The 144,179-nt window shown below is 38.1% G+C and overlaps 5 protein-coding genes and 1 long non-coding RNA gene across 7 annotated transcripts in view; 3 read left to right on the top strand and 3 right to left on the bottom strand.

Annotated features, from left to right (window-relative positions):
* Positions 1 to 75,227, bottom strand: part of LOC115428416 (uncharacterized) — a 590,809-nt gene extending 515,582 nt beyond the window's left edge. The window contains exon 1 of the long non-coding RNA XR_003936623.1: positions 75,147 to 75,227. This is a non-coding gene — a long non-coding RNA (uncharacterized LOC115428416). The remainder of the gene's footprint in view (positions 1 to 75,146) is intronic.
* Positions 12,023 to 15,247, bottom strand: med10 (mediator complex subunit 10). Its single transcript, XM_030147450.1, has 4 exons — positions 14,982 to 15,247; positions 14,810 to 14,893; positions 13,055 to 13,157; positions 12,023 to 12,822 (listed from the first exon to the last, which is right to left on the bottom strand). Exons 1-4 carry the CDS (start codon positions 15,101 to 15,103, stop codon positions 12,727 to 12,729), a joined length of 405 nt encoding a protein of 134 aa, XP_030003310.1. The 5' UTR covers positions 15,104 to 15,247; the 3' UTR covers positions 12,023 to 12,726.
* Positions 16,815 to 34,760, top strand: ube2ql1 (ubiquitin conjugating enzyme E2 QL1). Its single transcript, XM_030147446.1, has 3 exons — positions 16,815 to 16,996; positions 17,684 to 18,631; positions 31,252 to 34,760. The coding sequence occupies exons 2-3, from the start codon at positions 17,900 to 17,902 to the stop codon at positions 31,381 to 31,383; spliced, it is 864 nt and encodes a 287-aa protein (XP_030003306.1). The 5' UTR covers positions 16,815 to 16,996; positions 17,684 to 17,899; the 3' UTR covers positions 31,384 to 34,760.
* Positions 75,228 to 82,787: 7,560 nt separating the features above from the next.
* Positions 82,788 to 96,893, bottom strand: nsun2 (NOP2/Sun RNA methyltransferase 2). Its single transcript, XM_030148047.1, has 19 exons — positions 96,672 to 96,893; positions 96,130 to 96,287; positions 95,818 to 95,922; positions 95,624 to 95,729; positions 95,323 to 95,394; positions 95,094 to 95,178; positions 94,755 to 94,947; positions 92,964 to 93,038; positions 92,689 to 92,819; positions 91,901 to 91,974; positions 91,644 to 91,774; positions 90,974 to 91,070; positions 90,529 to 90,737; positions 90,185 to 90,274; positions 89,321 to 89,456; positions 88,341 to 88,421; positions 85,419 to 85,557; positions 83,620 to 83,659; positions 82,788 to 83,500 (listed from the first exon to the last, which is right to left on the bottom strand). Exons 1-19 carry the CDS (start codon positions 96,738 to 96,740, stop codon positions 83,218 to 83,220), a joined length of 2,274 nt encoding a protein of 757 aa, XP_030003907.1. The 5' UTR covers positions 96,741 to 96,893; the 3' UTR covers positions 82,788 to 83,217.
* Positions 96,894 to 99,235: 2,342 nt separating this feature from the next.
* On the top strand, positions 99,236 to 107,589 carry srd5a1 (steroid-5-alpha-reductase, alpha polypeptide 1 (3-oxo-5 alpha-steroid delta 4-dehydrogenase alpha 1)). Its single transcript, XM_030147868.1, has 5 exons — positions 99,236 to 99,667; positions 100,796 to 100,962; positions 105,318 to 105,419; positions 107,000 to 107,150; positions 107,262 to 107,589. Exons 1-5 carry the CDS (start codon positions 99,360 to 99,362, stop codon positions 107,326 to 107,328), a joined length of 795 nt encoding a protein of 264 aa, XP_030003728.1. The 5' UTR covers positions 99,236 to 99,359; the 3' UTR covers positions 107,329 to 107,589.
* Positions 107,590 to 116,745: 9,156 nt separating this feature from the next.
* tent4a (terminal nucleotidyltransferase 4A) lies at positions 116,746 to 140,433 on the top strand. 2 transcript variants are annotated; one of them, XM_030147595.1, is made up of 13 exons: positions 116,746 to 117,789; positions 121,020 to 121,143; positions 122,090 to 122,136; positions 122,941 to 123,061; positions 126,108 to 126,215; positions 129,373 to 129,501; positions 129,592 to 129,805; positions 133,196 to 133,322; positions 133,409 to 133,512; positions 133,621 to 133,793; positions 134,555 to 134,713; positions 135,652 to 135,705; positions 136,071 to 140,433. In XM_030147595.1, the coding sequence occupies exons 1-13, from the start codon at positions 116,969 to 116,971 to the stop codon at positions 136,233 to 136,235; spliced, it is 2,346 nt and encodes a 781-aa protein (XP_030003455.1). In that variant the 5' UTR covers positions 116,746 to 116,968; the 3' UTR covers positions 136,236 to 140,433. The 2 variants fall into 2 exon arrangements, with proteins under 2 accessions (XP_030003455.1, XP_030003454.1); XM_030147594.1 differs by having other exon boundaries at positions 135,652 to 135,825.
* Positions 140,434 to 144,179: the final 3,746 nt, after the last annotated feature.

The raw sequence follows: 144,179 nt of genomic DNA, 5'->3' as shown, positions 1-144,179 counted from the left end.
GTGTCAGGTAACGTTAATTTATGCTGTATTCTTGTATAAAATCATACCTTAAAGTACATATTGTTTTGGCTAACGTTACTTCTTGGTAAAGCTCTTAATGTTAGCATCTGTCATTTAGTTCTATATTTCATAACTGAAATGTTTTTGTCTTCAGTTGTGTGATTCTGAACCTTGTGCTCTACATGATTTGTAAACTAGCTTAAACTGAGGCTAACCTAGTTTTCCAAATAAGGGGGTACTCTAGCACAAAGCTGTTGTAGCTGTGTTGGATCAAGTATTTGATGTAAACTCTACTTAAATCTCCACAGTACCAGTAGATCATCCACTCACTTGGGTCAATACTAAGGGTTCAACTCCAGTAAATCAGTAGTGAACTGTGAGCACTACTGCTGGGCCTTTACCCTGGAAATCACCGCCAAGAAAATACGTCTGCACTGAAATAAAACCTCAAATACAATAGTATGTTGAATTGAAAGCACTCACCAGCTGTAATCCTCTAATTAACGATGACAAGGATGTCAACAACTCTTTGGCTTTTGTATGCTTTCAGCCTTTGCATTGGGTATTTTCCTGGTGTTGAAATCAGGTTCATATAAATGTCAGGATACGTGATTTCCGGCCACATATCAATGTTCGTAGACCACTTGTTGTTTGGTAGTTGTATGGATCCATGTCCAGTCCAATTGTCTTTAATTTCATGTTATATTCCACATTTTTCCCAGTCTCGCTGTAGTTCCTGCTATGCTCCGCCATGGTGAGCCGGTTTGTTTTTGCCACTCAGTCTGACTTAGAGGGGCGTGGCCCAGGGGGGAAGTGACGTATGTGCATTCCCTCTATTGTGAAATGTTGAGGGCCAAAGCTTGACTTAGCAGGCATAGCAACAGGGGTGTGGTATAGAAAGATGTCCATTATGAACTATAAACTTGAAATGTTTTTGCAAAACAGTCTCCTGCATCAGTCTATGTTTAGTGTAACCACAACAGCAGAGTTGTCTGTTTAGAATAATTATACTGATCAGCCATAGCATTCTGATCACTGACAGGCTAAGTGGTATTAATTTTAATTATCCCATTAGAATGGGACCTTTCAGTGGGTGGATATATTAGGCAACCAAGTGTATATTGAACCCTCAAAGTTGATGTGTTGGAGGAAACCAAATGGGTAAAAGTATGAATCTGAGCAACTACGACATGGGAGAAATTATGATGGTCACAAACACTGGGTCAGAGCATTTCCAGATCTTGTCATTCATTACCAGTGTAAAAGTGGTTCGTACCTACCAAAAGTATCTAAAGAATGATGACCGGATCTCACCCAATCGATCATCTATGGGATCTGTAACAGATACAATCGGAACCCAAATGCAGACCAACACAGAGGTAATAGTTTGAATAGTCTTTACTCAAACTATAAAAGGGCAACAGGTGTTCAATTGTCCAACAGTCTCAAACAGAGCCCATGTAGATCCGACAGGAGCAAGGCAAAAGGGGTGTCGGGGACAGGCAGGAGGTCCAGTACCAGGAGAGTCGGTAGAAGCCAGAGGAGCAGAGGCAGACGACGTGGTCAAGGATGGAAGCAAGTCGATTACCAGGCGGCGGATGGAGAGACACGGTCAGGGACAAAGGCAGGTAGGTTACCGGGGATCAGACGAACGGACAGAATCAGGCAGACAGGTCAGGCAGGGGATCAGGCGACGGGCAGGCAGATCAGGTCAGGTTCAGGAACGGCTAATCAGTCAGGAGCAACACTGGAAAGTTTTGCACGGGGCTGAAGACAATCTGGCAGGGAACAAAGAGCAGAGCAGTGAATATGTACACCCCACCTGATAAGACGCACCTGCGCTCACAGGTGAGTGGAATGAGACTAATGAGGAGGTGTGACAGATTTAAAGGGCCAGAAGGAGAAAAAGAGCAGAGAACAGACAGATATGACAGGATCAGAACATTATTACCACCTGTTCAATATTGTGTAGGTTCCCCTTTTTCCACAAAACACCTGTGCACTGTAAGCCCGGAATTTATATTTACTAAAATGCTTTAATTACAATGCACTTAAATGATTTAAGTTTTATGATGTTACTATAAAATGTTAAGTATATTCTACTAATTTGTAGACATAGTTGAAAGTACAAAAAAGTTATGTTGAATGAAATTAAATCACTAAGTTTTAGTCATGACCAGACCTTTTTATCTTAGCATTGCATTGTGGGTATTGGGCATGTTGTTGAAAATGTGTTATTTTTATGTGCAGGGGTTCAGCAGGGTTGTGGTGTTAGTGTTAATTTGGATTTAATGTGTGTATGGCAGTGTTTATTGGCCTTTTTGTGTTTGTTTTTGTATTTTTGTAGAGCTGCACCATGAGTGAGAGCCAGAGGAAGAACAATGGCTGTCCTGTTCATCTGTAACTGCTATTGCAGAATGAAAGTCTTAATGTCTTATCAAATTAAAGGCACTTCCTGTATGGACAAGAGACATTGAGTTAACTTCCATTAATGAAACAATATATAAAGTTGAATAACTTCATAGCTATTATGGTCAGGAATAGGATTTTGACTTTGATTATCTTAAAAAAGTTGCTTAATCAATGATAAATTAGTCTGGCTGCAATTGAGAAAATTAGTCAGTGTAACCTAAAATGCTGAGTTGAATGGTTGGATAGTGGGGTTGATTTTACAACAGATTTAAAGTACAAATAACTTGTCTTTTAGTGTTTTCTACTTAATAGTTTAAGTTCAATACTTTTAGCATTAAAGTTGAACCTACTTAAAATCAACTGATTAGTTGATCATTACTCAAATCATTTAAGTGCAATCACTTGCCTCAAATTTTTTGAGTAAACTCTACTTATCCGGGTTTACAGTGTGACATGAGGCCTAGACTCAACCAGACGTCTGCAGGTGTGCTGTAGAACCTGGACTAAGACTTTCATAGCAGATCCCTGAAGTCCTGGAAGTAGAGGTGAACCTACATGGATCTGATTTATTTGTCCAGCACCTCCCACAGATGATGTTTCTCATTTTACTGCTTCCAATACATCAGCATCTAGGACTAAATGTTCACTTGCTGAGTAATACATCCAACCCAGCGAAAGGTACCGTTGTAATGAAATAATCAATATTATTAACACTTCTCCTGTCAGGGGTCAGAATGTTATGGCTGAATGTTACGGTGTCTATTTCATTCAATAAACAGAAGAAAAGTCTGACATTGATGGAGCTAGATGCTAATCAAAGACTCTAAGAATGACAACACTTGTAATTATGCATAACTTAAGGCTCATATTACTGAATAAAACAATGTGAATCAGAATTGGAATCAGTTTTACTGGCCAAGTATGTGAACACATACAGGAATCTGGCCTCATTTTTTTTAGCTCACGACTTACAATTTCAACATAGACACGAACACACTGAAACATAGACCTAATATAAACAAACATTCGACTAGAAACAAGGACAACAATGGGTTGAAGAAAATGGGTTAAAACTGAGTAGATGTGTACAGAGATTCAGTCTGTTAAAATATATGTGCATGTATATATTATTTACAGTGAGGATTTATGTTGTCAATAAGTACAGAGTGCAAATTAGTCAGAGTTTTAAACAGAGTGAAAATATAAGTTTGTGAGAGGTTGAATTGGAGTCAGGGGCGTACTGACACTGTATGGCTCATCAGAAAGATGACAGGGGGGGAAAAAAACAATAAGAATTAATAAAAATTCACTCAAGTTAATCGTCCAATTTTTATTTGTGCTACTGGCGATATATGGAGACAGAGTCAGCTTCAAGTAGCCATTCAAGAAACTGTGTTTTTTCGCACGTCTGCACTGGTTTAATTTTTCCTGGAGGGTGCATCCTGGCTTTAATTCAGCTACTGCTATTGACAGGTGTTTTGCAGCAGCAGGTGCGAGGAGAATTCAAACAGCACCGACAGTCTTTATCATCTGATTACCGGCCATTACATTACCCCAACACACACACACACACACACACAATCAGACACCGGCACCCCTGAGTGGGTCCAGAAGGTGTAATGGCCTTGCTCCTAACTAGCCTTTGTGTTGTGTGTCTCATTACTGTTTGCAACACAGTGAGGTCCTGCACACCTCCACAGCCCGGCTCTTTGACCTGATTCCCACTGTGTGTCTTTGCGTGTGTTTTCATGAGGGTGTATGTGGAGTTAATAGATGTTCAGAGAGCAGCACGTAGGAGTGATGCTCCTGCTGTGATGTGTTTTACAATTCATATGTGAGCCCTGAAGTACTGTGGAATCACCAACACAAATCAGCTGTAATGAGATAGGGCCTATTACCTTGCAGCGCACAGACACTTTTAACATTTAACATACGGCGCTCACACTTAACACACACAAACACACACATAGCGAAGCCCATTGTCCAGAGGGGAGGGAGAAAAGGGCGGGTGATGGCGTAGAGGAGGGGTGTTTCTATGGTGACCGAAGCGACAGAAGGAAGAGGGGGTCCGCCTCCTGACCCTCATTGAGAAGGTGAATGACTGTCTCTAAGCCGAGGCAAGTCAGGCAGCAGCCATGTAAGCCCGTCATGGCTGTGGGCCGTGTGAGCTCCAGCGGTCAGTCTGAGGCACTTAGCATTAGCATCAGAAAGACATTATGGTAATAGCATCAAAGGCAGCAGCAACCCCCGCTTTTGTGTTTCCTGCACCAACCCAAGGGCACGGGAGGATTTTACATTTCAACCACCATTCCAGCCCCAAACTCCTGAAGCATTTGCATGAAGATAAAAAAAATTAAAAATATAAAATGTATGTCGTGACCACAGTGGAGCACAGCGAAACCCCAAAGGGCCTTCAGTCATTTTAAGGAAAGGCTTCAAGGAGGCCTAGCATAAGCAAAACCAGCTCACTTTAATCCAGAGCTAAAGCAATTCTGGAATTTTGGTTCTGTTTTGTGTAGCAGAGCAATTAAAATTCATTATTCATGATATCAGAGCCAGATGAAATGCATCAAATAGAACTCTGGTTTACTTCCTTTGTCAAAAAAGGACAGTAAATTACTCCTGGAAATACCACGGTTTCCCACAATCCCTAGATATTTGTAGTTTAATCTTCATCAAATATCACCAGTGTCACTTGTATGATACTAGAGTAACAGTACAGCATAAGTATTGTGTAAAACCATATTTTATTAGAACAGATTAAGTGTACATTGTTATGATCGCATGGTGAAAAAGTATGTATATTTGGGTTTTTTAATTCCATTAACCATTGTTAGCATATTTCAATTCAATAACCTGCCTGAAAACACAAGAACATGTAAGAACATGCTAAAGACAAGCATTTCCTCACTGGTTGGTGGTGAACAAAATGGAGCTAAAAGAGTTTTTTTATTTTTTTTATTTTACCTGTTAGACTTAACTCATAAAGACCCAATGCTAGTTTTGTGTTAGTTCCCAAATGAATTTTTCTGTCTATTTAATCTTTCTTAAGTGATTTATCACCATTTATCATCATATTATTCTCTCCATTTTGCATTTTTTTTCAGTGAAAATTAGGTATTTTCCTATATTTACTGATCATGTACTTTAATCATCATACTGAGATTATATTTGAGGGTTATTATACCAAACATGGAGAAACTTGAGAACAGTGACTTTTTCAGGACAATATATCATTAACTGAACATTATCCAAGTGTGTCCATCCACTGTCAATGATCCAACTCCATGGGTTTTACAGGTGAATCAGTGTTGTAGAAGATGACAGTGTTTCCACGGTAACTACAGAGCCTCTGAACGTCCAGATGGGTCATATCTGATGACCATGAAAAGATGACAAACTGTATTTTACACCAATTACTTACATGTATTGACAGCATTAGTCACTCTAAAGTTACTAAACATTTTAGATCAGTAGATGTTTTGGTCACTGGTGTGTATTTGGGTCTTTATGGGTTAAGGTCTGTTTACTATCAGGCTAAAACATCAGTGGTATATTTGGCATTTGCTCTTAACCTAAACAGGCAGTTTAAGATATAATATATAACATTTATGCCTTAGATTCTGTTAAAAATAATTAGGTCCATGTTACATAACTTGTTCATTTGTGTAAATTATATCCAACAGTAATAACATTCAGAGACATCTGTCATTTTATTCAATGTAATTTTTCATTTGGTCACCTGTCAGTAGTGTTTTCTCGTCTAACATCAAGACTAGTCACATTAAAGCTGCAGAGATACTTCAAGTGATTCGGAACATATCATGGAGAGGAACAGTTATGATGGTAGTTTTCCCGCAAACTGTCCCACTCTTAACATGTAAAGTTATGTCTCAAACTGACAAATGCCATTTGAATAACTGATGGCAGAATTTAAACAGGATAAAAATGACTTGTATCTTACTATTAACTGCAATCAGTATACAGAAATAAATCCCGTGAAACACATCTGGAAGAGGCAGGACTTCAGTCCAAGAAGGTGAAAACTACAATTCCCAGAATCCCATACTACTGTTGTTTCGACTGACACAGCATTTACTGCATGAGATATTACAGCAAACCTTTAGAATGTTTAATGCACGCATAGAAATGGTTGTTTTTTTGTTTGATAAAAACAGATGAAAAACTACATGGAAATTAGAAAGTTTGCGAAATCTCTGTGGAATAAAAGAAAAACTGCTGTTAAACTCCTACACAAACAACTCCATGTCCCATTTCCTGGCTTTGTTTGGCCTACATGCACGTTTTCAGGGAATTGTATTAACTATTTAAACGCTAGAATGGCAGATGATCACCTGATACCACACTGCATACTTCTTCACATGTGATACCTACAGGACTAGTCAGTGACGCGGTGCTCTCAGGCTTTTGTTTTCAGAAAATGCCACTGTCTGAGTGTTCCACATACGCTGTGAAATTGGATAGCTGAGAGCTCTTCCAGCACAGCAAATGAAATATCACAGGATGTAACAATTACAGTATTTACTCTGCCTATGTGTTATATGAACTGTAACCCTGCTGAAGTATCCTATGAGGTGACAGATGACAAAGGAAAGAGGATCCACCTCCACATGAATCATTTCAATCACAGCCGCTGACATTCTTCATTCACTGCTCCTCAGGGTATGCAGAGAGACACGCCAAAGAAGGAATAAAGTATTTAAAGAGGGATGAAAGTTACCTAGGTAACAGAGGAGGAGGTTTGTACGGGGGTGTTCGGCCTGGGTGCACAAGAGAAAGAGGTGAATGGAAGACATAAAGCAAACAGACAGAGAAAGACTCAGTCACCTTGGATGAGTCATACAATGTGCATCAGCATTTCATATAGAGACATATTTACAGTACACTATGCTCTGCTTTGCTCTCTTTCTGCATCACGACACACATCCACACAAAGCGTCAGAGTGTCACCCCGTGAAAGGAACGCCGTGGTGTGCAGACACCGAGCGCAAACTGGATAAAAACAGCCTTTAATTTCATTTCTCATCTCGCCCAATTGGCTTGTTATTGGATTGAAAGGCTGCCCTTGACCACTACTGCTGTGACTCAGTGCTGTGTGGATGCTTGTCATCTACAGACAGAAAAGGGAAGTCAAAGGGTAAAAATGAGTTCGAAATAAAAGATACAGAGGTGGTTGATTGTATCTGATTATTGCTTGTCAAAAAAGATTGCGTATTTCAGTTTAGGTATAGGTGAGGTGACACCAACCTCATCTAAGTTACCCATTTGTGTATAAATTTCCATTCTTTTTGTTGTTGTTCATAAGAGACGTCATAATGTTATATTAGGTACATTCTTCTCTAGATATGTGGAAATTTCTCAGTTCAAAGACACATTGTGAGTTGGACATTGTCATTGAATTACAAGGCTGTGACGTCAATGAATGTACATCCATCTAAGGTTTATTTACTTACGTGAGTACACATAGCATTGAAAAGATGCTTATACTATATATTTTTGTATTCTTTTGAGAGTAAATAAGAGCCTTCCGGTATGAATGAATGCAAAAGTAGCTGTGAGTGATAAAATATTATCACAACACCAGTGACTTCAGTTCTCTTCCATGTGATAATTAGCCTTTGTGGGATCTGTCATTTGCTTATACTATCTATTATTATAATATTAATACAAATTAAACCAGGTATAATAGGGTTCTTTTCCTGTATGTGCTGTGTCAAATACAATCAAGTCCATAAGTATTTGGACAGTGACATACATTTTGTAACTTTGCCTCTGCACACCACCACAGTGGATCTGAAATGAAATGATCATGTGATTGAAGTGTGGACTTTCAACTGTCATTAAAGAGGTTTAACAAAAATATTGTATTAACCATTTAGGAATGCCATCTATCCATATATAAATATCCCTGTAGTTGTGATAGTGTTTATTATACAATTACATAGATGTAGTGGTTTCTATTGTTGGTACTAACAGCTGCAGCAGCTGTAGTATATCCACTGTTAATACTTGTATTTGTTGTAGTAGTATTAACAGTTATGGATATTTGTTCTAGTTATTATTGGTAATTATACTAACACAAGTTGTTTTAGGTTTTAACAGTTGTAGTGCACTTTGCTGTGCATCCATGTGTCTCAACCTATTTCCCCCCTTCTCTCTCTCTCTCTCTCTCTCTCTCTCTCTCTCTCTCTCTCTCTCTCTCTCTCTCTCTCTCTCTCTGGATTTGTTGTTGAGGATTCTGTTGGATGTCTGTGAGTCTGGTTTACACCAGCTCTAAATGTCAAGTGTCATGAGATAACTTGTTAAAATGTGGCGCTATATAAATAAAATTTGATTAGATTTGATCCATCCATTTTCTGAAATGTTTAGTCCTTTTGAGGGTCGTGGAGGTGCTGGAGCCCATCAGCTACCAACGGACAAAGGATGGGTAAACCCTGAACATGTCACCAGTTCATCACAGGGAAAATTACAACCATTTAAACATAGACTCTCCATTTTCAGAGGCCCAAGAGTTATAGGATAAACTAAGATGGTTATAAATATGATGATTGATTTTCATACTTGGAGGAGAATCTTGTGGAGTCAAACACAGCCTGAGGTCTGGAACCCATGGATATCAACAAACACTGAGTTTCCTCCTGGAGATGCTTTTCCAGGTCTTTCCTACAGCTGCCTTCAGTTTGTGCTTGTCTGTATGTCTTTGTATCTTCAGTTTAGTCTTTAGTGCCTGAAAAGCTGCTCTACTGGACTGAGATCAGGTAACTGAGGTTTGGAACGAGATTCCAGCTCCAATAAGAGTCTGGACCACATTTAACACTTTTAAAGACAATCCAAAAAAAGTGGCTAAAAGGAAAACCAGATCTGTCTGCACTCATTTTATGCTTCTCTGTGTCTTCTCTGTGTTCTTTGTTATTGTCATTAGTGAGTGCCAATTGTTCAGTTCTTCTATTGTGTTGTTATTTTTTTATATTTGTTATTTGTAATTTTTGTTTCTGTCATTAATGTGTGCCAATTGTCCAGTTCTTCGATTGTGTTGTTATTATTATTTTTTTTTTTTTGTATTTGTTATTTGTATTTTTTGCCATTGTAATGTTATTTCTTCTGACCTGCCAGGGACTGCAAATGGAAAGTAGTCTTTAGCTAATTCTGGCATATTTACACTTACATGTACATTAATATGCACTGTTCCTTTAAACAAATATAAATAAATAAACTGACTCATCCACTGTAGAACATCCCATGTCTTTACCTTCAAAAGCTCCTACCCTATCAGCATCCTATCAGTTTATCAGCAGTATATGTGCGAATCTAAGCAGAGAGGACAGACCTATATATTTCAGAATTCACATTGAAGTATATAATAAACACTAGTGACCCACTCATAACACTGACTCCACCATGTTGGACACATGACGTCCTCTGCTGTGGGTCATGAGCTGTTCTTTCTCTTACCATCATTCTAGTACATGTTAATCTTGTTTTCATTTGCCCACAGAATCTTATTCCAGAACTGGGCAAATTCTAGTCTGTCTGTTGTGAACTGAATCTAAATTGCTTAGATCAATGGTTCCTAGACTTCTTCATCTCAGAGACATGAAAGAAAACTATCTTTAAAAATACATCATCATTTGCTATAGATTAACTTTTTTTTTTAGTCTTCCACAGTCTGACTTTCACAGAAATAAAACACTGTAAATATCTGTTTCAGGTCATTTTTTAGTCTTCTTGCATCTTTTATGTCATTTAATGTTTTTGCATCTTTTATGTATTTTCCATGTTGTTACATCACTGTGTCTTGGTGCATCTTTTAAGTCATTTTAACCTTCTTATGTTTTTGCATTGTAGTTATTATTTTTTTCCATCATGTTACATCATATCCATGTCACTATATAATTTTCATCTTGTGCCTTTTATAGCATTTTTTATTTATTTGTAAGTGAGGCCTCTCCTCAGCCTTTTCACATAGCTCTGATGAGATCAACATTTATGAAATTTTACAGACAATACTCTTTTTCTTTTTCTTCTTTTTGCTTCTCACATTGTTGCTGTAGATATTTCTTGGCCATTAAGTTACTGAATAAAAAAACATTTTGGGTCTTTACCCTAAGCTTGGGAAACGCAGGTTTATGTGATACTGAGTATTAAAAAAATGTTTTGTTTGGAAGAGTTAACCTTACCAGTAGCACCTATATACTGCTTTTTTGCACTTTAATTAATGATATTGTCTTAACAAACAATTTGAATGGTTTAGTGTTACTGATGCTAATAGTTCTATACGGCTTTGACTGTATTAAATGATAAAGACATAAAAAATAAAGATGTGCACCACAATATGTATTGCATTTCTCTTTTTGATTAAAAAAAATTGAAGAAATTAAATGAACTTAGTAGTTTTTAACATTTTTTAACCAATACACCACCATATTGATGTGTGATGTTAGAGCATGACTGCATTCATACTGCAGGTCTTAACGCTCACTTCCGACTTTTTGCTGGAATCCAATTTTTTATGTGGTTGTTCACATTATTTAAATATGACTGTCATCAGACTAATGTGTGAACCATTTATAGCATCTGTCAAATTTTAATTATGTAAAAGTCAAATGAAATGCAACATGACAGCTCAGACTGAAGTCGCTTTGCAAAACATCATGTCTTCTATTTAGGGTCACATGTGAACGTGGCCTGGGTCTGATTGAAAAAACTGGATTTGTGCTGTTCAGACTGTCATAAAAAAATCAGATATGGGTTACATATGAGCAAACAAGTCCGATTACGGTCACTTTTGCCTGCAGTGTGAACGTATCCTTTATAACAGCACATGAAAACCTGCCCACTGTGATTCTCATCCACCCCTGGCAGAAAGCAGAGCCCTTGCTAAACAACAGCCAGCTAAATGACATACGTGTTTGCAAACCCTCAGGGACGGGTGTCTATATCACCACACTGCATAGATCACAAACCAATAACAGGGCTCATTTCCCCTCCTCCTGTCCCTGAGGGTCCTCTCTGGGTCAGGGGGGTGTGTCGCCATGGTTAAGCCGCTGTAGGAGGAGGCGTGTTGGGCCATGACCTGCCTGATGACGCAGTGTTGACTGTTTCAGAGCATCTGTGCTGATCTTATAGATCCACACGCGTCCTTACACAGGCAGTATGTGGTTACAATGAAACTAGTCTGTCTGGAAGAGATACCTGATCTGAATGATGCAGACGCGTCACCAACACGTCATTGTATGCGTACACACGTCAGCAGATGTCCCACTAAGACATTTGTTCCCACATCAGCACACATTTTTACCATATGACAGCATAAAATGAATTTATTAATATAATTTGAAGGTGAGAACAGCACAGATATGCTTAAGGAGTGAAGTAATCATGAGCCATTATGGTTATAGTTTTATTAACACAGACATAAAGGGTCATTTCAGTTAAAAGCAAAAATAAAAATGACAGTATATTAAATAATTACATTTTCTAATATCTGTATTTTGTATGTTATTTTAAAACATTTTATGACCAATCTTTGGAATTTGTAAAAAGATACTGACACCAAATATCCTTTGATTAAAAAGAGTGCAAACACAGCATCAGTCCAATAAGGATCGTTTATTAACAAAAAATTATAATACAAACAGCTTACAAATAAAATGTGGACTCATAGATCAGGCACAAAGTTATCTTCAAACCATTTTCTTCAAATTACCATTCAGTTATCATGGCCATTAGAAACCTGAGCTTGATACAAAAGTGTTATGAACTGTGGTACAAATGTATGTTGCACAACATTTAGGAAGCTTTTCAAAAAGGTCAAGTATAAATATTTTGTATGTACAACCAATGGAGTAAATCCCTCAATGCAGAATCAAAAAGCAGCTCTTGTACATTTTCTTCTGCACAGACTAGAGCTGTCACAACATTCTGCTGCAAATATTAAAAACAAATGTGACCTCTAGCAAAGTAACAAACCAATGGAGGAAACTATTTCTCATTCTGAATTCTCCTATATACTGTTAAATAAAGTGAAATCATTTAAATGAAGTTTGGAAATGTAGGGAAAGGAGAAGACTGGCGAAGTCAGACTGCAGAGCAGAAATCTAATGTTTCTGCATTTCCTCAGTGTACTGGTCAGCAGCATCACAACATTTATAAGAAATAAGAGCAAGTTAAGATCGTTATTATTTTGCTGACAACCACACAGTGTCTTTCTTGATTAAACTCCACTCAGACTTTCATTTTATGAGTTCCAGAGTTCCAGGTTGAAGGTCAGCACTGATACTACAGCAGGAGTCACTAGGACGGGGCATCGTCTCCATGTATCGCCTTATATTTGCCCATCTCCTCCGGAAAGACTTTGCCGAGCTCAGAAATTAAAAGGCTCTTGAATTTCTGTAAGAAAATTAAACAGACAATGTTATGTTCATGTTATGTGCAAATAACCTGTGTTTTTTTTTTGTACCAAGGACATAAACCAGATGAATTGTGTCTGTGTGTCTGAAGGTGATCCTTGAAAGGAGAATACTGTTCCTTCTAGGAATCCCCAAATACCCTTAGGAGAATCTAATCAGTGAAATTATGTATTGGCTGCCTCTGTTCTTGCACTTTCATCGTTATCTCTTACCGTCATGGTGTCGATCTTTCCTTTGACCTGCTCGTTCCTTGCCAAGGCTCTCTCCAAACACTCCTTAGTGTACAGCTGTGGATTTCGACCTTGGTCAATATATCTACAAACACACAGAAACAGGATTTCTAAAAATTTTCCATTTTAAAACATCAGGCTTTTCAACACACAGATCCTATCTTACATAAAGGTTTCCATAGGTAGATGTTTCATATGTACAGAAATAGTTTTAAATGCATTCTTGTTCATGTTTTTCTTTTGAAAAATCTTGTAACTCTGGGAGCAGATCACGTGATGACAAGATGAAACTGTTTTTGCCATCAAATATGGCTTACAAATGATGCCTCCTCCAGGTTGAAGATACTGAATGATTTTACATAAACTCTGCATCTAGCTTTCTTTTCACATTTGTAATCTTTACCAAACCAGGCTTTATATATGGGATTGTAAAGCTTGTTCTCAGAAAAGTTGTTTCCAGTGGTATAACACTTGCCTGCACTCCCTCACAACAAGTACTTTGACTGCACCTTCTGAACTAAGAAACAAGGAAAATGGATGGGACATACAGTATTGCATAGTATAGACAATCCCTTGGTGTATTCCATCCGTGCACATTACACATGACAAATGTAACATGATGTAAGAGACAAACAAGTTGAGACAAGCACAAAGATGCAAAGATGAAGATTACCTGACATGATGTAACAACATGTGGCAAAAATGAAAACACACCTGTAGTCTTTGATCTAATTTTTTCCATGTTATTTATTTTGATATAATATTGCAAAAGCCAATTAAACAATATGAGCACAATCTGAGTTCTTATTCAAGGAGATAAGGCAATATCAGTGAAAATAATATAAAAATGTAAACAGAACACAGCAAGACACAACAAGGCAAAAATAACATAAAAGACGTAACAGACATGAAAAGGAGCCTGGGCTGTACAGAAATGTCATACTAATACAAGTAGTGTGGCTGATATTGACAACTGCAGTAACTTAGTTAAAATCGGTACTTCTACTCGTAACCATAAAGTATGTATACATCTACTTGAGTGAAGTAAGTGCTTGCTTTGCCAATTTCTTCTAAGATACATTACTCTAATAGCAGTACAAGCTTAATTTGTAGTTATGTATTACTTTATTTAACAAAATGAATAAATATTTCTTAAATGTTGGCCAAAATGACATATGTTGCAGAGGTGAATAGTTATATGGATACTTTAGCTGATACAAAACTGTGTTTTTACATCACAGTAAATATGTTGTTGACTATTACAGGGAGTACATGTTCATAGAATTGCAATCAATAATGAAACAAAGCTAAATGAATGTACCTATGGTTTTCTTTCCTGTGTATGTGTTTTGTAAATGTATAAATTGTAATACTTTTATACTGATAAGTAATCATGTTGTTTTTAAAACAAATCTAAATGAAATCTGTAATCAGTAATGAAACAATGCTAAATTAATGCACCTATGTTTTTTTCTGTCTGTGCTTTGTAAATGTATAAAATGTAATATGCTTTTATTGGGAATGGACCCCAGGAAGAATAGTCTCTACTTGGTAAAGACTAATGGGGATCCTTAAATAAAGACATAAATTAAAAGATCGTTTAATGGAGTCTGGTGTGGATTTACCCCCCTATGTTTCTTTATTCTCTAAAGGGTTTAATAATGAAGTAGAGATGCAAAGGATGACGCTATAACCTGAACAGAAATCAGTTAACAGCGTTTTCCTGTCATTACTCACTCAAACACCTCCAGCGGGACGTTGATCTCATGTAGCTGCTGACGGCATTTCTCTATGTCTTGTAATCCGGAGATCATGAAATTTCTAAAAACAGATACGACCAGAACGCATTAATATATCACTTTCTTCGGGGTAAGTAACGTTGTGATGAGCAGAATAAAACATGACTCACAGTTTTTGGTTAAGACCGGCTTGGCTGCTCGGCTGGAAGTCGCTAACAATGATCCCCAACTGTCGAATATTCTCGATAAATTTCTCCAGATGCTCCTCCAGGTTGTCAAATCTTTCCGCCATATTGTTTAACCGTTATTAACTCACCAAAATGAAAAGAAAACGGTCGGTTTGAAGTAGTTTTTTTGTCAAATTATCGCTTGTTAAGGTTAGCCGTCGTCTCTTCGACAGCTACAGTGTCGAATTGCTTTACGGCAGTGAACTAACCAATGGCTGCCCGTGATATTCCATTGCCACGGCAACGTCCAAAGAGAGAACACCGTCTTCCGACTGGTAAAGTGTCAAAGTGTCGTACTAAAAACCAGAGGGCAAGTTCTTTGTCAGGGACTAGAAAATGTATCTACTTTAGTTTATTAACAACGTAATGATTATCAAAACCACTGTCTAAAACTTACATTGTTTTATTAAGATGAAAAAATAAGGTCATCTTATTCAAATTCCAATGATTTTTTTTTTTTTTTTTTTTATTTGTGCTGCAAACATTAGAAGAGAAACTATGCATGTGGTTTTATTAAAAACGAAATTAAAAGAAAAAAAGGATGAACCAAAATAACATGCAGATAGCACAGAATTGCAGGTAATGTTAGAGCTCATCAATAGATATTAAATGTAAATTACTGCTGCAATTCTACTTTTAAGCATAGATTTAGGCCTCCTCGACTGTGTAATACGAGTCAGACTACAATACAAAACCCCATGTCGATCTTAAAGGACAAATATTAAATTAATTTAATGAAATTATCATTTTAAAGCTCAACTCTAAGATTTTTTATGCTTGCTGCAGGAATAGTTGCGTCTGGCAGGTCATTAAAATAACAAATTGAACTAAAATAAAATAAATCAATAAAAAAATAAATTAATTTAAAAAAATGAATGAAACTGTTACATTTTAAGATATCAACTCCCATTGTATGACTGTTTCCTACATGATCACTGTTCTCTCCAGTGTAAGAATCAGATAAAAGCAAATCCTCATCGAGATTACGTGACTGAACCGGAAAGTGAGGTATTTCCCTTCAAAATAAGAGTATGCATAAGGAACTTTGCAATCGTGGATGGTATTTAATATGATTTTAGCCTGACAGAGGAGCAAGTTAAGGTGCATTTTGGCAGTCACCTTTTAGACTTTTTATAAGTCATGCTGACTATATTTGGAAGGGGCTGGAAATGGATATCTTCTGTTAACATGGTAATAGGTGAACTTAATGAAAATATTGCTTAAAATAATCTATTGATGCTGTTAGTGTGATTTTTACCATGATTACAGTAGAAATGTTTTGTTCTATAAGAAGGTTGTAAGATAGATAGATAGATAGATAGATAGATAGATAGATAGATAGATACTTTGTTATTGGCTTTTTCAAATTATTATTCCTGCTATTTTACGTTATAACCCACTTCTCTTTTTTCTTTATCCCCTTATTATTATTATCTTATCCATTTCCCTGTAACGCCTGTAAAGCCTAAACTACATGATCAGAATCAGAATCTGCTTTATTGGCCATGTTTAGGCACAGAAACAAGGAATTTGAATCTGGTTTTTTCTCAGCTCTCACAAATTGTTGAAAAATAGAACATATAATAAACTAAGAAATATTACAATTAGAAAAACTGTACAAAATACTACAAACACAAGAAACAGAAGGTTGTCTTATGGTGTTCTGTTTGACTCCGGGGCTTTTATTGTGACATGCTGGATTGCAGCCCGTTACCGGTGTGAACGGATTGACGGAGGAGGTTTACCGGGGGCTGGTTTATCCTCGGCTGCATTTAAACTGGAGCTGCCGCAGCGGCGCACACGCACACATCCGAGCCTCTCCTCTCCTTCGTTTCTCCGCCGCAGCTCCCACTCCCACGGACGCCTCTTGTATGGTGGACACTGGAGCCAATACTAGCGCGTTTTCTTTTTTACAACAGCGGGATCGGGAATTAAAAACGGGATTTGAGCCGTCCTTGGTAAGCACTGATAGTGGTGGTAGTGTGTGTGTGTGTGTGTGTGTGTGTGTGTGTGTGTGTGTGTGTGTGTGTGTGTGTGTGTGTGTGTGTGTGTGTGTGTGTGTGTGTGTGTGTGGTGGTGGTGGTGGGTGCGTTTAGTGTTAGAGCTGTGTGGGTAGAAGAACACGCACGGAAGAAAATGATAATAAAGACCAGTGTATTTGTCTTTGGATGATCTTTATTGTCATCTCACCTGCTTATTTTGGTGTAATTCTGGCTGAATATCTCCATAGTGTTGCCAGTATTTGATGACAGTGTAGATGTGTTTTTCGTTTATGGTGACTTTTATAGATTATTCCCACACGATCCCTTAGGACGCGACTGTGTAGCCCAATCATTTGTGTGATTATGGCTACCTGGGGATGCGCTATGCTGTTTTGTCTTCTATTTTCCATCTAATATCCTTTGATTTCATCTTTTTTTTTCTCTGTAGCACATACATATAACCTGTGTTGGTGTCATGCTATGACATACATCGCATTGTTATAATGTATTTCAAGATCACCTTCTGCGTAATGCATCCTCCTGCCGAGCAACTGCAGTCATAATGTCGGTTTACTTATGGAGAAATGGCCAAATTGCATTCCTCTGCTACATTTAGTACAAAATCTGTGAAGTAAATGTCGTTTGTGCTGTTTCTGTTTCTAGTCGATCCGTGTCGACATGATGCACTGAGGAGAATCCAGCCCAGGAACCCGGTCGTGTTCATCCAAAGGCTGCAGTGAACGGAGGGGGGATTGCGGTACAGCAAGGTTAAGAATCGGCGTCAATAAAGGTCGTGTCTGTGAACAGGAACCCACTCCAAAGGGTGAATCTCGCCCCTGTGAGGGGGGATCGGTGGAGAAATATAGATCCATAAAAATTATGGCCACTCTACTGCGGAAGATCGGTCTGATCCGTCTGCACGACCGAGACACCGAGGATCCGAAGCACCACCAGGGCTCGTTAAAGGGGACCAAAGGGAGCCAGAAGAACAACACCAACAAACACTGTCAGACCGCCAACGAAACCAACAACATCCTGAGCACCCCGGAGATTAAGGCGAGGAAGCTGGACCAGCACGGCAAGGACAAACCGACCGGGAAGGATAAACTGGGAAAGGATGCGAAGGAGAAGCAGCAGACGGGAGGAGGAGGAGGAGGAGGAGGCGGAGGAGGAGGGAGTAAAGCCACCAGTGCCTCCTCGATACCACCGCTGGCGCCTCACCGGCAACACTGCACCCAGGTCCGGACACGGAGGCTGATGAAGGAGCTACAGGAGATCAGGAGGTTAGGGGACAACTTCATCACAGTGGAGCTGGTGGAGGACAACCTGTATGACTGGAACGTCAAGCTGCACCAGGTGGACAAGGACTCGGCTCTGTGGCAGGACATGAAGGAGACCAGCACCGAGTTCATACTGCTCAACGTCACCTTTCCAGATAATTTCCCCTTCTCGCCGCCGTTCATGCGCGTCCTGACACCCCGGTTGGAGAACGGCTACGTGCTGGACGGTGGGGCCATATGCATGGAGCTGTTGACCCCCCGAGGATGGTCGAGCGCCTACACGGTGGAGGCTGTCATGAGGCAGTTTGCAGCCAGCCTCGTAAAAGGACAGGTGAGGGGAGGGCTTTGGGAAGTATTTGGAATATCATCATCCATATGGCATGTTCATCATCTGTAGTACATTTGTTTCCATCCATAACACCAACAGGATGTGAGCAGTTCCATTAGGCATTTGTGTCCCGTGCGTAATTAGTGCGTAAAACAACAAATGCTGTAAGGAAGCCTGCAACCAGCCATTGTTTTCATTATAGATTAGTTTGTGGATTATTTTCTTAAACAGTCAACGGCGTCTTTTGTCTTTAAAATGTCATAAAATGGTGAAAATGTGATTAATGTTTCCCAAATTCAAATATCCCAAATGTTTTATTAGGTCAAACAAGCCAAAGATATGGTTTTATTGTCACAGAAAAAAGAAAGAAATCAGAAATATATACTGTTAAAGTCTAAACATTCCTCTTAAATATGCTAAAAAGAAATGAGCAGATTATCCAAACAGACGCTGATTAATTTGTAGCTGACAACTAATGCATGAATTGTTGCAGCTTCATTTGTATCAGGTTCTAAAACACCTTCCCCTTCCCATACACACAATATATGTATTTGTATTGTATTTTCCATACAGGGTATATAATATGTCTGTGTATGAAGTGAATATATATGAAACGTGTTAGAAATGGGAACAGCTTCATATACTGACATGTATATTTAGCCCGTATAAAATTTGTGTATGCACAGACACTATTTTTTCTCTGGTTACTTCATGCATTACATATGTTAACATCACATTTCTATGCACTTGGAATCAGATCCACACACGGTATATTCTGGATAATTTAATGGGCTCTCACTATAAATCCCCATTTATCATTTTTGTACATGTGATTTAATATCTCAAAATAATGTGTTTGCTTGAGAATTCATGACAAATGTCCGTTATTTAGACTTGGACAGAAACCTCTTCAGTGTAGCCTGTTTCTATATTTTCACTTGGCTGCACAGCTCGAGCTGTTGGGGCTACACTGTAATATCAAAGGCAGCTAAGTTCGTCTTTCTGCCACCTCTCTGCTATGCGCAAATAATTGTGAATATTATTAATCTTTATGTGTCTTTATAGCGGCCATTTCATGCAGTGCAACGCTCCGTATCTCATTGATGCAAGCGCTATACTCTGCAGTCCTGGTTTTGCTTCCCCTTTTATCACCTCCATAAATCAGCATCCCTTGACAACAAAGACCTGCTGCCTTGCGATGGAAAAGTCCCTATGCAGGCTCTAATGCAGGCTTACAATATCCTGTTGGGTCACACTAAAGGAGAAATAACATGGAAAGAGTGATGATGGATAGAAAGACAGATGGATAAATAGTGACAGCAGGTAGCCTACCTACAGTACCAGCCGTACCCTGTGACTTAGACTGACTGGATTATGTAATCCTGTCAAATCTGTTTTTCACATCCACAGTGCACTGCAGCAGCAGCAGCAGCAGCTCTGCATTTCTGATACAAATGACTGCTTCTCTAAATGCACTTGATTTTTAAACACCCAACTCAAGCCTTATCATAAATGTTCTGTTTTCCGTGTTTTGTTTCCTACCACTTGTCTATTCTTGTCATGTGCCAGTCACTCCATGTGTAGAGGCTCCTGTCTCGTCACTCGCTCTGTGTTTTGACGTCAGCAGCGTGACGGCGTCATTGCAGGAGACCTTATGTAAACTGTCACGGATTCTCCTGCACAACCCCCAACCCTCACTGCTTTGTCCTTTTTGCTTCGGATGATATAACTGAACATTATTCCCGAGTCATCTGTGGTCATTAAGCATCTGTTAGTAAAAGAGGTCATGTGAAACACAGCAGAAAGACAAAAAAGTGTGTGTGTGTGTGTGTGTTCATCTTGATTTGCAGCGAGATGAGATAGCAGCTCTGCAGTGCTCCCTAATTATGCTGCAGTGTCTTCCTTCTCCAGTTTGCTAATGGAAACAATATTGATTAATTATTCTTGTGTGTGTATGTGTGTTTCTGTGTCTTCATTTAACTCTTCTGCAGATGCGTGTCTGCACAGGTGCTTGTACTGCATGCGTTGGCTGTCCTACTTTTGTCCAAGACATGACAGACAGAGCACACAAAGCTACTTAAATACACACTATATATTTATCCATCCCTGGACAAAGGTTCTCTGTGACAATAGAGATGTGGTACTTTTAGAAGCTCCCTGTATTTTTAGTTGTGACAGGATGTGTGCAGTGAAAAGGTGCTGAGCTGAAAGTAAACAAAGTAATGTGTGTCTGTAGGCGCAGGTGACAGAGTACAGGTAGAGGTGATATTTTAAGAGGTTTGGCTGAATTTTAGGCAGACATTGATGTATCCTTCTGATAATGTACAACACTGAGCATCTGTCTGAATTAGCCTTGTTAGAGCACTTGAAATAGAAGCCTTGTTTCTAGGAAATTAGCCCTATTTATTTTTCTAAGAAGAAGAAGAATCATGTTACCCATGTTTAACATTAAACAGTAATCTCATTTTAGGAGAATACATTTAACTGTGTCTTCCAACTAATTGTTTTCTTTGTTTGAGGAATGAAACCCCTTGTACCACATTTGTCTGTGTTAAATAAACGGGTTTCTTTGTTTGTATTAAGCAAGTTACTTTAATTCTGGCACAATATCCTTCTTTTATAGTATTTACTTGGCTGGACTTTTCTTCTAGTGTTAAGAAATCTACCAGAACAAAAGGTACTAACTCAATTGGATGATGTTCTTAATACAAGAAATGTTGGTTATTTTTAAGAAGGTTTGTCTTCTTTCTGGTGCGCTATTGTTGCAGTGTAGTTTTAGGTGTACTGAAGTCTAGACGGGCTCAGCATCATGTTCAGTATAGGATGTGGTGTAGCATGAGCCTCTCTGGAAATTGATCTGTGTTGTCTGTGCAGAAGTGGCTGGAAAGGACACCTGTTCCATTTACAAATGATAGTACATTTAGGCCTACCCAGAAATCACCATCTGCAGTCATGGTGCTCCTCATAATGGCCTGTTTATTATTAATTTCATATTTAGTCATATCTAAGTTTTGAAACCTATACCTTAAGTAAAAGACGTGACCAGGGTTGGTTGTAGGTCTTTGGACTGTTAATTGTCCTACAAAGAACTGCAGCTTTTGACAAGTTTAATGAGATGGCTGAGAGATGGTAAGGTGACACTGGAAAAAATCAAAATCTTGCCGAGTGTATTTTTCTCATTTCTAGTCAAAATATCTCATCACACTTAAAATAAGACATAATTACCTAAAGAGTAACTTTTCAGTGAGATATAAGAACTTATTTTTACACAATAGATCTTGAAAATCATGTTTAAAGAAATCTTACCAAGATAATTTTCACTTGTTCCACTGGCAATTTTTTTTTTGCTTGAATTAATCTTGAATTAAGCAAAAAAAAATCTGCCAATGGAACAAGTGAAAATTATCTTTGCAAGATTTCTTAAAATACGATATTCATGATCTATTGTTTAAAAATAAGTTCTTATATCGCATTGAAAAGTTACTCTTTAGGTGATTATATCTTATATTAAGTGTGATGAGATATTTTGAGTTGAAATGAGAAAAATACACTCAGTAAGATTTTGATTTTTGCAGTGTAGACCTCAGAACTGTGGGGGGGGGGACATGAAGTGTAATTCCGCAGATGGTCACTAGAGTCTGGGTTGAAAAAGCCCTGGCTCCCATAGACTTACAATGAAGTTCTCTCTAGAAACAAAAAGCCAATCATTCCAATCTCTGTCACTTTATTTATTTATTCCTCCCTTTATATGATTTTATTGCTAACAGAAGCCCTACTCAGACTTCTTAGAGCTTCTGTTTATTGAATTAAACATTTCGTTATGCAAATGTTTGGTGATGTTTGCCATTGTACCATGTCAGGAAGCTAACCTCCTAATCCTGCAGCTCCTTATATTTGTCTAAATATGGTCATTTTTAGGTCCAAGAGTTAAAATGACAATGCCTGGAACATAAACTCCAGGCTGAATAAGGTTACTAATGCACATCAACTCAAATGCAACTAAGCACTGACTTGAGAGGTTTTTATGTTTGTTAACATACAACAGCAAGCTGCTTGTAATGTCTGTGTTATCGTTATTCACATCACAGCAAAATATAGTAATCGGGTGATGATACAGGATATTTACTCAAACTCTAAATGAAAGCGTCCTATGATGGATGTGATTATAGAAAATGCTGTGGATATAGGAAAATGGATAAAATGCCTGTAAAGTGCCACACTGGATTTGTACAGACAGAGGAAACCAGACCGTTTGCGCCAGTTTGAGGGGGAAAAAAAGCAGCGGTATTATCCTTTATTGACCCTGCCGTCAGTCCCACGTGGGTTCTCCTTAGTGATCTGATGAGGATGATGATGGCGACGCTATCGACTCCTGTTTGTTTATCTCGACCCCTTTTAAGCACATGTCTGTGTTATGCAATACCCTCAACCCCCCCATGGCCCCCAGAGCTACTTCCCATCATGCACTGGGGCCTTCCCTGGCTCCCATTGACTGATCTTCCATTCACACGATTAGCCAGCAGCCACTTTACACGAGTGTGTGTCTCTCAACGAGCGAGCGCTTAGCTGAAATAGATAAACACTGACATGGCACTGTATAGTCCCAGGGCACTTTCTCTGCGCGCACACACACACACACACACACACACACACACACACACTTTGGTTGGCCCATTCTTTTGTTCATGACCAGATATTTTTACTTTCTGTCTCCATCCATCTTTAGATGCATCACACTGAGCCGTTCTTGTAAATGACTGCAGGCACAATGGCACTAATTAATGCTCAATTTCCCCTTTTCAAGTTGAAGTCACTGACTTTTGTACAGGTTTGTGCATCACTAAACACATTCATGAGTATATTTTCACTCTGCCTGTCTCTCATTCACACAATTTCTCTCTCTTACTCTATTTCCTTTTAACTCTACCTGCTAAATCTTTCTGTTTCTTTCACTGTTTCTGGTGTAAGTGTTTGCAAACACGATACACAACTCCATGTAATTTGTCCTCCTCGCTTTCACCTCATAGAAACAAAACAGTAAGGTATGTCAGTGTGCAAAATTACCTATGAAATCCTCCCAGCAGTTGGTTTAATGATAGCGCGATGTACAGCTGAAGATATATCCCTTTTTGCCATCGATCACCATGGTGATCCCACCCACTTAACAATGGCCAATTGCCACATCCATCTAAAGCAGCAGCCGCCATTTTGAGGTGTTGACAGCACACATATGGTGGGATGTGAAGATATGCATAGAAAAAAAGAACAGTGTCTGCTTCAGCTTTCCATCCCTGACAGTAACCAAGTGCTATTTGTGATCAGGTATCAGACACCACCACGCAGAATGAAGGATGTGAGTTGGTCTTTGAAGAAGGTATTAACAACCAATAAACCTGAGTGATTAAGAAATCAGCAAGTATGTAAAATTATATCTCAAGATAATAAAGAACAAAGTCGAAATGTTAACTGAAGGTGAAGAGGCACAACAGAAGTTAAGTAAGGTAACTGAAAGTTGTAGACAGAGACAGCAGCAAAAAATATGTATTTCAGTAAAGACCAGTTAATGTAGTATATGTAGTAGTGATGAGACACAATCAGACATCAAACGTAGATTAAAGGTGTCTGCATCACTGTGTCCAAGAGTTTCTGTTTGACCCGATGTCAATACAAACTCAATGATGTTCAACAGTGTCTTCAAGTCTGTTTTAAAGATCAAAAATTAGACTTTGTGGACGTTAATTGTAAACTCAACTACAGTCACCAGAAGGTGATTCACAAATATGACACGGTGCAGGTGTGGATCAATATGGTGCTTACCACAGGTTTTATGATTTTGTGCAAGATTGATGAGAAAGGTGCAAGCCATCTTTTCAATTTTATTATAATTATTTTTTTTTTTTTTTTTTATGATGGTAGTATTAGATTGTTTTCCAATGATATAAAAATACAAATAAATAGTTTTACTCTTTGAGTGGAAGTATATTTACTAGTATCAGCTAGGAGCTTTGGCATCTGGACCAAACCTTATCATGAAATAAGGAGGGGGGAGAGTAAATTAATGCAAAAAACAAATATCATTATTCGTACCTTGTGAAGCAAACATTATTTTATGGTGATAGGTAAAATATTCGTAAAAAACTAATGTTCTTTTTTTTTCTAGGGCTCCTGTCAGTTATGGGTTCTTAGAATTGTCATCACTTTTCTCTCCCTTATGGAGCCACTCACACGAGCTCTGTTTAATCAAACTTTAGTTCATTTGCTCATAAAGTCCAGTTCATTTGGGGAGGTGTGAACGTAGGTCTCAGTCCACTTCACGTGAACCACATACAGGAAGAGGACTACAATTCAGGGCATGAAACTGAAACAGTTATGTGGCCCCTCAAAGTAACGGGAATCCCCCCACAAACAAGTTGTTTTTTTAATCTCACAGAATATGTTAGTAAAATGGTGGAAAATGCACATCATTCATTTAAAACTGATATTGATATTTTTTTTAGGTGGCTAGAATACAGAAATATCCATTTATAAACTGACTGTTAAAATCCTGAACACAAAACTGAAAACAGTTTGATGGCCCAGCTTCTCAGTTAAGTAAATACTGCACATTTCAGTCTTTTGTGTGTTGTGAGCAACATTTTTTCAAGATGTATAACATGATTAGTAACAAATATAAGACCCAGTTGGTTTGTTTTCATGTTAAGGCTGTGTGTGGATGCATTGTTTTTATAATAGCGGCTGTCTTCTAATGGACCTTAGAAGAAGAAGAAGAAGAAAGGGAGCGAAATGAGTCTCCATGGAAAGATGCATAAATTATCCATTAAGATGGAATGGGTCACTCATTGAGTCGTGCTTTAAACAGGAAAGACAAAAACACTGTTAGGGGAAAGCTTGGAAAAAAATGTCATTTGCCTTAAACAAGAGATGAGATGAGACATAATTTGTAACAACAGTGGATTACATTATCTGTGATTTGTTGTAGGGGTTGATTTCTGCAGAAAACTTGAAGGAGGAAATAGTAAGAGAAGCTGTTCAACATGAGTCTGATAGAGATGGAGAGACAAATGGAGTGTGAGTGTCGCTAAGCCCTGCAGTGAAATGAGGCCAGTGTTGCTACAGAAATGGAAACTGTAACCCTAATCTCCAGATCATTCAATGTTATCACCTCATCTCCCTTTATCCCCTGCATCACTTTTGACCCAAAAATAGCTCACCAAGTGCGTAATAGGACATACTGATCAGCCATCGGATGCCATGGGAGCTGAGAGTGAATTAATCTTGATGGATGTATCGTCTTTTACAGAGACATGCACAAAATAGTCCCGAAATCCACTTTTTTTTCCTCCCTAAAAACCATACTACTAATGCTTTCCGCTGGTGGTTTGCCTCTCACATAAAAGATGTGATGCATTAGAGATAATACCTGTTATCTTCTTTAATCGCTCCAGTCTTCTCCTAAATCTTGTATTTAGCCTCTAATTTCTTAGAGTTGCTGTGTTTTGTATAAAAGAGTGAGCCGATGTTATGTGAGGACAAGATGTCCCAGTGTGCGCTGCAAAAAAAAAAAGAACACAGGTGACTTAAAAGACAACAGAGGCACTGAAGGCTTTTTAGCTTTAAATAATAGATCATAACATTTACTGCAGATTAATTTTCAGTTGTTTGATTAATCTGTTAGTCATCTGTTGAGTGTTAACTTAATTCTGGATACAGTTATGAGACTGTATCACATATTGTTATCAGTTATAATGGCTCTTAAATGAATAAAAAAACAGGTGTTTTTTGGTTAAATCAAGGCACACCTGAATGTGTGAATCCATTTTTAATGAAAGTATCTCTAAAAAGTCTCCTTGACAAGAAAGCTGTACCACTCCCTGTGCACACTAAGGCAAGATTTTTGTTCATTAAACACTAAGATAACCAGCTTTCATACCACGGTATAAATGAGAGCAGTAAATGACTGCAGCTTAGTTCAGAACATTTTGCAAGTACCCACACACAACTTTAAAAACACAAAGTTTAAAAACACAACATGCAGTTTATGCAAGTGTGTTAGTAATGTTCATGCTCTGGCTTTAGGTGTTGTGGTTAAGACTTTTTAAGTACTTCTGATGAAATAATCCCTAAACCCATCTTTAACAACACATTTAAAGGAGTTATCAATGGGTTCATTTAAGTATTTTAATTTGATCGATAAATTTTTATTTGGTAGGAACAATGCAGTTGACTTAGGTCCTGATGTGTTGACTTTTTAAGCTTTTTCTAGTGAGAAATGGGGTTGTTTATTGGCAAGAATCTGACAACACAATATGCATAATGATGCAGGAGTTACAGTTTAATATATTGCAGTATACTGTGATACTCTAAGCATAAAGAAACACCACCATATGCAGAAAAGTTGAATTTAGAGAGGGGTTTTTTATGCACTCAGGAGTGGGATCTGGATTTGCAATCATCACCATCGCTTTAACATCCAGCATCATAGAAACTTGTGCAAACTGACCAAAAGAGTTTACATTTGCTTATATTACATAAAAAAAGAAAATTCTCTTGGGTGTTTTTTGAGAATGACTACAGTGTCATGAAAGATAATATTGCAGTATAAGCATATACATATTTTCTCCCACCCCTAGTTTTTATATACGTTGAATTAAAATATAAACTCTTCTCCATAAGACCACAGTCAACCACATACAGCTGTCATTTGCTTTTACATTAATATATTTAATTTGATTTCATTCACAATTCAATTTAATATGTTTCCAGATTTGACAGACCTTCATGGACAAAACTCACTGTCCTAATATAGATCTCTGATGTAGTGTTTTAAAGTTGTTTTTCACCATGTTTCTGATAGTTGGCACAGTTCATAGTGCTGTTTGGTTTGGCAGGTTTACATGTTTATTGTAAAAACAGGAATCTAAGTACACTTCCCCCCTCATGAATTAATGTTTAGTCAACTCTACCTGTGTAGAAAAGAAGCCTAATAACACAGTGATGACCTATAACAGCTTGTCGTTTGGTAACTTGGCGTCATGGGCAAGAGACATAAAAAAAAAAAAGAGAATGCATAACAACACGTATCCACCTGAGTGCAGAATGAATAATAAAAGTGTCTTTATTGTTGTCCAAGTAATGACGCTTTTTACACATGCATATTTTGTCACGTTGAACCGGATGCTGGTGTTTAGTGACATGTAGCACAAGGCATAATTCATGAAAACACTTAAGCCTCATATTTGATTTCATGGGGAGTGGAGCACACTAGAAAATGACACTATAGATATGTCATCTACACCCCAGGCATTGGATGTTACTTTATTACACTCCTGGGTCCTCGAGCATCACTTAATGGCTATATTTGTTCTATAGGTGCAGGATTACAGTGCAGACTACGCCTGTATAATAATCTCAGTATTTTTTTTGTTTTTGTACTGCAGTGCAGCATAGACAGGAGCTCACCATCTAAACAAATTTCATTAGTATTGGTTTCAGTGGAGAGTCTCTGTGCCATTTCCTCCCTGCCAAGAAATACGCTGCAAGTGGTGCAGTGTTACACAGAGTGTGTACAAACAAACACAAAGAAGTACTGGAGATATTACACAGCAGCAGACATCGTGTCCAGTGAGTCAGTTAAACCAGAAATTACAGAGATTTATCATGCAGTGGCCCCTCCTGTTAGCTCTTGTTGATACGGCCTTCCCTTTGCGATATTGTATTTCAGAGGTCAATTTTCTACATGAAATGACGCACTTAGACATGTAGTGACACTCCTATGAATCACACCTTTGTCATGGCTGTGGATCTGCTTGAGCCTTTCAATAGGAAGACATTTGTTTCTTTATCCATTCATACTCCTACGCGCCCGTCTTCAGGGAAGACTTATATAGAATAAGCAGCTTTGTCTTCATCACAGGCGGCGCCTACACATCTTCACTAAATTTTTTTCCCCCCTTGTCAACCCACGTCTATTATTAGCCCCTGTGTGTGAATTAGGGAGAGCTTCAGGTGGTGCCTGGATGGATGGAAATGTCTCCATTATGTGTCACAGTGTGCAAGAGGCTTTACACACTGAGCACAACTGGTCATATGTACAACATTTTCATCATTTATTGCAGTGTTTGGCTTTGGTATTCACTCAAGTCCCCATTGCCCAGGGTCCTGGAGGCTGTGTTTCACTTGTGATTGGATGTGACATCTTAAAAGCCATTTCCCTGCCTTTTAAACATTGATCTAATGCTGGTCAACCTGAATTCATACCACTTGTTTTTCCGACATCTCCCTGAGGCTCTACATTTTCCATCAAGTTCTTCTGTGTGCATATGCAGGCTGAGTCATACTTAGTTGTTTTATATATATATATATATATATATATATATATATATATATATATATATATATATATATATATATATATATATATATATATATATAAACCACAGTTATACCGGAGCAAGATTAACAGGATTTTGACAAATAACTTGACATATTGGATTTCATAACCATGCAACCCACAAACCTAGGACTGTAAAGCAGGGCCTCTATTTTGGTGTTACGGCTAAACAAATGCTCCATCTGACATCTCATACTATTTACGACATACATAAAACCTGTACTCAGATACAGCATATTTTGAGTGAATAAACAGTGGAATCTATCTTTATAGACGCATTGTTCAGGTTGTGAATATAAATCACCTTCTGAAAGTTTCCTTTTCAGTTACATACACCAATAACTGGCCTACCTTACCTCTACTAAAACTATGGAATACCAGCTAATGGGGTTGATTTTTGCCACAAATGCATTGCATTGTGCGATATTTATGCTAATGAAAAATCCAGAGTCTGCATACTGTAATATTTTCCCAGAAATAGTATGCAAACCACATACTAATAGATGTATACACAAGTTTTGGACACACTAAAAAGAGTCACCTATGTTTTTAGCCTGTACTCATTAGCATGCAGGAATGGAATTTCAGACACCACTAAGAAGAAAATAGGAAAATAATTAGGAAAATCTGCCATAAGCAATAACATTCTTTCGTACTGTGATGGGAATATGACTTACATTAAATAAACTCACATTCGCCACTAAAATGACACAAAATGGGATCGTCCAAATGATACACAGTGCATGTAAATAAAGATTTCTCAGTAATGATACGATATTGTATTTATGCACATATTTATTTATCCATTTATGTGTTGTATTGATGGAGAAAGATCTACATTTTGATCATATATGAGATTAAAGTAACAATTTTATTGGCTCAGGAGCTGTTCCATAACTTTTTATGTGCACTGTCTAACAAATGTAGCATGTTTGCTCAAAGTCCAATAGGTCTGTTAACCATTTAAAACAAACTAATGAGCCATAATATTCTACTGGTTAAATGTGTTCCTAAGTTACAGTAAACATAGACACTAACATTTACTTTGGCATGTCTGGTGTGAACAGACTCTGTTAGCATTAGCATTAGCATTAGCTTCTTCACCCCAACACTATAGAGGAAGTATTATTTCTAGAGGAAATATTATCGTCTCTGTTTGTCATCACTAAAGCTACCCCCTTTTCTTTTATACAGTTATTATGTTTTGAAGTGATACTGTTCATATTGTTCTGTAGCTAACAATCCATCACAAACAGTTTAACAAAACTAAAATAACAGTGTTAAAGAAGCTAAGCAAATTTAGAGCCTGGGTTCAGTATTTTTCATCTTCTCAGTATCAGTATTGTTTTCAGAAGACATGGAAATTGAGGTCGTTAGTTGTATGATTATAAATATTCTTCAAAATGAACATGAAAAAAATGTATTAGTTATTAAGTGGAGATGGAAAAGTGAGAATTTTTGCATGATATGTCAGTTATAATAAATCAAGGTCTGTAATACATATTATTTTTAGTATTTTGATTTTTGTTTTCTTTGTTTTCCCTGTGGTTCCTCTGGTGTGTCTTAATTTTATACTCAATCACTGGGATTTCATAGCTGCCACAATATAGTAAATCCTTTTTTTTTTTTTTTTTTTTTTTTTTTTTTGCATAATAATGCTTCAGAAAAACACAGTTTTAAGAGAAGAGAAAAAATAAAGATTGATTTGTAAGTCTGTTGAAGCTGAACTATACTATACTGAATAAAAAAAAAAAAAAAAAAAAAAAATATATATATATATATATATATATATATATATATATATATATATATATATATATATATATATATATATATATAAGAAAAAAAAACAGGGTCTGAACTTTGACGTGTCTGATGAGAAAAAAAAATCTATTAGTGTTAGCATTAGCATTAGCTTAGTGCGCCTCTTAAGCCCTATCCCAACACTAATGCAATAATTTCAAGAGGAAAAGTTGGCACTTCTGGTTCCAAAAACCCAAAATGCAAACTCAAAGCTTCAAAGCCAAAAAGTAGCATCATTGCAGCTACTTCCTTTTCTTTACAGAACTTTTGTTTTGATACAGATCACATCTATAGCTAACAGTCCTCCACAAATGCATGACTTACTCCAGTTTGTTTGACATTTTCTAAAACCTCTATTGACATGATGTTCTGTCCGATCACAATAATCCTAATCCTCATCCCCTCTTCCTCTGTTTGTGTTTGTTTGCAGGGCCGCATATGTAGGAAAGCAGGGAAGTCCAAGAAAGCTTTCAGCCGTAAGGAAGCTGAGGCCACCTTCAAGTCCCTGGTGAAGACCCATGAGAAGTACGGCTGGGTGTCCCCGCCCGTCTCCGACGGCTGAGGGTTGATTCGCTGCCCCTCTGACCCCCGCGCTAGCAGGACAAAACCCCAGCTAGCCCCGACACGCAAAACGACACACCACGCTAACTCAATCTCTCATCTTCACCTGTTTTCTGTCTCACTCAACGGTTTATTTTCTTTCAGTTTTGTGTGTCTGTGATTAGTCGTTGAACTTTTTTTTTCATTCTCATCTCCACCAGAACTTTTGGGAGAGCAGACACATCATCATCGGTCCACCTGTTAAGACTATAGTTTTCCTCCCTCTTCTCTAAGGAGATTCTTTCCTTCATTTTGGAAAGGCCTGAGAGGGAGGTGTGTGTATGTGTGTGTTTGTTGTCACTCCATCGGACATCAGCTGGGAGTGCGTGCACGTGCATCGGACTGTGTGTTGTACTCAGTGGATTATTTTTTTTCCTTCTTATGTTTTTGTAACAAACACACACCCATGCACGTGCAATCGGACAAATCGAACAATGTGGACATTTCCACCTTTGTGAGAGACTACTGAATGAAGGAAACTCATCCCCTCAACCTGTCCTCCACCTTCCCTCGCATCCCATCATCCTCCTCTCTTTCCCTCTCTCCCTTCTTTCCTGCGCATAGCACCGAACTGGCATTACTTCCTATCGTCTCTCTTTGTAGTTGTCGGGTCATTTACATATAAATGAAGCTGTTAATGTTTAATAGACAGGCAGCGCACTTGGCGTTTCTACTCATTCATTCACTCCTTCGTTTCCCCCTTTCTTTCGACTGTGCCGTTGCTCACAGTTCAATGCAACATGAAGATTGTAATTTACATGGAGCTGTGCTCTCTCTCTTTCTTTTTCTTTAGCTCGCTCGTTCACTTTCTTTCTCTCTCTCTCTTTCCGTCTCTTGTGGCTAAATTTAGAGCTCACTGTTGCGTAGATGGGTATTGATTTCTAATGGAGAAAAATGTCACATGTTGCTTTATGCAGAGACTATGTATGATAAATAGAATGACAGTCAATCACCTCTTTCATTCTGTCTCTACTTGCATTTAATTGTGTGTGTGTGTGCGTGTGTGTGTGTGTGTGTGTGTGTGTGTGTGTGTGTGTGCGTGCGTGTGTGTGTGCAGGAGAGGAAGAAGACTGTAATTCCCATGATTTAGATACCAGATGGTACAGCTGAAGGCCAGGCCTCAATATGTGTATGTGTGTGAGCAAGGGATTCAACCCTTTAAACAGAGAAAAATATGATTTATTGTGAATGACACTGAAGGGAGTGGTGTATTTTCTTTTTGGTTTTTTGCGTGTCTTCTTGTTCCACTGTCTGTGTCCACTCCTGATTATTCTTACTGTATACACATGTGATTGTGAGTGAATATTTAAGCGCACATAGCCTCGTCTCTTGTCTCTCCGATAAAGAACTAAAAAGGTCAGTAGAATGTAAAGCTTCGTAAAGGACGTTTAGCTGCGCGCACAAACAAACAAGAAAGAAAAAATAAACACTCACACGTACCTGAAATGAAGACGGACAGATTGGCAGAAGCTCGAGCGCATGCCGTTGGATGGAGTGGTGCTTTAAATGAGCTTCAGAGCTGATTGATGTCTGCTGAAAGCGAGAAGGTAATAGGGAGAGGAAGAGGAATACGACAGAGGAGGAGGAGGAGGAGGGGGGAGAAGAGCGAATTGCAAGCGCTTTGATCACTACTGGCTGCTTCTTGGAAATGTCAGGTGGCTTGCAAAATGGCCAAAGACAGATATTATTTGCTCTACCTGCTGTGATTACTTAATAGACACAGTCCTGTCTGCGTTGGAGTCAACCTTTAAAAGGCTCCTGTATTAACTCCACAGCAGTGTCGGTCTCAATCATTCTGGGCCTTCGCTAACCGGCCAGTCCAGTCCAGTCCAGTGTGCTCCTCATATGTTTGTTTTCCTATCTGCCAGTTAAATGTCAGAGGGAAAGCTGCTAATTGGTCTGACATTTCAGCAGAGCATCATTAGAGAGGAGCAAGAGAGATGGAGGACGTCAAACCTCCTGCTCAGCGCTGACATTTTGTCACTTTCCGTTCCTGCGCTGTTGTTCTCAGAAGGAGGTGTGGGGTGGGGTGGGGTGGGGCAGCAGAAAGTAGGTGAGGAGTGGCGTGCATGAGGTATTACAGCAGCTTCGTAACAGTCAGGTCTCAGCAGGTCTAAGCTGGAGTCCTGGAGCTGGATGTCGAAACCACTGAGCCAAAGTCGAACCGCGCTGTCGGCGTGTTCGAATCCAGTCGCGCCATGTCGCAAAGCCCACCCCTCCACTTCGTGTTATTGCGTTTGTGGTCTGTCTGCGTGTGAGTGTGTGTGAGGGTTGTCAAATCATGAAAAAAAAAAAAGCAAAATTGAGAAAAAAAAGAACACACCATCTGGTATGTGATCATGTGCGAACGCGTGTTAGTCCTCTTTGAATTTGGCTAGTCATTTCAGGGTTGATCGTATAGTGTTCTCTAAGCGGAGAAAACTGTAAACTGAATTATTATTAAGACAAAATATCTCAAAAGCTGAGTGTTTGCCGGTTTCATGAGAATAATTTTGTGATATAGTTTAGATTGGTAGTTTGCAGACACTAACTGGGTGAACTGATTATGTTGTATTATATCTGCATGTGATATGTGATTGGTAGCTAGCTACTGTATATCTTTTTTTCAAGAAAAGCTACAAAAAATATGGGGAAAACAAAAATGCAAATGCTTCTTTTCTTGTTCTTTTCTCTTTTTTTTTGGGTTCTGTACTGTACGTATTTTTTTTTTTTTTTTTTTTTCGAAAGCGTCCTAAAAATGTCACATTGTGTTATATGAATGTTTGTGTTTTAATTTATTTGTGGTTTGCCAAAATGAAGATTTGAAGCATGTTGCAGGTATTGTCACAAGAAAACAAGAAGAAAAAAATACTAAGAATGATAATTATTTGTGTGATGGGGAAGGTGTGTTTATTTGGGGGGAGGTTACAAAGCCTCGAGATTCTAAACGGGAGTATTTCCTCAATTGGGAGTTGATGGGATGCATTCAAGTGTAATCAAGTACATTTCTACGCTCCCTAGAATACTTCCTGGTCTCCCTCATGATGTCACTACTGTCCCTTCCCCATTGGTCCTTATCTAGACAGTGATTTGGTTTCTGGAAAATGCAGTGAATACAAAAGATTTGGACTGAAGTTTCCCTCAGTCACAGATCTAGGATCAGTTTGATCTAACCCTATGCTTCAAATCTCACCTGTTAAAGGGATTGTGCACATCTGACCTGTAATCTGTCGCTCTGGGAAAACTTCATCCCACTCGTGACTTGAGTGTTTGGTCAAGGCCAAGGTCTTAAAGTTCAAAAGGTGAAAGGTCGTTGCAAGACCAAACAGGAATGTGCAATAAAAGTTACAGCTTATACTGGATTGTGGTTTTGTCTCTTTTCTCGCAGTTGGGAAAGTTACTTTGAGATTCCTGAATGTTTTTACACATGAGTATCTGTAAAAGTGAAAGTTGTTGTTGAGGTTGCGATCAATATCAGCCATTTTGGAATTTAACCCATAAAGACCCACTGCTACTTTTGTGACTTCCCAAATGAATTTTTCTGTAGATTTAACCTTTCTTAAATGATTTATCTCCATTTATTATAATATCGTCCTCTGTATTTAGCATTTTTTCAGTGAAAATCATGTGTTTTCCTAAAATTGACTGTAGGTGTTCATAAAATCTCAAATTAAAGTTGAGGGTTATTATATCAGAAATGGAGAAAATTGAAGAAAAAGTGACTTTTTTTGGTAAAATACATAAACTAAGTGTCTCCATCCATTGTCATTGATCTAACTCCATGGGTTTTACTGGTGAATCAGTGTTGTAGAAGATGACTGTGTTTCCATGTTCACTCCGGAGACTCTGAACATCCAAAAAAGACAAATGTGATACTGTTAAAAAAAAAGAGAAACTGCATTTTATATGAATTATTTACATGTAGTGATAGTATTAGTGGATTGACAGGTATAAACATTTTAGATCAGTAGATGCTTTAGGTCACCAGTGGCTGTTTGGGTCTTTATGGGTTAATTATTATACAGAAAAATACTAAAATGGTCATGATTGTCCCTTGGGTCTCCACCAAAAAAAATTCATGTTCCCAGGCACAGGCATCTTTACCAACATGTTGTGACGCATTTGACCTTTTAAAGATTGTATCTCAAGACCATACCGTGACTTCAATACGTCTATTATTATCCTAGTACATTTAATTAATTTGCCAATAAATGTTTTAAACTGGCTAATAAAGTTTTGAAGTCTTAAAAACGTAGATTTTACTTTAGTATTTCTATTTTCCACAGCCTTACGCATCTCATCCACTATATCTCAGAAGCAACTGTTGTAGTTTTTCTTCAATTGCATGAGTTTGCTTTAGTTTCTTGTCAGTTTACTTTTTTTTTTATTCCATTCCTGTCCAGTATAAACCATGCATCTCCAAATGTGTTGGCTCTGATTGATAAACTGAAGGACGAAGAACTCCTTTATGGATTCAGTTCATATTCTTCTTCAAAAATGTGCTGAAACGAAGCTGAAAACCTCTTTTTCTGAGCTTGTGAACAACCAACATTTTATTAGTGCATTATTCTCTATAGGACAGCGATGATCTTACAGAAATCAATGCATTTCTGTTTGGAATGTGTATGAATAATCGATTACTCATAGGCATAGTTGTAATATTTCTTTTCAGACTTGACTAATTTTTATTTGTGGTGGGAGCAGATCTATGTTTTACTTTACTTCAGTTTCTGTGTGGACAAAGCAAAAGACTGGAAACAAAACAAAATATAACATTAGTTCACCCAGCTGGAAAACAGAATCTGTATTAAAAATTTTCTGAAACAAATATATTAAGTCTAAAATAGGCTTGTGTTTTTAAAAAAAAAAAAAATCATATTCTGTATTTGTTCTTCATCCACTCCTTGTATGGTCAGTTTTTTTTTTTCCCTTGTTTTGATTTGGGTTGGGGGTACATGCCATTGATGACATCATTACTGAGTTAAATTCCCCTGAGTACTCAACTTCAAGAAGTAATTAAAATGAAAATCCTTCATTTCCACAAATTAAACCAGGCAATATATAAACTAGATAAAATGAACTCATGCTTCACCTCAAGAGACCAGGGTTTCACTAAAAATTCAATATTTTTGACATAGCATTAAATTATAGCTTTCTTCAGTTGATACAATGACAATGCTACTTCTATATATATAGAGATAATCAATGTAGAACTAAATTACAGTGTAATTTAAACATAACGATACTGCAGACCTGTACTTTTCCTATCCAGACCTCCTTAAATCATTATTGACCCCTGGACTAAAGGAACATGAATAATCCTTGACATGTCTTGACACGTGCTCATGATTTCCATAAAAATACCCAAATAGCTAAATTATATTAAGTCTATAACTTCTAATGATATGTGCATGCCTATACTGGCACAAGTAATGTTTATGATTTAATGAACATTATGTGGGTGACTATGATCATGCTCTGAGGTTTTGACATAACAAAACGCATTAGACACATGAATGCAGCAGTGATATGAATCCAAAAACATCATATATACTAATAAAACTCTGACAGGGACTATTCTGTATGACAAATACTTTTACTTTTCATTCTTAAAGTGCATTAGATTTGGAATGCGAAACTTGTAGTGGAGTATTTATGACAGAATCTGAATACAAAGGAGTGACTCCCAAACTCAATCACGATAAGGACTTAAATGAAAATCCTGACCTGAGTCCTCCACATAGAAGTCAGTGTACAGCCTGTCATCTGGGATGTAGGCGGCTGAGACAGTCATGAGTTTATAAATGCAGTTAGCTGATGTCACTGACCTGACCAGAAGATTCCATGTGCCCTAATCAATTTCCTGTGTGCTGATGTTTATGTTAAGGACTCAGGTTGGTCTTAACCCATAAAGAGCCAAACATCCACCAGCGACCAAAACCATCTACTGATCTAAACTAATCTAATACCTGTTGATCCACTATTCCTGTCAATCCATGCAAATAACTGGTCTAAAATGCAGTTTGTCATCTTTTCATGGTCATCAGATATGACTCATTTGGATGTTCAGAGGGTTCGTAGTTACCATGGAAACACCGTCATCTTCGGCAACATTGTTCACCAGTAAAACCCATGGAGTTGGATCTATTACAGTGGATGGAGACACTTGTTTTATCTTCACTTAATCCATAAAGACCCAGCACTACTTTTGTGTCAATTCCCAACTCAAATTTTCTCTATACCTAACCTTTCTTAAGTGATTTCTCTACATTTATTACAATATTATCCTCTGTATTTTGCATTTTATCAGTATAAATCAGATAGTTTCCTGCATGTAATTTACTGATCATAAAATGTTCATAAAAGCTCAGATTAAAGTTGAAAGTTATCACATCAAAAACAGAGGAAACTACAGGAAAAGTGAATTTTTCAGTAAAATCTATCAACTGAACATAAATCAAGTGTCTCCATCCACTGTCATTGATCCAACTTCATAGGTTTTACTGGTGAATCAATGTTGTAGGAGATGACGGTGTTTCCACTTTCACTACGGAGCCTCTGAACGTCCAAATGAGTCATATCTGATGACTATGAAAAGATGACAAACTGCATTTTATACCAATTATTTACATGGATTGAAAGGATTAGTGGATGAAGTGGAATCAAACAGTTTAGATCTGTAGATGCTTTTGGATGTTTGGGTCTTTATGGGTTAATGATCTATTTTACTGAAGAACTCCCTTTTTATTCAGTTTTCTCTGTTTCTTCTATATAATAACCCTCAACTTCAATCAGAGCTTTTATGAACATCTATATCACAGGCGTCAAACATTAGGCCCGGGGGCCAAAACCGGCCTGCCAAAGGGTCAAATCCGGCCTGTGGGATAAATTTATGAAGTGCAAAAATTACAACGAAGATATTAACAAACAATGGTGTTAAAATCATTTTAGGTCAATTCAATCTAAAGTGGGTCGGACCGGTAAAACATCATCATAATAACCTATTAACAAAGAAAATCGCAAATTTCTCTCTTTGTTTTGGTGTAAAAAAGGTAAAATTACACAAAAATGTTTTACATTTACAGACTAGCCTTTTACAAAAAATGTCAATAACCTGAAATGTCTTAAGAGGAGTATGTAGAATTTTACCATTATTCTGCCTGTTACTACACATTTTGTGTATTTGTAGATCCACTGTGATCTGTAAGCTGTGATGCACATGTATAAATGATAAACTGAGGCGTAATATTGTTAAAATTGCACTTATTTTTCTTAAGAATTTTTGGGTTGTTCATATTTGTTCATGTTATGTTCAAGTACAGTTCATAGATGTAAACATTTTCATTCAAACATTTAACATTTTTTCACTCAAAAACATAAGAGAAAACTTGTGAGTTGACATTATTCATAAGTTCTTATCCTTTTATTTATATTATTTTAGTGGTCCGGCCCACTTTATAACATATTAGTCTGTATGTGGCCCCTGAACTCAAATGAGTTTGACACCCCTGATCTATATGATCAGTACATGAAAACCTGATTTTCACTGGAAAAATGCAAAATAGAGGATTATTTTATAAGTGGTGACAAATCACTTAAGAAATGTTAAATATAGTGGGAAAAAAATAATTTGGAACCACCACAAAAGTAGTCTTTATGGGTTAAACCTGCTCATGAGTTCTTCAGTGCAACTTTTATGCTCTTCTACAGCAGTAACAGCGTGCAATACCATCTAACATCAGCAAAGGACCAACACTAGTGTCACATAAGCATACATGAATGTCACATATTATACCCTTTAGAGGGGAAACTTTTGACTTTAAAGAACAACCAGCAAAACAAAAGTATGTGGCAACTCCCTAACACTTCCTACCGCAATGTGATCTAGTGTCCGACCCCCATAGGAAATCTGTTCCCTGTGAGCGTCCCTGCTACACTTGCATACATTTTAATGACCCATTTAAAGCTGCTGTGTCCTCTGCCTGGCCTCTGCATTGTCCTACTTCCATTTACTGCAGTCAATAAGACATCCTTAGTGAGGACAGACTGTAATCACTGGTCTTGTACTCCTGCTTTTATCAAACGGCCTCCAGCTCGATGGAAACACAGTGTTCCCTCTGTGTGGTCGTCTTAACCTGACACAGGCACCTGTAAGTGGATATGTTAAAAAACTGTGTGAGCACCAGTCGTAGGGAGAGATTAAGGCTGAGCTCCTAAAAGAAAACTAAGGCCACTCGAATTGGATGAGCTGTAAAAACTGTATAAAAGAAAAAAAGAAAAAAAAAAAGTTACCATCTTATAAGAAAATTGTGGGTTTTTTACACATTGGAGCTAACTGTGATAGCATTTTTTGTTCGCTGAGATGTGAAAACATGCAGCTCAAACAGCAACAACGAAAAAATGTGTCAGCGAATGAGTCATAAGTTAAATTAGGAAGTTCTGGCTTGTTCTCCTTCAGTCCTAAATAAATATGAAATTCAATGACTTGGGGTTTTTTTGTTGGGGTTTTTTTGCAACAGGTTTGACCTCAGAAATGGATACGTAAAACTTCCCATTACGGTGGGTTTTCCTGTGAAAGGGTTTTTCCTGTTAAAGGTTTTTTTCCAAGGGACTTTTTCCTTAGTTGAACTGAGGGTCGATGGACAGAAGGTGTTGTCTATTGAACACTGTAAAGCCCTTTGAGGTGAATCCACCGATTTGTGTATTGTGCCTACGACTGATTTATGTAAATTGTTAAAATTGATAAAACCACGAGAGAATATGCCATATATTAACCACACACAAATCTGCTGCAGTGTGTCATGCAGCCAGTGAGTCACACATCCCTCGTCGAACACATTTAAGTCACACCCACACATGTTTCATAAAATAAGTTAGAACATTGTTTGTAGGATCACTTTTACCAACTACACATTACAGAATACATCAAAAAGTTTAGTTATTTCAAACATATTATAGATGACTCATCCAAAAACTTCTGGATTACTTCAACTTTGTCTTACATTGTTATTCCACACTGTAAAAAATGACTGTAGAATTAACACCAAAAAGTTGTAAAATTGCAACATAAAAAAACTGTAAGTGACAACACAATGCAAAGTTGTTTATTGGAAAAGATTTTTGTGTTAACAATAAATCAAATATAGCTGTAGTTCTTACAGGAAGAGTATGTGAACCAAACCTGATTTGTATGTGGAAATTATGTATTTCTATTGTTTTTAGAAAATAAAACTGTAAATTGACATACAATGCGATGCCGTTTAAACTGCAAGACCATAATGTTGAAATAACGGCGTATTGGCATAAAAAAGAATAAAAAAGTAAATATTTAACAATGTAACATTTTAAACTTGTAAATTAATGGGTTGGTAGAGCTGGTAGAGCAGCTCGTCCAATAACCAAAGGGTTGGTGGTTTGAATCCTGGCTCCGTCTGTCCATATGTCAAAGTGTCCATGGAAGACACTGAACCTTAAATTGCTCCCAGTCGGACCTGGTGGATTTGGAAAGCGCTTTGGACACCATGAAGGTGGAGAAAATGTGCTAAATAAGTGCAGTCCATTTACCATTTAAACCTACATGTTTAAAATGTTAAATCTACATGTTTAAAATGTTAAATCTACATGTTTAAAATGTTAAATCTACATGTTACTCCGTACATATGTTTACAGTTGGATGTGTTTTTTACAGTATTGTTCTGGAAACCACAGCTGCCAGTTTTTTTCCGTTAAAACAACAGGATTTTTTTTACAGTGCATTTACTAGTGTGAATGAAAGTCACTTGAAAACTTGATATGGATATGTGAGCTGTAAACATGGAGAAAAAAAAGCAGTGGGATGTTTTGTTTGTTTTTTCTGATAAAAAAAGTGAAGATGCAGTTTTCTTTTTTTTCCCAGATGGAGTCAAAACAAATGCATAAAGATGAAAACTATATGAATGTATAAGTCCATAGCAGGACATTTGGATTTCAAGCCTCTTCACATAACAATGAAACGAGCAGAAATAACTTAAGGTTGCACTGTAACCTCAGTTCTATGGTTCTCTGAGTAAAGAAACTATTGCATCACTCCCTCACATACAGCATGTAACAAGGCTCGGGAGGTCATCTTGAGATAACAAAGAATTATTTACTGTAATTTAATGCCAATGAGCCCCTCCCTAAAACAGTTACTGTCCAGTCCTACATGAGTGACAGTAACAAAGCACAGGAGGCCTATCAAGATTTCAGAAAAAGTGAAAAGTGGTGGAACAAATAGATATAAACATTTCATTATTCAGTCAGCTAATGTCATCCAATGATCAATGCATGCTATTTATCAGTTGGAAACAGTATCATTTTTAATAAAGTCACAATTTAAAAGAATGTTGTGGGGGAAAAAATCTCATAATGGCACACTGATTGATTTATCTTTTCTGCAGCTGAATGACAAACACAACTGGATGTCAACAAGATACTGTCACAATCTGGCCTGGTTAGTATCCATAAAAACTACTCTGGCAGCTCCAAGGTAAGACACTATCTAACATTAGCTAGTTTAGCACAGTTAGTAAACAACAACAACAACAACAAAAACTATGTCAAACTAGAATTGGGTTTTTTTGCACAGTATTTATTCAGCCTCAGATGATATTTAACTGCCAAACTATATAACTACCATGTAATACTCATCTGTGTTTGTTTCAAATAACTGTCATCTTCTATGAGCTAACATTAGTTCATACAAATCCATCTACATATATGCTGTGTAACACTTATTTAATTCTAACCCGTCACCTTAAGTTATTGATTATAAATAATCACATTTATAAACTCAAGTTTAGATACAAAGAATACATTCATATATATAAAATACATATTTAATATATAATTTTAAAAAGTTAATTATTCAACTTGTGACATAGATAAGTAACATGAAAAAACAAAAGGTAAGCTAAATAACGAACTAAATAAAAGGTGTATTCCTAGTGATAAACACCTTCATCCCTATATTTCTTGAATTTTTTACTTTTATTTTTTTATCGTTAACTGCTTTGACCTTGGATATCTTTAGCCCATAAAAACCCAGTGCTACTTTTGTGGCAGTAACTTGATTTACCACCATTTATTCTAATATTATGCTCTGTATTTTGCATTTTTAAGTATAAATCTGATATTTTCCTATATTTAATTTACTGATCACATGGATATTCATAAAAGCTCAGATTAAAGTTTAGGGTTATTAAATCAAAAACAGAGAAAACTGAAAAAAACGTGACTTCTGTTGTAAAATATATCATTAACTGAACATAAAACAAATTGTCTCCATCCACTGTCATTGATCCAACTCCACAGGTTTTACTGGTGAATAAATGTTGTAGAAGATGACGGTGTTTCCATGTTCACTACGGAGCCTCTGAACATCTAAAAGGGTCATATCTGAAAAGATAAACAGTATTTTAAACCAGTTATTTACATGTATTGATTGGATTAGTGGATTAACAGTTATTAAACATTTTAAATCAGTTGATGTTTTTGATCATTGGTGGATGTTTGAGTCTTTATGGATACATTTTTACTGATCATCAAGCTTCATTCCAAAAATTATTTCTTCTCAAACTACTTTTTCAGTTCCCTCCATGTTATTTTGTCTGTTTCACTCTGGGCAGTCATGCCTCTGTGTCATTTTCCTTTATAATAAAATACATTTTATTTATCTTTGTACTTTACTCCTATAATTGTCCTGTGATCATTTGACTCTTACATTGAACATCATATTTAACCTCTGCAGTTGAGCCTTCTAATTCTTACACAGCATTCTGTTAAATGTACCTGTTCATGGACTTTACAACCTGAGGTTCACTGACATGATAAATTACACCACTGTTTTTTCTGCTAGGACATCTCCAAATCTGAAGGGGAAAAAATGGCGTAATGTAAAAAATAAACGCTTAACCATCACATCCTGTACAACCTTGAAAGTTGTTGTAGATGTAGATCAGTACATGAGGTCATAGAACATACACGGATAATCACTGTAATGTCAGAATACTTGGTCAGCACCTATTCAGCAGGTGTCGGTAGCAACACATACCTGCTGAAGTGCACAAAGTTTTCTCAACTAAACAAACACACATTCCGCCCACTGCCCACACATGCACATTGCCATCATCGTTGCTGACTTACCCCAATTAACCGATCCCTGAGCGCTCATGGTTTTGTCAAGTTGATGCTTCCCTGCTGCTCATTAGGGCGAGAGGGAGGATGTGCGATCGAGCAAGATATTGATGACACCATGTCGAAATCCTCTGAGGACACCAGGGCAAAAGAAAGTGAAGGAGCTTCATTTCCTGATTAGCCAACAAGCACACAAAACAGTGCTTATGTACGTGTGTGTATATGTACGCACCCATTCTTGGTTTATGAGTGAAAACAACAGACATTCATTATTTAATTGAGAGACAACAAGATTTGAATCCCTGAAGGTTACGCTGACACAAAAAACATCCAAAACAACCTCAGCAAAACGCAGAAACAGAAAACAAACCAGGAGGCGAACTGAGATGAGAAAGCAAGCAGAGAGGAAAGTGACCGTGCCTGTGTTTATGTATTCAGGTTATTGCTTTTATTCCAAAAAATGACAAAACCCCCCCTGGAGGAGGCTGGTTATGTGATTTGTAAAAGCAGCGTGCAGTGATGCAATACCACCACAACAATTTTCAAGGAGATGCAAACATTCTCTGCCTGTTCTGATGGGGTAATCTGAGATGGAGTGATATTTTAACTGGGGCCAGGCAGCTGTGATAAGCAGTGGAATATAGTTTATTCAGGATTATGGATAGAGCTGAGTGAAAAAAAACCCTCCTAAATGCAGTGGAGATGCATTTGTCTCAGTCAAACAGCTTGCCTTGTTTTCAGTGTTAATATAAATCTTTATGATAAAGTCAGAGGATACATCAGTGTAACTAAAGCATCGGTGGGTGTGTTAGATAAGGAGACGGGTTTCTTGTAATGAAAAAGCTTATATTGGATTTGTGTAGGGGGAGGCGATAAAGGAGAGTCATGGCCAAGGAAATGACTTAAACTCTGGAAACAGCAAATGGACAAGAGTATGACTCCAGAAAATCTTTGGATAACCTCAACCATTCCTTTACAGTCTGAGCCTGATGAATCCTGGCTTCATCATTTTGGAATATGTGTTTGTCATCAGGGAAGAAAACTGATGTTCAGCCCTGGACAGTCAGTACATTCACATATCCAGACATATTATGTTGCTGAACCAACTGGATCAACCCCAAATCATCAAGGCAAGGCAAGGCAAGTTTATTTGTATAGCACATTTCAGCAACAAGGCAATTCAAGGTACTTCACACAGGACATTGAAATACAACAGGGAAAAAGAAACATTTAAAACATTATAAAAGAAACATGTAAAAGGTGATAAAAACAGCAAATAAGAAAACAATACATTAAATCAAAAAAAAAACAAAACACATATTAAAGTAAGAGTTGCAGTGCAGACTTCCAAAAGAGAATATAAAATTTAAAAAGTCAAAAGCCTTTTAGTCAAAGGCAGCAGTGAACAGGTGAGTCTTTAACCTGGACTTAAAAGGACTCAGACTCTCAGCAGACCTGATATTTTCTGGTAGTTTGTTCCAGATATACGGAGCATAGAAACTGAACGCTGATTCTCCATGTTTAGTTCTGACTTTTGGAACACAGAGCAGACCTGCACCAGACCACCTGAGTGGTCTGGATGGTTCATACTGGACTAGAAGGTCTCTGATGTATTTTGGGCCTAAACCATTCAGTGCTTTATATGCTAGCAAGAGAATTTTAAAGTCTATTCTCTGAGAGACAGGGAGCCAGTGTAGAGACCTCAGAACTGGACTGATGTGGTCCACTCTCTTGGTCTTAGTGAGGACTCGAGCAGCAGCATTCTGGATCAGCTGCAGTCGTCGGATAGACTTTTTAGGCAGACCAGAGAAGATACTATTACAGTAGTCAACTCGACTAAAGATAAATGCATGGACAAGTTTTTCAAGGTCCTGCTGTGACATCAGTCCTTTAATCCTAGAAATGTTCTTGGTTCTTCTTCATCACACTGCCCCCACAGTCTTGTACTGTAGGCACTAGGCATAATGGGTAAGGCAAGGCAAGGCAGGTTTATTTCTATAGCACATTTCATGTACAAGACGATTCAAAGTGCTTTACATAAAACATTAAAAGCATTACAGCAGATGGCATGAGAAAAACAAACAAACAAACAAACAAAAATCATATAAATAGATAAAACAGATAAAACAGACAAGCAAATAAAACAGATAAAAACTTTTAGCTGAAAAGGAGCAGTGCAGATCTGAACTGATGAATACAAACTCTACTCAAATGCAGCTGAGAACAGGTGGGTCTTTAACCTGGATTTAAATAAACTGAGTGTTTCAGCTGATCTGAGGTTTTCTGGGAGTTTGTTCCAGACATGTGGTGCATTGAAGCTGAACGCAGCCTCACCGTGTCTGGTTCTGACTCTGGGAACTGACAACAGACCGGATCCAGATGATCTGAGGGGTCTGGTGGGTTCATAGTGGGTCAGGAGGTCACTGATGTATTTTGGTCCTAAACCATTCAGAGCTTGATAGACCAGCAACAGAACTTTAAAGTCTATCCTCTGACAGACAGGCACCCAGTGTAAGGACCTCAGAGTTGGACTAATGTGGTCCACTTTTCTGGTCTTAGTGAGGACTCTAGCAGCAGAGTTCTGAATGAGCTGCAGTTGTCTTCTGGATATTTTACGTAGACCTGTAGACACTGTTACAATAATCAAACCAACTTAAGATGAAATCACTTCATCCATCTCTCTTCTCAGTCTGGAACAGGATCAGTCTGGACTCATCAGACCACATGACCTTTTTCCACTGAACCACAGTCCAATCTTTATGCTCTTTATCAAACTGATGGCTTTTTTTCTCATTATTGTCACTGATAAGAGGCTACACAGCTGTTTAGCCACAATATGCGAGTTTTCGTCATTCATTCATTCATTCATTCATTCATTCATTCATTCATTCATTTTCTGAACCCGCTTTATCCTCACTAGGGTCACTGGGGTCGCTTGGAGCCTATCCCAGCTACTTACAGGCGAAGGCGGGGTACACCCTGGACATGTCGCCAGTTTATCGCAGAGACAAACAATCACTCTCACACTCACACCTATGGGCAATTTAGATGAACTCATTAACCTACCAGTGCATGTCTTTGGATGGTGGGAGGAAGCCGGAGTACCTGGGGAGAACCCATGCAGACACGGGGAGAACATGCAAACTCCACACAGAAAGGTCCCACCCCCCCGTTGACTAGTGTTGCAATTGAACCCAGGACCTTCTTGCTGTGAGGCACGAGTGCTAACCACTGCACGCCCAAGTTTTTGTCATATTCTGCACATTACTGTCACTATTGTCTTTTCATGTGCTATGAGTAAACTCTTTTCAATCTTGTCTTTTAAAAGCACTTTTTTTTTATTTTAATGTCTTGCTTTACTCTGTTATAATTTTAAATTTAATGTATGATTTTAATATAATTTATGTCTTTCTCTTATTCTGTGAATGCATTTTAAAATCACTTTTTATTTGTGATGATTTTAGTGTCTTTTTTCCCCTTTTTTATTTTAATATAATTTCAATGTCTTGCTTTTGCTTTTGTCATGTCGTTTTTTATGCCTTTGTAAAGCACTTTGAGTTACCCTGTGTATGAATAGTGATGTGCAAATAAACTTGACTTCCCTATTAAACATTTGTTCAGGTTTTTTGTTTTTTGTTTTTTTTTTTTTCACAATTTGAAATTACTAAGTGTTTAAGTGATCCCCAGTCATAGTCATTTAAGATTTCTTCCTTTATGTGGATGATTCACTTCTGTTTTTCTAAATTTGATTTATGAGTTAGACAGTTTTTAACTCAATTTTAGTCATTTCAGCATTTCCTAAATTGCTGAATTAACTTAACTTAACTTAACTTGCATTAACTTAAATTAGTATTTGTCCAATAGAAGCCTCCAAACCAGGAGTGTTAAACATATGGTCCACGGGCTGGAACTGTCCCTCCAACAGGGTCCAAACTGGCCCACAGGATGCATTTACAAAGTGCAAAAATTATACAGAAGAATATATATGAAGAATATATAATATATTGTTTCAGTATTTCTTTCAGTTCCAGATGCCTGTTACCCAATGTTTTGTGCATTTGTAGAGCCACTGCAATAAGTTATTATGCATGTGTAAATGATAAGCTAACATATAATATTGTTAAAATTCACTTAAAAGAAAAATAAATATTCCAGTTGTTCAGGTTATTCACATTTTGTGCAAAAGGATCATTTGTAAATGCAAACATTTTCATAATGTTTGTAAAATAGAGTTGTCATTAAAGGTTATTATGCTGTTATTTTAGTGGTCTGGTCCACTTCACATCAAGTTGGGCTGCATGTGTCCCCTGAACTAAAATGAGTTTAACATCCATGCTCCAAATTATATTTTTTTGTCTGGTGAGTATGTCAGCATTAAACAAAACAAGTCAGGATTCAAACAATTATTCCTCAAGATCACTTAACAAAGGCCAGTAGGATACACAATGAAATCTGCAACAACACCATGATATCAGAAAAACATTCTATTTATGGTTCTGTCTCTACTTTGAATGCATTTTCTACTTAGATGGCTTCCTTTGTTTCTTACAAATCTATTGTCCCTCCAAGAGATTTAATAGTTCATATTTTCTTTAACCTTATTTCTATTACAGCATAAATTATTCTAAAAAAAAAAAAAAATGCAAATCAGAAAGGAAAACCAATGCAGTGACCAGCCTCCACTGAGGGTGTGTGTGTGCACAATCCCAGTCGAAGATCTTTTTGGTCAGTCTTCCCTCTGGCAGCTGAACACGGCCCATGACCTCACATTTCACCTCTTTGTTTTTACAAGACATGGCTTCTTAGAAACACAGCAGTCGATGATGCCAAAGAATACAAATGAGAGGACACACATAAAACAGCAGCTCGTATCTTCACATTCAGCAAATGTGTTTAAGCTGAAGATGCTATTTTGACAGAGAAGAGGCTGAAATAACAACCAAATAAACCCAGAGAGCAGAGGGTCGGCATCTCCTCTGGGTCCAAATTCAATTATCTTCATTAAATAAGATGTGATTTGTTAGTGTCCTGTTTCCTCTGCTACATCCACGCCGACACAAACAATGCCGAGGATATTTCCCAGAATCTCTATTTATATGACCATGTAGACCACAGGTATCAAACATGCGGCCCGGGGGCCAAATCCGGCCCACCAAAGGGTCCAATCCAGCCCCTGGGATGAATTTGTGAAATGCAAAAATGACACTCAAGATATTAACAATCAATCCTTGACATATGAAGCCCTACTTTAGTCTCAAGTGGGCCAGGTCAGTAAAATACTATCATAAACACCTGCAAATAATGACAATTCCAAAATTTTCCTCTGTTTTAGTGTAAAAAAAAGTTAAATTACATGAAAATGTGTAAATTTACTAACTAGTCTTTCAAAAAAAAAAAAATGAAAAACTAGAAATGTTCTAAGAGAAGTAAGTGCAATTTTTGCTAATATTCTGTCAGTTACTCAAATATTTTGTGTATTTGAAGATCCATTGTGATCTGTAAGTTGGAATGCACATTTACAAATGGTAAACAGAGGCAGAATATAATTAAAAATTGCACTTATTTTTCTTAATAAATTTCAGTTTTTCATGGTTGTTCATGTTATTCACATTTTTAAAAGGACAGTTTATAAATATAAATGTTTCCATAATGTAATTTTGCTTTTTTCACTATAAAACACATTGAAATGTTTGGAGTTGTTATTATTCATATATTATTATGTTATTAATTTACTGGTCTGGGCCACTGCAGATCATATTGGGAGGATATGGCCCCTGAACTAAAATGAGTTTGACACCTCTGATGTAGACAGACAGTCAGAGAACACATACACACACAATTAGACATTCTTACTGTTCAATTGGTGATATAGTAAGTGTCAAGAGGATCTGAAAAAGGGTCAGAGAAGGAAAAACCAGGAGCCTGTGGGGGAAATCTATCAGAAAGCCTTTGCTGAATTATAGATCCCCTCTCCTCTCCATACACAAGTCAATCCATGATTCATATAGTTGTCTTTTAAAATGTATGTGATTCAGTCGCATCTGTCACACATGGATCAAAGATAATGCATTATGGGTTGATCGTGCTAATTCCCACAGGGCTATGCGGTGTACAACAATGCCGTCTGTATAAATCATATGTTTCAGTCTGAGTAGGAGCTGAATGAATGATCCTCCTCCACAGCAGGATGAGAAATAATCTGAAATGCTGTGTACATAAGTGATGCCACAGCTCCAGCGTAGGATGAGAGCGGAGCTTTACTGTGCAGAGAGGGGGACACTGGAGATGTGATTTAATACTATACAGCCTGCATGCATTATGCATCCATATGCATCCAGGCCCCATTCACTGGTGTCTCACTTGGAAACATGCTGTTAAATAATGAATTTGTTTTCCCTGTTGATACACACGTATGGATAAGATGGACTGGGAATGTGTGAGTGTGTGTGTGTGTGTGTGTGTGTGTGGGTAGGTGGATTTACACACTGATCAAATGTGCAGTGTGTGTGTGTGTGTGTTTGTGTGTGTGTGTGTGTGTGTGTGTGTGTGTGTGTTTGTGTGTGTGTGTGTGTGTGTGTGTGTGTGTGTTTGTGTGTGCAACTGACGACATCAAAAATTGATTTTACTCCATAAGCAACACATCTGTCAGAAAGATTAAGATTGGACACTTTAAGCAAAAAAAATGTTGTTCCTTCACAATTATAGTGTGTTAACGTCACTGCTATTTCTAATTAGAAGTATGTATGACATTTAATAAGCAGTGCGAGCCATAAGTGTCTTCTACGCATATTATGTCCTTTGAATAATATGATTACATGGCACAGTTTCCTCCATGTTCGGTTCAGCATTCTAATTTCTAATTCGAGGAAATGGAAGGAATGAGGGCAAGTACATTTTAAATTAATGCGATATATTGGATTTTATTCATTGTTTTTATATGACTGCTTAGTCATTTACGTCAGTGGTTGGAGAGCTGCTGGAGCCAATGCCAGCAGACAGTGGACGGTCCATCACGGGACAAAGACAACTATTGACACTCACATTCCCACTTAAGGACTATGTAGAGCAGGGGTGTCCAAATCTGGTCCTCGAGGGCCGGTATCTTGCATGTTTTGGGTATTTCCCTCTTCCAGCACACCTGGAAGCCATTATATTGTTATCAGGCTTCTGCAGAGTATGATGATGAGCTGATCATTAATAGAACCAGAAGTGCTGGAAGAGGGAAATATCTAAAACATGCAGGATACCAGGCCTTGAGGACTGGGTTTGGACACCCCTGATGTAGAGAAAGAGTTCATTTAACCTGTAGGTCTTTGGATTGCGCAGGAAGCCAGTGAGAAACCCTGCAATTTATCCAGTTACACACAGCAGAATAATAACAATAGTAATACTTAACATTGTATTTGATTTTATGCACTTTACAAAGTATAGTAAGGTCTATTACTATTAGGTTTATTATTTGTGCCATTATACTGTTATTACCTCCGCCAAGGAGGTTATGTTTTTGTCGGCATTGGTCTGTCTGTCTGTCTGTCTGTCCATGTGCAAGATAACTCAAAAAGTTAAGGACGGATTTGGATGAAAATTTCAGGAAATGTTGATACTGGCACAAGGAACAAATGATTAAATTTTGGTGGTGATCGGGGGTGGTGGTGGTGGGGGGGCACTGATCTGCCTTGGCGGAGGTCTACGCTCTCTTCCGCCAAGGCCCCCCCACCCCTCCCCACCTCCGATCACCACCAAAATTTAATCATTTGTTCCTTGTGCCAGTATCAATATTCCCTGAAATTTTCATCCAAATCCATCCAGAACTTTTTGAGTTATCTTGCACACGGACAGACAGACAGACAGACAGGCAGACAGACAGACAGACAAACATCGGGGGGGCACTGATTTGCCATGGTGGAGGTCTGCCCTCTCCGAGTGCTTCTAGTTTATTGTATTCTATTATCACCTTTAATTTTAATAATTTTATTTTGAATGATACTTTCTATTCTATTCTATTCTATTCTATTCTATTCTATTCTATTCTATTCTATTCTATTCTATTCTATTATTAGGTCTATTATTATTTATTTATTACCCAACAAATCCCCCTTAAGTTAATACCTTATAATAATAGAATGATTAGTAATAATTAATTTATAGACTTTTGTCTATAAATAATTTTTTCAGGAAATCAAACACAGTCACTAGAATTTTTTTTTCTTGTTTTGTTTGTTTTGTTTTTTTACTATTCTGCATTTCTACAAACTACAGATACCTATAATGTCATATTTTTGGATGGTCATGTACAATGTGTATGTATCAGCATTGTACAGTAGTTTATAGTTTAACTCCTCAGTCATGTCTCTTAGACACTGCCTTCACATGTGACTGTTAAATGAGTTTACAAATAGGTCAAGGCAGTGGCAGTGCCTGGATAGAGGGAAAGTACAAAACAAGCTGGCTCAGTTTATTTAGAAATATTATAATATTTTCCTATTTATTAGAAAATCCATCCATTTATATATGATTGGAATGTGATGTATGTGATGGAGCAAAGGCCAAGAGCAGCAGTGGATCTTTGAATCAGAAGTGACATTGACATTATATATATATATATATATATATATATATATATATATATATATATATATATATATATATATATATATATATATATATATATGTATACAGGGTGGGGAAGCAAAATTTACAATGAACATTTAGTTGTTTTTTCTCAGCAGGCACTACATCAATTGTTTTGAAACCAAACATATATTGATGTCATAATCATACCTAACACTATTATCCATACCTTTTCAGAAACTTTTGACCATATGAGTAATCAGGAAAGCAAACGTCAAAGAGTGTGTGATTTGCTGAATGCACTCGTCACACCAAAGGAGATTTCAAAAATAATTGGAGTGTCCATAAAGACTGTTTATAATGTAAAGAAGAGAATGACTATGAGCAAAACTATTACGAGAAAGTCTGGAAGATACTATTAAAGAAGAATGGGAGAAGTTGTCACCCAAATATTTGAGGAACACTTACGCAAGTTTCAGGAAGTGTGTGAAGGCAGTTATTGAGAAAGAAGGAGGACACATAGAATAAAAACATTTTCTATTATGTCAATTTTCTTGTGGCAAATAAATTCTCATGACTTTCAGTAAACTAATTGGTCATACACTGTCTTTCAACCCCTGCCTCAAAATATTGTAAATTTTGCTTCCCCACCCTGTATATGTATATATATATATATATATATATATATATATATATATATATATACACACACACACACACACACACACACACACATATATATATATATATATATATATATATATATATATATATATATATATATATATATATTCAGAAACACATAATAGAAAATGCTTTACTGTGTGGGTTGGTGAATCTCAGTCCTTTCTTGTGCTGCTGCAACATGTTACCACCAAGGTGTCTCCTTCATTTAATCGTATTATGAAAACGAGTCAGACACTCCCCTCTACTGTCAGTGTCATCTGAGATGGTGTTTTCCCAGACAGTCAGACAGTTGTACAGATTTAGACATCCAAGGTCAATGTCAAGCCAGATGATTTGATGCAATTATGGCACAGTATCAAAATTACATTACAAGAGCTTTGAACATGGTTTTGATCTAACTTCAGAGAGATATTTTGGTGCTTTGGAAATAATGTTTTGAATACTTTAAAGCTGATAAAATGGGTATTTCCAGCTTGTAAGGCTTAGAAAAGATGAACAAATGGTCCCTGGTGTTTCCCCAAAGTCTGAACTTTTCAAACACAAGTAAATGCAATGTGTAAGGATCAATATGGAAGATTTGTTCATACTCATGTGCCTACGTATTGCACTGGGAGCTGATTGTACCTCAGTTTCTCAAGATAACAGCGCATTTCTGTTTGTTTATTAATATTTCCATTTTCATTTTCCCATTTACAAATCTCAATGAAGACGCAGACAATATAAATATTAGATGGAAAAGCTCCAATCATAAAAGGTAAATGTAAATAAGTGTGACAGAAACAAATTTAGCAAATAATTATGTGTATGTATGTATGAAATAATGAGACTGCAACCTTCTTTGATTTAATAAAAGAAAACTTGTAAATGTTGTATTATATGGCAAACAGTAGGCTAATGAAATGTCACCATTTATCAAGTGCTGGATAAACATTCAGTCATTCATTGATTCATTCATTCAATTCCAGAACTGTTCAATCCTTTGTTGTTGCCATGGGGATGCATGTACTGTATACAGTCACAGAAAAAAAATTATTAGACCACCCCTTGTTTTCTTCAATTTCTTGTTCATTTTAATGCCTGGTACAACTAAAGGTACATTTGTTTGGACAAATATAATGATAACAACAAAAATTGCTCATAAGAGTTTAATTTCAGAGCTGATATCTAGCCATTTCCCATGGTTTTCTTGATAATCAAAATTACTTCAGTTCTTACATCAGTTGCTATGGCATTGTACTGACAAAAACAGTGCTTTCAGGCATTCCATGTTTTCTTTTCTGTCTGTTTTAGTCACATGATACACACAGGAGTTAGTACTTGATTGCATAACCACTGTTTTGATTACTTTTGATGGTCTAATAATTTTTTCCCGCAACTGTATACCACATATATGTATTTATTACGATGCAGAATGAACAGGTTCAGAAAGTCACTTATTCCCGCTGTGATCAGCCTTGTACATTACACAGTGTAATATGTATTTGGGTCTGTATTTGTTGCTGTTGGATGACTGGTTGCTGGCTGACTGGTTGTTTGTTTAATTATTTATTTATTTACTACTGGTTGTAAATTAAATTGCCCCTCTGGGATAATAAAGATACCTTGAACCTTCAAAACTTTACACGACCAAGACGAGTGGTTTGATGAGGATGAGGATTAGATAGATAGATAGATAGATAGATAGATAGATAGATAGATAGATAGACAGACAGACAGACAGACAGACAGACAGACAGACAGACAGACAGATAGATAGATAGATAGATAGATAGATAGATAGATAGATAGATAGATAGATAGATAGATAGATAGATAGATAGATGTACTTTATTTATCTCAAACTGGGAAATTACAGAAATTACACACCTTCAATAACAGTAATATAATATCACAGCAAACATGAGTAAAGACAATGATGAAGATGATGATGATGATGATGATACAGACCTCAACTTTCATTTTCATACCAGTCATTGATAGAAAAGTACATAAATTAACTTTTCTTTTACAGACGTTCAGCTCAAACATGCACTACATCTGGATGGAACCTGACTACTGCTGCTTCTGTGAAGGAAGAAAAAAAGAGGCACTGAGGCATTCAGGAACGGGTACAGGATTTTAACAGAAAAAAAAAAAAAAACACTTGATTCCTCAACACAGAAATAACTGTAGGGGATGTCATCATCATGACCGTAGGCAACCAAGACAACTGCAAATATTGAAAAAGCCCTGTAAACGGCTTGAAGATGATAATTTGTTGTTGCTGGCTACCTCCATTCTCTAAGTGGTAAGTGTCCTCCCACATCCACGATAATGACTGAATATGGGTCAGTCTTTCAGTTCCTGAATGACTCAATGCCTTGCTTCTGCTGCAATAATGTACAACTGTAGCCACCATTATCTTACAAATGGGGTTAAGGCCTTTATATACTCCACAACAACACAGAAATGTGTTCTGTTTCCCAGGGCTGCGAGAAAAGACTGACGTCATTTTTCTTCTTGGAGCTTGTTCCCGACACATCATCCAAGAAGAACTTTTTTTCACATGTGATGTCCTGCAACTGTTGTGTAATTGGGGAGAAAGAAGTGAACATGGTTAAAAAGGACTTCTGCACTTGAGTTTCTCCTGAAATATGAAATGTCCTAACCAAGGTTATTATCGGTAACGAAAACTAACGAAATGACGAAAACTAGAATTGAAAAAAGATTTTCGTTAACTGAAATAAATAAAAACTCTAATTAAAAGAAAAAAACGATAACTAACTGAAACTGTATTGTGAGCTTACAAAACTAACTAAAACGTATAGAAATTATGGATAAAATTCCCTTTGTTTTCGTCTTTGTCAATGTCGGATTGGTATGAAATGATTTATTTCCCTCAAGCAGTTTTAGCTAGCAGCACCATACGACACTTCACAGTCTGTCATGTCTGGTCACTGGTGGTTTCCAGTCGTCTTCTGGTCCCCACTCTACCTGGAACATACAGACTAAAGCTGGGACACAGCAGCACAGTCCTGTCTGGGATTTACTTTAGTGATGAGTGGGGTCGTTTTTTGGGGGGTTTTTTGCACTCACTGTGTGTGCGTGAGTGACAGAGAGTGGAGCTGAATGACAGTGTTGAACTAGCATCCAGGTAAAAACTGGACAGTTTATCACCATGAAAAGGCCTTCCAAGGCCTTAACTGCACAGTTTAGAAGAGGAGAGAAGAGGAGGATGAAAACTAATCCAATTACAGAGGTATGGAACCTGTTAGAATGTTAAAAAAAAAAAAGTTTGATGTTACTAGCTACAGCTAGCTGAACTGAAATGAAGCAAAGTTGGTTAATAATGGAACTGTAGATGATTAAGATATGAGATATCTGCTAAGGTGTGGTTTACTGGTGATAGACTGGGTTATATATGTTTATATATGTTTCTATCTGGTTTAACTGCTGGTTAGTTGGTTTATATATGTTTCTATCTGGTTTAACTGCTGGTTAGCTGGTTTATATATGTTTCTATCTGGTTTACTGCTGGTTAGCTGGTTTATATATGTTTCTATCTGCTTTAACTGCTGGTTAGCTGGTTTATATATGTTTCTATCTGGTTTACTGCTGGTTAGCTGGTTTATATATGTTTCTATGCAGTTTAACTGCTGGTTAGCTGGTTTATATATGTTTCTATCTGCTTTAACTGCTGGTTAGCTGGTTTATATATGTTTCTATCTGGTTTACTGCTGGTTAGCTGGTTTATATATGTTTCTATGCAGTTTAACTGCTGGTTAGCTGGTTTATATATGTTTCTATGCAGTTTAACTGCTGGTTAGCTGGTTTATATATGTTTCTATCTGGTTTACTGCTGGTTAGCTGGTTTATATATGTTTCTATCTGGTTTACTGCTGGTTAGCTGGTTTATATATGTTTCTATCTGCTTTAACTGCTGGTTAGCTGGTTTATATATGTTTCTATGCAGTTTAACTGCTGGTTAGCTGGTTTATATATGTTTCTATCTGCTTTAACTGCTGGTTAGCTGGTTTATATATGTTTCTATCTGGTTTAACTGCTGGTTAGCTGGGTTATGTGTGTTCTATCTGGTTGACCGCTGGCTGCTTTGTGCATCTCCTCTCTCGCTTTGCACATCTTTGCATTGTTTTCATGTAAGTGATGTTGTGTATGGATCACCCCCCCCCCCCCCCCCCCCAACCTGCTATAGGGAATTTATACATCATAATGTACATGTGTTTGTGTCTCTACTCAGTCAATGAGCCGCCCTAACCTGACCCCCAAACAAAGTGTCCAGAGTAACCCACTGATTCACACCTCACTAATTTCTTTGAATAGGATGGTGAGGAAGATAAAATATATGAAATAACTAAAACTAATACTAAAACTAAACTAAACTAAAACTAAGCATTCAGAAAAAAATGAAAACTAATAAAAACTAGCAAACACGCTCTAAAAACTAATTAAAACTAACTGAATTAGAGAAAAAAAAGTCAAAACTAAATAAAACTAAACTATAATTAAAAATTAAAAATTATTATAACCTTGGTCCTAGCCAAGGTTATTATCGTTAATGAAAACTAACGAAATGACGAAAACTAGAATTGAAAAAAGATTTTCGTTAACTGAAATAAATAAAACTATAATAAAAGAAAAAAAATGATAACTAACTGAAACTGTATTGTGTGCTTACAAAACTAACTAAAGCGTATAAAAATTATGGATAAAATTCCCTTAGTTTTCGTCTTTGTCAGTGTCGGATTGGTATGAAATCGATTTATTTCCCTCGAGCAATTTTAGCTGCTGGCACCATATGATATTTAACGGTCCGTCACTTGTGGTCACTTGTGGTTTAGAGTTGTCTTCTGGTCCCCACTCTACCAGGAAACATGGAGACTAAAGTTGGGAGAAAGCAGCAGAGTCCTGTCTGGGATTTATGTGAATTCGACGACGAAGAAGATAAAAGATGTGAAAAAACTAAAACTAAGGATTTAGAAAATAACAAAAACTAATAAAAACTAGCAAACCTGCTCTAAAAACTAATTAAAACTAACTGAATTAGAGGGGAAAAAAAGTCAAAACTAAATAAAACTAAACTATAATGAAAAATCCAAAACTATTATAACCTTGGTCCTTACCAGAATTAACTTTAATGTCTCTGTTTCAGTGGAGTACAAACAGGCCTTTAGCTTCAACAGTACACATCTGACGTAAACACACAAGAACTCCCAAATCTGACACCGTAAGCCTCTGAGCAGTCCCACCAATAATCTTATCGTATTAGTAGTTCTTTTGGCTTTGAATAATGGACTAAACCTGCAACAAGCTACGTAAAACCAAAGACATGCATAACAGCGCTATAAACGGAGGCTGATAAATATAGATTCCTGGACATGGAGTACACAATCGAACAAGTCCTCTCTCTCTTCCTGTCTGTTCTTCAATGTCACTCTGTATCTGAGTGTGTGTGTTAACTACAGAGAGTGTAAAGCTCTGTACTCCCTCTCTAACTGCAGTTACCTCTTATGTAAGCTCTGGCACAGGGATGGAGGCAACAGCGAGCTTTGGCAGCACCGTCCTCTCTCTCTTTCTGTAGCATCTTTGCCATTCTTAGCAGACGAGGGCTTGCTATAAATATTTTATATGGCACAGCGCATGTGGGAAAAATGTATTTTTAGAAAATTCCAGCGCTTTCACTAGAAGCCAGCTCTCTGAGAAACCAGACGGCTTTTAGGTGTGGATTAATTTGTGTGTTGTGTGTACGTGCGTGTGCATCACCCCAGATTAATTCAATCAATTCCAACTGCTGTACACTGGCAACGGTTACGGCATTGATTCTCAATGAGTTCTTTTAAGGTAGGATATCAGAGGCTCCAGTTCAATAAAGTTAAGGTCCTATGTTGTAATACATTTGGGATTTTACTCAAGGTTATCCCTCTGTTCTTCTCGCAAACACAAGCAAGACAAGTAAGAAGACAGAGTCACTTACGGTGCTAGAGAAAATGAAAGAACAGAAAGAGAAAAAGCCTTGGAAAAGAGATGGCATGTTAAAATGCAAAGCACACCCTTCCCCCGGCCACCAAGACATGCATGCATGAACATGAGCAGCCGACAACGGTCACACGCTCATAGTCACGGCGTCGCTAACACCCGAGGATGTAGCCTTTTGCATCTGTTTAGACCTGAAAGAGCATAGAAAGATTCAAAAGAAACACACTGCTCATTGGTAGTCCAGACGTTAGACACATCCTTGGATTATTAGCCACATTAGTGATGCAATTTGTGCCTCTTCATGCGCCGACAAAAGCGGATCTGTTCAATTTTTCAAGAATGACACACGTAATAAGCAGCACATGTGGACATTTTTCATGTAGAATCAACAAAGACAATGTGACTGTCTTTATGTCGTCTTGTTTTTTTTGTTTTTTTTCTCTCATGTGATAAGATGGATCTGTTAGCTTTCATAACAAGACTGCAGGTAACTAGGTCAATTACACACAGACACACAAACAAACACACAATCTAACCTTGATCAATGCTTGGAAGGGTCACGCTTTGAAGACCACACATTGAGCTGTTTATTGAGCGCCTTCCTTTTTCCACTCATTTTATAAGCTCTTTGGGAAGATGCTGAATATAAATAAGACTCATTAAAAACAATTGTGGTGCTTAGATGTGTATTGTGATGTTAGAGAGAAAATCACCAAAAAAAAAGAAAAGAAAAGCTATAAAATGCAGAACACCGGTCCAAGAGCAAATGATGAGAAAGTGTATCGGAGCAACAAATGCTATGGCAACAACCTTGGTGGATTTTTTTTTTTCTTCCTCTTTTTTTTACAGGAGATTTTTACTGCCATGTCTCTCCTCGGTGTTGACGCTCCTCTCTAATTCATCTCTCTCCTCCTGCCTCTCCTTGCCCTCTTTTCCTCCTCTTCTTCCTGACAGGAGGACAGCAGCCATCCTGACTGCTAATGAGGGACAGGGTTTTTACTATTAGTGTGTGTGTGTGTATGTATGTATGTGTGTGTGTATGTGTGTGTGACAGTCTGGGGGAGAGAGGCTGTCTTTGTCTTTCTGTGAGTGTGTGCATGTGTTGGGATTTTTTGGAAGAGGGTAAGGCCAGCAGCAGAAAGAGAAAGAGTGAAAAGATAAAGGGAGATGTGCTCTCCAGCTCTTCTCTTCCCTCGATCTGTTTCCTTTCTGTTACTAGGCAACACCTGCAGGCATGCACTAAATAAAGCCTTGTACCCAGTATTCACCCCCGTACTCCCCCCCCCCATGCCTCCAACTCCAACTCTCATTCCGTCTCTCTACTCATCACCCTCATCCATCTTTCCTTTTTCTCGTTCATCCCTTAACTCTCCCGGACCCTTGCTTCTCACCCCATCACCTCAGCAACCCATCACCCCTCACCCACCACCGCCACTACACACATCCTGCTTCACCCTCTTCCTCTTCCATCATTCTTTCCATGCACCGGAAAGGAGAGAGGCCGCGTTGACACTGAGCAGAAACGACAGCAGTACTTGGAATAAAACACAGATTAGGGACACATTAATCAAGATGTTCTTTTTCAGGTCAAAAGTAGCGATACTTCCACTTCCACTGACAAAGACTCACATCATCAGTGGTATTAATAAATGGAGAGCTTTTATGTTGAGCCTTGTGATTATCTTTATCGTTTTCTTTTTCACCCTTAAGTGCGTTATGACTGATGTTAGCATCTGTATTTTGCAACAAGGCTGCACATAACTGGGTCAATTACATGCACTCATACAGCGCTTTCAATCCATAACCCTCATCAACTAACTCACTAATAGGGTACATAACTGAGCATTTACAACATAACAACACACACCAAGGATATGATGCTTAAAACAATAGTCAATACAATGAGGAAATGCCTTTACAGATGATAGCAGGGGTGTCAAATTCATTTTAATTGAGGGGCCACATACAGTCCAATATGATCTAAAGTGGACCAGACCAGTAAAATAATACCATAGTAACCTATAAATAATGTCAACTCCAAACTTTTCTCTATGGTTTACAGTGAAAAAAGTAAAATTACATTATGAAAATGTTTACATCTACAAACTATCCTTTCAAAAATGTGGATAACGCAAATGATCTGAAATTTCTTAAGAAAAATACTTAGTCACAAATGAACAGTGTCTGAACATCAGTGGATTTTTTATATTCCAAGATGACAACACCAGGATTCATCAGGAACAAAACACGTGAACCCCACTGAGAATCATCTTAGAGAAACATTAATGCAACTCTGGATGCAAACAAATGTTATGACATACAATAGACTTACGGAAACAATAGCATGGCAGCTTCAGATTTAACCTGGTTTTGTCTTGTAAAATAACCCAAGAATGAGCAAATGATCAATCCATTCTATTTATACAGCAACAAAACAAAACCATCCAACAGGACTGGGCTCATGGTGGATGGCCGTCTGCCATCATGGGGAGAGAGAAAGAGAAAGAGGAGAGAAAAAAAGCAAACATGACAGTCAGACACTAGACAGGATAGAGATCAGTCACCGAACATCAGGAATGTGGAGATCCAAAGACGGAGAAACCTGCAGAAAAGAACAGAGAGAGAGAGGACAAAGAGGAAAAACACAATCTACTAGAGGGAGAAGACAACAGAGGTGTCAAAAGTATTCCCATTCATTACTCAGGTAGAAGTATAGATACTAGGGTTTAAAAAGACTTCTGTAGAAGCTGATGTATCAACTCAAGCTTTTTACAAAAAAAAAGTGAGTAAAAGTGTAAAAGTACTGGTTTCAAAACTACTTAAAGCATAAAAGTAAATGTAAGGGGAAAAAAATGCCATTAGGACAAAACACTTAGGTGGTGCCACAGGGGAGGGGCCTATAGTTCACTACCCCACCTCCCCAAAAAACATTTTTCTAAAGGCCATAATGACTATAATGTTATACTGAAATGTTAATGTTGAAACATTTGGGATGCACTAGTCAACCTGGTTCAGCCGCATATATGCCCATTGAAAATGAATGCATTTGAGTCCAATGCAAATGTATTACAGAACCATATATGTGTCCTACACAGTGGTGCAGTGGTTAGCACTCGTGCCTCACAGCAAGAAGGTCCTGGGTTTGATTCCAACACCAGTCAATGGGGGTTGGGACCTTTCTGTGTGGAGTTTGCATGTTCTCCCCGTGTCTGCGTGGGTTCCCTCCGGGTACTCCGGCTTCCTCCCACCATCCAAAGACATGCACTAATAGGTTAATTGGTTAATCTAAATTGCCCATAGGTGTGAATGTGTGAGTGATTGTTTGTCTCCATATGTTCAGCCCTGCGATGAACTGGCGACTTGTCCAGGGTGTACCCCGCCTTCGCCCCTATGTAGCTGGGATAGGCTCCAAGCGACCCCCGTGACCCTAGTGAGGATAAAGCGGGTTCAGAAAATGAATGAATGAATATGTGTCCTACTGAGCATTAACATGTGTTTAATGGAGCAGAAGATATGAGGACTAGTTGCCTATAAGTATTGGAATGGTGCAAAAAGTCAGGTGTGGTGGATCGTCTACAAACCAATAGGGTGTCAGAATGGTATATGATTATACTTCTCATCCAACCACTATCAAATTCACTCTATCCGGATGGTGTGATTTATCTGCATAGTGTTTAGTGCATTTTTTTCCCCTTACATTTACTTTTATGCTTTTTTATTTGAACGATGACAAGCTGATGTTTATTTTAAGTATATATTTATTTCATTTTCAAGAGGAAAAGTTAGTAGCATTAACCTAACCCACTGTTTAACACTTTGGTTAACACATGATTTTTGTTTTTCTAACCCACTGCATCGATCTTTAGGCCTTCAGTAAACACAGATCTATCAGAATTTGTTCATCTTTGACATATCAGTCGTTCTCTGGTTAAAACCCTGAAATATAGAAAACTCTTTACAGAAGACTTTTATTTTCCTGCATTTCCAAACATGGTGAAGCCGTGTCCCCTTCAACAAGTGCATTTTGTGCACATTTCTGGAATATTTCTATTATATTGATTTACTTTAATTGGAATGACATAGGTTTACATTGTCCATTTATACCATAGCGGCGTCAGTTGAGTATTGACTGTTTTAGTCTGGGCTGTAGTACAGACTGACTCCCATATGTCTGCCTCTGAAATCATCCCTCCATGCATTCAGTTTACAGCAGGAACTGTCTGGTGATTCTGACATTGATAAATTGTACACTTCCAAAATATTGGGTTTACTTAAATCATCTTTGGACACCATTCATTTATCAATTTGGTTTTGGTTATAACATTATTTTTCTTTATTCTAACGGATCTCCAGAGTTGAAGATACTTGAACAACTCATTTAAAACATATTCCCGGGTTGGGTTCAGACGCAAATGTGTCGGGCACTTGTCAGGTTTGGACAGAAATACACGACCCGAGCCAGGCTCTATTTTGGACACTCAAGCCTAATTGGAACGCAACGTCATACGCACATAACGACAGGAAGGGACGGTGGTGCGTGAACAGATTTATCCCTCCCACGTAGTTTAGTAGTTTTACTCATATTTCTTATCCCGTGCGAACTGGCCATTAATGTTACCGACGTCCTGTGGTAAAGTGGCATTACCTCACGTACCTATGTGAAACTAATCCAGTCCGATAAGAAACCAAGATAACAGCTCCAAGTCCAATTACATTACCACCAACATTTCAGATATGACGCCCTGTCAAGAATTTAATGATATCTTAAAGTCACTGATTCATGTTAAAACATTTAGATTGTCTCTGCGACACAATAGAAAGCGCTCCAAGGAATATTCGAAGGGTTTCATAAGTCTAATAAAAAAGTAAAATATGGTGTTAATCATTGAATGTGCACATCTAAATTTACTGCTCCTTTTTTAATATGATTTTAATATTACATTTTTAGAGCTTTTTGGATGACAAGTACATTACTGGGCCTTAGAGCACAAATAAAACCAGCTTCAGTAAACATGTCCACACAAATGTCTGCAGAAATGTTCCAGTTCTGCGTACAGCTCCTGTTGAAGACTTTATTTGCTCACGCTCTGTGGGATACAAAGTACAGGAAAGCTCAGTCATTTGAGTTTTATGGGCAAAAAAAAAGATGGATGCCAGCACTGTAAATGTAGCAGGAAATCCCACAAGCATAGAGAGTTAATACATGGCGCAAACAGGTGCCCCGGCCCTCACCTGTCCCCACTTCATTTACCTTGAGAAAGTTATTATTTCTTTTACGGACATTAATCAGCGGAGACAGGATGGGGCTGAGGAGACAGAATCATCGAGACAGAGACTGATCGAAAGATAGAGACAGTAGTTAAAGACAGAGCACATGGGGGTATGGGCAGGTAGAACTAGCCCCAAACTGTCATCCTGACATACTACCCTATCTTTCTGTCAGTGCTAAGGATAAATCTGTGAACCTTACATGGCATCAGTCAACGTGACAGGCAGCAACTAAGCGCAGTTTGTAAGCAATGACAATGTTCTGCTCAGTGATCTTCAATTTGACCGATACAAGTCACACATGATACTTTGACTCTCTAGTCAATAAACACTTCCTCAAGCCCAATATGTAATAAAACCCAAATATGTACTGTATCTGCACTTGCTTAATGCATATTTATCCGTATGTAATTCCTGCTGCTGTTGCAAGGGATTTCTCAATCAGTACAATAATAAAAAGATATTGTATTAGAACATTAATATTAGAACATTGTAAAGTAGTGCCAGTTCCTCATCGTTACCTGTGAAAATCTATGTGAAATCATCTTTACTTACCAGTGGAAGCTGGTGACAAGGGCAAGAGGAAAAGAAACCGATGGCCTTGTGTAATCTCACACTATTCAGCTCATTTTTACTAAATTCAATAAAAACTCAGCAGTAATAAATAAATAAATGAATAAAAAATGGTGATAAGATTTGATAAAAATAAAAACTCTGTATGGACATGAGCCATATATTGTCCATAACATTAAGTGTTGCATTGGCTAACTCAAGTAACTACATACTGATTAACAAAAGCAAACAAAGACAGTTGGAAATATTTGTTTCAGTAAGCTACTCAGACATAAATTTGTTTTCACACTTACATAGGGGTAGGGGTAGGGAATGTTGAGGTTTGTATTAATTGGGTAGTGCGGACATCATCTGTTGCATCGTCTTACAGGCTTTGGCTTCTCTTGCTTTTGTGTTAATTTTGAGGCATTTTAACCCTTTCATGCATAGTGGTCACAGTGGGCAGCTGTTCAAAGGTGTTCTCTTGTATATTCATGGATTTGTTGTTTTAGTTCCATATCAGCTGACACAGTGGACACTTATCCATCATCCCATACACTGTAATTCATACCATTACTGTAACTTTGCTGTTCTAGATAAACCTGATCTGCAGTAACATGAGTGTAAAAAAACAAACTACTAATTGTTATTAGACTGTAATTAACAGGGTTTTTTTAGTTGATTTTTTAAACAAAAAGTTGTTGTTTTTTTGCATATTATCTCCATGAAGTGAGCAATAACTGGTATTAGAGTGTGTTAAAATGTGAGAAGATTAGCAGCATTAAACATGTTTTCGTTTCATAGTTTTCACACAGTATATCAGTAAATACATGTTTTTTTTGTTTCTAAAATTAAACACATGGTGTCCAGGTGAGTGGACATTTTTGTAACTCCATGAAAAATAGGTTTATAAAAAAAATTCAATCGCATTGTTTTTTTTTGGTTGTTTTTTTTTTTGGGGGGGGGGGGTCATCCTCTAAGAGGAATGAAAATCACTCGGGGAAAAAAAATATTAAGGTTCTCATAATTCATGCATGAAAGGGTTAATCAGATTTATCCAAGATGGATTTCTTCTAAAGACAGAAAAACTACATAATAAATGTTGTCAAGATATGTATCAGCTTAGTGTATATTATTTCATATTAATATTTTTCCTCCTCAAAAGTAGGCAAGGTCTCTGTGGACCATAGGTTAAAGGTCAGCTTGCTTTATTATCGCCGTAGGGAAATTCAGTCTCTGACACAGTACCTAGCCAGCCAACAATAATTGAATTTTAATGATGTGACAGAATGTAAGTAACTTTGGAAAAGGAGATAAGATACCACTGACTGGCAGCCAAATTAAATATGGCACTACACTGAAAATCCATCAAACTTACATTATTAAATCCATCCACTGTCCTCTATTTAATTGGGGGTGATAAGCACACATCCCACTCCCCAGCAACCTTCTTCTCCAGCTCCTCCAACGGTACTGTGGAGAGGGTTCTGGGCCAACTGGGAGTTGTAATCCCTCCAGGGGTTTTCCTGGGTCTGCTGACGTCATCATTGAAGTGGCCTGGAGACATATTGACCTGACACCCATGTCACCTCAGCAGGCTCCTCTGGATGTGGAGGAGCACTGGTTCAACTCTGAGTTCCTTCTGGATGACCAAACCCCTCAACCTATTTCTAATGACTCCTACATACTGTGAAACTTCAGCAGCAACAGGGATCTTGCAAAGTTGGGTATGTGTACACAGACCATGCAATGACAACCTATTATGCAAGGGCAAATGTACATATTGTTTACCTCTCTCAAAATAGTTGCAAAGAATGAAGCGAGGCTAATGATTGCACTTTTAGAAAAAACAGTATCTATATATTCAGTAAAACCTCCAAACTTGAGGGGGAAGAAAAGAAGTATTGCCCATTCGTGACTCAAGAGAAGATGTCAGTTTGGTATGGCAATTTTGTAGAAACTGTTAAGGTCTGTATTTTTAGCTCCAAAAACATGCAGATCTTTTTTATTTCATACTGGTTATTTAGTAGATGGGGCGGCATGGTGGTGCAGTGGTCAATACTGTTGCTTCACAGCAAGAAGGTCCTGGGATCAATTCCTGTAAGTGTATGGGTTCTCTTCAGGGGGAGGGTTCCTTCCACTATCCAAAAACATGCACTAATAGGTTAATTGGTTAATGTGAGATTGGTTGTTCATCTCTATATTTGTCAGCCCTACAATGAACTGCCGACACGTCCTTCACCTATAGGTAGCTGGGACAGGCTCCAGCACCCCCGCGATAAAGCGATTCAGAAGATGTATGTATGTTAAGGAGATATTGTTCCAGCAGCTTTGAAATGGTCACTCTAAATTTCAGATGCTGCTAGAACTGTGTCCCAGGCTGACCTGGATGTAACACTGGGTCAGTGACCATATGTAAACCTCCCTCCATGTGTGATGTAGATCCTGTGTTTTTATTCCACAACCAAAGGTATTGGTACATTTTGACATTGACATAAGCTATTACCACACTGTAAAAAAAAAAATAAATAAATAAATAAAATAAAAATAAAAAGATAGTAATATTCCAGCTGCAGGGGTGCCGAAAAAATATTGTAAAATAATGGAAAATAATCATCTCATAAAAATATGGTAATTTTCCATAATTAAAATACAGTTTTTTGCCCTAACTTTACATGACATTTTGCTTTTTATTTTATTTTATTTTTTTTTTACTTTTTAATTTTAATAAAGAATATTAACATGTATTAAAACAATCAAATTACATACATACATACATACATACATACATATATATATATATATATATATATATATATATATATATATATATATATATATATATACAAAATTTTCATGGAGACTATCCACTGATTAAAAACTGTATTTTGACAGTTTATCAGCGGTTATACATGTTATACATTCACAAAAATACATTTATTCAGCATTTTTGTTGTAATTACACAAGATATTTGTCAATTAACAAACAAGTCTTGTTAAATTTGCAGAACAAATACTTCTTTTATGGTTAATTGTCAGTAATTTTATCTTGTTTTATTATTTTTTACAGTATTAAACTTTAAATTAACAGTTTAATCTCATAAATAGAAAAGAAATAGTTGTGAAATTCCGATACATTTGCAAATGTATTTTAACTGTATTTTCTGTGAAAAAAAAAAAAAAAAAAACTTTTAAAAAATGGAAATTTTACAGTTATTCACAGTTACAGTTTTTTCATGTTATTTTACATTTGACGAGTAAAATCACAGTCTATTTTTGTCATTTCATTGATATTTTCCTGTATCTTAAAAATACAGGAAAAATCTGTAAAATAAACAGTGAAAATCCTGTTAAATTACAGATATTTTTTTTTTTTTTTTTTTACAGTGCATCACTTATGTCTGTGATTTCATTCTTTAACAGGCACTACTCACCGCTCGTAACCATATATGAGGGTAGGAGACCAAACTGTAAAATTAAAGTTACATTATTAAAATCTATAAAACATAGTTCAATGAAACAATTGTGGAGGTTAAGTCAACAACAATAAAAATAAACCCCAACTCAAAAGATTATTTCCACAAAAAATGTGCCATTCAGTCCACTACAGTGTCATTTCACTCCAATGTGGATGGGGAATGTCTGCAGAAATTCTGTGCCCATGTCTTGGTGTGGAAAACCTTGTAGTCAATATTTAACCAAAGCCACCATTTTTAGATATTTTAAGAAATGCATACAACAAAATGTATCTTGTATGCACCATATCTGCTTAATGAAAGAGTGTTTTTCATCTCTCAGGGACTCTGAGTGATGTCTAATGAGATAAACTGACTGTGATGTGGGTGCTGTTCAGCTGTTGATTACAATAAGTGTGAAGAGGACTGAAGTGTACCTCTTGAGGCTTTAATTTTGCCTAATGCAGGAGTAGGTGTTTGCTCACCTGCGAGAGACGATTTCACAACACATTAGCGGTAACCTCTGTTTTATGCTCTTGATCCAGACCAGGGACACATCACTATGTAAGAACTGATGTGCACGGACATACTGCACACGTGCGCACACTCAAGGTTAGCACAAGTCGGTGACAAAGAACAAGACATAAAAAGGGGTTAAAGCATGTGAAAGCTGCAGAGTCATATACGGAAGAACAGTGTGCATATGAGAGATAAGGATACAAAAAAAAAGGCAAGATAAGGTCAGTTTCTGTATGTGCGTGATGTTAAAAGGGACATGGAGTTGTATTTTGAGGATGCACGTGCACAGATTTACACAGATACAAACACAGGCTTTGCACAATAACACTATCAGTCAGAGCCAACATCCATAACCAGAGATTTACCAGCGGATTTCTAAAGGGCGAGCAGTTGTGTGTGTCTGTGTGTGTGTAGAGCTGAGTGGGATTTGGTTTAATCCAAACATGAAACACAAGATACACACACACACACACACACACACACACACACACACACATTTCACTCAGTGACTCTCTCTCCCTCTGTAAATTTGCCTCAGCGTCTTTTAGCGTTGCGTAACAGCTTGATTATATAATCCCAAACATATATGCATGTCCACGAGGCTGGGCGCTAGAGGGCATGAAGCATGCAAGAGCATCAAATTGGTGAGGGACTTGAAGTAGGAGGAGGAGAAAAGGAAAGGAGTGAAGAACCCTGTGGCACTCTGAGTACACTTTGTCTGGATTAGAGCTCCATCACATCACATCACATGTTCACTCACATTCACGCTGATGTGAGCTCCTCTCCAGGTGATCTGAAAGCACATTTTACAGTTTTAATTTCCTTAAACAGTAGTCAACAAAATGATGAGCAAAACATGATGAAATAAATGTCTCTTTTCAAACTTTGGAAAAAAAAAAAAGAGAAAAGCCTGAAAGCTGCAGAAGCCGAAATTTGAAATGGACATTGTCCCTCTGCCGCTCTCTCCTCTCAGTGCAAACCAAAAGAATTAATATAAATACGGATGAGATGGCATTGTTTCATGCTGTCATAGAAAATTATGCTACTTTTAAGGGTGTATCAGAAAAAAACTAGACTCTCAGAAAAAACAACATGAAACCAAAATGCAAAGACATTTTGAAAATCTGGTTATACATATTTATTGACCATGTAATTCTTCCTTCATTAACACCAGTGTCCTGGGTCAGTTTTCATGCTTTAGTGAACAACACTAATTTGAATTGTGCAAAATAAAAGTCTTTTGCACATGGAAGTGTAAGGGTTAATATTAGATCTGGCCCCATGGATAACAAGTTCCATTGGTCTTTTACACTCACAGTCAATGAAAACTTTGAGACCATATTTTTCGACATAAGTTTTATTTTGAAACCCTAAACTGGAATTTTTTCATATGAATCATTTGTTTAGGATATTGGCATACAGAAACAAAAATCTGAAGTTTCAAGAATAATTTCAAAACAAAAAACTTAACAAAAGAAAATGGCACCTGCCAAACACAAAGTCACAACAGTAGTGGTCCTGGTCGGGAGTTGTCCCTCTCTCTCTCTCTCGCCCTGGACGCAGTCTATGGTCAACAGAGCCTGTGGTGTTGTGGCATTCAACCAGGTTTCTGATTGTGGGTTGGGAACAGCCCATACGCCTGGCTATATTACTGTAGCTCAAACTGGCCTCCACCATACCCAGAGCCCAGAGACGCTGTTCGCGTGATAGACGTGGCATGATGCCATTCACTGGACTATTAATGGTGGCCTTTTTTGGGCCTTTATATAGGCCTTCAAAACCAATCCTCAAATTGTGCAGATACCCACTGAGTATTGCTCAATGTGTACTTGGCCCACTTTTGCAAAGAGGCCAACCCATGTGCAATGAACCGTGACAACATGACAACTCATCATTATCTCAACTACCTGAGCACTAAGTCATCAATAAATCAACAATGAATGATTACAACCCCCCTACAAGTAGAAATATGCATACATTTCTACCTCAAAGTTTCTATTGACTGTCAGTATACTTGCATACATAAAACAGGAAGAAAATAATCACATGTTAAACCCCTACCATCAATACAAAGATTTCACACCTTGGCGAGAAACTGAAAATTAATAGCAAAATTTACTCGGTGAGTCAAGATTTGGGTTTTACACTTCAGGATTTTAATTGATTCGACTAACACTTCTGTTAGTCAAAGGATTCCAGCATGTTCAGTCTTCCACATGGACCCCGTTCCTTTATACCCATTAATTATGCAAGTTTGAGGCCAAATTTACCAGTGGTTACTGGTCTGTTTCTAACAAATGATATTACCGAGAGGGAACACCCAGATGATGCAATGAATCACAGATGCTGACTGAAATGTTTCAAATTTCAAATGGTCAGCTCAAAACAAGCTTAAAGAATCCTCACTAACAGCATTAAACCCTTGTGTTTGGCATGATAGACTCAAACCTGTCGTTAATATGAAAGCTTTGTATCGATGGTAGGGGGTTAACATGTAATTATTTTTTTCCTGTTTTATGTATGCAAGTAAAAGACCAATGGAACTTGTCATCCATGGTGACAGATCTCATATTAACCCTCACACTTCCATGCGCAAAAGACTTTTATTTTGCACAATTCAAATTAGCATTGTTCTCTGAAGCATGAAAACTGACCCAGGACACTGGTGTCAACCAAGGGAGAATTACATGGTTTGCATTTTGGTTTTATGTAGTTTTTTTTTCCTGAAAGTCTACTTTTTTCTGATACACCCTGTATAGTAGAACAGTAAAATGACATCTACTGTGGTGGTAAAACATTTTTGGACACCCCATGCATTTGTGATCACCCTTAAGTCACTGAACTCTGGCAATTATTGTTCTATTCTCTAAACCCTAATTCTCCCTTCTGTACATGCTCTTCCACTGAGGTCAAAACTGAATGGTTTAGCAAGATAATGCACCTTGAAACACCTCCAGAGTATGATGTGTTGAAACTGTCAAGAATTTAGGTTGTTTTTTTTTCTTGTTAACCATACTTTTTTTTTTTTTTTTTTTTTTTTTTTACCATTTGTATGTGTTTATGTCTGTCTGATGCAGCCACATGTTTTGAAATACAAATATTTCATACATTTCAGATTTCAGATTTTGTAAATTTTGAGGGTGTCCCAAAACATTTTACAAGTACTGTAGGTCACGTCCATCATAATTTGATCTGTGGTTGGTAATTACAGCTGTCAATCATATACATATATATATATATATATATATATATATATATATATATATATATATGTATATATATATATATATATATATATATATATATATATATATATATATATATATATATATGTATATATATATATATATATATATATATATATATATATATATATATATATAAAACGTCCTACCTGTGTGAAAATGCCATTAGCCAAAACTGGGTCATCAGGGGGGTTAAATTTTCCACAGTCTGAAATAACAGGTAAGGAGAGGATGCAGAGGTCTCATGTCTCCTCAGACCACTTGAATAACAATATGCTGAAAGGTAATTATGAAATATTTGCCCAGTGACACTTAAACACTAAGGAGCACAGCAGCTTTGAAAGTCTGACACAGCATAAGATGGTACAAATTGGTTGAATTTACTCGATTAAGAAGAGGGATTAACCTAGTTTAGCATTAGCATTTAGACTACATTCATATGAAGTCATGTTTCTCACTTCCTTAGGGATACAAGTCAGATATCACTGTGACCTGAAGCTTCATTTTGGTCTCCACTGACAGTTATTAAACATGTTTGGGTCCTTAGTGGCTGGATGTTCGCTACCATCATACTTTATTTATATACCATAGGTAATTTTAAAAAGTATGAAATAAGCAATTCATAGTGGACACCAGTCTATTTAATATTTTCAAATACTGTAATATCATTACCTCCACCAAGGAATGGCAGAGGTTGTGTTTTCATTGGGGTTTGTCTGTTTGTTTGTCTGTCTGTTAGAACAATACCTCAAAAAGTTATGGAAGGATTTTGATGAAATTTTCAGGAAATGTTGATACTGGCACAAGGAACAAATGATTCAATTTTGGTGGTGATTCGGGGGGACTGATCTGCCTTGGCAGAGGTCTGCGCTCTCCGAGTGCTTTTCTAGTGTACTAATACTTCCTATTCATTTAGAATTTTAAGGTCTGAAAGGTTCCTTGTATAACACCTACAAGGGAATGTGGTTGCAGGAATGGATTATTACCCCACCCCCCGAAGGGGAGGCAAGGGGTGTTGCTTTTGGTTCAGTTTGTTTGTTTCTTTGTTTGTTAACACTCTAGCAGCAAAACTATTGGTTGAATTCATACCAAATTGGGTTTATAGATTGCCAGTGACCCAGAATACATGTGGTTACATTTTGGGAAAATTAGGTCAAAGTTAAAATTTTCTATTAATTTTTTTTTCCTTTTTTTTCCCTTTTACTTATCATAGGCGAAATTTCAAATGTCTATAAAAGCATCAATTTTGTTTCAATTTACTTCAGACTTGGCACATATATAGAGGCCCTTGATATGCTGACATCAGCACACACCCAGACACGATGACATCAACTGGATCGATGCCAAACTAAGCTACAATACTTGTGAGGGGCGGGGTTTGTTTTGCCTGGCACCACTTGGTAATATTTCCAATAATGTTTTCAATAAAGTATAAACACTTGAAAACAAAGAATTGTGTTGCGTTACCTTAGAATTGTTTTCTATGTACAGAGGGAGTCCACCATGTTTATACAGTCACTCAGAACAGACTTCCTTCTTCTTCTACTGCTACGGCTGAATGTTGACAAGAACTGTTATCATTTTAACCCTTTAACAACCAAACACTCCTCTAATGTTTTACAAGTTCTCATTTGATTGTAATCTTCACACTCACCACTAGATGTCAGTAAGTTTTACACACTGAACCTTTAAGACATAGTGGCAAGACATGTTGTATTTATGCTTTTGTCTGTGAAAAAAAGTATAATTTTCTATTTTCAACATGCAGCCCCTTTCATAATACACATAGAAGTATGATCCCCACTAAAATACATGGACACTAAAACTATGATCATTTTCTGATTTCTGTCATTATCAGATTACTTAAGTGATTATTTAAATAACATAATCTGATCTTCTTAATCAGATAACAGCAGTTATCCAGGTGATTAACACACCTGGATGGTTCCCCAATAGTCTGATGTCTTCATGCATGTTTACCTGTTAATCTGATTTGTTTTGTTCTTTTACATCTACCCATGAGTAAAAAAAAAAAAAAAGAAATTGTAGAAAACGGAAGTGGCCTTGTAAAACATGAGTGGAAGACAATGAACCAGTTCACATCACCATAAAAATCCAACAATTGGTCTACAAGTAAAATGCTTCCAGAATAAAAGTAGCTAAATTTTACCACATGTGAGTCACTGATAAAGAAAAATCAAGTCCTAAATGCTGGTTTGCTGAAGTTTCCAAGATACAGTCTTGGGTCAAAATGTGAAATTCGAGAATTGACAAGAGAATGGGTTTTACTCAAAAGTAATATTTGTCTCAGAGCTCCCAGATCTACTTCAAAACACCATCTGCACATTACAATACACTCACTTTACAGGTTCTATTAGTGGAAGATTTATAAATCTATTGTATAAATGTACATAACCAATATGTGTAATAACACTTTATCATATACCTTGAAAACATCAGCAAACCAGCACTTTTGTAATTTGTTTTCCAATTAATCTTATTCAAATACGTAACATTTAGCACATTTAACCTCTGAGGCAGATAATTTATTTAAAAAAATTGTAGACCAGTTAATCAGATAACTGTAATAATCAGATCTAGTGCATTTACATGCACTTAACCCATGAGGACCCAGTGTGACTTTTGTGGCAGTTCCCAAATGAATTTTTCTCTCTATTTAACCTTTCCCAAGCGATTTATCACCCTTTATTATAATATTACCCTCTGAATTTTGCATTTTTTCCAGTGAAAATCATCTATTTTCCTATGTTTAATTGACTGGTCATGTAGATGCTCATAACAGTTCAGAGCAAAGTCAAAGGTTACTGTATCAAAACAGAAAAACTGATTAAAAAAAAAAAAGGGACTTTTCAGTAAAATATCATTAACTGAAGATAAAACAGGTGTCTATGACTGCTGTCATTGATCCAACTCCATGGGTTTTACTGGTGAATCAATGTTGTAGAAGATGACGGTGTTTCTACGGTAACTACGGAACCTCTGAATGTCCAAATGGGTCATATCTGATGACCATGAAAAGATGACAAACTGCATTTTACACAAATTATTTACATGGATTGATAGGATTAGTGGATTAACAGTTTAGCTCAGTAGATGCTTTTGATAAACAGTCAATGTTTGGGTCTTTATGGGTTAACAAATGCGATAATAGAAAGACCTTGGTTTAGACGCTCCAGTCCATTATAAGATTTGTTTCAGAGTACATACATGTGTAGTGACAATAGACTTAAACTTCCTGTCATCTTCCACTCGACTACATAACTTCCGGTCTCTACTATTTTAATTGCGTAAATGTAAAAGACTGAAATAAATCAGTGTAATCTGAATACATGCAGGAAGACCTCAGAATATGGGGGAGAAATCCAGGTGTAATCTGATTTCTCATTATCAGATTACTGCTGTAATCTAATAAAGCAGATCAGATTATACTGTTTACATGGTTTACATTAGGTATTCTGACAACTCCAGAAATCGGATAATGATCATAGTATGTAAACGGGTTCACTAATAGGAAGTTTGAGTCTACTGTCACTACATACGTACGTACTCCGAAAGAAATCATGTAAATGGTCTTGCTGATTAGGGCAGTGTTATCCACTCATAGGAAAGTTTGACAAATGTTTGTGCATGAGATTTATGTGGAGTGTGTTTTGTACAGTGAGCAGGTTGTGTGTTGACATTAACTAACTTCACTACCTCTACATCCACAATAACAGCACATATATGGGTGCGCATATGAAACTGGCCCCTAAAAACAGGACAAGGGGCTAAAAATTCAAACCAGATGTAGACTAATGTTATGAAGCAAGTTTGGAAGCACCTTGGTCTATTTTCAAAACAGATACTTACTGAGATAAAAGAGAAACTATTTTTCAGATGAAACACATCTTTATATTAATTTTATACTGTGTTTAATACAAAACTCTGCATGTAACACTGTAAAAAGGACACAAAAATTACATGCTATTATTTTTATATATATATATGTATATATGTATATATATATATATATATATATATATATATATTTTTTTTTTTTTTTTTTTTTTTTTTTTTTTTTTTTTTTTTTTTCTCTCACAGGTACATTTTGGGAATTGAACTAATTATGCAAGGCACAGTGCTTCACAAAAATGGCTGCTGTTGCAAAATCATTCGCAATCTATATGCATTTAAATGAGCAGGTTCCGCATGTAACACAAGTGGACACAATGGGTTACATACAAAACCTGGGATGAGACTGATGATTCATGAAAAACCTACATGTCTGGATTAGAAAAACCACTAGGATTGTCACATTTAATACAGTGTCTTTATTTATAACGGTAAGACCATTTCAACCGATGTTTTCCAGATCAAATGCATTGACATCTAGGCAGCTTTTCATGTCCCAATTTTGGTCCTATTTTTAGTCCCAATATTTTATTAAAAATTCATTAATTTTCGGAGTATAATTTTTTTTCTTTTATCTGAGGTCATCATGAGGTCAAATTTCTCTTTTATTATTGGGTCTAAAAAGCTAGCAAAGTGACAGGTACCAAAATGAACCCAGTTTCATAGAAGCATCCATATCTAATTTTAATGTAGAGGATTCGGTTCAGATTTTCAATGCAACACTTTAGTGCATTGATGCTTGACCTGCAACACTATTTACAGTGAGTCAGCATCCAAAAACCAGCTCCAAGCACAACACAGATTTCACTTCATGTAACTTCTCAAGCGCATGTAAATCTTCATACTGAACCTTTAAGTCTTCCTGGTTTACATTTCAACCTGGGATGTTAACAGTCATGACCAGCATCTTAGCATCTAATTTTATGTTTTCAGCTGACATTATGTGGCAAAAGACTTCTAATGCTTCTAGCTTTAAAAACATAAAGGGAACAATTGTACTCATATAAAAAAAATAGGGTATTGAGGAAGAACTAAGCGGAAAGACTTAAAACTGAGATGACAGTTTGAGAACATTTCAGAATCTGAGTTCTGGGAGGCTGTGAGTGCTTTTCCGAAAGCTCTCCCAGGGAGACAGATAATCAGAGGAGGAAGTAAGAATAAAGTCGGAGTCTGGAGTGGATGGAAAATTCAACAGAAAGTCAGAGACAGGATGAAGGGTCAGGAAGAGGAGAGGATGAGGGAGAAAGAAGCTGTGAAGTTATAGAATCCCTGCGCTGAGATGATGTTATTAACAGCATTAGTAAATTGCTAGTAAATGTTGCAGCTCAGAGGCAAAGGGCGTCACTCACAGTAAAAGAAAACAGCGCATACGGATACACAAAAGAAGGCTTAGCTGAAAAGTACACATTTATTCACACGCAGCTTTAACTCCAACACACACAGACAGGCCTATGACTCACTAACAACTTTTGCCCTATCTCCAAACCTTTCTCTATCTGTCCAATTCAATTTATTCATCCCTGCCCTCCATCCCCCTCCATCCACTCATCTCTCTTCATCCTCCCAAGGCTTTTATCGTTTTCAAAAAATTGAGCGTTTTTCTCTAGTTGTTCATCCTTGACTGATTCCACAAAAAAAAGCCATCCTCTTTGCTTCAGCTTCACCTTCACTCTGAAATACCTAACACACTTCTATTGAAATCTTTTCTTTTTTTATTTTTACTTCTCTGATTTTGATTATCCTTTCAGTCCCTTCCCTCTACATCTTGTGCAATCAACGATTCTGCTTTTCCCCTTTTATCTGTCTTATGCAAGATGACTTAGGAATCAAGCATATCTCAATTTCCACAAACAAAGAAACATAGATTAAGTCCAGAAGTAAACACCTTTATTTACTAAATTATTAGTATTTACATTTTGCAAAAACAGACTCTTCCTGTCCCAGCTGCCTTGACTTATCCCCCTCTGTGTCTACAAGCAGCACTGTCACTGACATATATCCACAGCTGAGGGAACTGACATGACAGTCACTTCCCCTCGATGGTGATACGACTGCTGCGAGGTCACAGAGCAAATGAAAAAAGACAAAACGGAGGAACGACAAAGGGTGAAGAAAAGAAAAAAAAGTTATGCGAAGAAAACAAAGAGCAGAGAAAAGCAGGATGTTGTCTGTGGTACCTCTGTCCTCTGTTCTGAGAAAGGTTGAGGGGGCTGGTTGTCATGACGCCTGTTGTCATGGCAGCTGGACTGGGTAATAAACAGATGCCTGTCCATCCAGGGCAGTGAAGCTGCTGTGGCAACTGCAGACAAGATGCAGCAAATATTCTATTATCATGGGAAGTTTTGTGTTTTCATACTGCGTTGTTCAGTTAAGTTTAGTTTGAGACTGCGCTGCAAAATTCAGCACAAAATAATACGGAAACAGTGTTCTAGTTCCGTTATCTAGTTCAGTTATCTGTGCATCAACTGCATCCATGTGTCTCCCCCTACTTCCCCCCTTCTCCACCTCTCCCCCAATCTCTCTCTATTTCTATCACTCTCTCTTTTCTCCTCCTTTACTCTCTCTCTTTAACCCCAACTGGTCAAGGCAGACGTCCATCCTCCAGGAGTCAGGGTCTGCTCCAGGTTTCTGCTGTTAAAGGGAAGTTTTTCCTCGCCACTGTCACCAGTCACTAGTTTGCTCCTGGAGGATTCTGTTGGGTTTCTGTAAATTGGGTTAGAGTCTGGTTTTGACCAACTCTATATGTAAAGTATCATGAGATAACTTTTGTTATGATTTGGCGCTATATAAATAAAATTTGATGATAATGATGATGATGTAAGACTGTGGGTTTAAAGTGGCAACTTCAGAATATTAATAACAATATATCAGCAATATGTTTTTTTTCTAAACAAATGTGTGACATTATTTCATTACAATGGCACCTTTCACTGGGTTGGACATATTAGGCAGCAAATGAACATTTAGTCTTTGAAGTCGATGTGGTGGAAGCAGCTGAATGAGCAACGTACAGATCTGAGTGACTTTGACCAGGTCCATATTGTAACGGTGATGACTGGGTCAGAGCATCTCCACAACTGCAGGTTTTGTTGGGTGTTCCTGGTCTGCAGTGGTTAGTACTCACCAAAAATGGACTTAAGGTGGACATCCCAATAACAGAGCAATTGATCATCTGTGTAAGGTGTTGGACAAATAAATCGAATCCACGTAGGTCCACCTCTCTACTTGTAGGACTTCAGGGATCTGCTGCTAACGTCTTGGTCCAGATACCACAGCACACCCTCAGAGGTCTGATGGAGTCACGGACTCGGGTCAGAAAAAGGGAAACCTACACAATATTAGACATGTGGTGAAGATGCTCTGCTCCCGTAGATGATCGTTTGGTTGAGATCCAGTTGTTGTTCTTTGGATACTTTGGTATAAGGTTCATATATATTTGTCAAGGTCAAATTCAAGCACTTTTAAGGGTCATATTAAAATTTCTACACCACAGCACCCTATCACTGGAGTAAATTACATATCTACAGAAACTCATATTATTTTTTTCCCTTTTTATCACAATGATGTACATTGTATTATGCTATAAACCAGTGTTTCCCAACCCCTGTGCCGCAGCACATAAGTGTGCCATGAGAAATCAACAAGTGTGCTGTGGAAGATTTTCCAGTTTCACCTGATTGGTACTCTGAGCAAGTGATGTGATACAGATACGTAGGACAGTATGCTCCAATGATCCACTCTACAACAACAGTCTCCTGTTTCCCTTTGCAAAGGGAAAATGAACCAGCCCCAATGCATTGTGTTCTGTTGATAAAGCCCCCCTCCCTAATGATGCGCAGATCAGCAGGGTACCTGTGGCACCTGCAGATTGGGTTGGGGCAGGGGGGGATATGCCTACCATACTAGTATACTATTATAGGCAAGGCAGCTTTATTTATAAAGCACATTTCATGTACAAGACAATTCAAAGTGCTTTACCTAAAACATTAAAAGAATAACAGCAGAAGGCATGAGAAAAACAAACAATACATAATATAACAATATTATACAACGGACCTCAATCCGTAAGCTGGGGGTATCGTCTGAAGAGTCACTGACGCACCCCTCTCAGCTTTCTTGCTCCAAATGCCCCGCAACAATGTCGCCCCTGCACCCCCGATGTGCCCGCTCCCCCCTAGGAGTGTCCAGTGACTGCTGCCATGGAGTTCCCCATTCTGGTAAACAAAGCTATTTCAGTTCTGTTCCCTTTCTCCACAATCCATCTATGTGAGGTGGGCTTATTCTTGCAGGAATTAAAGAAAGAATATCAGCTTTGTGTTCAACTAAACAAGCCCAGGTTTCACACTGAGTAAGTAAATTGAGACTAGATTTGCATTGTATTTCAATAAATATATTTTTGTGACATTTTTGTTTGGTGGTGTGCCTTGTGATTTTTCTAATGTAAAATATGTGCCGTGGCTCAAAAAGGTTGGAAAACACTGCTATAAACATCTAAAATTATGTTTCGTAATAGCAAAAAGTGTAAAAAATTAAAGGACACAAAGTTTTACCAAAAAAAAAAAGGGAGGCCACTTGGCGTTCTTCAGGCACATTCACACCGAGCCAAAGATTAAGATAAAAATGTACCTGCTTAATTTTCTTTCTTGACAAAGTTTTATTTTTCAAAATGTATAATAATAATAATGGATTAGATTTATATAGCACTTTTTTGGTCACTCAAGCGCTTTACATTATTGACCCATTATTCGTTCACTCACACATTCTCCCTCTGGTGGTGGTAAACTACATTTGTATCCACAGTTGCCCTGGGGCAGACTGACAGAAGCGTGGCTGCCAGTTCACGCCTACGGCCCCTCTGACCACCACCGGACATTCATACACCAGTGTGAGTGGCACTGGAGGCAAGGAGGATGAAGTGTCTTGCCCAAGGACACAACGGACTGACTAGGACAGAGCAGGATTCGAACCGCCAACCCTTCGGTTATTGGACGACCCACTCTACCATCTGAGCCGTGGCCGCCCCATCACCTCTCTGTAAGTAGTTTTGGTTTGCCATCTAACCTGGTAGAGTTAATATTAAAAATAAATTACATCACAGAGTTAGCACTTTCAAGCACCTAAACTTAAACTGAAGCACTTTTCAAAGCTCAAAAACACAGCATTGAAATTCAAGTATTTTCAAGGTAGGTACTAAACACTTGATTGAACGACAAGATTTGGAGATTATCTGACCCACTGATGTTTCCATCACAATCTCTCCCTTGTCAAAGTTCCTCAGATCCCTACTCTTGCCCATTCTGCTGTTTCCAACACAGTTTCAAGGTTACATGTTCACTTGCTGCCTAATGTATCCCACCCACAAACAGGTCCCATTGTAATGAGATCATCTAAATTAATACCACGTTGCCTGTCAGTGCATCATCAGCAGCACTGATGGATGTTGTCATGAGTGAGTCATACAATTATTTTTACAGCTCATATCACTTCAAAGAACTCAGGAGAAAACACAAAGTATGCATCTTACAAAAAAAAACACAAAGGAAGGGCACAACAAACACCATGGTAACTGTAGAATAATCTCCAGTTCCATCTGATTTTCAATGCAATGTGTATTTAGCAGCTACAAGGATAAAATATATCAAAAAGCTTTTGCTCCTGATGGTAATTTAATGGACATGAATAGCTTATAGTGGATTTGCCTTTTGTAACAGTTTACCTCTCAGGATGTTTTGACATCAGGAGCGACTGTTGCTGTAGTGATTACCTTAGCAGTCAACAGTCCACGTCTAAGTTTTGTGATAATATGCAGTACTTGCATATGTTTGCATGGTTCAGATCTGCTGGAAGTTATATTCCCAGTTAGAATTCATTCAAGGTTATACAGGGGTTGGACAAAATAATGGAAACACCTTAAAAAGTCAACAAAATATAATTTAATATGATGTAGGTCCGCCTTTTGCGGCAATTACAGCCTCAATTCTCCGAGGTATTGATTCATACAACTTGTGAATTGTTTCCAAAGGAATTTTAAGCCATTCTTCAGTTAGAATACCCTCCAACTCTTTTAGAGACGATGGCGGTGGAAATCGACGTCTTACTTGAATCTCTAAAACTGACCATAAATGCTCAATAATGTTGAGGTCTGGGGACTGTGCCGGCCATACGAGATGCTCAACTTCATTAGAATGTTCCTCATGCCATTCTTTAACAATTCTAGCTGTATGGATTGGGGCATTATCATCTAGAGGTGAAGGTGTTTCCATTATTTTGTCCAACCCCTGTATTTGTGCAGCTAAAGAAAAGCCTTAGACTGGTTTAGTACATGGTGTTCACAGCCTTTTGGACCCAGGGTTTTAAAAAAAATGCAGAATGGCAAATTAACTGTAAATATGTTTAAAGCCATAGTCAGCTGTAGTGACTAAACTATGTGATAACATCTTCCTTGCTTCTGTAATCTGCGTCATATCCTCCTGAGACCCAGCAATGCATTTTTGTCCTCTGTAGGGGACAAGAGTTCCACAGCTTTACTTAAAAAAAATACTGTCTACTACAAGGGACATTCCATTAAAAAAAATTATCCGAAAAAACTGTTGCATCATGCAGTTTCCAATCAAGGCAATTATTTAATGTAAAAAAGCTGAAACTTTTACTTTCCTGGATCTCAGGAGGATATACTCATCATCATAGCTCATCACCACAGACTTTGGTGCTTTAACCGGCACTAGACCGTTTTTTCATTTAACAACCTGATTCCTATTGTCATATGTAATGGAACACTACCAAGCTAACGGTATAGTACAGCAGTGTCCACCTATGTGCTGTGATTTCCATGGTGATCCAATCTGTGTGAACATTTACACACCCAAGTGTTGACCTTCATAAATTAGCAGAAAACTATAATGTTAATCTCCTAATTTGGCATTACCACTCGTTCAGACAGACTCCTTTAAAATGTATTAGATGTCCTGTTCCTATTTTGTCACAGTGTCATTTACCTTAAAACCCTATTAATTTCCTCAGAGATTAACTTATTCCAAAAATTTGACCACTGACACAGTTAACCATTCTCACTTTTAATTTAATCAACTGTATATTTCTGCTTCAGTACAGGTGTAGAAAATGAGATGGCAGTTAATAAAACCTTTCTAAACATGCTCAATTGAAACAAGATTCAAGCCACTTGAACAGTGGAATAAATTTGTTAAAACATAAAAAAAAAAAAAAACCAAAACAGTTCTATAAAATAATATAAGCCTTTCAACTAAAATGCAGACTCCCAGACTGGATCCAAAACATGAAAAACATCCTTAAAATCCCTCAGAGTCCTTCTGTAAGAGGGAGTCCTTCTACAGTGGCAGTGTGTTAAACTGAAGTGAAGATGCAAACCATCCTCCTCTGCCACATACTGTGATCTTGGACCTGGTCAACAGCTCTTAGAGCTGACAGACCCTCAGTCAACCTCCTCCTGCCGTCTCCACATCCTCAGCTCATCTCGTGTTTGCTGTTGTCGGTCTTTGGCTCTGACGATGTGTTTTCATCACCATTCTCAAAGTCCACCTCTACCTCATTATCTGCCGCTCCTTCCTCCTCAGCATCCTTTGCTCCATCTCTGGGTTTCAGCCCCAGGCCCTGTTTGTCTCTGAACACCTCGACTCCTAACATTCGGAGGTAATGGAACCTCTCGTTGCGAGGCACGAAGGCGCGGATAGACGTCTTTCCCCTCCAGCCACACAGCTGGATGGGACACTGAGGCTCCGCTGGGTTACTGACAGACACAGGGTGACAGTAGGTATCACAAATTAACTCACGCCAGCCACAGCCAAAACAGAAACTGATGGAATACAGTCCAAGTCCAAAATGTACTTGAAATACACAAAAACTTACTTGGGGTTTGGAATGTACTTCAGTACGATGCTACCCATTCCTGTGAAAATAAAATCATCAATTAACAATAAAGCAATCACAATTACTACCAATTACCTTATGAACATTATTTGATGTAAAAATTATTACCCCGCTCCTTAAAGGGGAGGCAAGGGGTATTGTTTTTAGTCCGATTTGTTTCTTTGCTTGTTAACACTTGAGCAGCAAAACTATTGGTTGAATTCATAACCAACTGGGTTTATAGATTGCCAGTGAACCAGAATAAATGTCATTACATTTTGGGAAAAGTAGGTCATAGTTGAAATTTTTTTATGAATTTTTAAAATCTTTTTTTTCTCAATCAATGCCAAAATAAGCTAAAATATATGTGAAGGGCGGGGCTTGTTGTGCCTGGCACCACTTGTACGTAATTATGATAATCCTGTCCATTCAATTGTCTTACTACAATAATCATGTCATTTCATCATTTTCTATTGAGATTTGACTGGCTCCATCACTGACATCGTCTTATTTACACCACTTCCCCTATTAGTACTCGTGAATAGCAGTTATATCAGATGTTTTGAAAGATTACATTTTGTGCCATTTTTGTTCATAAATATAAATGGACCTTGTTCTTTATTATTAGGTGGACTCAATTCGATACAAAAATAAACACTTTAGTAAGACAATTATCCATAATAAATACAGCAATTACTCAACATTTCATGTCATTTGTGATATCAGGTCTATGTAATAAGAAAAAAAAAAACTCTAGAAAGGCCAAAAACTGAGGCCAAAATAGCACGGAGGTGAGAGTTCCACAAATTTTGGCAACTGAAATAAATAATGAGTCTTTGCTTAGAACCTCATTAATATAACATAACCATGCAAGGATATTATGAAGCTCTGCAATTTTAACAGATAATAAAGAAATATTCACAAAACCCATATCACATGCACGATACCTATAATGCAGTAATATTATACATATTTAATCCATAAAGACCTAGAGCTACTTTTGTTGCAGTTCCGGGATGAATTTTTCACTCTAGTTAACCTCCCCTAAGTGATTCACCACCAGTTATTATAATATTATCCTCTGCATTTTGCATTTTTCTGTGAAAATCATGTATTTTCTACATTTAATGTAGTGACTATGTAGATGTCCATAAAAGCTCAGAGTAAATTCAAAGGTTATTATATGAAAACATAGGTGACTGTTTTCAGCAAAAATATATCATTAACTGAGCATAAATACAAGCATCTAAGGCATGCATTTGCCAAACTCCATGGGTTTTACTGGTGAATCAATGTTGCAGAAGAGGATGACGAAGCCTCTGAACGTCCAAATGGGTCATATCTGATGACCATGAAAGGATGACAAACTGCATTTTACCTGAATTATTTGCATGTATTGACAGGATTAGTGGTGCAACAGTTTTTAAACAATGTAGATCAGTAGATGCTTTTGGTTGCTGGTGAGTATTTGGGTCTTTGAGGGTTCATAAAATGCCAGCCCTGTTTTTTCTGCTGTAACTGTGCAGCTCCTATGTAGAGGTCATAAGGTCAGTGCCTTGCTCAAGGGCAGCTGAGCAGAAGTTCTTGGTGAAGAGCTTTACTCATTCGCTATCCTCTTTCATTTTCTGCCAAACCGACACAGAAACCTTCCAGTTGCTACTCCTCTGACATTACTCTGTTTTGTTAGAGATCAGTCTGAAGAGAAAATGTGTAAAAAATGTTATTATACACGCAGTTGGTGTTTTCTAGCTGTTTTGTATTGAAACTAAAAAATAAAGGCTGAGCGGTGGAGTTCGTACCCATGTTCTTGGCCTGGGCATGAGCGTCATCCTCCAGTTTACTGAGGAAGGGGTTCTCCTGTGTCAGCAGCACTTTGATGTCCTCCACGCTCACTGTGATCATCCTGGAGCGAATGTACGGCTGAAGAGTGTAGATACCCTGGCAGACACACAAGACGCTCTTTCAGTGAGTGTGGCTGACAGCCTGCCAGCTACAGAAAGGCCAATTTAATACAGAAGTGACTCTCTGCAGCCACAAAGTGAATATTAAATGAATTAATTATCAGTTCATCTGAGTGTGAAGTTCGCCGTCTGCGCCGGCTTTTTATTCAGCTGGGTTCATCTCACCTAGTGATGACAGTAAGAAGCATCCACTGTATGTACATATAGACAGAGAAAGGACTTATATGACATTTAATATAAAAAAAACAGTATGAAGGGTGTTGGATTGTATGAATAGAACAGACAAATATTAGCTCTGCTTTTCACTTTACATCATTAAATTAATCAGCATACAAAAAGAGGATTATGGGAGTTGTGTGAAGCTGTGAAGGCAAGGTGTGAAGATTCAGAGAGAGTGTTACTTCACTATTGTACAGCTTCCGCCTGCTTTAAACCATTAAGACCATCTTTACCAAACGTATGGTTCTGACCTGTTTTTACTGAAGCAAGTATGTACCGTATGAAAGGTGCTACATTAACAAAGCTGAGCCGAGTTACTGGGTCACCGGTTGTATAAGTGTACAAATGTAGTTTTTTCTGTACTGGTCCGTTCAGCTCTCCTTTCACGATACATAGTAGTGTGCAAAAGTCCTCAGCCAACATTAGGTTTGTTGGTTTAGTAAAATTCTGATGACTGCACATATGTATTTCTCTGTTTTTGTATTAAGATCAAATCTGTATAATATGTGAAGTATGTACAACAGTAAAAACTAAAGTTTAAGGAAAAAAACTGCTTCTATAAACCAAAGTGGTAGTATTTAGTGTGACCTACCTTTGCACTTCACATGTCTTTAACCCTTTTGTTCAGACAATATGAGATTCATTGCATTAATTTTCTGTTTTTGTATACCTGGTTTCATTCAACACATGTCTGTTTCTAACTGTGCTGCTTCTTGTCATGGGGTCCAGAGTTTCATTAAATAGTGACTTTAATGTTTAGAATCCATTTAGTACAGTTTTTTTAAGTGTGTTTTAGGACTATACACATATTTCCTCTATTTTTTGTTGTATCTGAAGAAAAGATAATGACAAATAATTATGATTTCAACCCTGAAAAAACAGCAAAGCTAAAGGTGGCCCAAGACTTCTGTACAGTACTGTAGAAATGAGAATGTAACTCTAGTCTGAGGTGATGTTTTGTCGAGGACATTGAACCCAAAAGCAAGACATTCATTAATTAAACATTATATCCATTTCACTTTGTCAGGTGCATCATTTAAATATAAGTCAGCTTTAGCTACTTCTGTCCTGCCAGCTACATTCAGATGTGACTCATAAGTTCAAATCTATATTCATATGGTCATGAAGAATCTTTAAAAAAGGTTAAATTTATCATTTCCCTTCTTAAATTACCAAATATGCTCAACACATCACTGCTTGTCAAATGTCGGATGTATTAAATGACGCAAGCGTCAAGTGCAAATTGACACAAATTATTTTAAACTGCTGTTATGACAGATTTTCTCTCCTGCTCAGACACACATTCATTTAGCCTGTTAGTAATTTCTCAGTCATTCTCCAATTTTCTGTCATTATTTCATAACATTTTGTATCAGTGTTGTTGGCATCATTATCAGTAAACTTTCATTGACATTTTCAGTTTCAATGAAAAAACAAAACAAAACTGTTGACTTGAGATTATTTTCTTATACTAATTGCAGCAATTAATATAAAGCACTTTCTTGCTCATACTATAGAAGTTATTAAGGAAAGAATATACATTTGTTATTTTGATGAATGGTTTAATAAATGAATTGGACACCCTACATGGTTTTACTACAGAAATCTTGACCCACCTCATATTATGCATATTTCTTCATACAAGAACCAGAGAGTCTTAGGAGTCAGACTCTAATCATACCTGTTGTCCAAGTTAACATGAACAATTAAAAGCTGGTTCTTAATTACAGCTTTGGTGAAATATCAAACTTCTGGTGCCTGTCAAAGAATGTATAATGTTCACTTCTATAATTTAATTCATTCAACAATATAACCCAGCTGTCCAGAACACTATGCTGTTGCTGTAGTGTTATTGTCCAATTCCAGCTACTGCAGGTGTGTGTGCATAATATTTGTAGAGACTTACAAGTACTCAATAAAACCTCTGTTAAGAATTGACTAGTTTCTATGCACTGAAGTGCAACAGGTTTTTTTTTTTTTAATTTTGTAAGCATTAAGGAGGTGGTGTATATGTAGAAAAAAGCATTTATACTACTTTTTACATATTTAACATTGTAAACATGCGCAGATAAATACAAAGTTTTGTACCAAATATGGTCACTTCTATTTATTCAACAGATGAATTGGAATAAAGGCCTCCCCACAATACCTTCACCCTTCAAATAGATGGACAATAAGTATCACATGAAACAGGTGAATAAAGACCTCCGCCTCAAAAATGCAGTATATCATCATTTTGCCAAAATACACTGAGATATTATTTTTGTCCAAATTGAACAGTTCTGTGTAAGTTCTTTACCAGTAGTTATACTTAAGTGTTATAGATATTTGTTATGTTTTTTTCATGGTGGGTCCAGCAAAGACATCAAATTTATCTAGTGGGTCTGGATTCAAAGAGCGTGGAAAACTCAGCAGTAAGACATAGCTCAACAAAAACAAGATAGAATGAGGGAGCGCAACAGCTGAGTGGATGGCTGAAACTCGCCCCCTGATGTTCAGGATGCTGTGGTGAAAAACAGTGCGTTTGTGCGTATGCCTTACCTCCTGAGCCAGCCTGAATGCACACCCAAACTCTTCTCCATCGCTGTTGCGAGACCACACCTTCACCCCCGTGTTAATGACCTGAGGGTGACACACAGAAAAGAGCACATTGGCATATGGCTCCATACAAAAACAATACACTGATGCCAAACTCGACAGGAACCTCTGCGAAAAGGCAACAAAGAGGAACAATTTAAATAAAAACACAAGAGACAAATTGTGTTATTTCTTGTATGTTGATACAACTGTTAATATTATTAATACTCTTGCTGGAGGCAGTACAACAAGATATTGCAAAACTGTGTAAATAAAATGCAGCTGGTCTCATGTCTCAGCAGGAGGAGGTGGGAACTATTGGGAATTAGCATATTAAAATCTAAATACACTTCAGCATAAATATACATGATTTGAAAGAAATGTGATGCAGAAATAAATTACACATCATATCACTTCATCTAATGAATATATTTTGGCAGGTTTTGGAATCCTAACATTCCCATTCTCTAAAAAAATCTAAAAGGATGCATTCAGTGTGGTTTAATCCAACAGAAAAGTTTCAGCAAAAGACATCAATTGCAATGAGGCAAACAAACAATTGAGACACACAAAAACACACATATGTGGCACCACCTGTGCAGGTGCTACAGGGTGGAGGACTACAGGGATTTGGGAAAGGGGAGTCCCATCTGTTAGGCTTCTTTCCTCTGATGGGCAGCACATGTACACACACACAAAAACAAACTGATGTAAAGCCAATGTCTGTTTGCAAAAACTGCTCAGTGTCTGTCCTGGTACGACAAACACAACGCTGTGTTTGACTACAGTGTAAAATAGATCACATACAGAACGCTCTCTGACAAAGCGGAAAACTCGCGTTGCTTTTAGTGTATTTTACCATTTGATTTCAGTGTGTGTGTTGGTCTGAATACTGCTTTGTGTGGAGACCGCTGTTGGACTGTGGACAGAGGAGCAGCACACACCTTCATACGCTCACTGTTATTGAGCAGCACATTGCGGAGCTCTTTGGACACCATGTACAGATGTCTCTTCTTTCCTTCATGCGTTCTCGTCAGGACATTGAGTTTGGGGAAATCCGGAGACAGATTATAGAAGGATCTAGAGAGAACAGAAGGTACATTTTTAAGCCCGCAAAATGCACAATCGTTTTTTTCGTATCTTTAACAGAATATTTTCCACAGAGGTAATAAGACCATTATGAATGCATGTGTTGGATATGCTCCTAATGCTGTTCTGAGGTCAGTGATTGGAGCTGCAGGAGTTAATATTTGTCATGAGTGAACTGCACTGAGCCCAGACTTTGCTGACGTTCTTCTTAAGAATCCACATTATAGGGTAACACATGGCATTTAAGTGCAGCTTTGTACTACTGCGTTTGTTTTTCTAACTTTCGATGCAACTATAATGCCTTTATACTGTAATAACTCACATTGTATTGGTTGTTGTATTTTTATGGAAATGGGGTTTGTTTAATTTGTTCCCGTCTTTATTTATCTGTATAAGTACAAAGAACAATTTGCAATGTTTTCACCGACTAATTTCATTTTATTTCAATATTCCTTTCAGATGAGAATAGGTGCTACTTAAGCCTGCATGCCACATCGTGACACATTAGCTGGGCATGCTCTGATAAATCCTTATTGGATTGCACAGTTCGCCTCAGGGCTTATTGGATCCATGTTGGTTTTGCTTAATGAATGCAGGATCGATGGAAATTTTCCCAAAAACCCATTTTAAAGTGAGACTACAGTTAATGCATCTTTATAGAAGTAACTCCATAATCAAATCAGTTTTTAAGATCTGCCCAAATCGTATTCAACACTTACTGTATAGTGGTGAAGACGGGGTCATCTTCAGTTAGAAACACAAAAGGATCTTCTTTATAACCAAACAGCCTCATCTTCTTGGATGGAGGTCTGGGGAAACAGAGACGAGGAAGCACAGGATGTTACAAAATGTTTATAAGATGCACTGTGTCAGCAAAGTTTTCATATGTGTGGATCTTCTAGGCTTTGAATGAATGCTGACAGTTACTCGGAAAATAAACTGATATAAATGTGCATCCTTTACAATATGTGGCTATGTGTTTGCCAATCCCAGGGGCAACCTTAGAAGCCATTTGTTTATTTATTATGGCTCTAGACCCTGCAGCCAGACTGACATGACTCACCCACAAACTCCATCTTGTTTAGCACCAGCCTCCTGGGCAGCAGAGGCTCCTTTGGGTGCCTGTTCTTCTACGTCCTCATCTCCTTTGGCCTCTGTGCCTCCCCTCTCCCCCTCCTCCTCCACAGAGCCCTCAGGGAGGCAGGCAACGTCTGCGGCCGCTGGAGGCCCTCCAGTCTGGGCCGCCGCACTGGACGACACGTCCTTCCTCAGCTGGAGACGACGCAGGAGGGAGAGGGGGAGGAGCAGACAAAGAAGGGAAAGACAAAAGTCCCCAGCTGTGGTTAGGAAAACTGAACAGGTGAGTAACACATCAGGGGGTGGGATTGGACTAGAGCTTGATCACCACCTAGGCACCATACCGACACAGGGGAATTCTGCTCAGTTTGATTTTTTTCATCCGAGTCTAACAATCTAATCAGCCATTAAATGTGTGTGTGATAAAATACCTTGGGATATCTTTTGTTCCAAGGCATTGGGGCTTTCTTCACCAATACAGCCACAAAGAAACCTCCAGTATTCTGGTGATGTGGCAGAATCCTCATACTGACAGAAAAATATGCAAACATATAAATCACGGCTTTGAGTTTTACAGTGCCACCTGCTGTGAAGATAAACAAAGATTTTTTCCCCCAACAATATTAAATAAAGGATACACTTGAACAATGTATGACAACAGCTCCCCCTGCTGGCCAACGTACTGTTAGTCAGCTCTGACGGAAAAGCTGCAGAGTGGAAATGACATCATTGCCTCTGTACATCAGCATGCAGATATGGAAGGATGATTTGCAAGTTTGTGTGCATGTGTATTTTGTTATTCTAAAGAGAATAAGTACAAAAAAACAAAACCTGACACTTGATATTTACACTTCCCTTCAACCCGAATAAAGGGGTAAGAGATTTCCTTGGCTCAAACTACAACTCAGCATCACTATGATAATCAGAATCATAACCTTTCTTCATAATGTTGACATGCAGCTTACGGTGGACTCTAAAGAATCACTCTAAAAGACTGTAACAATAAAAACAACCCATGATGCAACTAAAGGATTAAAAAATAATCTAGTGAACTACTCGAAATTGTTCCGATGTTCAGAACGTGCACATGGATGTACCTACCATCTCTCCAGATGCATACTGGCCAGTTTCTGCTCATCTTTTGGTGGGAACATGGTAGGACGGATCTGTGTGTGGCGACTAGTAGGAACCTCAGACCAGTCTGAGTACCACTGTCCCTCTTTGGTCATCAGCTACAGAGAGAAGAGTCATGACACAGTGTGAAACTGATCTACTTCGGTCTGATGACCTAAATACAGTCCTACTTCATTTACTGCTGTAGCCGTTGATCTCACTATCCAGGACTGAACATTCTTTACCTTCCAGGAAGTGACCCCAGGCATCCACTTCAGCCCTGGCAGATCAGCTGAGCTGTCAGCCAGCTCGAGAGCTCCTGCCAATGTGTACGAGACAGAAATTACAACCTGACAACAAAAGACTTACGGAAGTTTCTCACATGACTCATTTGGTTTGATCCTGAAGAAAAATGCAGGCATGAAATCCCCATCAGGTCACCATGTGGACCAGAGAGGCAGCTTCAGTCCAGATCCAACTGTCTATCGGTTTGATTTGATGGCTTTAGGGTTAGGGTAATATACAGCATAGCGACTGAAAGAATAATCTCATTTCCTCCATTCAAAAAGAAGAGGAAACCTGCTGGACTAACAATGTCAACATCAGACACGTCTGTCTATGAACGGTCTCATGTATAAGAAGGCCCTTGTAGGTGATGACAGGTCAGAACATACTAATGGATGACAACGCAAACTCCCTGCACACACATAATTGTAATGTGAAACCAAATCTAACTTAATCAAATGCAAACAAAGCAAAACCTTGGTTAAAACTATCAGGTATAAGGATTCAAAAGGGACAGTAGATTATATTTAAACATGGTGTTTATGTGTCATATTGTAAACATTTCAGTATCTCAAAAGTGAGGAAATGAAATCTTGGTATGAACATAACAGCTCTGTATATGCATGAAGAAACAGGTAGATGAAAAGAAAAAAAGAACAGGAGTGCAAACAACGAAACTAAAGAGAACTTTGATTTGGAACAGTCACATATTGCTGAAGTTGTAGAACTGAGTCTGTGTGTTTGTTACCTTCGCTCTTTTCCAGCAGTGCTGCGATGACAGCTTCGTCCTCTATAGGGTTGAGTGAACAGGTGGAGTAGACCATCCTCCCTCCCACAGCCAGCTGTTCGACACCACGCACTGCAATACGCAGCTGGAGGCTGACGACCACACATACACACAAACATTCTGTAACACTGCCAACTTTTATATTAGCATCAAAAGAACACACACTATTCCCTGGATGGATGGTGCTTTTACATTTTAGTGTCAGGTATAAGCGTGCACACACTCTCGTCACTCACCCGTGGAGGTGAAGGCTGTTGCTTGTCGTCCATTTCTTCCACACATCTATGTTCTTCCTCATGGTGCCATCTCCACTGCAGGAACACAAACAAAGCAGCACCAGTCAGACTCCGGCCCAGTTCAGCCTGGGCACATAAAACCACCAGAGATCCCCGACTCTTCTCATGGGGCGAAAATGTCTGCGAAGCACAAACTGTCTAAAGGCTGGACTTTACTGCTGCTGACTGCTCACATCACTGCTGCCTGCCTTTCCCTGTCTTCATTACTGCCTTCCCTCCTTCTCCTCCCCCTTTTGTTAAGTTTGGCACAGGCTTTTGGCTTCAGAACTACAGCTGGCCAAGTGCAAGCAGCTTCTGCAAACTAATGCACTTCTACTGCGGTCGCAAAATGACTCTGGATTTAAAGTGATGAGAAAATGTACACTGGGGTTATTTCAATGTATATTTTGCCTCTAATCCTGTGCTGAGACATGAAGAAAATCAAGACAAGCACAAATTTACATCCTGCATTTGACAGACAGGGTGAGGCTTTACCTTCATCTGTCTTTGAATTACACAAAACATGCTTTCCACAGGCACCCACACATACAAGGCTCATCAACCCCATTTCATTCTGCATTGACCGTCTTCTCAGACTTCAATCCATCCCACCAGAGCACGGTTTTTCTTGCCAGTTCTCTTTCTACAGAGAATGTATTTGATCAAAAAAATCTGAAACATTCCAGTCACATATTAGTAACGGTCTGTGTTATGAGTGTAGATATAATATACACTTAAGTTCAAGAAAGAATAACTGTCCTCTAATCAACTTGCCTATGAGCAAAAAGAACTGAAATAGTGTTTTAATACGATTATAAAGATGTTCTCTTTGTCTAACAGTGAGTAAAAACTATTTCATTGCTCCATATAAACACTACTTGTTATCCATCTGCTACCTCTAGGCTCTTTTTAACCTGCTGCACTAGTGTGACACAATGTTTTATAACCACAACCTTGTCTGACAGTAGAAAGTCTAAACACACACACAGTAATGACATCAAGCCTGTGGAGATTTAATTTGACCACAAATAACGTTAGAAGTGACAGAAAATCTAACTGTGTCATACTATCCTATTTGACACCAGGGAACTTTCGTCAGCATCCAAATGAATTCTGAAAGCACTTAAATGACAGGATGAGTTTAGTCAAACAGTAAAATCAGAGGGATTATATCCCTCAACTGACTGATACAGCAAAGGTTTAGCTCTGTACATTAACTTGTAAATCTATTTAAAGTCTTGCTCTGCTCCAACAATCTCACTTGGCACCCGCCTCCACTTTCCCACATTGTGAAAAGGGTTAATACAGATATAACTGAGTGGAATTACTTGTTTTAAGACTGGCATAACAGAAAAGGAGAGTTCTTTCAAAAGGTTCAGTTTTGGAATGGATACAAATAAAGACTAATTCTATGATTTACTGAGGCACACCCAAACCAAGTGGATGCAAGACCCACTTTGATGTTAGTGCCTAAATTAAAACATGCTTTCACTGATGCTCATAATGATGATGACTGTCAGCCACGGTGACCCCAGCACATCTGGCATCAATGACAGGAGCAGCTGCTGATTTAGTTGCCACTTCATAGTTAAAATAGGCAGTGTATTTTAATAAGCTACCGATGTTTTAACAGCAAGTTACTAATTCATCTGGGATTTTTTTTCTAAATTCTACAAGGCAAAATTTACCAGCAAATGGAAACCCTTCCTCAACAGCTGTATTTTACACCAAGTCCTGCTGCCTTTCACTGACCTGCAGGGAACATCACACAGGATGCGGTCGTAGAAGAGAATGTCCTTCTTGCCATCCGAGTTAATCTGTAGTGTTGGAATGCAGGAAGCGTCGTGGTTGACCACCATGATGCAGGGGCTGTTCAGACGCTTTGCCTGGTGTACAAGTAGGTAGCAGCGCTTGTTGTCCACATCATTGGCAATTACAAAGCCCTCTGGAGGGAAGAGGAGGAAGCATAATAATAAAAAAAACACTGAAAACTGCTGTGTGTGTATGTAGAATAGAGCACTCGTCCATTTCCATTAAGTTAAAGTATGAAAGAATTTGTTCCTCTTCCACTTTTAGTTGCATGTTTCTGACCTGGAAATGGCACTTCCATGTCAGCGTGGAGCATCTCAATGAGCTGGGCTGTCTTTGACCCCGGTGCTGCACACATGTCCAGGATCTGCACAGAATTATATCAACAATTAACAACAAACACATTCCTTACACACAGCTGCTTTCAAGCCAAAGGATTATTTTTCAAAAGGCACCACATCTAAACTTGAACATATTTCATGGCTAAAAATCCAGTATCAACTGTTTTGACCTTGTGATGAGGTTCGATCTTCAGAAGGAGAGGGGGGATCATACTGACGGCTTCCTGACGGCTAATGTTCCCCTGTAAGTACAAACACAAACATCATGCTTTTTTCACAAACTTCAACTTTTCACCCATGACTCTGACAAACAGTTAATATTCAAACCCTTCAGCCATAAGATAACATCTTTACTAATCAACCTAAGATATATCAGTGCTTTCAGACAAAGTTCTGGTTCTCGCTCGATGCTGGAGTCTCAGAACCTTGTGTTTTTTTTCTGGCAAATGTTCCATTTTGTGTTCCACTCACCGACTCTGTCTCGCTAACCAGAAACTGGTGGAACTTCTCCAGCAGTGGAGACTTCCTAATGATCTTCCTGCTCATGTTGGTATGCCAGGCCTGTTCATCAGGATACCTAGCAGAACAGATACAATGTGTACTCCGTTTCTAGCTTGAATTTGTTTTTAGCATTATGTTACCTTTGGGTAAACTAAATCACTTACCAGCTTAGTGGCTGGGGAGCTTCAATCTTCTGCCCATCAATATCTAGCTCCTGAATATCCTTGAAGTATTTGTCCTTCAGACAGTGGAGGATTTCCTTAGCATGACTAGAAGGGGACAGAACATGTGGGAAAATCTTCTGGGAATGTTTGCAAGAACAGAGCTCATTGATAACTTCAAAGGTGAAAATTCAAAGAAAAGGGTACAAAAGGTAAAGATTAATAACCTGAGAGTGATCCCTTTAAGCCACTGTTGTTCCTAAACATTCATAATCATTTTAATAAGAGCCTGTAACAGGCCTACATGCGACTCACCTCTTGTACCCAGTGATGCGGATTGTTGCAGGCAGGGGCTCCCTCATTGCTTCCATAAACTCATCAAACTCTCCCTCAGGCACCAGGCCCTGCTCCTTGTAGTAGTGCTCAAAAAGCTTATTCTCTTTAACAATATCAGCATATCCAGCTCCCCATCCCTGAAATATGATAGTGCACTTTAAACAAGTACTTAGTGAGATTTGAACACTACTACTTTACAGTGTATAGATAAACCGGATACAATAAACTTATTTAGGAGTAACGTTTGAATAAGTCCTTCTCCCTCGAAACAACATAATGGAACAGATATGTTTAGAGTCAACCAAAGCCTGCGTTGTGTGCGTTACAAGAGGCTAACAGAAAAGCTTATGACGTTGCAGCTCTTTTACAGTGTTATACCAGCGTGGCTACACAGATTTAGCGGAGTAACAGCAAATAAATGTGACTATAATTGCCCTTGTCCTCTGTTTAACTGTTAAAGACACATATTTAGCTTGACTGAGAACATTAGCAAGAGTTGTAGCAGCTCTGTGAAGTCTTACAGCGTTGTCTCTGCGGTCTCTCCCAGCAGACTGGTTGTTTTTCTGCCGCTGTCTGCTTCTTTTCCCCATGTTGGAAGAGCAGACAACCCGGGACAAAAGTCTGCGAAAATACGTGATGAGTAAATGCGAAGGAAAGTGCCTTGAAATGCGGTTAAATCATGAATGTAAACAGCGTCTGCGGATGAAAGCTGCCCTGTGTTGAAACGTGTTGCTTCTGACGCACGTGAGTCAGGACCCTTGAGGGTGACGACAGAAAATGCCTGAATGAAAAGGAAAGAACGGAGTAGCAGTAGCGGAGAAGAACATTTATTTTATTTATTTTATTTTATTTTGTTTTATTTTATTTTTATTGTATTGTATTTTATTTTGTTTTGTTTTATTTTATTTAGTTTAGTTTAGTTTAGTTTAGTTTAGTTTAGTTTTGCTATGTTTTCTTTTGTTTTGTTTGGTTTTGTTTTGTTTTATTTTTAGCAATATTCTAGTACATAAGGCGTGCAATATAAAATGGCGGAGAGAAAAAATAGTAATAGTAGGCTACATTCATCTTTTTTCACTATCATTACATTTTATATTACATTACATTTATATTTTGGCTCAATTTAATGCAAAAAAAATTAGGCGTTTTCTCACTTTTTTTCCAATATTTTCAACTTTACTTCACTGGCAATCAACTATTCCTCCAAGTTATGACATCAGCCAATATGCCATTCTTTTCACCAAACAATATACTCATTCCACAGAAAAAATTATAAAAATCCAACCAAAATCAATGGATCTGTGATGATTTCTGTACTAGTTGGCAATGCAGGCCCAGAACCTCAATAGAATTTTAAGCTACTCTCAAAATTCCGAAAGACATACTAGATATTTAACATGGTTGTTAATGTCCACATTATTAAAAAATCATGACCTAGGAATCTTTTTAATTTCAACATAACTCCAAGAAATCACTTGAGATCTATGTACCCTGAGATGACCCATTTTTCAAAATTTTATATAAAAAAATGAGGGGTACATACACTAATAAGGCCACAATTTTTTTTTTTTTTTTTTGCGATATTTCCAGCAGAGCAGACCCTCCAATTATTGGTCCTTAGGATCAAAATTAACACAAAAAAAAAAAAAAAAAAAAAAAAACCCACAAATAAAAAGTATGGCAGTCCATGTCAGGTTCTACCCTTTTTATTGAGCTTTTGATACTTTGTAGTGATGTGACGTTCACGAACGAATCAAATCTTTTGAACGGCTCTTTGAAATGAACGACGGGAACTGAGTCTTTGTAAAAAGCCGTTCATTTTTTTTTTTTTTTTTTGTAAGGAGGGCGTGTCCAGTTGCCTGTCAATTTAGCGTCTCTGGGGAGGCATTGGGCAGGAGGAGAATGTTCGAGCAGAAAAAAAAGAGTGCACTGCTTGTGCACTGCTAATGTCTCATGGCAAGAAGTTAGCAAAAAACCAACAGTTTGAAGTGTGAGGTACGCATACTGGAGGAGGCGGAGCTGGAAGACTGGTCGAAACTGGAGAAAAGTTTGTGAGTGAGTGAGTGAGTGAGTGACCACCTGTGAGTAATGAGCCAAAGAAAAAGGAGGAGTGTTATGATGCACTTTTCAGAAAGAACAGATGGGTATGCAACTTGAGAATTGCGCTATAGTTCAGGTATTTAAGTAATTGCAGTGATTAATCACTGTTGTGTTTCGTGCAATTTTTTCCGTATGTTTACACACATTTATTGTTCTTGTTTTGAGGAGAATAAAATGTTATTTCATAAGAAAATGTTTTATTTTCTTCTTCATTTTTAGGCTACAGACTAGTCCACATAATGTTGATGTTTTTTGTTAAATTCCAGCATTTGCCTAATGTCACCTCTCATGTCATGTGTTTACCCACACATTTGAAGTAACTATTCTTTTTTACGGTAAGATAATATTCACTGCCGCACCAGTTAAACACCTATAAAATGTAATGTCAGTCATCACATTTAGTCATTAAAACATTGGTTTCTCAAAATAATGCAAAAAACATAGAAGAGCCAGTCTTTTGTACGGTTCTTTTCAGTGAATGGCTCCTGATTGAACGGCTCCCTTCAAAGAGCCAAAAGTCCCATCACTCAGATTATGGCTCCCTGACTAGAGGTTATCTAGAGTAAGTTTTAGCAAGGGATTTTTTGAGTGTTTTGTTTGTTTGTTTGTTTGTTTTTAGAATATATACTGTTCTTGATGTCAACCTGGTTACTAACCCACCTGTTTTGGTCTGCCTGTTTTTGTTTGTTTGTTTTTGTTTTTTGTCTTTCTTTGTGTGTGTGTGTGTGTGTGTGTGTGTGTGTGTGTGTGTGTGTGTGTGTGTGTCAAAGCAGCTGAATACTTGAATTTCCCTCGGGATAAATAAATTACCTATCTCTATATGCGGTGTTAATGAATATTTACAGTGACACCTGAAACAACAGAATGTTGAATAACATGATGTGAATCGAGCGTTGTGATTGGTCGAAGGATATATCATGCGGGCTTGTTATTGGCGAAGATGAACCACGTGAGTCTGGCTATTCTACATGATGCCTTCAACCCTCTGTGAGTGTAAGCTAGTAACACAGTAGGAGTGACATTAACGAATCTAAGTACACTTTTCGGGCGTGTTCTTTTGGTGTTTTGCGTGCGAATCAGTCGTCTGTTAACACGCTAGTTGTTAAGTGCTCATGGAGTCCCTTCTTTCCAGTCTGTTCTCGGAAAATGAGGAACTATACATTCTGGACTGTATGGCTTACGTCATGGTTTTCATGGCAGCCTGCACTTTTGTGACTTTACTTTTCGAGAATGTCCCATACGGACGATATGCCTCCAGCAGATATGGATTTCCGGTCAACGCCAAATTTGCCTGGTTTATTCAGGAGCTGCCTGCCATCCTAGTGCCCTTGTGTCTGCTCCTGTGGACATCTGCAGCCAAAACCTCACTGCTGCCCAATCAGCTGCTCATTGCCATGTATCTCTGTCACTATGTCCAGAGGTAGGTCAAGTAAAGCATACATTTGCAAGTATATACTGGCTAAAATTTGCTTAGAGGTCTTATTTATGTCTTTGTGCATAAGAAATCAATATAAGTGAATCCCCAAAGGATCTTTGTGTTGGTAAATGCAAGTTATGCAAATTTACAGGATTTCAGTTCTGTTACAACATGTTGATGGTCATATGAACTATGTTTTCAGCTCAAAATATCCAATTTCATCACAATTAATGCTATATTTTCATGTCACAAATGGCCAAGTTATATTTTAACTGAATTTACCTGAAAAACAAATATTCTATTCTTTTAGATTCCCCAATTTTTCTTACAAGATTCTATACTACATATCACATGTTTTATTTTTACAGGTTCAGTATGGAGTATGGTGCTGATCCATCCTGCTTATGTTACGCCAATACATACATTAAGAATGTCACACATCAGTTTTAAATCAACAGTTTTCTAATAATAAGCATTTTTATAAAGAAATAACAATTCTATATTGTTATTTACTCTTTAGTATGATGATAAACTATACAATAAATAATTCTGATACTAGTTTTTGCACAGGGATCATTTGTGGAAACAGTGACATGGCTGCCGAGCATCAGTATGATGGGATCTGTAACAACCATTTCACATCCGTCCACTGCCACATTTTGTTTTTGTGTCAGCTGTTATTGTTTTAGATCCACAATACTAACATTTATGAATAAGAGGATAATTAGTAATAGTAAGTATATAAGTTTATTACTAATAAAGTACTGGTACTGACCAGATCATCATGGGTAATGTCACGTCCGTCCATCCACCAGCAAAAGTTTTCACATACACCTGCAATTCAAACTCTGATATTTCTGAAAATATAGCTTCCACTGTCAAATAATATCAGTAGTCTGTGCACAAATGTATTAGCATTATTTCAACACAGTTCTATGCATTTCTTACAACTTTTTTTTTTTTTTTTTTTTGACAAAAATGGCCACTCATTTGACCCCCTAAGTAAAGCCAATACATGCTGTTAAGGTACATGCTGTTAAGGTACATAAATAAGTCCTTATATAGGTAATGCCCTTAAGCTGTCAGTCCATTTCCGTAATAACATGTGTTTATGGTATGTTTCTCCTTCAGATCTCTTATTTATCCATTTTTAATAAGAGGAGGTAAACCAACACCATTCATCTCATTCGCCCTGGCGTTTGTTTTCTGCATCTATAATGGCTACATGCAGATCAGATACCTGAGCCATTACGCTGAGTACCCTGCAGACTGGGTTACACATCCATGCTTCATTACAGGTGGGTATTCTGTGTGTGAGCCAACACTGTCACTGTTACATACAAATAAAAGAGGTTTTACTAGAAGGTAATTCAGCTGGAACTGGACAACAATGATATTATCATAAAAGTGTTCACTGATTCATTTTCTGAACAGCTTAGTTCTTAAGCGGGTCGCAGGGTTAAACTGTTCAGTCAATATTGATAATTATTGTATTCATTGATGACCCAGAGCAGCCACTGTCCTAAAATCTTCTATAACTTTTGAACCCCAAGTTTTATTTGTATATTTAATTAATTAGATTCAATGCAGCTATTCAGCTTTTTGTCAGCATCAGATATGACTCATTTGGACATTCAGAGGCCCCATGGTGATGTAGTTTCTGTAGTGAACATGGAAACATCAACATGTTCTGCAGTTTTGATTCACCAGTAAAACCCATTTAGACAAATGACAGTGGTTGTAGATACTTGTTTTTATGTTAAGTTGTCGATAAATTTTGCTGAAAAAGTCACTTTTGTTTGATGTAATAATCTTTGAATTTAGCCTTAGCTTTTATGAACACTGAAACGATCAGTAAATTAAATTTAGAGAATTGGCAGCTTTTCACTGAAAATGCAAAATGTAGAGGATATTATTACAGTAAGTGATAAATAAGTGGCTTAGGAAAGGTTAGATATAGAGAAAAAAATATTTGGAAGTCACTTCAGAAATACTACATTGTTAAGGGTTAAAGACTGAAGTGAAATTTGAAGAAATTAGATTGTTGTATATATCTAAAGGTAGAAAATGAAAAGAAGTGCAGCGCAGCAACATTCATCATTCAAATATACATATGCATACAAAAAATTGTGCAACAAGGGAATAATTAAATCTCTATGGAAGAGGATTAGGGCCTCTGGAAAAAAATAAATTAAGGTCCAGTATATTTTTTTGTTATTATTCTGAAAAAAGTCAGAATTGTGAGATTAAAGTCAGAATTCTAAGAAAAAAAAAATCAGAATTCTGACTTTAATCTCAGAATTTTGACATTTTTTCTCAGATGAGAAAATGGTGAGTGAATGTTATATTTTGAAACTTGTGTAGGTAAATTTGAAGAAAAAGCCACTGATATCTGTTTCCCTTCCTGTTGCTCATCTAATAGTGAAATAGCTTCCTCCAGAACCCCACAGATGCGTAAAAAGTCGCCTAAACCTGTCATTATGTCAGCCTGCTGTACTCCTCCTGCATGCTATTAAGCAAAAGTGACACACTCCCCGAATGTCAGGAAAAAGAAATCAGAATTCTGAGAAAAAATTCACAACTCTGACTTTTTTTCTCAGAATTCAGACTTTAATGTCAGAGTTCTGAATTTTTTCTCAGAATTCTGACTTTTTTCTTCAGAATTCTGACTTTTTTCCTCAGAATTCTGACTTTAATGTCAGAATTCTGACTTTAATCTCAGAATTCTGACTTTAATCTCAGAATTCATACTTTTTTCTCAGAATAATATGAAAAAAATATATTGGTCCGTAATTTAAAAAAAAAAAAAAAAAATTCCAGTCGTCCTAATCCTCTTCCGCAAATCTCTGCAGTGATTTATATGGCAATGTAAACAAGGCAATGTAAACAAGATAAACTCTTAAAACAAGAAAGACTTTTCACATTTTCTTTCGTGTTGCAGTTGTGTACTATGTAAGGTGTATTGTAGTGTAATAACTGATGATTGTCTGCATGCATGTTCTTATTGAAGGTATTGAAAAGAAAATACAATCAAAATCTCACATGTGTATCCATGTTGTCCTCTTCTAGTTACACTATTCAAGAAGAAATACAGTTTGATTCATTTATTTGTAACTCTTGACAAATAAATGAATCAAACTGTATTTCTTCTTTTTTCCGTTTTTTTAAAAAGATGCTTCTATTTGTCATAATATTCTTTGATCAAACAAGAGATGTACTGCCTTCTTATTCATTTTTTTTTTTTACACATACTTCCTAAAAAATTATGTTTCTTTCTGTCACAATGGAGCATTTATTGAGTGAAATAAATTTTTATTTTCATTCCATTATGTCGGGGCCTAAACCTCATGGTGAGAAAGAAGCACAATGAGCTTGTAGATTTACATCAATTTATTACAGAACAATATTTCCAATTAAAATGAACAACCAGCAATAAGCACAATGATCAACAAAAGTTTCAGAGACAAAGTTTCTGTTCGGCCAAACAGGGTACAGTCTACTAAGACTGGACAAAGACTCAGAGAAGTCAAAGAGCCTTTATACTGTGCAGGTCATATAAACATGTTTACCTAAGTTCCATCCCATGTCTCTATAGTGTCTGGTTTTAATTAGATTCTATTGATTTGTTCAGTATAGCAAATACAAAGTCTAAACTCATCAGGAAGACAGGTACAAAGTTAAACTCATCAGAATGGCAAGTACAAAGTTTAGACAAAATGCTTAAACAGCAAAAAAATCATTTTTCCTCCACACATTAAAGCTCAGTTGAGACAGTTGTTATATTGTGAAAATTTCGTGCTGGTGCAGCCTTTATCACAACCATACTTACTGTCTTAGAAAATTATGTTGCGCCAAGTATCATTATTGTTTTATTGCCCAGCACTAAACTTAGAGTATGGACCATAAAGTGATACAATAACAGTTTACTTAAAAGAAATATAGTTAATTCACATTAGAGAGATACTATATGAGATACTGGAGATATTAACAGAATGATAGTCAGCTAAAAACTCAGTATATGCTGAAATGATGCTTTCGTTGTACAGAAAAGCACCTTTGATGACAGAATGACAGGGTACATTTGTTCTTGGTGCTCTTCTTGGTCTTGATCGCCTTAAAGGGGTTCAGGAAATCAATCAAATGGGGACACCTTTTACTCAAACTCTTTTGATTATCATGCCATTCTTCTCTCTTGGTTTTGTTCCACTGCCTTCCAGACCTCAAATCTCTGAGCAGTGTTTTCTGGCTTCCTTTCCTGTTCAAGTAAATGCAGGAAATTGTCTATGAAAAACATACACTTGTCAGCTGTTGGCTGTGATTCCAGTTTGCATACAGGTCCTATTATACAGCCAAAGTTGGCATTTAAAGAATGTCAACCATTAAAGAATATATGTTTTGAAACAGTTGATTGTTATTTCCACCTAAGCCCAGAGTAAGGCCTGGATCTTCAGGAGGAACCTACAGGATGGTTTTGGAGGTTTAGCTCTTAATGAGAACAGGGCCATATCTCTTGTTCAGCAACTTTTTTAGGAAAATACACCAATTTAGATTGTTTTAGGGGAACAAATTTTCACCCAGATGTAGGATTTCAACCATGTCCTACTTTCTTGATTTTCATTCATTTTATGTAGCAAGTGCCACTGTTTTAAAATAAAATAAATATGCACACATTATTATCTTATTTTTATCTACAAATTTCTTTGTTATCTCTTTTTTCATGGCATCTAAGCCATCCCCAGAACCATCCCACCATTTCTACTGCTAAGTAACAGTCCTTTTCTGTTCTAAAAAGCAGGCTTAACAAACTCTTAGGTTTCCTTTACAATTTAAGTTGATAGATCCTGAGATAGGAAACTTGTTGAGTCTTGAGTTTTCCGCTTTAGAGGAGGCAATCTCAGTTTCTGTGAGTGTGTTTGCTGTTAAGTGAGTTAAGTGCATTCCTTGTGAATGAAACAGCCGTTATCAATAGGGCTCTGAGATGACAATTTACCATGACAACGAGTAAGAAAAAAGACAGAGCTCTCATGTTGATTCAGTGGAGCTAAAAGTAGGTTACACTTATACGAAAATATATGCATGTATGTAGATTATATGAATCGTAGAGAATGGATAGAGTATAGTAAAAAATACTGCAGGTTTCTCTAAAGGATTCTAAATATTTTGATCTCTATTAAAATGCAAATTATTATCATGTAAGGTACATTAAATCATACTTATTTAAGCTTCACCAGGTTTAACCAGGACAGTCTTAATGCAAATTGTTTGCATCGTTTCCTGTATGGCATGAAAACAGAATTTGATGGAGACTATTGTGCATTTGGCTGTAGCGTACCTGAAAAGAGGTATTTTATTGAAATATAGATTGAAGTATGTTCAGGGACCATTTCAGTGCAGCTCAACTTTTCTGACAACCTGAAAAAATCAATCTGGGGTTAAAAAAGGAGAGAAAATGCAGAGGTTTGATTCTAAGCTGAAAGTGAATCTATGTTTTGTGATATGTTAATGTAAGGGCAAAGCTGAGCAGCTGAAATTAGTCATTACAGCGCATCATAACCGCAAAGTTGGTATTATGTTGAATAAAAAGCTTAGAAAACTGAACATGATCTCCCTTAGCTAAACTGTGTTTGTATATGCGCTGTTGGTTCATGTCCAGGCTCTTTGCTGTGGTTGGTCGGTTGGCTGGTCAATGTGCACTCCGACCACATCCTGAGGAACCTGAGAAAGCCCGGAGAGACTGGCTACAAGATTCCCACAGGTGAGGCTTGTAATCATAAAAACACTGCGGTGAATTAGTTTCCTCTTGTTTTACACTTGTAATACATCGAGACTTCAGAAAAGAAACCAAGAAATCTATTTTGACTTTAAAAGATACTGAGCTACCAGTGCTTTTACAGTGTGGTGGGGTGACAGGAAAGTCAAGAGAGCAGTAATCACATCCTGTCACAGAATGCCGCGGCTTATGTACACAGCACTGGATGCTAATTTTCCAGTGTGGCCATGTGATTACACAGGCTCACACTGTACGCTGAATCACAGGTTGTCAACAGTTGTCCTTCCCTCGCTGACTTGTCTTTTCCTGAGACCTTACATTAGGGTATAAAACAGTTCTGTCTTGCTTGTGCTTTCACTTTAATCTAGTAAAATCAGCAGATGTGAAAGTGACTAGCAGTACATGTAGCATTTAAGTGTGCCATTTTGTTGTTTTAGCTTACATGGAAAAAGACATTTTCTAACCCGCACTGTGCTGATAATAATCATCTTAGACAGAAAAGCCAAGCCAGAACTGGAACATTTGCTTTATATGTCAGTGCAGCAGCCTGACTGATGCTAAATAAAGCAGTCGGGCTGATGTTTAATGAGTTTACTGTCATATTCAGACATAAACAATTATTTTTTAAGAGGCAATTAAACAGCTCTGCCACTAATTTCAGTCCTTACTTTCTACATTACACATATCAAAACAGTTTGAGCAGATTCTCCACTGAAACAGCTCTGGGTGATTTATTTGACTTGTTCAACACAATTTAGAGTTTAAGCTGTTTTAAATGTTTGTAATTAGTTGGTCGTTTGGCTGCCGGGGTTTGCTTACACCCACGAAAAAAAGACCAAACAGATGAAAGAAGATTTTACAGGGGTGTTTTTTTTTTGTTTTTTTTTTACAGTGTATTACCTTTTTTGTGTGAAAGCCAATGCACATTTTATGAGATGTGACAAGTAAGAGGGAGCTTTTGGTAAACAACACTTTGGCAAATCTCCATATTCCTTTAAACACACATCCACAGGGGCCATGCATATTAAACAAAAAGCAAAGTAAAATCTACTCTTCATTTTTTTTCTTCTTTTACGCTTGCATTTTTAGGGCTAATTTAAACCACACATTGGCCATTTTCTTTGCTAAGTGAATCAGTACTTATAACAGGTTCACAAAGAGGGTGGCTCCCCTCACTGAGAAAACAGACACAACAATAGCACCTAGAGCCTGAACTCTTAGTGAACCTGTTGAAAACAATCCATCCAGGACCCTTAAGGAAAATAAAGTGGAGAAGGCGAGGCGGGAGGAAGCTGTGAGCACTGCTGCTCCAAATGAACTTCCAGGCACGTCTGGAATCATCGCCTCCGCCAAGAATCTGCCACTGAGTGCTCAGCCTTGGTCAGCATGGAGCTGAATTTTTAGTAGAAGACATTGAGGAATAGTACTTTTTCAGCTACGTTTTAATTGTCTTTGGAGAATATTCTTCAAATTACATTTTCTGTCAAGGGAATTTCTTTCTGCCCCAGTGAACATGTAAAAGGTCTAACATACCTGTCCTCCTTCTCTGTGTTGTCCACCCACAGGCGGAATGTTTGAGTATGTGTCAGGAGCCAACTTCTTTGGAGAGATAACAGAGTGGGCAGGCTTCGCTCTGGCCGGCCACTCTGTTCACAGTGTAGCCTTCTCCATCTTTACCACAGTGGTTCTCGCCAGCAGGGCTGTGGCCCACCACAAGTAAGAAAAAGAACACACACAAACCCATAGTAAGCAAGTTTTTATGGAGTGTAATCCACACTTTAAAGCTTGTGTTATTAGATGAAAAAATGTCTCTCTTTCTCTCTGCAGATGGTACCTTGCTAAGTTTGAAGACTACCCCAAAGGCAGGAAGGCGCTCTTTCCCTTTCTGTTCTAAAAACAAAATACCGCAAGTACTGGAAGCCTTGAAGTTGACTTGAAGTTTGTGTTGGAGTCTGTGCATTTCTAAGCTAACAGGAGCTAGTGTTTGCAATGTGCAGCTGCTGTAGAGGAGCAGAAGAGAGGCACTGAAGAACTTTCACAGAAAAAGTGATGTGACTCCTATGTAGAATCAGTTACTGTCATCATGGATGTAGGGAACTGGGACAGAAATGGAGCTGACATCAACAAACAGCTGACTTCAAGCAAAAAACAGACTCCAAAAAAAACTTCACATGGACATGAGCAGATCTTACATACTGAATCCTAAAAAAGGTACTGTTTACTTCCACAGAGACATCATGTAACCGTACCCATTGGGTACAGTTACATGATGTTTTTTAAATCTGATTTATTTTTCCAGAAGAAATTAATTCAGAACTAAAGTATTTTCTCTTCTGTTTTCGTGGAAACGTTAAACCCGAGTAAAGGTTTACATGAGGTATTAATGAGGTAGATAAGTGAGCAAAAGGGTTTGCGCTGCAGTGCTCACGTTGCCTTGTTCTCGCAGCCCTTCTGTTAGCTTAGCTTAGCATAGTCACTGCATTTCCATGGTCACACGTAGCCAGTTTTTTAAAGGTGATTTGTAGTCTTTTGTTACTGATTTTCTGAAATCCGATTCTCTCTAATTATTTCTTTAGATCCGTGACTTACTGCACTCATACAATCTTGGGACTGTTGTGTTGACGGAAGTTGGAAAATCTTTTTGTTGGAAGGGATGCATGCACTAAATTAGCTTTGCTTTACCGTTTTAGCTTTGCATTAGTTTTTATTTCCCAAGATTTTCTTACTGCAGTAAGTCACATCGCCATGATTTTAGCCTCAATTTGTGATCATATTGACCCCATCGGACTAAAGTAATGATTAGGGAGAAATGAATTTCACAGAATCACTCATAAAATACTACAGATCACCTATAAAAGCCTGGCTACGTCTGACCATAGGAATGAAGTGATTATGCTAAACTAGGCTAAGCTAAGCTAACAGAAGGGCTGTGAGAACAAGGCAATCGGTGCACTGCAGTGCAAACTGATTTGCCCACTCATCAAACTCATTAGTGCATGACAAATGAATTAATAAAAAAACAGGTGATGAACTCTTCCTCCAGGGTTTTAGAGGCTGGTAGATCCCATCAGAATAGCCCACTGGAACGGTTTGGGTTGGCTAGACTGTATTGCACATTCTTCCACCAGCACAGAATGTGTGCATCATCGCGACAGGACAAGACAACGAGCATGTGCAGAATGGCAGGAATAAAGTCCAAACGGAATAAAGCGTTTACATGTCCAAGGAATAATTTAGTTCAGAATTAAAAGGGGATTAAACCAGTGACTTTATTCGGGTTTAAATTTAATCCGAACTATTCTTTTTCAGCTGGAATAAGGTGTTTATATGGGCATTTTAAATAGGATCTAACATTTATTCAGATTAAACCAGGAATAAAAGTTGTCATGTAAACGCACGGTGTGTGAAATAGAGGTGAAGCCCCACCCCTTCCAGTTATTCGACAGAACCTCATTTTGAAAGAAAAAAAAGTGTAGCAGTCAGTGACCTGAGACAAACGGACATTTTTTTTAATCCTCTTTCATTTTTCCAATCGTTTACACATATAATGTATGTAACTTAAAAACATAATTGAACAGAACAAGAAAGTTGCAGTTTGTTCTGTAATTGTTGAACTATTAGACTGACAGTCTGTCACAGAGGTGATGTCATTTTAATTGTCTCTCTACAGTCTGTGGAAAATGTCTCTGCAGCTTCAACATGACCAGACTTGTGGTGATTTTTGCCCCCTTTATTACTTTTTCACCACCCTCTCGAAGAATGAGGTGAAATGCAATGTGTCGAGGTAAGGACTGTTTTGGTGTTGTGACGTATATCATGCAGTGATGAGAGATGCAGTCCACTGGGTCACTTCACTCAAAACTAGATGGTACCTTACTATCTTTACAACACACTGCAGCTTTTTTTTAACTTGTAAAATTCTATGTTAAATAGACAAATATGTTTAGTCAAGTGTAAATAATGGCACTATTCATAGAGGGAAAAAATGATCTGTCTCTCACATTGACCATCACTCTCATAAATATTTTTCAAAGTGCGGTTCGTGGGAAGGGGCAGGACTTTAATTCTCTATTTGTTAAATTCTGAAAACCATGTTCATTGGAGTGGAAAACAGGTAGCAACTCTATGAATCCAAAGGCTGAAATGCCAATAATGTAACTACCTTTTCAGGTAGTTAAAACATTAGTTTGTCAAAGGATTATTTCAGTAACCTCTACTAGAAATGGAGTGACACTGACAAACACAACATTATCAGAAAAAATACTGTGCTATTCTGTGATAAATTTAGATACTTATCATCCTTTTGCACATGCACAGAATGAGAGAAAAAAAAATATTGGAATAATATTCCAGTAATGTTATCATAAAACAGTTTTTCAGATTCTCTGGTCTATATACACTACAAAAGATAGGAAAATGACCATTACTGTTGTAAATGGTCAACAGAGACGGATATAAAGGGGTGATGTTAACTAAAGTGATGATGGGACCAGATAGCTGATGTTGGCTATGTTAGCCTTCTTTTATACAGTCTAATTTATTAATAATGACAGGCATCAATAAAACTTAAACATATTGCCACATTAGTTAGCTAAGGCAGTTGTAGACATGATAACATTCGCCCATACTTTCCTTATTTCTCCACATTCTGTGATAAGCAAAGTTGCATACCAGTAAAAGTACATTAGTGATAGATGCCTCAGTAAAATGCTTCCTTTTCCCCTTTCTTTCTCCATTTATCTGCATTTGTCTCCTTAAAAGCTCTGTTTTTCAGCTCATCAGCTTATAAAAACTTACTTCTCACTTATTCACCCTGTTGGTAATGCATTCCACACAGCAGTTAGGTGTTTTTAATTTTTTGCCAGCAGATCAAATTGCACCTTCAGGCAACATAAAGGGGAGAGCAATGAATCGTTTTCCCTTCTTCTTTGGGTGGGACTTAAATACACTCTGTCAATATGGACCAAATATTTCCACAATCATTTTTATGATTTTAAGGAATGTAAATGATAGCAAAGAAAAATACCAGAAGAGCCTGGAATGAGAACAAAACTGGAAAAGCTATGAAGTGAATGAACTGGAAGTATTGTGGGACAAACTTGAGGATTCCTTCAGCAGAAACAGGAAGGAGAACAGCGTATACTCCATCAGCACCGCTTCACTTTAAACTGATGTCTCCCTGCTTCATTCAACTCTGGGTGTCATCCGTCAGACTTTTCTACCTCGAAGTCTAAAGCTACTGGGAAGCTCTTCAGAACACAAAGAAACTACATCTTTGTCCTGGAAATACTTTAGCATCCTGATTCGCAGCTACTGGGCTGCAGGGAAATCTCATTGAAATCAAGCACAGCCCTCAATAAGTCACCCATGCCTGAAATGAGATGTAGTAGAGGGTTGCTCCACCGCATCACTCCTGTCAAGGTTTTCAGAGACTATCTTGGATTTATTAAGAGAAAGGGAGCAAGGAAGAATAAAAATGGAAGGGTGTGTGAGTTTTTTTTAATGGAGGTGGAGTATGTCAGGCATAAAATAACACTGAAATAAATGAGACTGAGGCAATCACATCCAATGCATATATTAACCGATAAAGACCCAAACATCCACTGGTGACCAAAATTATCTACTGATCTAAACTGTGTAATAACTGTTGATGCACTAATCCTATCAATCCATGTAAATAATTGGTGTAAAATACAGTTTGTCGTCTTTTCATGGTCATCAGATATGACCCATTTGGACGTTCAGAGGCTCCATAGTGAACATGGAAACACTGTCATCTTCTACAACATTGATTCACCAATAAAACTCATGGAGTTTGATAAATGACAGTGGATGGAAACACTTGTTTTTATATTCAGTTAATGATAGATTTTGCTGAAAAAAGTAACTTTTTCTACAGTTTTCTCTTTTGTTGATAAACAACCCTCAACTTTCAATCTGGGCTTCTATGAACATCTACATGTTCGGTAAATACCTGATTTTCACTAAAAAATGCAAAATACAGAGCATAATATTAGAATAAATGGAGATAAATCACTTAGGAAAGGTTAAAAATACAGAAAAATTCATTTGGGAGCTGCCATAAAAGTAGCACTGGGTCTTTATGGGTTAATGATGTGATCTGCCTTATTTTCCATGTTCTTGAATTACTTTAAAAAAAAAACTGAATGATCCCTGGATGTGAAAATGCCAGCAACAATTTTCTCCCATAACTCTTGATCAGTTCCCAGTAAGAGACTTTTTCTATCAGCCAAGGTCACATCTATTGTGAATTTTAAAAACGTGTTGCATTTCAAATAAATTTCTTTTGTCATTTTTACACATGGTATCATCAATAAATAACAGGAGCGAGATGATAGATGAAGGCTTTGTGTGGCTGAAGGCTATGCAGAGTGACATCTTTCATGTCAGATGTTGCCGCTGCCTGTCTGTCGGGCTCTTCCGGGCTATTTCCTCCGTGAATCCTCTTTATCCACGCTTCTTGTAATTGCATCAGTATATTACACAGCTAGTGTTTACTGAGGCTGCCATAAGACCATAACACAACTCATCTCCGGGCAGACACCTACCTAAGGGTTTCCTTTGCAGTCTACTGGCTTTAGATTGTAACGTAGGAAAACACTACAGATTCTCCACAAGAGGACCTTTACTGCCATTATTTCTATGCCAACCAAAACATCTCAAATAATTAAAAATAGGAACAGAAATTGACCTGCTATGACAAATTGATGTCGCCCATCACTGGCAAAGACAGTAATAGCTGCTGCAGTCTTTCCACTTACATTAGGCCTGTGACAATATTCAAATTCAAGTTGACACTTAAATGTCATAACTTTATGCCACTGTGTATAATATGTCTAATAATAGTTGATTTACACTTTAGAAAGAAGAGACATTTACAGGCACCATTTTTTTCTCTTTGCTTTTTTATTAATACAAATTGAACATGACAGATTTGACACAAAGAAATGCATAAAGCTCATTACTGAAATATTCAACAAAATCAAAATAAACCACTGTGGCACAAGGTCTTTATTGAACTCGTTGCCAGGAAAATGATGTGGAAAAAATTATAAAAATATTAACTTCTGTTAGATTAACCCAGCTGTTTTATACAGGCAAAGATAGTTGATGATCATGATTGTATAAAAAATGATATTGGGGACATTTTACGATAAAGTTGTAGTGTAGGCGTCGACCTTCAAAGTGCTGAAGCCAGTCTATATGTAAGATGCACTTTTATGTTTGAGAACAGAATTGACAATCATGAAACCTTCCCTGTGTTTTGCTCTGTGTTATAGGTGCTTATAATCGGCTTATTAACATATTTTAACATAGTATCAGAGCATTTTGTAATGATATTCCTGCATATTACAAGTGAAAGGAATATGACACGTTTTGGGAAATAAGGGCTTAGAATCTGAATATAAAAGTACTTATTCTAATTAAGGAGCATCTATTCTCATCTTATATATAACACGTCTTTATTATAAAAATGTCAGCATGAATAACAAAGTTGGAAGTGTGTTTTGTAGTAATTAAAAATAAATCTGCCATAGTTTATATCTCTTTTTATAAGTTTGTTTCCCATTTATTTACTTGTTCTTCTGAAACCTGATGGCTGTAATGTGAAGCCGCTCATCCAAACCAAGGTGCATTTACTTTTTTTAAACTAAGGCAGTAGGATGCAGATACTATTTGCCAAAGGTTCAGTAGTTAACATTTGTAGATTTACAGCTCAATTTTACGATTTTAAGCAGCAGTAACATACATTAAAAAAAGTGGGGGTGAAATGTCATTTTCCTGCAGGTGGAAGTGTGCATAACCCGTGATCTTTTCATAATAAAAGCACTTTTATTGCATTTGTCTATAAATCTACTGGATTTGGGATGCAAACTCCAGTCTCTACTTGTATATTCCTGGATTTTGTACATTCAACTCCAGCCTGTAGAAAAAGACAAAACACTTGTGTCACCATGTTGGTTAAAACACTACGGCACTGTAATATGTATATGTCTATGTATCCTACTGATATGAAGCATGTTGTTGGTGATGATATATGCATTTGACTTATCTGTTGTTTGCAGACTTGCAATGGCAACATTCTTCATTTTTTCAGTGGCTTTCGTCTTCTTCGCATGTAGGTTTAAACCACTTTTGTAATTTTGTGAGCACATCGGTGACACTACTTGCCTAAATTTAAAGGAGCTGCTGTTATGAATGTGGATGATAGCTTCTTGAGTACTGCAGTAGGCTGATGTGTACAAATGTACTATCAATACAGCTGCAGCTTTTCACTAATGTGGGTTAAATATCTGGAACATGCTGTGGCCTCATTACCATTCAAACCACATGCAGCCTCAGATAACTGCCTGGTTCTCCAATATTATCTGCTATTAATATTATGCTTTTGGGCATACTGTTGACTTCTCCTGCTCGGTCCTCTGTTTATACAAATGTGTGTGTGTGTGTGTTAGGCATCTGTCAGCTATGGTCCAGTTGTCACCAATGTGGTAATCCCATAAAAGATGACAATGAGGCAAACCAGCCTTGAAATCGCGCGCACACACACACACAAACACACACTGGCACACAGTCGCAGCATTTGGCTTGAGCTGAGACTGTGACATGAGAGATGAGAGGAATAACCTATTCAATCTGGTGTGTCACTCAAACGCCCGTGTCTCTCATGGTGTAAAATAGAGTGATCGAAAGAAGAGCTTAGATTTCTACAGGCATACAGTGGGAGTGAGCAGCTGTGTGTATGCCTGAGTGTGTTACAGAGAGAGCTACATATCCTAGCTGACACATAGTTTGCTCTGGGGGGTTTTCCTTGACTCTGTCACATGCTGCACGTGAGGAGCAGTGGTTGGGGGCGGGCATTATGCAAGACGCTTTCTCCCTCACTCTCTCTTTTACATGCATACACATCCCAGAAGGTGCTGCTCATGCCTTATCCAGACTGCCTCCACTCCATCATAGAGCTTAATGGGCTGGGAGATGGCGGATACCGAGGCTGGGCCGCATACGGAGTGTGAAGTGATCAACACCACCTGCTGTGCATTGCCCCTTGAAAATGAGCATTTGGAGTGAAGGACCGCAGTGTGCATCTGAAATAATACACATAAAAAGGCGGGAGCTCCCTTTACACCTTGATATCAGGGGAGGAAAGACTTAGTGTGGAATGCAGTGTGAGTGTAGGGAGTGTATAAGTGTGTGAGCAGAATTTCAAGGGGGCCAGAGGTTGTGATTACGGCCCCCAGCAGTATTCCAGATGCCAGCTGACAACACACTGTGGTCTTTCTCGGTCTAATATTTATGTAAATTAGATTTCATTAAGGAGTTTTGTTGCTGTATTTTATTTGATTTTTTACAAGGTTTTCAAATGTTTACAGTGGGTTACAACAGGCATTTTCCTGTCAAGACTTCTTCCAAACAGAGACACATGAAACTCTGGAACCATTCCAAGAATACCTACAGGCAGAGATGAGCAATGCTTCAGTTAAATGCAGTCTTTACACTCGCTCATGAGTTCTTTAATGCTTTTTCTCTGCTCCTCTACAGCTGCAACAGTTTGCAACATGAGAAACCGCTAGCTCAGACATGTAGTTAACTGATATCTACGGACAATAGCATTCCAGCACATCACACACTTCACCACAAATTTAATGTAGACACATGCAAATGTTACATACTGAACCTTAAGGACATGTGTATTTGAACTACCCACAATACATTATTTAATGTCACTTTATTCTTAAATACGAGACGTCAGTGACATAAGTCCCATACATTGACTAATCTTCTACTGTTAGCTACACTTAGCCAATGATTTGTCAGCATATTAGAAACTATTTTATACATTTTAAATTCTCCAATACAGTGCCTTTACATCAAGTACAGGAAGTGGAAGAAAATGCCTTCATTTTTAATCCCTGCTTTTTATTCTATCTATCTATCTATCTATCTATCTATCTATCTATCTATCTATCTATCTATCTATCTATCTATCTATCTATCTATCTATCTATCTATCTATCTATCTATCTATCTATCTATTTTCTAGTCTTCTTTACCACCTTTATAAGCACTTTTTTTGCCTAACTGTTGTCATGAAAAATTTGGTCTATATTTAATCCTTTCATCTTCTACTCACTGCCCTGCTACTTTTCAAGTAAGTACCTTACAGGTGTGTTAACAGTGATGAGTATGACACAACTTCCTTGTATTGATGGAGTATATTACATGTATATATCTTTTCTTTAACCAGGTAAAATCCTTATTGAGATTACAACAATGTTTGCAAGAGTGACCTGAATAAGGGAGCAGCAAGGTAACAAGTTCTGCAGAGTTTCAGGTTCTTCTGTAAATCAGTCCATTAAAAAGCCATTTTATCCAACTCTGAGCTAACTCTGAGAACATCCATTTATGGGATGTTCTGACAACGCAGACCATATTGCATGTGGGTTTTACACATGTATGCACAAAGATAAGATGGAAGCAGCCTTAGTAGAGATCATATTACTTTTGTGAAATAACCACGTGAGTCATTACAGTCTAGAGCATCTTCAGTGTTTATCAACCTGGCAAAAATAGTTTATTGCAGTTTGCTTAGAATGTAGTTCTATCTTCATAAAATCCAAATGTTGTGTCAACTAAAACATTTTTACAGCATCTTGTGTTTTATTTTGATACGTTTTATTAGGAAGTACTCATCATATGTAACAAGATATTTTTGATGTATTTGTGCAACACTCAGATGTAATGTCTATCTATCTATCTATCTATCTATCTATCTATCTATCTATCTATCTATCTATCTATCTATCTATCTCTCTCTCTCTCTCTCTCTCTCTCTCTATCTATCTATATCTATATCTATATCTATCTATCTATATATATATATATATATATATACATATATGGGCTGTTTGAGAAAGGTGTGTGAATACAATGTTGTTGCACCTGTCTCTTTTGACACTGTCCAGTCCCACACCGACGGGGGATCCCCTACTAACCCACGCATTCCCTCACCCACTAGTGGCATCGACACTCCCAGTATACGGACCTCTGGTTTGGCAGCTCCACGATCACAGAAGCCGAATTCATTATAATGGTGTTTTTAGTGCGAAGTTCAATTGTTGTTCGATGAAATATTTATCAAATAAATGTTCTAATATTTATTCCGTGTAGTTCATCCTCTGACCGGCTGTACAGTGATGAAGGAGTGGGCGGATTGGGGGGGCGCAGTCATCAGCTAAGAAAGCCCTCCGAGAGCGCATGCGCATAGATTTGAAGAGAATACGCCATATTGAATTCCCGTAGGAATCGGCTAGCATTTTTTTTCCAGCTAGCGGTGTACGGGGGCCACTTTATCAATGGTCCTAATTCGGTTTAATGTTTAAATACTTCTCTTTTCGTAACCCCGGACAGCGTAGCGACCTTTCAAAGGTCTAGGAAGTCGCGCAGAATCACAACGGGTTCGCAAGTGGTAGTTAGATACTTGTAGGGGGGTTGCCAGAGAAAGAAGTTGAATGGATCCGAGGGTAGCTTGGATTCAGCCCGAACAGAAAGGACCTGCGAACGCCTTATGGATGCACGTCTGGGAGACCTCTCAGGGAGTACGGACATTCTCCACTCAGCAGCAGCAGCTTCACAATCAAAACCACAACCATTGTGTGAATTACGCTGCGTTGGATGTTTTAAAAAATGTGGCGACCACGGTGGTATCGAGCAAGAGCATTTGCAGCAGCAACGGTAACGTTACTGCCAGTCTGAGCAACGGCAGCAGCCATCACAGCATCATGAACGGCACTACTAGTATTAACGGCACTGCGATTTCCTCGTTGGGGATAGCGCTGTCCAACGGGAACGTACAGAGCTCATTCACCACGGCGAACACGGCTGAACCAGGTGAGGGAAAAATTCTGCCTCAGAAGACTGGATCTGTCTCCTCGTCCTCCTCGCAAGAATCCGGGACGGACAGCCCCCCTTCCAGCTGCTTACTAGAGAGGACTATGGGTGGAAATGTGACGGGCAACATTAATAAAAATGTCGGGGGTGCCAATCTGCTCTTACATTTGAGCGACAGCATTGAAAATAATGTCAACCTTTACCACCGTCATCATCAGGAGCACCCGGCTTTCAATTTACAGCAGATTTGCGTGAAGCGTCACCAGGTTCACCCCTCAGTACCCGTAAATCACTCACACAGTCACCATCCAGGCCGAAGGAAAAGTGACAATAAGGCGAGCACTTATGGGATGAATTATTTGCTTTCAAACTGCACTAATGGCAATTATGCGAGTACTTGGACGCCCTGGAAGACGAGGAAGTACAACCCAGGGGTTCTTGGGTAAGTGCACTCCTTTAGAAGCTAACGTTGACGTTTTGCTACCAATTATCATACAGCTTTAAAAGTGGCCGTTGCATAGTTTGTCACAAATAAGTGTAATGGGTATAATTTTACACACACGTATCAATATTAATTTCCACGGGCAGTTTGAATACTGATCCGCCGATGCAGTGTGGACTGTATATGGGCTGTTTGCTATGTAAGCTACCGTTAGACGCATAAAAGCAGCGAGAGCCGAGCACAAGACAACCGGAAGTGGTGCTTTTGTCTCCTGAAATTTGAATTTCGACTGTAATCAACGAGTCAATCCAATGATACTTTGCCAGCGCAATTAGTGCATACATTCACGACGGTGTTTCATTGCATACATATTATTAAGATACAGTGTTTTTTATCCCGTATTGTTCTTCGAATCAGTGGTTTATTTCGAAGGGTTTCACCGGATGTGGTGTATTCTATGTGGCCTTACGTAGTCCGTTAGTTAACACGAGCCCATAGCCCACTTAGGTAACTGTGGTCTCTTTTCACTCATGTAAGACGCACAAATGACACAACTGCAGTGAATAAACTGTCCCCTTTAACTATCCTCTCAAACCGACAGCATGGGTAAAGAATAAACATAAAAATATCAAGTGTGAAGTAACGATACGCTAGTACTCTGGCCGGTTTTAGCTAACAGGGTTTGGTAGCAGTTACTTAATGGTAAAACTTAGATACGATTTGGAAATGATGGAGTTGCTCATTCACTCCTGAGCACATTAAATATATCCGCTTTTCTTCTATTTGCTTTAATTGATGATGAAAACAAAAGTCGATCTACATACACTAAGGACAGGATGGAATTTGGGCCCGAAGGTTCTCAGATACTTTAATCTGAGTCACATTTCAATGTACTTCAGTAAACTGCACTTGAAGTAAAATGTCAGTAGAATAACTAGTACTTCTAATATTCTCTGTTTTATTGTAACTGATTTAAAGGCAGGTTCTGTGACACTGCACTCTATATTTTTTCTTGTTTGTTCTGCATGGGAGTATCCATTTTTGTGACATAACAGGCATTTGAAGGGCGTCCTAATGGCAAGTTAGTCCATGTACAATCCGTAGTTTTGCCAACTTTTGACATGATTCACCCTTTATTTGATCTAAAATTTAGTCTTTCTAGAGTGTGTTGTATGTACCACAATCACAGCTCCATTACTATTTTAGTAAGAGCAGCATATATGTATATATAAATATATATTACTTATTACTATACAAGTAATTATATCATAATTAGAGGTTTCCTCTATAAGAGGGGTCCTCATACAAACCAAAGAACATTCAGATGTCTTGCATGTACTTGTGATATTTGTAATGGCTGATTGCACCCATCTGGGACTTTTCAGTGCAAGGAATGAGTGTTTGTCAGGAAAAGCACTTTTTCAATCTTGATGCTAACATTCCCAGTTTCCCTAAAGGGGAAAAAAAACAGTGTTGTTCGTCTGTACTTTGTTCTGTTGGAAGTGAATGAGCAACACTTTTAATTTCGTCTGGGTTTATTCTATTCAACAAGTTCACTGGTGCAAGTTTTGGCTTGTGCATTAACTGGTAAAGCATTGGTTTGCCTTCAGGTCTGCTCTTTGAAGTCCTGCACAGAGGGATTTAGCACTACAGATTGAAAATGCAAATAATGTTATATTTGTGCAGCATGCATCTTATAATGACAGAAATTACAACAGGAAAAATATTGTTGCCTTAAGATGTAATTGTAACATGATTTTATAAATTGTAACAGCAAAGATGAACAGCATTACTTATTTCAAAATGTCAACTGTAAAGTTGTTTTAAAAGAGTTTTTCTTGAATGTCCTATTTTGACTGTGGGGGGGCAAGTTATAAACATGTCCTCAGTCAGAGGTGAGCCTCTGGCATGCACATGGTCTGGCCCGACCGGCTAGTTGGCATGAGGTTTTTTTTGTTGTTGTTGTTTTTTTTCACCAAGCAATGGGCACATGGGCCGACTGCATTTCCCCCAGGGTTTTGGTAATTGATTGTGACAGTCTCCCTGTTCTGTATTTCACACTGACATCATGGCATGCATTCCTAGAAAAATGAATGACCACAGGGTTAAAAAGGGGTCCACTGTTCTGAGGCATTTGACTGGTCAGAAATGCATGCCCCTCTACTCCCAAACACAAAAGCCATATTGGCAATGAATGTATGGCTGGAGGGTGTCTAGATGTCTTGATCTAAAGCACAAAGGTGTATGCAGTTCTTTTTCTCTCTTCATGGTGGGCCAAATATCCTCAATGTTAAAGCAGAACCAAACACAACTTGAGGGTGATTAAAATCAGAAGGATTCCTTAGTGTTTTCCTTTTCCCCTCTATGTGTTAGACAAAATTCATCTGACATAGTAATGACTGATTTAAGAAATTATTGGCATTGTCCGAAGCATTTACCTGATCATTCATTAGGGACCAAGCCCACGGGGAGAGGCCCTCTCACTCATTTTTATTTGTGTTGCGAAGTTGCTCCACCTTAGCACCTCAGGTATGTGTCCAAATCTGGACATTTTCCACAACTCCATTCACTTTGAATTTTACCTCACAGCAATGGACAAATGCCACACATGCACACACACATTTGGAAATTGGTCATGGGTTAACATCACCTGTGGCAGTATTCTGCAGAAGACTGTCAGTTTTCTGCAGGTGCAGGTTCCCTGTGGACATGCTAAAAAGATCAACCTAATCATGACTACATGAGTTCAGGCTTGTAATAAGTTAGGTTTATGTTGACAAGTATGGTTACACCTGTTACTATATGTCGAGCAAGATCACATGTTATGACAAAGGAAATGGGCTATGAAACTGTAAAATGACAAATCTCATGTTAGGTGGAACATGAGGTAACAAATTCCATTGCTAGTTTTACCAAAAATGTTATTGCTTTGTTCTAGCATGTAATGAGTTAAACTGAACAGTGATAAGAAGGAAGTATATCATGGACCATCTGTGGAGGACTTTTTTCCAAAATGTATGCCAAGGTGGTGTGTGCAAACAATTTTTAGATTCTCCCATGTGACTGCAAGGTTTATAACAATTTCTTATAAAAAAAAAAATTAAAAACTCTGAAACGGAGAAGATATTTCTGAAAATTAATTTCCATCTCTGCTCATGATTCATGCAGGATTTTGTGTATCATAATTCTTTGTGTGATGTAGATAAACTTATGTCATGTTTTTTATCCAGACTACACGAGGAAGTGATGGACTTCTACAACTTCATGTCTCCTCGACCAGAGGAAGCGGCAATGAGGAAGGAGGTGGTCAACCGAATAGAGAGGATCATTAAGGAGCGCTGGCCCACTGCAGATGTAAGATGCATATGTATCTGCGTCTGTTTATTTGGATCAGATTGTCCCCCTCATATCACAGAGCCTAATCTCTCAAATCATGCAGCCTGCTTATGGAGAGGGAGTTATTGGCATCCAGACAAATGGTGATCTCAGATTACTCATAAATCTTTAAGACACCATGTTCTGACAACACTTTTTAAAGAGAAGGTGGTGTTTGCGCAATATGACGGAAATATTGTACGTCTATATGGTGCTTTCACTAATGTAACTACTACACACACAATGGACAATCGAGGAGCAAAAAAAGTAGTTTTATTTAAAAAGTGGCCTGTGTAGAAGCAGCGGTGGCAGACTTTGCAGCTTGTTGAGCAGTGATGTAATGCTCTCCTCATTATTTAATCATGTAAAACACATGCAGGGGTGATTTGTTGGCTGCCAGTCTTCCCTACTTCCACTGTTAGCCAGATTGTCAGGTAAATGGATCGAGCCTGTGATTTGTACCAAGTCCCCTTTTCATTTAAACCTATTAATCCTGGCCTGTCTTTGTGCTATTGCCTTGTTGTATTTACCAGACGGGAAAAAGGAAAGAACTCCACTCTGCTTCCTTTGGAGAGTGTTTCACTTGCAGCCTCAAACACAGCATTTTTTTTTCTAGTCATTGTATACTTAATTTGGCAGCATTCTCCACTTGGCAACATTCACCGTCTCTGAAGTAGAACCCGGAAATACTTAATTCCCGGTAGTTTGCAAACCTCTGAATAGGAAATGTATATCATCACTACAAGTATGTATTGTACAATTCATGGTTCATACTGTCAAAAACATGTTGTCAAGGCCATTAAGGTTTTAGTGTGAGATAAAAAGGGCTTTTAGTGCTTGTTATTTTGTGCAGTATTCTTGTCATTTTCATGGCCACAGTGACTTTGGGTTCCATTTTCATATTCCCTTTATATTTTGTCTCCAGGTTCAAATATTTGGCAGCTTCAGCACTGGTTTATACCTTCCAACAAGGTAAGAGCGATTATTTGTGTTGAAACAAAAGTAATCCTGTTAAACTACAACATTCACATGCCTATAACAACAGCTTTATGTTTTTCACTAATGTTTTGTTTGAATTTGGAAATAGGGTAGAATGTATGAATTAAAATACATTAAAATGTCTGTTTGGGTTGTTTGAAATCCAGTTGAGCTCATCCATAGTTGACGTATTCCTTACAGTAGGTTGCAGTCAGTATGGCTCCAGTTTGGCACAGAGGCAAAGCAGTGTACTGCTATGGATAGGGGCAGCAGCAGCAAAATGTATTTTAGCCACCTCTAAACTAGTCAATATTAAGTGTACACTATATTTAGAATATTTATGTTTCCATCTGACAGCCTTCTCCAACAGGGAACTGGAGTGCAGAAGTACTGTTGCTGCCTGGCTTAGCTCAAGCTTGAAATTTAAGGCTTAATTTAAGATTTAAGTCTTTGACGCCAACAAATTTTATCAATCGATTCAGTGGTAGACCAATATCTCCTATGTAAAATTACTGTTTTTGTCAAGGAAGTCTGGTGGTTTTGAAGAGGATAATGTAACTGCTTTAGTTCCTTGTTAGAAATGACTGATGGGAATGTAAAGTAGTAAAAAAATCTCAAAATGAAGCTAATGCTTTATTATTTAAAGGCATTCTTTTAGATTGGTATCAATTTATTTTTTATTAGTTTTATCACGAAAAGAAATTATTAATTTTCCCTAAAGGTCAAAATATTATTTTGATTGATATTTTTTATGTAGTTTTTTTCAGGATAGTATTTAATGTTGTTGTTCTGTCTCAGTGACATTGATCTGGTGGTGTTTGGGAAGTGGGAACGCCCCCCTCTACAAGAGCTGGAACAAGCCCTTCGCAAGCATAACGTGGCAGAACCTTTCTCCATCAAAGTGCTGGACAAGGCTACGGTGAGTGTTTGTGAATGTAGGCAGGCATCCAGACTTTGCAGACATTGTGGGTGCCACACTAATTTTCACCAACATATGTCCATCAAATGCAACACTGATTTTGATCGAATTGGAATAGACTCTTCCATGGTCACTGACGTAATGATTAATGAACTGTATTACAGTTAATTTGGTCTTCTTAAAAGGCTTATTTTTTAACAATAAGTGATAAAATATTAACAGCCTTAGAAAATGAGAAAGCAAGCAGGGGACTGGAGTATGTCCAGCCAAATTGCAATTTGGCCGTACTTTTTACATTCCTAGAAAAGTTCTGCTGCACTTGAAATAGTCTGAGGTAGAAAGCTTGGCTGATCCACTCTTTCATCTGTGGAAAAAGAGGATGTGAACTAACCTCTGAGACTCAGTTTGTGTCCTCCATCTGTTTGCGTAATAGGTGGCACATTCAGCCAGCTGCAGTGGGCTTTTTTTGAGTGGTGAATGCACAGTTTGAGATCACATGAAAAGAACAACACATCCTTTTTTTAAGTTTCATTTCACCCAAAATGAAAACCAGTAGTATTTGGGTCAGTGAGAATGCAGAGTTCAATCATGGTGTTTCTGTGTTGGCTGTTCAGCTCAAAAAAGCATTTAATGCCTCAATGCTGTGTCATAATTGAACCTACCTTTACTGCTCCAGGCCCACACTAGTAGTTTAAGGAAGGGGAATCCACGTAGGCAGGTAAAGTGCTGCACTGCTGCTTTGACTGACATGACAATAAGTAGTTAATAGCTTTTTCATTCTGGATTAGTTAAGGCGTTTCATCTAACGGCCTATCAGTTAGGACAGATGCTCCTTTTTCCCCCTCTGATTTCTACACACAGCAACATGCTTTTCAGAAATTGACTTAAGATAAGATGAGATAAGACTTTATTTATCCCACCATGGGAAAATTTTCACCGTTAACAGCACCAACATACACCAAGCAAGTGCAGAGAGAAAGACAGGGAGAAAAAGCCACACGAGTGAAAATGAAAAATATAAAGAGAAATTTGGTATTATATTAATAAAGAATTTGAATTAAAAATTGAGTATTATTTACCTCATCATGACTGCACATGTACATGATGTGATGGGGGGGTGGGGGTTACTGGGAACTGTTATAAAGTCTGATTGGTGTGGAGAGGAATGACCTGTGGAATCGCTCCTTCTTGCACAGGGGATGTAAGAGTCTGGTGCTAAAGGAGCTGCTCAGGGCCTCTACAGTGTGGTGCAGGGGGTGGGAGGGGTTATTCATGATGGATGTCAGCTTAGCCAGCATCCTTCTGTTCGCCACCTCCTCGATGGAGTCCAGCGGGCCGCCTAAGACAGAGCCGGCTCTCTTAATCAGTTTATTGAGTCTCTTCCTGTCTCTGTCTGTACTGCCTGCTCCCCAGCACACGATGACAAAGAGGACTGCAAAGGCCACCACAGTGTCATTAAAAGTCCAGAGGAGAGCCCTGCCCACTCCAAAGGACCTCAGTCTCCTTAGCAGGTGGAGGCAACTCTGGCCCTTCTTGAACAGGGTGTCTGTATTGTCAGTCCAGTCCAGTTTATTGTTTAGGTGAACACCCAGGTACTTAATAGAGTCCACTATCTCAATGTCCAAGCCCCAGATGTTCACCTGTGTCTGTGAGGGTGACCTGCTGAAGTAAATCACAATCTCCTACGTTTTCCGGTGTTCAGGAGCAGGTGGTTCTGCTCACACCAGTCCTCGAAGTGTGTGATGGTCCCCTGTATTCCAGTTTGTTCCCTTCAGACACAGCCAACAATTGCGGTGTTGTCAGAGAACTTCTGCAGCTGACAGTGTGTGGAGTTGTATGTGAAATCAGATGTGTATGGTGTGAACAGGAATGGGGAGAGCACCATCCCCTGGGGGGGCCCCTGTGCTGCAGACCACCACATCTGACACAGTTGTGTAGTCTCACATACTGTGGTCTGTCAGTGAGATAGTTGGTGGTCCACGCAGCCAGGTGTTGGTCCACGCCTGCCTCTTCCATCTTACCCTGCAGCAGCGACAGATGGATGGTGTTGAAAGCACTGGAGAAGTCAAAGAACATGACTCTCCCGGACCAGGTCTAGCAGGCAGCTGACAACATCATCCACCCCGATGCCTGGACAGTAGGTGAACTGCAGAGGGTCCAGCACAGAGCTCACCTGGGAGTGGAGGTGGCGGAGGATGATCCTCTCCATGGTATTCATGAGGTAGGGGGTCAAGGCGACAGGTCTGTAGTGGTTCAGTTCACTGGGGTGGGCTTTTTTAGGAACCAGAACCACACAGGAGGTCTCTGTCCAGACTGAGGCTCAGGTTGAACAGGTACAGAACCTCCTCACTGAGCTGCTCTGCACATTCCCTGAACAGTCTGGAGTAGATGCTGTCTGGGTCTGTGGCTTTCCTGGCCTTTGTCTTCTTGAGCTCCCACCTCACCTGGTCCATAGTGAAGGAGAGGGGAGTGGGAGGTGACTGGAGGGGGTCCTCTGTGACAGGGAGGGAGTGGGCTCTGGAGCCAGAACAGAGGTGTGTGAGTGAAGCTGAGGTGTCGATGGTAACAGCAGGAGGGAGGTCGCAACACTAGAGAGGTGTGAAGAGTGACCTGGATGGGTGGGGGTTGGAGTCAGGACAGAGTCAGACCTATTGAAATGCAAATTCAGCTTGTTTTCCCAGTCCTGATCTCCATTCCCAAAAGGTCCATCCCCTTTTTTCTTGTGGCCTGAAATGTGTTTTAGGCCTCTCCACACATCTCGGACGTTGTTGTCCTGCAGGCGCTGCTCCAGTTTCCTCCTGTAGCTGTCCTTGCACCTCCTGATGCTGTATTTCTAGACTCTCCTCAGCTCCTTCTTGTCCCTGAGATGAAGGCCCTCTTCTTCTCATTCAGCAGGGTCTTCAGGTCAGGGGTCAACCAGGGCTTGTTGGGAAAACACTGTACTGTCTTGGAGGGTACTGCGTTTTCCACACAGAAGTTTATATAGTCCATGATGCAGTGGGTCAGACTAAAGTGTGTCGATTCTTGTCACATCATCTTCCCTCAGGTGCCAATCATCAAGCTGACAGACCAGGAGACCGAGGTGAAGGTAGACATCAGTTTCAATGTGGAGACTGGTGTCAAGGCAGCCAGCTTCATTAAAGATTATGTTAAGGTGAGACACCGGTCAGAACCACACACATTACAACTATACTGTTTCAATGTAGATCATTCTTATCGTCACAACAGAGTCGAGGGAAAACATGCAATTTAAGCCAGTGCATTCAGATTTTAAAGTGTAATATTACTGAGTGCTAGATGCCCCAAAAATCTATTTGAAAACCCTGACTCTCCTTTTTTAGTCACATTTGTTTTATTTGGATCCTTGTCCTATTGTCTCAGTAATAATATTTGAGAGCCTGTAGAAATCTGTCTGTTGTGTGAACTTTTAACTGACTACCTTCTAACCTGCTGAGCTTTTCTGAACTTCTGTTTTATTAAATTAGACATGTTTTCTGATTGACAGCTCTACTAGTTGTCAGTTGTGATAAAGAAGTTTCACTGATAAGACCATAAAATGATTTTGTTGCACATATATTTCATGAGGTTTATCAGTACTTACTAGTAGATGGCCTGTTGGCATGACTTGGCTATATTAGCTAATGTTAGCACTACTTCTGCGTTACATGGTCTGTCTGCTAGCCTGCTAGTTAGTATCTTTTATACATTATAAGAAGATTGCTACATTACAGTCATCAGATCCCAGCTACCTATTCAATCATTAATAAACAAAAAAAAAATTGTTGGGCCACAATTTTCACAAAATGTTAAACATATTACAGTGTTTAGTGTCCTCGCACAAGAAAACAGTTAGACTATAGTTATTTGCATGTCTGTGTACAAGAATTTGGAAGCGTGAGGTGATAAGAAATAAACATCCCAGACATTTAAGATCAATTAAAACTTTTAGATCTGGGAAATATCATTTAGCTACATTTGATGCCCTCTGCATTGATTTTACATTATATGTTCAATCCTCTTCTCCAAATATGGTCACTTTGCTTACAAAAAACACTAAATATGAAAAATACAAAATATAAATGCATCAAGTCTTCTAAACAATAATGTGCATTATTGGAGGTAACTAAATGAGTAGTCAGGTTGCATAGAAGGGCTGGAGGAAGCTGAGAGGAAAAGGTCATGCCAGCATATTTAAATAAAAACCACCAGTCACATAATTACCATTTTACAGTGCTGTCTAAATGCAGAACTTTTGGAAATTCCCAATGTGAATCAGGCAAGCCAGCAGTTCAAAGCATTACACTTTACTTCACTCCAGCCTTGTATTGGCTCATCTCATTTCCAAAAGGAAGCTGGAACTGGGCTCGATGTAAGCCTGCTGCCGATTCTACTCAGCTGAGATGTGTTTCACCCCTTGGCTCTGACAAAATTCCTGCTGATCTGTGCATGCTATAGTCCCAGCTGTAGTAGCAACAGAGGAATTCCAGGTGCCAATGTTCCAGCCAGCTGTCAGTCTTTTGTCTTTTTTTTTTTTTTTCATATTTGTATTATGGTTCTTTGAAAATACATGTCACAGCTTGAAAGCCTGCTGTTGACAACCACACTCAGCATTAGTGCAGTGATAGTTGATGTTGTTAATGCGTGGGTGGAACACACTCCAGTGCAGTCTTGTCCTTGTGAGGTCACCTCAAAGTGAATATGCCAGATTCCCATGCAGCCAGTTGGAGCAGACTACCTCCCAGTCTTGTTCTCACTTCTTAAAAGCATATTTGAAAAGTCAACCTAGCCCTGCTGCTCTGTTGGCACAGATATGCACACATATACTGCCAGGAGGTTAGGCTGCCTTTTCAATTGGAAAATGAACATATTTGTAATTCCCATTTTCAGACCCTCTGGGGTTTAAGCATATTATCTTGTCTTAGGCCTTTGCAAGCCATATTTAACACCTTTTCAGACAGTGTGGCCCAGTTGGAAGCGAGATGGAGTATTTATGTGGTGAGAAGGAGTGTGACACTTCATACATCTCATCTATTACGAGTTCTGATGTTTAAATTGTATCCACTTACAGAAAAATGGATTGAATCACTGTGGTTTCCGCAGTAAACGAGGCTTCAGCAGGGGATTTACAGCAGTTGTGGGAATTATGGCTTCTCAGAAGAAAAACAGACTGATTGATCAACAAGTGGTTAGGCAGTATCTATTACCATGGTCATATTACCGCAGAAAAAAATAGCCTATTCCCTCACACTAAAAGAAACATATAGATTTTCCTTTCCTTTCTGATGTTATTTGTGATCGAAGTGAATTTGGTGAAGATTCCCACATCTTATCATGTTCAAGATAATCAGCCAAACTGATTAACGGGCTTATTTAACACTGAGTTGGACAGAAACTTTGTCCCAGTATGACGCTGGTTCCCAAACAACTTGAACATACTAGTGCTGCAAATGTGGTTTAAAGAAAAGTCACATTAATGGCTACACTGTAATTTACACATCACCTCTGCCCCCTCTGTGTCAGTAAATTCAAAATGTCCCCATACAACAGAGATTTTATTTAGTTTCCATTTCTACAAGAGCTTCACCCTAAATTCTTCTAAATCTAGATCTTTTCAGTTGCAACCTTTTGTGATTATGTAATTGCACACAAATTGATGTTGTAAGGCTGTTTGCAATTCAGTTAATTGGGCAGTCATAATATCAACCAAAACAATGCACCTTATTTCATTGCTACTCCGTTATCCAACCCTACCAATCACTATCATATCAGACTTATCAACTTGAATGACTGACTTTGAAAAACAATAGCTTAAAAATACTCCATGTAGATGTTTTACACTTGTGTGTGATTAGATTTGTGATTGATTTTTGTGATTTATTTCAATTAGTGGGTTTTTTTTTTTTCTTTTCTTTTTCACCACTGATTGAGAATTTTAATTTTCAGTTTTCAGTTCAATGGTAAATCTCATTTCTAATAAAATTCAAGATGGTCAGTTCCAGAGAGATTTGTGCCAAAATCAAGTCGGCTTTTTCCTTCTCCAGTCATTGTTACGAGCCTTTAAAAATGCATAGTGAGTCAACTTGTAGTTTATATAAATCTTAAAAGAACGGGTGTTTGGCTTTATCCAGTGCATATGCTAACTCTGAATTTGTATGAATCACCAAAGAGAAATGGGGATTTCTAAGGAGATTTTTCAAAGATAACTGGGGTATATTTTTTTCTCTGTTAGGTTACCTCTGTCTCTTAGTTCTTTTTACTTTGATCTTTGACTCGGCACTTCTCATTCCATGTGTCTCTTCATCCGTTTTCAGAAGTATCCAGTGCTGCCTTACCTGATCTTTGTACTGAAGCAGTTTCTGCTGCAGAGAGATCTAAACGAAGTCTTCACTGGAGGCATCAGCTCGTACAGCCTCATCCTCATGGTCATCAGCTTCCTACAGGTATAGAACCTACACACAGGTACACGGGACTGAAAAACATGCCGCTGTTGTAGTATCGAGTACTCAGACATCTTATTTTTGCTCAATTAGCTCCATCCTCGCATCGATGCCCGGAACCCAAATGAGAACTTGGGCGTGTTGCTGATTGAATTCTTCGAGTTGTACGGTCGCCATTTCAACTACTTGAAAACAGGGATTCGCATCAAAAACGGAGGCGCATACATAGCCAAAGAGGAGCTCATGAAGGCCATGACGAATGGATACAGGCCATCCATGCTGTGTATAGAGGACCCACTGCTTCCAGGTGGGTAATATGAATGAACAAAAGATTTCTAGTAAAGGAATAGTGCAGGTAATGGTGATCTTTCCCTTTTAAAACTGGGAGTTGATGTAGAGATTCACTCTGTGTCCAAGCAGCCACAAAAGATTAGGTGAAATATAAGCTTTTAGAAATGCTGCTGTATCAGGGACATCTCCAGACACTGATACAGTTAGGATTACCCCAAGGTTTAGTTGTTAAAACTTGGTTATAATGTATAGAATTCATATTCCAAGTGGGAGGGGGGACTCCCATCTTGGCACCATCCAGTGGTAGTTTCAAGAATGACTCTGTGAAGGATAACAATGTCTTTGGGTCCGATCAAGTGGTAACATGTGGACCCATTTCGTGTTCAACAGTCTCTGTCATGTAAACAGAGTAACTTATATGCATATATTATAAATATTTGAGTAGGTATTTATAAGCACTTTAACATTATGTATAACAAAATTTGGGGAGATAAAATTTTTAGGTGAAAAATGTCAAATTACTGCTTGATAACACATGGACTTGAAACGGACATCAATATTTTAAGCTTTGCGCAAACATTCAAAACATGCGGTTCCTGACAGAAATTGATGTCAAGTAGAACAAAACCTTTTAAATATTATGTTCAACTATGTTGAAAATAAATTTTGGAGTAAAATATTGAAAAGTGTCTGTTTTATTGACATGAGGATGTGGTAACACATGGACGACTCTTTACCATTGTATGCATCACTCAAAATGTTGACTTATTTTTTAAAACAAGCAGCCAGATATAATCACAATGCTGTATTTCATGTATAATACAAGCAGCGTTATTTACAACTTGTGGTGGTCCATACTAATATAGGTAAATTACAAATAAAGAGTAAATTCTCAGTAACAGTTCACAGATAGTCTTTTTAAATGTGACCAGTGTATGAATTCATAAACTTCATTATTCAGAATTTTATTTCTCAAAGTAATAGACAGTCTTTGGCATGTCTTTTTGTTAATTTAATGCAGTCTAACAGAAGGTCTGGAACTTCTCCTGTACTGTGTATATGGTATTTTAAAAAGAATAGCAGTTCCATAAATTAGAGATCTTTAGCAAAAAAATGAGCCCACTTGATAAATGATGTGTGCAAATTTACTTTTTCATGTTAATGTTCACTTTTGCTTGATTGGACCCCTTACTTATCTGGGAAAACGAGCTACAGATCTGTCCTGGACAGTTGATGACTGTTTTAGATGCAGTGGAAATGAACAGGTTTTACTTTGTAATTTGTTAGTATAAAAGCCTGCACATGTGACTGAAATGCAGATGCTTCCATACAGACAAACTGCACTGTGAGCGATCTAGGCCCCGTTTTTGGTGTGTTTTAAAATCCGGACTGAGCCCAGTTGACTTTGATTTTGGAATTAGAGGAAATGAAAATGATTTAGAGTTCATTGTTGGGTCATGGACAGCTGAATCTTTAGCGACACAGACTCCTCAGCTGGCTTGTGTTTCCATAGAAACAGTGACATCTGTAACTGTGTATCTGGGATCTTACAGTAGGGCTACAGTGCATAAACCCCTCATTACAAACATAAATGCACATTGGAGAGTTCAGTGGTGCAAAAACCATTGATACTGGTCTACATAGATTTGGGGGGGGGGTCCCACTATCCTACACCTTTTTTTTTTCTCTACATGTAGCCGAGTACATCTGTTAGGCACATTAGGACAAGCCTGAATGGTTGACCCCTGTATAAAGAGGGTGGGTTTGTCCTTAGAAAATCTCTGAAGTTTCTAAAATTAGTTCATCTGATTTTTACAGCACAAAGTGTAGCGCAGGGGTATTCAAATCTGGTCCTCGAGGGCCAGTACCCTGCATGTTTTAGATATTTCCCTCTTTCAGCACACCTGGTTCAATTAATGATCAGCTCATCATCAAACTCTGCAGAAGCCTGATAACGATGTAATGACTTCCAGGTGTTCTGGAAGAGGGAAATACCTAAAACATGCAGGATACTGGCCCTCGAGGACCAGATTTGAACACCCCTGGTGTAGTGTATATAGCAGGGGTCACCAATCCTGGTCCTCGAGGGCCGGTATCCTGCATGTTTTAGATGTTTCCCTCTTCCAGCACACCTGACGGTCATTATCAGGCTTCTGCAGAGCTTGATGATAGGCTTATCATTTGAATCATGTGTGTTGGAAGAGGGATACATCTAAAACTTGCAGGATTCCGGCCCTCGAGGACCAGGATTGGTGGCCCCTGGTATATAGTTTTACATGCCTTAAACTGTTGTTCCTCTCTGAAATTTGTATTGATCACAGTGTGAACGCCCAATATAAAACCATTAACCACTGATGTAAAGAATTTGTTGGCTCACTCAGGTAGTGTCACAACATGACCTGTGGGTGACATGGTGTCTGTTTTTAATGTCATTGTTAACCTAATGTGGGGATTGTTAGTTCAGCCACACTTTGAAAACAGGGGATTCACTGTTTGACTAAAATCTACTGAAATCTTTGAACTTTTGGTATTAAAAAAATGTTAGAAAAATGTAAACCACCAGAAGACACCTGAACTCTTATAGTATTGTTCTGTGTTCATATTTGGAGGATCATCAAAATTCAGCCTCTGTACTTTTTTGTCCATCTTCATATGAAATAGGTCTAAACTTGCATTCATAATAGTCTTCAAACTGTTCTTAAAAAAGTCTGTTGAAACCTAAAATAAATTAAAGAAGAAAAAAAAAGAACCTACAGAAATCCTGCAAGGGAATGGTCACTGCAAGTAAATACAAAGGTGCATCTGTGATGAATCATTTTTTTCCTGGCCTTTTACATAATAATTATTCCCTTATCCATACAACACAAGAGCTCATTGGATGGTTTTAGTATGAAAATTATGTGAGTCATATGTCATGAACTTCACTGTTGCCAAACCTCAATCCACCTGAACACTGATGGTAGATTATAGACGACACAGTATCTTTCTCATCTCGGAGTGTGTCTTGATCAAACTGCAACAAAACTACAAAATAGAAAGATTTGTCCAGTGACACTAATCTAAACTGTGCAGCTAACACACCCAGCTGGTTTCGTATGTGGGTATAAAAGCATTGGATGGTCAGAAAAACATAAAGCCACTAGCAAAGCCTGCCACCACCAAGTATTTTTCTACTCTTTATAGTGTTTTCCTTTTCAAAAGCTTCTGTTTTCTGTCATCATTTGTATAGTTTTTGTTGGTATATGTCTGTGATACGGGTCTTAAATTGCATTCATAACCTCATGTTCACTATTATCCAAATGCCATAAGAGGAAATAACGTCTTGAAAATGATTTTTGATGCACTAAGACATTATGTTGGTATTTTTTGTAACTTTTTATCATTCTATCGCCATGTTTTCATTCAGGTAACGATGTGGGAAGGGGTTCCTACGGTGCCATTCATGTCAAGCAAGTGTTTGACTATGCCTACACTGTCCTGAGTCACGCCGTGTCGCCACTCGCTCGGTCATATCCCAACAAAGACTCTGAAAGGTAAAGGTTATGTCCTGTCAGCAATTCTGCACCAGTGCCGGATTAAAATGGTGTTCTGTTAAAACCCTGCTTTCTCTGTCCTGCAGCACCTTGGGCAGGATAATCAGGTTGACCCAGGAGGTGATTGACTACAGAGAATGGATCATTAAGAAGTGGGGGGGCAGGGATCCTGCGCGAACGGACAGTAGAGGTACAAATCCATAGACTTAAATGAAAAAGTCTGTAGAGTTGGCCTATGGGACTTCTGATGCCTTCAGCTGTCAGTGTCATAATTGAATTCTTTTTGTGTTTTTGTTAGTTTTACCTCCTAAGGAGCCAGCGTCGGAGCAGGAGCTGGGCTCTGGTGGCAGCTCAGAGGAGCAACAGAGGGACTCGGTGTCGCCCCACAGTGCAGACTCACCCATGTCCATCTCCAGCCCTCAGCAGCACTCATCAGCCTCCTCAGTCTCCTCACTTTCTGGATCAGACAATGTAAGAAAAAAACTGGAACTGCAAAGAAGCTCAGAGGTGGCACAGAAAAATCTAAGTTGCCTATAAAATGTTTTTGATCATAATCTGGTCATATCCTCCTGAGACTCAGCAATGCATTTTTGTCCTCTGTAGAGTTTCATAGGTTTACTTAAAAAAACAAAACAAAAAAAACAATGCCGTCCACTGCAAAGGACATTTCAGAAAAAAAAAATTATCTGAAAAAACTGTTGCTGAAAAAACTGTTTGATCAAGTCAATTATTTAAAGTAAAAATAGCCAAATCGTTTACTTTCCTGTGTCTCAGGAGGACATCTGACATACTGTGACTGTCATCTGATCATTGATTCCAGTACACTGTCTGTCTATAAGGCAGACTCCAGGAAACTCAAACCACCAAACCAAAGGACATGGGAATATTGTAGTAGATGGGTTCACTATTAGCTCTGTAAACGAATGTCATTATGCAGTTAATTTTTAACATAATGGTGTAATTCTGCCATATACCTAATTGACCTACAAATCCCTTTTATTTTCTTTCACTCAGCTGAGGGAAACGCTGACATAATGTTTTGTTGGTAGAATGTACTTTAATTGAAATCTACAACTGCCCGAGGGTTCTAGGGTGGGTTTAATGAGACCTTCTAATGTTCTTAGGTTTGCAGGTTTAGCAAGTGTTTGTTCATGTGCATCGGTAGAAAAGTGTCACAAGTAACCTCATGTCGTTCTTGCTAATGATTGCCTCCATCTCATGCTATTTGTCAGGATTCTGATTCAGCGCCGCCATGTCCCATCCCTCCTCCGGCCATGCCACCCTACCCATCGTTCCCACCTCTGGGCCTGGCTTTACCACCAGGCCTCAACATGAGCACCGGCAAGCCCAGTATGGGAGCACACCCTCTGCTCATGCCTCCAGGCTCACAGGTAGGCTCTCCACAGTGACCGCACTATAGGGATTATGAGAAATCAAAAGGAAGGATACCTGCGGTTTGTGAAATTAAATACAGTACAGGTAGATTAATTATCTTAATGTTAAGTAAGTGACATTTTGACATCACAGTATATAGAAACAACTAGATATTACATACATATCTCATCTGTAAACATGATCGTCTCTTGAGCTGTGTCGGATAGATTTTCATCAACACAACTCCAATGATCCCGCACTACTTCACAACATTATCACCCTACATTTTTATTAAGTTACATTAATATACACTATATGCACTAAAGTATTCAGACACATTGAATTCAAGTGTTTCTTTGTTGATGTTCATATCTCAAATCAGCATCAACAGGACATCTTACAAGCTGTAGCCATGATGTATCCCCATACTTTTGTCCATATAGTTTATCAGAATTTCCTTAGAGTTTAATGGGAGGTTTTTCTTCCTATGTGAAATGTGAAGAAAGCAAATGATCAGTTTTGATTATTATGATTATTTACAGTCAGAGCATGAAAAACGTTTTAGAAATTTGGCGGTAGAACATTTGAAGTCATGGATAAAAAGAAAAACAAAACGGTAAAACTATCTGAAGCATTTTGGAAGCTAAGATAACAATTTAACCAAAACTAACCAATACAATGATATTTATCCCAATATAAAACTATATTATCACATTATTGTTTTGTATCCCAGACTCCTGTTGGAAAAGAAATACCTGAATTCAACGTGTTCCAATACTTTTGTCCATATACTGTATGTAATATCGGTGTGATGTAACATGACACTGGAGACCTCAGACATGTTGCACTCCTCGTCATATTTAGACATTCAGAGGGTTTTATATGAATATGGGAGAATCTATGTTTCATGATCCGTCATTTACAACCCGATTTTATTCTTCCCTCTGTCCTCCAGGCTCGCGTCTCACTGCCCGGTGGTCTAGCCATGCACTCCATACCTGGCAGACAGGTGTGTATAGACACCGGGCTTCCTCCCTTCTTCCACATGCCCCCCCCAGCCCATGCTCATGCCCCTGCCCCTTCCAGCCCCCAGCCTCCGCCCAGCCCCCACTCCAGCCACACACATAAGGTAGGCGCCAGATGCCACACGCACAGAAACGCAACACAATCCATTTTTCACCCTGAAAATGTCACATTTTCCATCTTCTCTCCCTTCATCCCTCTCCATTCTCTGTCATTTGTCTCTTTCAGCTCATTCAGAGTAGTGTTAAAGCAAATCATAAACAAACATGATGCCCTGTTGTGTGAGTGAAAGGAGTTTTGTGCATTTATGTGCTTTTTTCCCCATCTCCATTCTCTCTTCTCCCTCTGCAGAATGGACCCAAGTTCAATGTGAAGGGCTTCCATAACCCGCCTCTCGTCAACAACCCTGTTTTGGCTAACCGCGGACACACACATGCCCACACTCACACACAGTATCACCGTAACACTTGGCGACGCAGAAAGAGGGACAGCCTACCGGTTAGCCTCAGCAGATAGAAGCCACTCCTCCTCAACCTCCTCATCCGCAAAACTTTTTCCTCCCATTTCCTCCTCTCTGGCTGCAAAGCCCTGGCTCTTCGTTCATCTCGAAGGAGGACAGACGGCAGACAGAGGACCAGAGACCAGCAGTTATCACTCTGGGGCTGTCCAGAGAAAAGGCAGCCCTTGGCTCTGCATCTTCCTCCTACTATCTCTAGTTTTTCATTTCTGCATGACTTTTTGTTTGTAGGTTTTCAGTATTGTTTCCGATTCCTTTGCAGTATTTTGGTTCCCATCTTTTTTCAGGTCTGTTCCTTTTTTTTCTTTTTGGACTTGGCGGTTAAGTCATTGTCAAGTTCAGTTGACCTCGTCTTGAGCCTGGCAGCCAAGCTGCTTGTGGTTCAGTGTTGCATTACTTTTTTTTTCTTTTTTTTTTTTTCTTTTTTTTTTTTTTTTTTTTTTTTTACAGTTAATCACGTAAGAACAAAGGTTTTCATTTTGTGCAATAATGTTTTTTTCTTTTTGAAACTAAAGTAAATGCTTATTTAATTTTTGTGTATATGTAAAGGCATTTTTATACGGTTATTTTATTTTTGTAGAGTTTTTAATTTTGTTTACGAACCTTTCCCCAGGCAGCATCTCTAGAGTGTGTGTCAAAACCGTTGGTATTTCTATGTGAATGTGAGCGTATGTATATGACATCAAGCTGAGATGGACCTCAGTTCAAAGGCCACGCCCCTCCTTCACCACTTCTTTCTCCTCTCCACTTTTACTTGTGATGTTCAGGGAGATGAAGAGAACAGGAACAGAAAGGGATAAGGAGCTCTTCCCTGGTCTTAATCTCATTCAACTTAGAAAGCTAACGTTATAGTATGATGTAACCGATTCTGACGTGCTTACATGAAGCCATTATTATGGGCTGTTTTGTGCTGGGAGCCTGTAGTTGGTGGTTTCGTTTTTCTATATCCATGATAATATTCTGGACTTGGATTTTTATTTGTAGAGGACTTGGGTCACTTTTTTTCAACAGAAATTCTCACTTCCAAATTTTTTTGATTTATGACATCTGTCTCTGTGTACATAATGTCAAGACAAAACAATCAGAAAAAAATATACAGTACAATATCTGAAAAAAAAAAAAAAGTAAAATAAAATGAAGCACCACTGGTAATGCCTGGAGAGACATATCCACTGTGAATACAACAAACAGCAGATAGTTTAAACCTTTTTTAATGAAAGATCAGCAGGGAAAGCACTGAACTCAACTTTAACAAAAACGTGTATTTAACAATAACAAAACCTAATTTAATTGAATTAATGCAATAGTATGCAACGTTATTTGTCAGCTAATGTCAAATATGACCCAACGTAGGTTTCACATAACATGAATTCTATCATCTTATATACTGGACTTTAAACAGTGGCATTCAAGGTTTAATATGAAAGATTGACACATGTATGTGAAGTCTGTAGTGCTGAGAACCAGTCGTTTGACATTTGCTCCATCCGTTTACGAGGCACTGTAGAACCAAGACAAAAGAAGGAGGATAAATTCACCTGATTCCTTTATGTAGAAACTGATGTACAGGCTATTATCATGGATGCCTCCCACAAACTTCATATAAGCACATGCATGTGTTACTTCTAGAACCTTTAAACTCCCTGAGGACGTCTTGTCCCTCAGTGTAGTTTGTCTGCTGGAAGCAAGTGAAGGGATGAAGATTTTTGGCCTAAAAGAGGTAGCTCCTGTTTTATTATCCAGCGCAGGCAGAACCACCTCAAGACTGTGTGCATGTGTATGCCTCTGTTAGTGTATGTGTTTGTGTCCTGTAATATGGGACTGTGCTGTTGCCATATTTTGTCAGTCAGGGGAACTGCGAGCCTTGTCTCGGCCGTTTTTTCCTCCACTGTCCCGAACTGAAAGTGACTTGAACACTTCCAGACAGTAGCGGATTCCTGGCCTGAGAGCGAGCCTGTTGCATATATGCTTGTGTGTCATTTTTTGTGCTTGTCTTTTTTTTTTTTTTTTTTTTTTTTTTTTTTTATTACATGTTGTTAGGAGCCACAGAAGGCAACAGCTTATCTGACTTGAATTTGACGATCAAGATTTAGGGTTAAGAGGGCAGAGCGAGCTACTGATTCTGGGTCAGAACCCCTCGGACACTCCGGCCGTGGGAGGCAGCCGTTGGAAGTCTGATCCCAGGTCCGAGCTCCGACTCTGGCTCACAGCTGTAAATCGGTGCAGACCAACACTAAGACGCTCAGCGATATAAAGGTTTTTTTTTTTTCTCCTTTTGTGGTCCTGGACAAAGGAGAATGAGGGAGGGGGGTGGGGTGGGGGTCTTCCTGAACCAAGGGCCCTAGAGAAAGGGAATTATATTTTGATTCCATTCAGGAATCTTGTGTATATTTGATTGCCAGGTACTTCCGCTAATTGTTTGCAATGCCTTTCTTTGTGTTTACTTGGAGTGTGTGTACGTCGTTTTTGCCCCTCCCCGGCCCCGCAAGTGCACCGCTGTCACACAAACCCACACACTCACAAACAGGACTGTCGAAAGGCTGTGACTCGCCCAGAAACACTACACACGCTGGTGTTATTACTATGCAAGTGGATTATTTCTAATTATCGTGTCAACTCTGTCTTTTCCGTTGGGGGTTTTCCAAACACTACTTGTTGTCGTTGGACTGGAGTAACATTACTGACTGTCAGACTCCGAAAACTGAACCACGAGTGAACTCCGACCCCTTCCATCCATCCTCCCGTGATCCCCCCCCCCCCCCCCCCTCCCCCCGTTGTATTTGTATGAAGGTCCTGATATGTTTTAAAAGTCTAGTTTTCTACATCTATTGGTCAGATGTAAAGGAAGAGGGGGTGTTAATGTTAATGGTTGGGGTCTGAGTCTGTGTAGTGTGTGACATAGTGAAGTGTGTGTGAGAAAGCATCAAGATTCATGACTTTTTTTTTTTTTGTTGTTGATTTGTTTTTTGCCACTGCAGCTTTGTAATCAGACACTCGATAGTTCATAAGTGGACCCAGAGAGCGCCTTGCACTCTGTGTTTCCACTTCAGAAAGGGGCCAAAGTGTCCACCAACAATTCTACCCTTCACCAAGACTGTGTTCAGTACTCTACACTATCTTTTTTTTTTTTTTTGGTCTTTCTTTAAAAAAAAAAAACACAAAAAAAAAAAAACATGGCAACTCTGATCCATCAGTCAAAACTACACCTCACATCAATTTAATCAGAGTTTCTGTTTTGTCCAGTAGCTCACAGGCAAAGCAGTTCATGAGCTAATCATCCAATCCAGCCACAGAATCAACTTTTGGTGTAATGATTTAGCAAAAAAAAACCCAACCCTTATGACTACAACATACTGCCAGTAAAGGAAAGAAGCTATTTTCGAGATGTTGCTCAGACACCCTCATCTCAAATCCTTTCACCTTATTCCACCGTATAGATATTTATTTTTCCATCAGTGGAGAGGCAGTGCATGAAATTCTCAGTTACATGCAGCCCCAGCCTATTATAAATTGGACAATAAGGGGGTGGGCAGGTCTGTTTTAACCCTTTCAACGTGCATCCCAGCCTCGTCTGCTTTTAGAGATTAGAACCAGCACTGATGAAAATGAAATTGGTGATGGAGAAGTTTTGGACTGGGTTAGAGTTGCCTGCATCTTCACAGCAAAGACTTGACATGCAGTATCCTTAAAGAAGTCTGTATGGATTAAAATCTCTGTGCGTCTCAGTGGTCCGACCCTCCACGCTTAGCCCCCCCACCCTCCTCCCCACCTAGTCATTTTCTCTCAAATGATGGTGACAGAAATGGGTGAAAAAGAAATGAAACAAAAGGTCCCGGTCATGCTTTTGCCATATTTGCCTTCACTTCTCCAGACTGGTGAAAGTGGGAGGGGAAGGCGTGCAGCAGTGGGTGGTTCTGGACCGCTGAGACTCTGGCGTACACATGTACATGTAGATGCAATGTAATATACCCCCATTGCAATACAATGAGGGATTTTAAACTGGTGGCTGCTGTTGAGAAAAGGTGGCAGCCCCTCCGTGTCCTGGCTGATTCATGTGAGCAGTGACCCTCTAAATGGACGCCAAGCAGACGGCGGCCAGAGGGAACCACTGCCCAGCTTTTGTTTTGTTTTTTTGACATTTTTATGTAAATATATTTTTTTCTATTTTATTTTTTAATAAACATTTTAAAACTGCCAGTCATTGTTTGTCGTTTTTTTTTTTTTTTTTAATGGGCGATCATGATAGTAGAAACAGGTTGTAAAGTCACACAGCATTAGCAACTTAACCCTTTCATGCATAGTGGTCACTCCAGTGGACAGTTATTCTACAGCTGTTCTCTTGTATATTCATGGGTTTTGTTGTTTTAGTTCCATATCAGCCAACACAGTGGACACTTATGCATAATACCATATACTGAAATTCAGACCTTTACTGTAACTTTGCTGTTCTTTTATCTCAATTGTTAATTGTTATTAGACTGTAATTAACAGGGTTTTTTTTTTTTATATCTGTGTGAGTAATAACTACTATTATAATATATTCAAATGTGAGAAAACATCAGATTAGCAGCATTAACCTCCTGAGACCCAGGAAAGTGAAAATTTTAGCTTTTTTCCATTAAACAATTGTCTTGATTGGAAAGTACATAATGCAACAGTTAATTATTTTTGTTTGTTTGTTTTCCAAGACATTTCTTTAAATTATTTTTATTTATTTATTTATTTTAATGGAATCTCCCTTACAACTGACAGCATTTTTTTTTTAAAGTAAAACTGTCAAATTTTGTCCCCTACAGAGGACAGAAATGCATTGCTAAGTTTCAGGAGGATAAAAATGCTTTTATTTCATAGTTTTCACACAGTTAGCCAGTAAATGCCTGTTTCTTTGTTTAAAAAATTAAACGAATGGTGTTCAACTGAGTGGACATTTTTGTAGTGCCATGGAAAATAGGTTCATTTAAAAAAAAAAAAATCACGTTTTTTTTTTCATGCCTAAAGAGGAGTAAAAACACTCAGGAAAAAAAATCTTGATTAAGGTTCTGATAATTCATGTATGAAAAGGTTAAACATGAGCTGAGCAGTTATTTTATCCATGAAGTAGCCACCCCAAATGTATTTTTTTATGTGTTATACAGAGTCTCCACAAAGTCTCTACAATTTAAAAAAATATATTACAAAAGCAATCAATGAGATATTTTAATCAGATTTGTTCTCATTGGTTGTCAAAGTTTTTAATCATATTGGCGGATCATGTGCAATCCAGTCATTGGGCCATTTTTCTTCAAAGAGATTAATTATTGCAAATGTTTACCTTGACCTTTTGACTGAATATGTGTCACCACAACTGGATGTTTAATCAGCCATCATTTTCCAGGTAAATGATGCAGCACCACATTGGGTTCTGCAATTTGGGGGGGGTTCCTAAATCAGACATTTCCAGACTGGTGGATTGGAAGGGATGACCCAATTCCCTGGACACCTTGTTCAGCAGATATCACTGCCCTGGATTTCTTTCTTTCTGTGGGGTTATGTTAAAGGTGTTGTGTATCCAACAAAGAAACGGGACATCAACGACCTGAAACCAAAGATCACTGAAGCCACTGACATCATTGATGAGGCTATGCTACAGCAAATGTGACAAGAAATCCAGTTCCACCTGGTTGTACTTTGTGCAACTAACAGAGGTGAATTAAATGAGGCAAAAAAACAACAACAACAAAAAAAAAACTATATCTACTTTTCATTTTGGAATAGTTTCTACAAATGTGTCTATTCATTTGCTTTTGTAATACACTAGTTAAATTGTAAAAAGACTTTAGGACACCCTGTACATAATTTTAAAATTTTCTCGAAGTTCTATTTTTATCTTAGAACGAGGAGGGATGGGAGGTTTGTCCAGGTTCTATTGGACGTTATAATTCATCTGCTTTTATCAGGTTTGCCGACATTAAATCGCTCAAAGACTTAATTTGCATGAAATATATTCCATGAAATCAGAGAAAAAGAAAGAGAAGTGACTTTCTCAGCAAAATCTAGAGTCTGTAACTTCTGTCATGGGTTTTACTGGCCGTTCCATGTTGTAGAAATTGACTGTTTTCATGTTCACTACAGAGGCTCAAATGTCCAAATGAATCATATCTGATGACGATGTAAAGCTGAAAAATTGGATTTAACTGAATTATTTACATGTATTGATATAATTAGTGCTTCAAAGCTCATTGAATACTTTTGATCAGTAGATACTTTTGGTCACCTAGAGCTGTTTAGATCTTTGTAGGTTAAAAAGCCTCATAGTTTCATGCAAACATCAGGTTTGTTTTGTTATATTTTGTTTTCAGTATGATTTTTGCATAAGAACATCAGCATATATAATATAACTGAGAAACAGACATAATAACCAACATTTCATTGCAATTTGATCTAACATCAACATCTTTTTTTTTATTTTTATTTTTTTACCTGTAAGCTTCTGTTGAGGTTTTCCTTTTCATGATTGAGCCCCCTCTTCAGCCAACATGTCATTCCTGTTATCAACACTAGGTGGTGCTCACGTTAAAGCAAAACCTTTCTACCTCAAACCTCCTCTGCATCCACAAATTCGCTGCTGTCTGCAGTGCATCTAAATTCTGGCTCTAAATATAACTGTGTTAACTACATTTGCCAAGTTACTGGACATTTACATTCAGATACAATGAGCTGAACTTCAGCTGGACATCCCATGTTTTCATGTTGTTGTTCAGGGTTGGATTTATAAGATGATTTTCTCCTCTTCTCTCACTGCAAATACCCTAGATCACAGGTGTCAAACGTGCGTCCCGGGGGCCAAATCCAGCCCGCCAAAGGGTCCAGTCCGGCCCTTGAGATGAATTTGTGAAATGCTAAAATTATACGAAGATATTAACAATCCTTTTAGTTCAGGTTCCACATTCAGACCAATTCAATCTCAAGTAGGTCAGACCGCTAAAATACTACCATAATAACCCATAAATAATGTCAACTTCAAATGTTTCTCTTTGTAAATGTAAATATTTTCATGTATTTACACTAAAACAAAGTATAATTTCGCAAAAAAATGTGAATAACCTGTAATGTCTTACGAGAAGTAAGTACAATTTTAACAAAATTCTTCCTGTTACTCAATGTTTTGTGTATTTGCAGATCTACTGTGATCTGTAAGTTATAATGTACATGTGTAAATGATAAACTGAGGCATAATATTGTTAAAATTATACTTAATTTTTCAGTTTGTTTATTCTAGTCACATCTTTTGAAAGGATAGTTTGTAGATGTGAACCTTTTCATGATGTAAATTAACTTTTTTCGCTCTAAAACATAGATAAAAGTTTAGGAGTTGACATTATTTATATATTATTATGTTATTATTTTACTGGTTCGGCGCACTTCAGATCAAATTTAGCTCAGTCTAAAATGACTAAAATGAGTTTGACACCCCTGCTCTAGCTGCCTAAAATGACAGAACTTTAAACTTTGGTTAAAAGAGGTGAAACAGACCAGAAAACATTAGAATTGCAAAGCAGCCACCTTCAAAGGTGTAACATCTACATGAGCGTTCAAAGCTGAAAAGAGATCGCAGGAAAAACATGAAAAGATTTACCAAGGAGTCTGCTCCCAAGGAAACAAACTCTGAGTTAAAAACAGGGACAGATAAAGAGCTCACCTCTCTAAAACCACCAATGTACAGCAGTGATCCTGTCCGCTTGAAGCGCTGTACAATCACAACAAACCTGAACAGAGAGCAGACTGGGAGCTGCAGAGGAATTGGTCCAAGAAATAGATTGCTGGCTTTGTCGTGTCTGAGCAGGGCCAGCTGTACGACCTTCTGACCCAGGGCAGAGGCCTCTCCTCAGCCACAGCCGAATTAAATGACTGAGCACGAAAGTTTCATGCATGGACGAATGAACAAGTCTGTCAAAAGTCCGCCA

This window comes from Sphaeramia orbicularis, chromosome 11, assembly GCF_902148855.1.
Source record: "Sphaeramia orbicularis chromosome 11, fSphaOr1.1, whole genome shotgun sequence".
NCBI lineage: Eukaryota > Metazoa > Chordata > Actinopteri > Kurtiformes > Apogonidae > Sphaeramia > Sphaeramia orbicularis.
Note: the sequence above shows the minus strand (reverse complement) of the source record. Positions and strands in the feature narration are given on the sequence as shown.

Excerpts from the sequence above, each read along its gene's own strand:
- srd5a1 (XM_030147868.1), top strand. The coding sequence starts at position 99,360 with ATGGAGTCCCTTCTTTCCAGTCTGTTCTCGGAAAATGAGGAACTATAC. Across the intron at positions 99,668-100,795 it reads CTCTGTCACTATGTCCAGAG|ATCTCTTATTTATCCATTTT; the intron begins GTAGGTCAAGTA and ends TTTCTCCTTCAG. Across the intron at positions 105,420-106,999 it reads TGGCTACAAGATTCCCACAG|GCGGAATGTTTGAGTATGTG; the intron begins GTGAGGCTTGTA and ends GTCCACCCACAG.
- nsun2 (XM_030148047.1), bottom strand. The coding sequence starts at position 96,740 with ATGGGGAAAAGAAGCAGACAGCGGCAGAAAAACAACCAGTCTGCTGGG. Across the intron at positions 91,975-92,688 it reads ACTGCTGGAAAAGAGCGAAG|GAGCTCTCGAGCTGGCTGAC; the intron begins GTAACAAACACA and ends ACACATTGGCAG. Across the intron at positions 90,738-90,973 it reads GGAACAAAAGATATCCCAAG|CTGAGGAAGGACGTGTCGTC; the intron begins GTATTTTATCAC and ends CGTCGTCTCCAG.
- ube2ql1 (XM_030147446.1), top strand. The coding sequence starts at position 17,900 with ATGGCCACTCTACTGCGGAAGATCGGTCTGATCCGTCTGCACGACCGA. Across the intron at positions 18,632-31,251 it reads CCAGCCTCGTAAAAGGACAG|GGCCGCATATGTAGGAAAGC; the intron begins GTGAGGGGAGGG and ends GTTTGTTTGCAG.
- tent4a (XM_030147594.1), top strand. The coding sequence starts at position 116,969 with ATGGATCCGAGGGTAGCTTGGATTCAGCCCGAACAGAAAGGACCTGCG. Across the intron at positions 129,502-129,591 it reads TGGTCATCAGCTTCCTACAG|CTCCATCCTCGCATCGATGC; the intron begins GTATAGAACCTA and ends TTGCTCAATTAG. Across the intron at positions 133,323-133,408 it reads CCCAACAAAGACTCTGAAAG|CACCTTGGGCAGGATAATCA; the intron begins GTAAAGGTTATG and ends TCTGTCCTGCAG.
- med10 (XM_030147450.1), bottom strand. The coding sequence starts at position 15,103 with ATGGCGGAAAGATTTGACAACCTGGAGGAGCATCTGGAGAAATTTATC. Across the intron at positions 14,894-14,981 it reads GCCGGTCTTAACCAAAAACT|AAATTTCATGATCTCCGGAT; the intron begins GTGAGTCATGTT and ends ATCTGTTTTTAG. Across the intron at positions 12,823-13,054 it reads GAAAGATCGACACCATGACG|AAATTCAAGAGCCTTTTAAT; the intron begins GTAAGAGATAAC and ends ATTTTCTTACAG.